At 42.9% G+C, this 121,896-nt stretch overlaps 4 protein-coding genes, 1 non-coding gene and 1 pseudogene across 6 annotated transcripts; 2 read left to right on the top strand and 4 right to left on the bottom strand.

Annotated features, from left to right (window-relative positions):
* Window positions 1–443: 443 nt before the first annotated feature.
* On the bottom strand, window positions 444–18,874 carry rel (v-rel avian reticuloendotheliosis viral oncogene homolog). Of its 2 annotated transcripts, XM_069658248.1 has the most exons (11): window positions 18,809–18,874; window positions 18,513–18,551; window positions 17,379–17,518; window positions 16,922–17,070; window positions 11,921–12,012; window positions 5,410–5,550; window positions 3,632–3,736; window positions 3,210–3,428; window positions 3,043–3,108; window positions 2,863–2,937; window positions 444–2,750 (listed from the first exon to the last, which is right to left on the bottom strand). In XM_069658248.1, the coding sequence occupies exons 1-11, from the start codon at window positions 18,813–18,815 to the stop codon at window positions 1,873–1,875; spliced, it is 1,911 nt and encodes a 636-aa protein (XP_069514349.1). In that variant the 5' UTR covers window positions 18,816–18,874; the 3' UTR covers window positions 444–1,872. The 2 variants fall into 2 exon arrangements, with proteins under 2 accessions (XP_069514349.1, XP_069514351.1); XM_069658250.1 differs by lacking the exon at window positions 18,513–18,551 and having other exon boundaries at window positions 18,809–18,863.
* A 547-nt stretch (window positions 18,875–19,421) lies between these two features.
* Window positions 19,422–38,927, bottom strand: papolg (poly(A) polymerase gamma). The gene is made up of 24 exons (XM_069658905.1): window positions 38,819–38,927; window positions 37,201–37,362; window positions 36,562–36,628; window positions 36,379–36,460; window positions 35,554–35,663; window positions 34,205–34,258; window positions 33,714–33,825; window positions 32,468–32,557; window positions 32,224–32,362; window positions 32,051–32,123; window positions 30,628–30,748; window positions 30,193–30,277; window positions 29,801–29,854; window positions 28,620–28,739; window positions 26,501–26,610; window positions 26,129–26,250; window positions 25,889–26,046; window positions 25,574–25,782; window positions 22,932–23,134; window positions 22,733–22,813; window positions 22,598–22,657; window positions 22,200–22,303; window positions 21,989–22,089; window positions 19,422–21,391 (listed from the first exon to the last, which is right to left on the bottom strand). The coding sequence occupies exons 1-24, from the start codon at window positions 38,833–38,835 to the stop codon at window positions 21,216–21,218; spliced, it is 2,610 nt and encodes an 869-aa protein (XP_069515006.1). The 5' UTR covers window positions 38,836–38,927; the 3' UTR covers window positions 19,422–21,215.
* A 3,013-nt stretch (window positions 38,928–41,940) lies between these two features.
* On the top strand, window positions 41,941–49,821 carry haao (3-hydroxyanthranilate 3,4-dioxygenase). Its single transcript, XM_069659202.1, has 10 exons — window positions 41,941–42,029; window positions 42,176–42,254; window positions 45,243–45,326; window positions 45,443–45,549; window positions 45,698–45,787; window positions 45,893–45,936; window positions 46,271–46,416; window positions 48,887–48,955; window positions 49,094–49,176; window positions 49,749–49,821. The coding sequence occupies exons 1-10, from the start codon at window positions 41,941–41,943 to the stop codon at window positions 49,819–49,821; spliced, it is 864 nt and encodes a 287-aa protein (XP_069515303.1).
* Window positions 49,822–51,257: 1,436 nt separating this feature from the next.
* Window positions 51,258–61,189, bottom strand: LOC138588224 (transmembrane protein 229B-like). Its single transcript, XM_069658184.1, has 2 exons — window positions 61,060–61,189; window positions 51,258–51,754 (listed from the first exon to the last, which is right to left on the bottom strand). Exons 1-2 carry the CDS (start codon window positions 61,187–61,189, stop codon window positions 51,258–51,260), a joined length of 627 nt encoding a protein of 208 aa, XP_069514285.1.
* On the top strand, window positions 60,293–60,386 carry trnai-uau (transfer RNA isoleucine (anticodon UAU)). Its single transcript has 2 exons — window positions 60,293–60,330; window positions 60,351–60,386. It is a non-coding gene; the product is annotated as a tRNA-Ile (tRNA).
* Window positions 61,190–67,890: 6,701 nt separating the features above from the next.
* On the bottom strand, window positions 67,891–69,504 carry LOC138588223 (piggyBac transposable element-derived protein 4-like; annotated as a pseudogene).
* Between the last annotated feature and the right edge of the window lie 52,392 nt (window positions 69,505–121,896).

Genomic DNA, 121,896 nt, shown 5'->3' with positions numbered 1-121,896 from the left:
GCTGTGTAAATACCAGCGAGGCAGAGGCCTCTCTGTTCTTGATGCTTTATCACGGATGTGTTTTTTGAATCAGTCGTGTTTAGTTTTGTCGACATTTTAGGAAAAATACTTTTAGTTGGCAGTTAACTAAAAACTAGTTGGCAATAAATCTGCAGCTAGGACCCGCTGTGACTGCCCAGACAGAGGCAGGCTAGCTTTCCCCCGATTCCAGTCACCATGCTAAGCTAACAGGTCGCTTGCTGCAGCTACCTTTTCCTCATACAGGTATGAGAAGAGTATTGATCTTCTCATCTAACTGTTGACCAGATAGAGTATTTAGATAGTGTAGTTAAAAATAAAGCACCTCTCCTCCGTCCTGATCTCATATCAAGCTCCTTGTTGTGTAACTGAAACAAACGTCTGATGAGAACAAGAGAAACATGATGAAGGACGAAACACGTGAATCAGACAGACTCTGTTTATTAAGAAATAATTGAGTAGAAAAAAATCTTACAAAGAAAAAATTAAATTGAGGTTTTTAACAAAAAGCTTCTGACAGGTAAAAAAGACATCAGGTGAGAGAAACCTGCAGTGTTTAATCAGACATGAGAAGCTGACTGAATAAAACACCTGTATGTTTAGAACATGTGGTGAAAGTACTCTGAGAACTGTGAATAATGTGATCACTGCTATGACATAGTCATTACAAAGGAAACGTGTGCTTCCTCCCACTTCCTCAATGGAAGTCCAGTACCTGAGCAGAGTGCGTCACATGTTTCCTGCTGTCGCTCTGTGGCTGACATGAACACTAACACTCAATAAAACAGAAGGACGTGTCAGAGTCCTTTGCAAAGACAGAAGTAAAATAATTTGTTTTTTCTGCTTAAAAGCATCTACACCCCAAAAACACAGATTATATACAACATGATGACAGCGAGCCAAACTAATTAACTCAATGTGGTCGCCCGATCCACCTCAAACAGAAGCCAGCCGGACTCTCGTCAGCTCACTGTCATTAACTAGATTATCCACTGAGGTCCATCAAACCAGCAGCTGGAAACTGAACACACCTGTGAATTAGTGGGAGGTGGGACGCCTCTGTTCGTCGGGGTGCAGAGGGTTCATTATGTACTCTGTATGTAATGCAGAGCTCTGGAAGTGAGCACCACAAGTTTAACATGCATTCTGAAAATAACAGGAAGGGCAGAGGATGAAACAGGTGTTATATTTAGTAAGACAGGTAAAGAGAGAATTACAACAATCCAAATGTGATGAGATTAAGGCAGGTATAAGCATCTCCAGACCTGAGTCTGGCCATGAAGCAACCAGATTTGTGTCGGCATCCAAACTTCTGGAATGATCAAAAACACGACCTATAAAAAAACAAGATCTTGCAGACGAGTTCCAGAGGATCAGATGCCAAGATCCTGCCTGATTGCTGACTGCAGGTGATCAGGAGCAACAAACTAAAACTTCTCATTCATCTGCATCTTAAACGGCAGAGTATTCACCATCCAGTTTATCCAAACTGCCTCCAGCAATGAAAGGTTTTGTGTCTCAATGGGTTCAAATGAAAGACAACAACAGGGTGTCATCAATGTACAAGTGACAGGAGATGTTGCTGAAACCACTGTTTTTATTCTCTGTGGTGTGTTGTAAAGGAGGAACTGATCCATAATCAGTGGTACCACCTAGAGCAATGCCTGTGTCTGCTTATGGATACAACAGTTCTTGTTCCCGCTGTTGTGATGACTCAACCTGATGCCCACTGAGCTCTAGTCTGGACTCTCTGGTTCTGTTTAGAAGAGGTGAAGCTGAATGTCTGGCTTTGCAGGGCTAAACAGGAATATATTCCTATGAGCTACTTCTGCTCCACATCTGAAACCAGCTCCTTCAGTTGCTTTGCCGAGTTGATTTGACATAGTCAGCCAGAGTTAGAAAGTGGCCCTCAGGGTTGTGCAGATTCTTGAGAGGCTGTGTGTTGCCACTACAGTCCCGCCTCATTGGATCCATGTTGCTGCCGTTGCTCACACGAGGAAGCAGGTTGGTGTAAGTATTTCCTTGGCTTTCCCTCGGGGATTGCATGAGAGGAGCATGACTTTCTTGTACCACTGAGATCTGGGGCTCTTGTTTCAACTGAAAGCTGGCCTGAGACTCTGCTCCCACCAGGCCCTTCAGAAAATCATCCCCTTCCATTCCCTCTAGGAAGGGGAAAGAGCCCAGCCCCTGTGACCCCCCTCCACCTCCAGGTACTGACCCATTAAAGGGGTTCTGGATAGGATTGAGGGTGTTGAAACTGGGCCATGCTGTCGGGAGACCCTGATTCTGGTTGTGTGGATGGTTCTGGGCCCGTGGCTCAGAAGCAAGCTCCGTCCTCTGGTGCTGCAGGTGGAAGAGCGTCTGGGACTCTGGCTGGCTCAGTCCGGGAGCCTGTGTGACGGAATCCAAGCACTGCAAGTCCGTCATGGAGAGCTCAGGGAGGGTCGTGTTCTCAAAGTGGTTCTGCTCCGCTCTGTGGGGGAAACCGGATCCACGGCTCTGCTGCTGCCTACTGTTAGGACGGGACAGGTTGTTCATGGCACCAGACGGGTTGATGGTGACTGTTTCCATGGAGAGTGGGGGGTTGGGATTGGCCCAAGGATGGCTGACTGGTACATTAGGAGCCTGTGATGGCATCATTACAGTCTGAGGGCCTGGAAGGTACTGCTGGTTGAACACAGGTTGTTGGTGCATCGTAGGTGTGGGCTGCTGCCTCAGGTACAGGCTGGGGTCTGAAAGACATGATGTGTGATTAGGCATCCTTACCTGAATGACAATGTTGTATTTGGTTTAACGACTGGTTTACTGATATTTATTAAAGAGGAACCAAGTTAAAGTTGTTACCTTTCCGCATGTGACCCATGGTACTCTGTGGAACCGCCTTGGGCCTGTTCATAGCCAGACCAGCAAAAGGACCACCTGCAAAAAGGCCAGAACCCTTTGTTACAATACAAACATGTAAAGGACATGCTTGTAACACATACATGGTGTGTTGCAGAGTATACAGAGTACTATATCTCTTACCTGACAGTCCTGATATCCTCATCAAGTTCTCTCTTCTGCGCTTCTTCTCGTTGTAGCCATAAGGATCTATAGAAAATACATGTTCACATAAACCACCTGACTCTACCTAAGCACTGTCACCACTTCCTGGTCACTGCAGTAACAGACAGAATGAGATCTCTGCTCACCTTTGTCATCAGGCAAATATCTGAAGTCCATCGGTTCACTGACTTCCTGATCAGAAGGTCGGCGTAACTGCATGTGCACGGTGACAGACTCTAAGATGGAGGTGTTGTAGTAGGGCGGAGTCTTGAAGACGATGGCGACCTGACGATGAACATCGGCCTGGGAGAAGGAGCCTTTGGCCTCCCAGCCGTCAGAGGAGAAGAATCTCACCTCGATGTCATCTGGAGGGAAGTGATGGTGAAAATGAGTGGAAAAGTGACTGAATGTGCAAAAAGATGGTGCTACAGATATGAACCGCTAAATGCATGAATGAAGATAAATGGAGAGGAAACAAATGTAAGCTGAAAGTTTACTGTAAGAAAAAGCTGATAATTCCTCTCAAAGATCATTGATGGAGCCATTGATATGTCTATATTCATGGTACCTTTCTGTACTTTGTCGCACAGTAAGAAGATCTCGTCCCCTCCTTTAACGCTGCCACTGTTCTTGTTGACCCGACAGATCCTCAGCTCAGCTGTGTTTGGGGCTCCTGATGAAAATAAATATGCAACAAGCAACACGTCAGACTGCACTACGAGGAATGAACAGCTAACACCAAACAACTTTTCAGGCCCTTCAGTGTCGTCTCGTCACTGTCATTTCGATGGTTTGGGTTGAGGTCATAAAACTCAGTTTTTGTCTTGTCTTTAAGTTCAAGTTAAACATGTTTAATGTTATCAGGAGTTTTTAGCTTAGCTCATGCAAACTGTGAAGTTTAATGAAATGAACATCATCAACAGCCAATAGGAGCGCTCTCTGCAACACCAAACAGGAAGCAGCAAACTGTGTAGATGTTACAATGTTACAGTTTCATTTATCAGACGCTTTTGTCCAAAACGACGTACATTTGAGAGTGAATACAACACAGGCAATGATCGAGACAGGAGGGAAGTAAGAGCCAACAAACAGCTTCAAGTGCGACCGGACACTGGTGCTGACAGACAGAGCACAGAGTGTTTCTTTTTTTTTTTGTGATGATCATCATCAGCAACATCAACAAGGTCAATATAGTCATCCTCATCAACATCCACAACATCCTCAATGTCATCATCATCAATAGCATCAGCATCATGAAGGTCAGAGGTGTTCATAAAGAGCTGGGTCTTTAGCTTCTTCTTAAAGGTGAAAGGGACTCTGCGGACCGAATGGAGTTTGGTAGCTCGTTCCACCACCGGGGGACGACTGAGGAGAAGAGTCTAGTTAGAGACGTAGGGCCCTGTTGTGATGGGAGCACCAGGCGCCTTTCATTGGCAGAGCGTAGTGGGCGGGACAGAGTGTAGACCTGGATGAGGGAGTTCAGGTGGGCAGGAGACATTTTTGTTGCTGTTTTGTAAGCGAGCAACAGGGTTTGAATTTGATGTGAGCGGCAAGATAGTAAACGTGGAGGCCTGCTGTCACTGTGTCTGTGTCTTAGCTTTGGTGAACTGGGGAAAGTTTGGTGTAGGGAGGATGGAAATGTCTCACTCACAACCTGCTAACTGCTTATGCTAACTCAGCTAACGTTATTGCCTCAGTCACTGCAGATATCACAAACCACTGCACACACAAGGACAGCTGTGGACAAAATCTGTTTCTGTTCCATTGTTTGTTCCTCTTCTTGTACATTTCCACCAGGTGCATGATGGGAAATAATCTCAACAGGAAGCTAGCTGTAGTCTTAAATAGTGACCCTGAGAGAGATCAGGTCTTTATAATCTGTGACTGAAAGGTCTTAATGTATGTGAGCCAGTGTATAGTGGACATAACACAACATTGATTCACACTTTTGTGGCTCAGTGGTTCAATATTAACCCAGTTAAGAAAACGACCACTCTAAGGGTTGAGTCACATGCCTGCTGTCAGAAGAGGAAGTGCTCCATGGCAACCCTGTAGTTGGAGGGTTGATGTGTTTACAGAACTTCCTCTTTCTGCGCGTGTGAAGAACACTGAACTAGTTCAGAGAGTGTTACTGGTCACACACATGCACAGGTGGTGCAACACACACTTGCAACAGGTACATCCTGCATGAACTGTTTGTACAAACACTGTAATACAGTGTCATTATTTCATGTTCATTTCATTATGGAGGACATTAAGTAACCCCACACACACACACGTTAGCACAGTGTTTAGTGTTAGCAGTGTGTTAGCACAGTGTTAGCAGACTTTGTGAACATCACTCACGGTTGTCATAGATGGGGTTGGTGACGATGGGGTTCAGAGGACGGTTGAAGTGTCCGTTCTCGTCCTGAAGAAAAACCTGGATACACAGACGGACCACGTTCAGGTCGTACTCCTCCGTCTGTAACAGCTGTTCCTGTGGTACTGAGGACACACACACACACACACACACACACACACACACACACACACACACACAGGTATAGATTAGTAGATATTGATAAAACGAGGGAGGTTTTTGTTCTGTGATGTTCTCATGTCACACCTGTAGGTCGTCTCTTAACCTCAACTCTGGACCAACAGAAACACGTCACAGATGAGATCCAGCCTACACACATACACACACACAAAAGCTTCACACACTCATCACCCTCACAGGCAACACGCAAACAACACACCTTTAACTGAGAGACGCCCCCCCCCCACCCACACCAGCTAAAACACACTAGCTTTCACATCTGCCTACTTTCACTTCCTCCATCTCTCAATTTCTATCTGTTGCACACAGGTCGAGGCCTCCCCGCCTCCTTTTTGTCACCACGGTGACGCTCAGGCACGTCACCTCAGAGTGGAAAAAGTGTGTATGTGTGTGTGTGTGTGTGAGCAGGAGATGAGTGACCACGATGCTCCTGACGTGTGTGAAAGTGTGAAAGTGGTGGAAAACATCTTAGCTCTTAAACTTTGTGTTTCTAATACATTAAATGTCATTTAAATATGTCAATAATCTTGTTTCACTTCAATAACACCCGTTTCACTGCAATAATACCTGTTCCACTTCAATAATATGTTTCACTGCAATAATATCTGTTTCACTGCAATAACACCTGTTATACTGCAATAATACCCGTTTACTGCAATAACATATGTTTCACTGCAATAATACCAGTTTTATTTCAATAACACCTGTTTCACTGTAATAATACCTGTTTCACTGCAATAACACCTGTTTCACTGCAATAATACCTTTTTCACTGCAAGAACACCCGTTTCACTGCAATTATACCTTTCACTGCAATTATACCTGTTTAACTGCAGTAATACTTGTTTCACAGCAATAATACCTGTTTTACTGCAATAACACCCATTATACTGCAATAACACCTGTTTTACTGATATAATACTTGTTTCACTGCAATAATACCTGTTTTACTGCAATAATACCTGTTATACTGCAAAAACACCTGTTTCACTGCATTAATACTTGTTTCACTGCAATAATACCCGTTTAATTGCAATAATACCTTTTTCACTGCAATATTACCTGTTTTACTGCAATAATACCTGTTTTACTGCAATAAAACCTGTTTCACTGCAATAACACTTGTTTCACTTCAATAATATCTGTTTCACTGCAATAATACCTGTTATACTGCAAAAACACCTGTTTCACTGCAGTAATACTTGTTTCACTGCAATAATACCCGTTTTACTGCAATATTACCTGTTTCACTGCAATAATACCTGTTTTACTGCAATAATACCTGTTTTACTGCAATAATACCTGTTTCACTGCAATAACACTTGTTTCACTTCAATAATATCTGTTCCACTGCAATAATACCCGTAATACTGCAATAACACCTGTTATACTGCATTAATACTTGTTATAAATGAAATAAAAATTTAAATCTATCTGTGTCTCATTTGTGTTTTGAGGTGTTATGTAAGATAAACTTTCATAGTACAAATGGAACGTATGATGTGACGTTGGGGAGGTGGGGGGGTTGCGGCTGACGGTTGGGCAGGTCTGTGTGTGGGAGGTTTGGGGGTGAGTATGAGTGTGTGAGCAGCATGGAGAGTGAGACAGAGGAGGAGGAAAGAGCCCAGCCTCACCACAAACAGAGTCTCCACTGAGTGATATAGTTTCACAGCGAGCAGCTCGTCAGAGGAAAACACTACACACACACACACACACACACACACACACACACACACACACACACACACACACACACACACACACACACACACACACACACACACACACACACACACACACACACACACACACACACACACACACACACACACACTTGCATCGTGTGATTGTATCTATATGTGTGTATCTACCACACTTTTTTATTTAGCAGAGTTCTCTCAGCTCCTGTTTGCTCTGTATCTGTGTGCAGAGCTTAATTATGTTTGACTCTGTTTTTGTCATGTTAATTTCATGTAATGTCATGTTAATGTCTCTACCTCTTTATATGAAACCTTTTTATTTTATGTTCTTTGTTGTCCATACTGACAGAAGAGATGGCGTATCACAACAGGACTTTGTGCTTAAATAGAAGATAAGAAATGTTTAAATATAAGTTAATTTACTTCTACTGTAATATAACAATACTGTGTGCACTCTCTTATTGATCAACTAATCAATGCTGCTGTAGTCCCAATATTAACCATTGCTCTGTTGCAGATTGTTCCTATTGATTTAAATAAATGTGTTTCCATATAAACAGTTCATTTATGATGCTAACAGGAGGAAATTTGGGCTGAAATTAGAGTCACCAGCTTCTGAATGATAGACATAACAAAGAGAGAAAAGCAGAGTACGGAAAGGGAGACAGGTACACGTGTAACAGCAAACCACACCTCTGTGTATCAGAGGACAGGTGAGTGACCTCAAGAGGTGACAAGACCTCAACATCATCATGTCACATGCATGAGAGGTCAGTGTGTGTGGGTGGGGGGGGGAAAGGAATCAGCTGAGTTTCACGGCAGAAGTGAGCTGGGGGTGACTACACAACAAACACACCTGTGTCCGTGGTTGCACCACAGTGACCATTCACACGAGCAGTGTGTCCAGTGTTACCTTACACAGACACCTGAAAACATGAGTTCACTGTGACATCACAGCTGTCTGTTACTAAAGCATATCTAATAAAAGGATGAAACACAGCAGCCCAAGCAAGACACTCAAAATGTCTGCTGGGGTCACATCACACACAAACATCTGGGCCACAGCTCCATAACACGCTCTTACAGTCTACGATGCTCTGTGTCACAGACTGTATGTGTAGATGAAGCATCCATGAAGACACCCATCAAGGGGTCCACTGCTGCTGTGAGGCCTCCTGATGGGCATCTAGTTTATGTAGAACACAGTGACCATTTTAGCATGAGAGGGTGAACAAGAGAACAGCTGGATTCAAGTTCAGTTCAGCTGTGACTCAGAGAGGCCACGCCCCTAATTATGATGTGGGACATGTGTGAATCTGTGTGTATCTGTGTGCAGTGTTTGTGTGTTTATCTGTGTACAGTGTTTGTGTCTTATCTGTGTGCAGTGTTGGTGTGTGTATCTGTAAATGGTAAATGGTAAATGGACTGTACTTATATAGCATATATATATTTTCTAGTCTCAAAGCTGCTTTTACACTACATATCACATTCACCCATTCACACACTGATGGCAGAGGCTGCTATGTAAAGTGCCCAACCGTCAATCAGATATCACATTCATATTTGATATCAATATTTGAGCAATTTGGGGTTCAGTGTCTTGCCCAAGGACACTTCGACATGTAGCCTGAGGGAGCCTGGGGTTGAACCTCCGACCTTCCGATTGAAAGACTACCGACTCTACCACTGAGCCACAGCCACCCTTGACTTGTCCTAGATACAGACGTAAACATCAATGGAAAAAACCCTTTTTATTTTTCAGTCTGGATACAGGCCGAAAAAGTTAGGCCAAAGTCCCAAACCCTGCAGTTCCTCTGGTGTCCACTTGAGGCTGTCTCCAGCAGTGAGTCAGTCCCCATAGAGCCCCATGTTAAACTTTACAGCAGAAATAAACATGTTTACAGCCTGGTACAAAAAACAGTTTGGGTCTCTATAGCTCATTTCTCTCTTCATGACAACTGTACAGGGAGAATCTTTACAACTCACCTGTTTACATTATATTAAGGTTTAAAGTGATCTGTGTGCAGTATTGGTGTGTGTATCTGTGTGCAGTGTTGGTGTGTATCTGTGTGCAGTGTTGTTGTGTATCTGTGTACAGTGTTGTTGTGTATCTGTGTACAGTGTTGTTGTGTGTTTCTGTGTGTAGTGTTGTGTGTATCTGTGTGCAGTGTTGTTGTGTGTATCTGTGTGCAGTGTTGTTGTGTGTATCTGTGTGCAGTGTTGGTTTGTATCTCTGTGCAGTGTTGGTTTGTATCTGTGTGCAGTGTTGGTGTGTATCTGTGTGCAGTGTTGGTTTGTATCTGTGTGCAGTGTTGGTGTGTGTATCTGTGTGCAGTGTTGGTGTGTGTATCTGTGTGCAGTGTTGGTGTGTGTATCTGTGTGCAGTGTTTGTGTGTATCTGTGAGCAGTGTTGGTGTGTATCTGTGTGCAGTGCTGGTTGTTTGTATTCACTCAGAGTGTAAAAATGTGAACTGTGGTATACAGAACCTCTGAGGACTAGTGTTTGGTGTTTAGACCCAACATCAGATTGTAAATCTACACTAAACACTAAAACATCCAGTTTTATAGATGTGTGAAGCTGTTATCATCCTCTGCGAGAGCTGGGGAACCCCCTCCCCCCCCCCTAAATGAATCCTGCATTCCCAGCTCTCACGTGGCCTCCTGCTCTCTGCTCAATTGAGCAACTGTGAACCAAGAATGAGGAAGTATGTGAGCGCCTGTTTGTACACGAGGAGCAGAGAAAGAGACCAGAGAAGATCTGAGAGTGAAAATCATTAACTGGGTCAAAGCAGCCGTGCACTCTTCTCTGGAACTGTTCTCAACCTGTTTAACAGTTAACATGATCACATCAGCTGCACAGCCCACCTCAACACACTCTGCACTGTCACAGCTAACTACAGTCTGATGATACATGACAGATGACATATCAGATTCACTTATTAAATGATTTTACAATATGTTTGTTACGTGTACTTTTATTTATTATCTCTAAATAAATTAATCTAATCTCGGTAAAAGAAGAGTAATAAAGAAATATCTACCTACAGTTTGCTTACATTAGGAACCATAGCTCCTGTGTTTCAAACTAAGGTAATGCTAGAGCACATTTATTGCGAATGAAGAATTCATCTGTATGAGTAAGACTGTGTGAACTCTTGTTTTACTGTATAGTGACTCAAAGGATAAGCCTAGCATTGCCTAGCATTGTTCTATATTTTGAGCCATGTTTGCAGCATAGCTCGCAGAATGGACAAACACATGATGCACAGGATCATATACAACATGTAAGCATGCTGACATTAGCATTGATAGTTTTTTATTATACTAAAAAAGCTCAGAGAATTGACAACTCACTCATTTTGGATTCTAGTGCTAACATCCAAATAAAGTAAGTGTTTGACGGTCTGTGAGTCCAATAAAGCGCACAGACAGATTATCGGTCTGATATTTACATGAACAAATCACAGCTAGCAGCTCCCACCTGTCACTCAAAGAGGCTACGCCCCTAGAGATTCTCCCCGTACAGTTGTCATGAAGAGAGAAATGAGCTATAGAGACCCAAACTGTTTTTTGTACCAGGCTGTAAACATGTTTATTTCTGCTGTAAAGTTTAACATGGGGCTCTATGGGGACTGACTCACTGCTGGAGACAGCCTCAAGTGGACACCAGAGGAACTGCAGGGTTTGGGACTTTGGCCTAACTTTTTCAGCCTGTATCCAGACTGAAAAATAAAAAGGTTTTTTTCCATTGATTGTTTACGTCTGTATCTAGGACAAGTCAAACTACAAAGAGGCTCACAGACTCAGAATGTAAATTGAGATCTAAGGAGGGTTTATTTTTTCCCCAAGGTCAGGGTTAGGGTTAGTGAGTGATTTTAAAATCCACAACATAGAAATGTAAAGTCTGTGTGCCAGCAGGAGAAACACGACTGAGCATGCTCAGTTGGCTGCAAACTTCTTAAAACATAGGTGAAACTCCAACATGAGAGTGGTCCCTGAATCACTGCAGCACACTGTAGCTCTCATGTTACAGCGCTGTGTGCAGTCGGTCAGAGAGACAGGAGCAGAGGCAGGAGGACAGACGGGAAGACAGACAGGAGGACAGACAGAAGGACAGACAGGAGCACAGACTGGAAGACAGACAGGAGGACAGACAGGAGGACAGACAGGAGCACAGACAGGAAGACAGACAGGAGCACAGATAGGAGGACAGACAGGATCACAGACTGGAAGACAGACAGGAAGACAGACAGGAGGACAGACAGGAGCACAGACAGGAAGACAGACAGGAAGACAGACAGGAGCACAGATAGGAGGACAGACAGGATCACAGACAGGAGCACAGACAGGAGGACAGACAGGAGGACAGACAGGAGCACAGACAGGAGGACAGACAGGAGCACAGACAGGAGCACAGACAGGAGGACAGACAGGAGCACAGACAGGAGGACAGACAGGAGGACAGACAGGAGCACAGACAGGAGGACAGACAGGAGGACAGATAGGAGCACAGACAGGAGCACAGACAGGAGCATAGACAGGAGGACAGACAGGAGCACAGACAGGAGGACAGACCAGAGGACAGACAGGAGCACAGACAGGGAGGAAGACTCACCGTTGAAGGGGTTGATCTTCCTCGTCATCCTCTGTACGATGGCGTCTTTCACCTCCCTCCTCCTCACACACTGGATCCCCAGGTTCTGAAAACTGTAGAAGAATAAGACAACAGGTGTGTAAGAGACTGCAACCAGCTGAATGGTGAACCAAACCCACCTGAGGGAGGAGTTACCTGCTTTACCTTCATCAAGTCTCACAAACTGGAAGTCAGAAATTCTGCAGAATGTCTCAATCTAATTTACTGCACGAGTCAACCAGGGACTTAATGTCACACACACACACATACACACAGAAACACACACACACACACACACACACACACACACACACACACGGCAGTGATGTCACTATGGGAATTTCCACAATACCATCCTCATCACAGCATGATCAGACAAATCTGTGTTTTAACGTGTGTGTGTGTGTGTGTGTGTGTGTGTGTGTGTGTGTGCTTATGTCTCTTACTATAACAGATTTGTTGTTGTTGTTAGCGTTGAGTATATCATCAGTCTTGTGTCATGACTATGCTGTTCTTGCAAATATTACACATTTTTACCATTAGTATTGATAATGTCACCATAAGGAGGAGGTTGTTGTTGTTTGTTGTTGTTGTCTGTCTCTATCCTGCATCTCCCTCTCTCGGCCCATCCAGTCTCTTCAGATGTTCAACATGAGTCTGGTTCTGCTCGAGGTTTCTGCCTGTTAAAAGGAAGTTTTTCCTTGCCAATGTGCCGAATATTGCTAAGTGCTACTCATGGTGATTCATGTTGGCTCTCTCTCTAATATAACAAAGATACGGTCTAGACCTGGGGGGTACACTACGAAGCCAGTTCAACAGACCCAGGCTTTCTTTACAGAGGAGTATTGGCACGGACCTGCCCTCCATCCAGGACCTGTACCAGTCTAGGGTCAGGAAGCGGGCAGGTAACATCACTGCAGACCCCTCACACCCCGGACACAAACTGATCAAACTCCTCCCCTCCAGCACGTGATACAGAGCACTGTACGCCAAAACATCCAGACACAGGAACAGTTTCTTTCCCCAGGCTGTCACTCTGAATTTCCAGAATTTCCCCCCGGGGATTAATAAAGTATTTCTGATTCTGATGAACATCTTACTTCTGTATAAACTGAAAATACTACAACCATCGACCTGTTGTATATAACAACATGAATCATAACAAGTTTTAGTGTTTAAGTGTCTGTGTTACCTTGTCTAACCTGTCCCTTTTTTAAGTGTAGTGTGTCGATGTGTGTGTCCGTACATTAAGAGTATAGAGAAACACATTCCTTGGATGTGCCCACAGACTGTAAAACGGAGGTGTGACGGAGCGGCTCCATCACTGACTGCGGGCAGCGCGCACCCAGACACACGCACACACAGACACACATGCACATACACACACCAAACTTTTCCCTCTCCATCAGTGTCTCTAATCCGCCTGAAAAACTCCATTATTCCTTTTTTCCCCTCTCCGTTTCGGTAGCACGACCAAGGGTGCACACTTGGAAGTCTATTGTTAACCTTAGCACACATTTACACAACGTTAGGTTTCCTTACCTCGAGGTGCGCTGCATATTAATGCCGCCATGCGCCGTATGCAAGGCTGGTAAGAGAAACGGAGCGTCCCATTTCCGGATATTAAATATCCCGGTATGCTATGCGATTCATGATCACGTGACGTGATCATACGGGCTTTTGGGTTTTTCATATCTATATTTGCCAAGTATATTGTGTTGGTCTGATAAAAATGGTTATTAAAATGTATAAAATCTTATTAGAAACTGTTAAAAGTTTAAAAGCTCCTGCCACTGGAAATAATGAGAAAATACATTTGTGGTAAAAAATTATGTTATTGATAACACCCAGTAGGCGGGGCTTCGGGTATATAAGGTGCTGCCTTGGGCTTTAAAGGGAAGTAGAGAGTTTGTTACAGAGGAGGTAACTACTGAGAGAACTGTTTTTGTGATTTTTGCCTGTGAGTTAATGTGGAACTCCTGCATTATTCACTTGTAAATTTTGTGTATAGTATTTTTCCTGTATTTTGTGTTGTAAATAATCACTGCACTTTGGGAGGCCGGTAAAAAAATAAATTACACCAAAACTGCAGTTTTCGGCTACGCCTGTGTTTTCCCAATTGGTTGGAGGAGTCTGAGAGAGAACCCCGCAACAGGAGGTTATGATCTGTCTCTTTTAACTCTCTGAGCGCACTCATAGATTACGACCAAACACAAAAACATGATCCAGTGTCTTTAGCTGCTGTCATCGTCGTTCTACTGCTCATATTTCAAGTGTTGATTTTACCTGAAGCAAACAGGTAAAAACAGAAGAGGGAGACTGGAGGGGGGTCATATTATATCCATCACTAACTGAATGCACAGGCTCCGTGATGCGATGATACATCAAGACCTACTGTACCTGTACAGCTTCGTTCTGTGTCTTTACCTGCAGAACGTTACATTCCAGAAGTTTCCGTATGACCTCAGCTGAGGATCTTATTACCCACAGAGAACATCGTCAGGACGTTATTAATGATAGGACGGAGCTTTACAGCAGAGTTAACATGAAACTCTGAACATAACCTGGGCCCGACCAGGGGTCCGTTTCAGAAAGCGGGTTTAGTGAAAACCTCAAGTTTGTTAACCCTGAAATGAGGGAAACCTCGGGTTTGCCGTTTCAGAAAGAGAGGTAACTTTAACTCTGAGTTGGTTACTATGGTAACTGAGTCTGTGAACCTAACCTGGTCGCGAGCAGGTTTTCTTCAGGAAACTCAGGAGTTTCGCTCTTGTCTCCTCCCTCTAGAATATAAAACCCTCCTTCGACTTCCTCATTCATTCAGCCCGTCTCACGTGTGTGTTTGAGCGGTTACGTCTCTGTGCTGCTCTGACCCCTTTGCAAAAGTCTTTTATAATTATGATAAAAAAAATCAAAAGACAAATCTGTGTCAAAGTCATCATTTTTAGATTTTCCACCACCACTGCCGAGAGTGCTCAAATAAGACGCCGCAAGTTATTTGATTTTTTTTTTTTTAAACTAACACAATTCAGTTTAATCAACATGAATTATAATGTATGTGAAGTCAGCATCATGTTAGGGATAAAGCTAATGCACATTAAAACAGCCAATGAATGATATTTCATTCGTTTAATATTTAAAATATGATTGAAGTGCTTCCATGTACGTTTTTTTCTCCCGCTGGATTGCTCCTAAATTAATATAATTTTAGCTTCCGATCGTGATTAAATATTAAATAAATAGACCAGTTCAAACTTGCGCATTTACTCGAGCAGCAGTTTCTTCCCACGCCGCTTCTCTCTCTTTTGCAGCTGCAGCCGTGTTACTTTATTTTTCTAAAAACATGCTCGTATTCGCTGAACCTCCGCATGAGGATTTCGAGCTCCACTGGTGTGACGTAGGAGGACCTCTTTTTGTGTACCGTTGCCATGGTGACTCGTGGTATCGGGGCTCCATTAATGCTGACTTTTTACAGCCAGCGTGCAGGCACTAAACTCTGGCTGAACCTACTCAGAGTTGATCGAACCAACTCTGATCAGCTGTTCTGGAACCGAAAACTCAGAGTTTCCTATCTCAGAGTAGATCGACTCAGAGTTTGTTGAACCTGCTTTGTGAAACGGACCCCAGGTGAGCTTTGCAGAGCAAGTTACCATGGTGATTGAGCCAGGTTAAACCCTAACCCTCTGATCTCCCTTCAGAGTTCACCCCTCAGGTCTGTTCGTCAAGTGTCTGAGACAACTGTGGTCCTGATTCAGCATAAATAACATTTGATTGATTGTTGTTGTTGGTTGTTTTTTATGTTGTTGTTGTTAATGTTGTTTTTTATATCGTTATTTTGTTGTTATTGATGTTGTTTATATTGTTGTTGTTGATGTTATTATGTTTTTTATGTTGTTTATATCGTTGTTATGTACTTTTTTATTGATTAGATTGTTGTTGTTATGTTGTTTATGTCGTTGTTTGTTATGTTGTTGTTGATGTTTTTTGTCATTGTTTGTTATTGTTTATTTTATAGTTTATATTGTTTCGTTGTTAATGTTGTTGTTTATGTTATTGTTTGTATTGTTGTTGTTGATTGTTGTTGTTTATATTGTTGTTAATGTTATTGTTTATATTGTTATGTTGTTTTTATGTTGATGTTTGTTGTTATGTTGTTGTTGTTGTATATGTCGTTGTTTGTTATTGTTTATATTGTTGTTATGTTGTTGTTTATGTTATTGTTCATATTGTGGTTATGTTGTTGTTTATGTTATTGTTTATATTGTTGTTGTTAATGTTGTTAAAGTTACTGTTACAATTATGATTACCTCAGCCTTTATCATTACTCTGCTTCTCTCGCTAATTTATTTATTTATTTATTTATTTATTTATTTAGCTAATCTTCACCCTAGTCTACCACTATTATTGGTATTGTAACCATAAGTATGTGTCTGTTGTTGTTCATGCAACAAGGACATATGTTGTTGTGGTAACAAGAACATATGTTGTTGTTGCTCTCTTTGCCTGTCTCTATCCTGCATCTCCTTCTATCCCATTTTCGGCCCATCCAGTCGAGGCAGATGGCTGTTCAACATGAGTCTGGTTCTGCTCGAGGTTTCTGCCTGTTAAAAGGAAGTTTTTCCTTGCCAATGTGCCGAATTGCTAAGTGCTACTCATGGTGGATTCATGTTGGGCCTCTCTTTAAATAACTTAACAAAGAGTCGGTCTAGACCCCCTGTTGCTGTAAAGTGTCTCGAGATACCTCTGGTTATGATTTGGCGCTATACAAATAAAATTTGATTGATTGATTGATTGATTGATTGATTGAATGTTTGTTATTCTTTATATTGTCGTTATGTTATTGTTTATATTGTTGTTTTTATGTTGTTGTTGTTATTTATGCTGTTGTTTATGTTATGTTGTTATTAATGCTGTTGTTTATGTTGTGATGTTGTTGTAAATAATGTTGTTTATGTCGTTTTTATTTATGTTGTAGAGTAGACTCACGCAATGACTCTGCGGTCGGGTCCAAACTCGGACTCGTAGAATCCGTCCCTGCAGTCTTTGCCCACCAGGTCGTGAGGATGAGGACGGTACGGCTCGTTCTTGGTCACCAGGTAAACTCTCACCTTCCCTCTGCCGCTGTAGTTAAGGATCTGAGGAGGAGGAGGCGCCACATGTTACACCGCCACATGTTACACCGCCACATGTTACACCGCCACATGTTACACCTTCAGACTCCTCCCTCACTGATGTGTGTTTATATTGTGTACTAGTGTGTGTGTGTGTGTGTGTGTGTGTGTGTGTGTGTGTGTGTGTGTGTGTGTGTCTTGTGTGTTCTGTAGATAATGTTCAGTAGATCACATCTGGATCACCTGCTGCTGTAACACAATAATGCACCTGTCTGGGGTCAGTAAGGAGCACGTGTACATCTCTGTGTCTCTGTAGAGTTAAAGGTCCTGACCTGTAGACTTGGGTAGGTCCGGCTGTTGTCGCAGCTCTTCTCTCCCGGGATGCTTCCAGCTGAGCGACCCTCACACTTATACCTGAAGCGCATTCCTCGCTGCTTTGGCTGCTCAAAGATCTGCACCGCAGGCTCAGCCACTGCAGAGGACAGAGAACAGTGACGGCATCACGAGAGCACAGAGGGTGGAGAGACAGTGAAGGCAGCATGAGAGCAGAGCTTAGGTTAATGCAGTGAATAAACACGTAATTTTTAGCGTTTCGTGTGCAGGTCAAAGGTCAGCTGGATGTTCATCTTGAAACTGAATCACATGTGTGACTGTAATTGTTTTGGTTTGACAAAATATCGCATGTCCTTCAGTTTGATATGTCTGATATGCGAGCTCACTGTGTTTGTCCTGAGTCCTCTACAGAAACAGGAAACTCTGCTGAACACTCGTTTCACCATTTTGATCTATTTCTCCTTTTGTCTTTAATAATAAGCTCAGTCACACTTCCTGTTTTACTTCTGCATCTCCAGCTCGCTGCTTTATTTCAGATAAGAGTTGATATAAAGTGAATATTCAGGGTTCAGTTCTGCTGCTTAGTGAAATATCTGCACACAAACAGCTGCTGGGTGTCAACATGATGTCTGAAAGAGTCGAGAGAGACGTCTTTAGATCACGAGCACAGTAACACAGAGTTAGTCTGAGAGAGGAACTAAAACTGAGCCACCATCTGTGTCAGCTTCTGATCACACACACACACACACACACACACACACACACACACACACACACACACACACACACACACACACACACACACACACACACACACACACACACACACACACACACACACACACACACACACACCCCAAACGAGTCCTGCCACATTTTTGACTTCATTCAGAAACTTTCCTTTCTCAAACGCTGTCTTTGTTCTGAGTCCTGCTTTAATCTGTGTGCAGCAGAGAAACACACACACTTTTTCTACTGTTTAAACTCAGATTAAAGCAGTCCCAGTTTACGCAGCAGCTCTCTTTAGCATGAGAACTAAAAGAGGAAGTGAGGAGGCTGCGGTGCGTTCACTGACTGTTGGACTTGTGCAGACAGGCACTCAGTGTGACAGCAGACGTGTCAGATGTACTCACTGAGGTTTGGATCGTCCCCCAGCATGGAGGGCAGCAGAACTGAGGACACAGCGTCACATTTAGAGACATTAGAAACCCGTCACTTTCATACATGAACATTACAGAGAGATGAAAAGCTCTGACTGTCAGTGAACACATCATGGAGGAGGAAGTGTCTCCGAGCTGTTTCACTGACTGTTAGTGTGAAGCTTTAGTGCTGCTTGACTTTAACATGCAAACATGATCATTAACATTCAACACATCCTTTAAATACACACATTACTGTGGTTACAGAACATCAAAGTATTTCTACTCACCATCCATGATGCTGTCTCTCTCTCTCTCTCTCTCTCTCTGTACCTCAGGTCGTTGTCTCTGCAGAAGCTCACACTGAATGAGTGACAGCACGGGAACAGTGATTTTTGTTAGAGGAGACTGTCACGGGGAATTCCCCTGTGTCCCCGCCCCCTTTTTCATCTGAACTGACCAATGAGAGGCAGCCTGACTCACAGAGAGCCCGCCCCCTGCTGTACGGAGGAGAGGACACATGAGAGGCTGAACATGGTGTCGAGTTTGGAAGGAGACAGCTATACAGTAGTAACATATGAGGAGTTACTATGAAGGAGCTGTTGAACCTGTAGAGACTAAAAGGAGTTATGTCTCGAGGCCAGAAGAAAATTATTTGAATATTGAATCTGTCCATAGAGTCCTGAAAGATCACAGTCACATCAGATACAATAATCAAGGTGAAAGTTTGATTCAGATATCATAAGCGGCGCTGGTTTAACTAAACCTGACAGCTGTCCACAGATGTTATGCTAAGCTAGGCGGCTGTAGCCTAGCGGCTGTAGCCCCCCCCCTCCCCGACACACACACACGCAGAGCAGTGTACACACACTGTGTGAAATAAATGAGACCGAAAGCAGTAGATAGTTTTTTGGGGTTTAATGGTGTACAGACTAATTTAAAGGAAGTGATAAACACATAGAAAAATACCCTTTGAATACAGTTTAGAAACAAACATCTACACGGCCTGTCTGCGTCAACGAGCCGTCAGAAACTGATGAAGAGTTCATTCAAAGAGACCTACCTGCTATGATGTTATTAAAAAAAAAAGATCACATGTTACAAATATGCAAATATAAATAAAGTGATAAGAAAACCCCGGTAATGAAGGAGAATATGTCTCTGAAAAACTCTTCTCTGTACAGTCAGTCTCCAAACCTGCTCTGACGTGGAGGAGGAGGAGGAGGAGGAGGAGGAGGAGGAGCAGCAGCTTGTCTTTATATCTGAACACCAGCTTCAGGAACACAGAGGAGAACAACCTGTGCCCCCCAGATGCCGTTTAAGAACCTCCACAGGAGGCGCAGAGGGTCAACACCCGCACAGGGACTTCTGTCCACACAAACACAACCAGCCATGCACACGCACACAGTCAAACAACACACACGCAGTCTATTGACATGCACGGTAGTCAAACACGCATGCACAATCAACAGCACACGCACGCGGTCAAACATGCGCAGTGGTCAGACATGCAAGCGCAGTTTAACAACGTGCAAGCGCAGTTTAACAACGCGCACACGCAGTTCAACAACGCGCACACGCAGTCAAACACACACGCGCACGTAATCAAACAATGCGCATACGCAGTCAAACAACGCGCACATGCAGGTAAACGGCCTTCAGGTCGTCTATTTGGAGAAAAATACTTGATACTTCTGACCAAGAAATGTTGCCGCTCCAATGCGCACGCACGCACACACGCGCACACACACACACACACACACACACACACACACACGCGCACACACACACACACACACACACACACACACACACGCGCACACACACACACACACACACACACACACACACACACACACACACACACAGCTGAGTCAGGGACAGGCTTCATGGTGACCTGGGGGGCTCTACCTGTCCCTAAGCCCTCCTGACGTACTGCAGGTAAACTTCAGGTGATCATTGAAGCTCACACACTGCCTGTCTCACCTGTCTGACAGGAAGCTTTGAACACACCTGAACAGGAAGCAGAAACCATGAAGCACCTGCAGCAGGTGAGACACTGACAGGGTTAATGTTGTGATATGATTCTAACTGAAGATCTTCATTATGGGTCATCAGGCTGATTCACCTGAGGAGGTGTGTGTCGGCGGGCCCCTCCCCCTCCTCCCCTGTGTCGTGGTCTGTCATCCATCCCCCTGAAACTGAATCAAACCTTTACAGTGTTTACAAAAGTTCCAGACTCGGCTTTTGGACGAGCGATAGAGAAAAACAAAATATTACAATTTTTTAAACTTTTTTCCTTTTTAGATAAAACTACAATAAATGTTCAAAAGACTCAACAGCCATCTTTGCTTCTTTTTTAAGACAAAAGTTATGTACATCAACATTTACTGTACAGGTGTGTGTTCAGGAGACAGCGTTGAGCACGAGCGTGTGCGTAACCGTCGATCATGTTCTGTTTAAAACGTGTTCACTGGAAAAAGAAAGAAAGAAAAACGTCTCCGTCTGTATGTTTACACTCCGAGAGGAAACTCCTCCTCACTGGTAAAGGTCCTGCTGGGAGCTAACAGCGCTAACACAGCTAACAGAGCTGACTGAGGAGACGTGGACACACTTCCTGTCTCTGGGTGATGTCATAGCCTCTGTATCTGTAAGCCCCGCCCCCTCTCTGTATGGGTCCAGTATGTTGTCACATGTTCAGGCTATATGGATCCTGGCCTTCTCAGTCTCCTTCAGTCTCTTGGCCTGCTCCTCCAGGGAGGGGGAGTGGGGTCTCTTAGAGGCAGCTCCGTTCAGCGGGTCGGCCCCTCGGCTCACCAACGTGGGGATGGAGCTGCCAACAGGGGGCGCCGTGAGTTTGGATGTCACGTTTTCTACAGAGAGGAAGAGAGCAGTGGAAACGAACAGTGAATTCTCATGTAGTAACTTAAAGGTCTTATTAAGGACAAAGGAATAGATGTGTAGACAACATGTTTAATGTTGACCTTTCTGTGAGCAGGTTCAGAGCAGGGTTTAAATCCCCTTAAACAAAACGTTTCTGCACCGACACTGCATCTCTGCCCCGGAGGATCACAGCTGGTTTAAAGAAACAATCAGCGGTTTTTTCTACCTCATTGTTCTGAGAGCTTAAGACATGTGTGCAGCTCTGTAACAGATCAGAGAAAGAGACTGCAGCTCTGTTACAGATCAGAGAGATACTGCAGCTCTGTTACAGATCAGAGAGACTGCAGCTCTGTTACAGATCAGAGAGAGAGTGCAGCTCTGTTTATGTGAGACCTCTACCTGCAGCTGTCATCAGACCCATGCTAGTGCTCTAGTTCCAGTGAGCCACGTGAATTTACATTTCAATAATTTCTACACCTCTCTTTAAAATGTTTCAGGCGTTTTAACAGTTTCCTCTGACAGATGATGCTGATGAGCACCTGTGAATTAGCATAAGTGATAACTGACTGATAATCATGGACACTCACTGGAGCCGATGACAGGAATGGACATGCCCTTCTCTTCTCCGGCAGAAGGAGTGTCGGTGGGGAGGCTCCCCTCGAACACGGGGGGCTTGGGAGGTGTAATGCTGCATTAAAACGAAGCACACAGAGTTTAAACATTAGAACACGTGTCATAACAGTTTGTGGAAAATGGAAACAATGAAAACAGTTGTTTTCTGGGAAGACAGACGCTCACTTGTGGCGGTTCAGAGCCAGTTTGATGGAGTTCTTCACCACCCGACAGCTGTTACTGGCCGGGAGAGGAGAGGAGGCGTCTGGCAGCTCCATGCTGGGGAGTCTCTGAAACACACATACACACACACACACACACACACACACGTAATGTTCATTAACTGTTCATCAACTTCTGTACAACATAAAGGTTATTTAATGTTAATGCTTTAACTTTTATTGTTATTAAAGTAGATTACTCTAAAAACACACACACACATAGTAACAATCCATCATGTAAAAGATACTTTAGCAACAAGCTAACACTTCCTGTGTTCATGTCTGATTTATCAATGATGTGTGTTTAAATAATCTAAAAACAAAGGGTTGAACCAGCAGGTCTGGCAGAGTTGAGGAGGTCACCTGTGTTCTCGAGGTATCGATGGTTGGAATGGGTTTAGCCTTTGATCCAGAGAGGGGGGTCTGATAGTGAACAAAGACAGCATGTTAATGTTGGTGTGGGACGTTTAACACACAAACACAGGTAATAACACCTACAGTATTGTGTCCTTCTGTGTGTGTGTAGCTGTCAGAGGGAGGATACGGCTCCTTAAACGTGCAGTCATCACTGGACACGGCCTGCAACACACATGGTTAAAATACACAGTAAACTTACGTTAAATCGAACACATACAGCCTTTTGGTGAGGAACTGTTACATTAAATGAAACATATATATATAATTTCCTGCTGGTCACCTCAGAGTCTCGGAGCCTCTTGGCGGGGTCCTCCTCTGTAGGGGAGTGGGGTCTTTTAGCAGTAGCTCCGTTGAGCGAGTCCTCCAGGCCGTTGTTCTCCTCTCGGGGGCTGCTGGCAGCGTTGGGCTTCAAGTCTCCGCTCAGCACCGAGCTGATGGAGCTGCTGGGTGGAGGGGAGGGGGGTTTTGTTTTCACTGAAGACTCTACAACAAGAGACAGGAAGACAGAAGACATCAGGGGGATTTGGTTTAAACTGACCATATACAGGTCCAAACACACGTAACACGTATGTGAGGTTTACAGTGATCACGTGTTCAGTACGTAAGGTTTGGAGTGATCACGTGTCGGTACGTAAGGTTTACAGTGATCACGTGTCGGTACGTATGGTTTACAGTGATCACGTGTTCAGTATGTAAGGTTTACAGTGATCACGTGTCGGTACGTATGGTTTACAGTGATCACGTGTTCAGTATGTTAGGTTTACAGTGATCACGTGTCAGTACGTAAGGTTTACTGTGATCACGTGTTCAGTATGTAAGGTTTACAGTGATCACGTGTCAGTACGTAAGGTTTACAGTGATCACATGTCAGTACGTAAGGTTTACTGTGATCACGTGTTCAGTACGTAAGGTTTACAGTGATCACATGTCAGTACGTAAGGTTTACAGTGATCACATGTCAGTACGTAAAGTTTACAGTGATCACATGTCAGTACGTAAGGTTTACAGTGATCACGTGTCAGTACGTAAGGTTTACTGTGATCAGGTGTTCAGTATGTACGGTTCACAGTGATCATGCGTCAGTACGTAAGGTTTACAGTGATCATGTGTCAGTACGTAAGGTTTACAGTGATCACGTGTCAGTACGTAAGGTTTACAGTGATCACTTGCCAATACGTAAGGTTTACAGTGATCACGTGTCAGTACGTAAGGTTTATAGTGATCACTTGCCAATACGTAAGGTTTACAGTGATCACGGGTCAGTACGTAAGATTTACAGTGATCAGTTAAAGTTTGTCTTTTGTCATAGGTAGTTTGTTCTAATCTGGAGTCTGTCTCTCTTACAGCTCGTGGCGGGTTACTCCAGTATTTTGTTCCACTTACTGACAGCACAGTGTGTCTAAATGTGGTGCTCCTATGAGGCAACTCAGTGCCCTCTAGTGGTGGCTCTGGTGTCAGCCATGTTTTATATTAATTCTTAATAAAGGCATTGGCTCAGTGAGAGTGTGCCTGAAGACAGCCCAGTGGCTTCTCTCCCTCAACAGTTAATTTATTTTTTCTGGAATGTGATAAGAGTGAAATAAGAGTCTTAATACTTATACAGCTGTGCTAAGTCATTTGCTGGTCTCAGTAATGTTACTCCTATTCTTAATGAACAGTTAATAAAATACTTAACGCAGTGTGGAAGGTTTTAGATTCTCTCACACACTTTCAAAAAAGACCCCACGTATTCAAGTGATGAATAATGCGAAACTCCGTCCTCAGGTTCATCTCTGTTTATTAAATATTTACTAAGAGACATGAAAGTCAGTCCTAAACTCTGTATCTGTATCTGCATACAGCTGAATATTTATTTTTTTCAGATGCATTATATGGTCATCTATATTTAATGTGAATAAAACTGGTCCAAGAATAGAGCCATATATACAGTACTGTGCAAAGGTTTCAGGCAGGTGTGAAAAAATGCTGTAAACTCAGAATGCTTTCAAAGATATAAATTATAATATATAATATAAATGATCAGTGAGCAAAAAAAAGAAAAACCTAAATCAAATCAATATTTGGTGTTACTACCCTTTGCTTTCAAACCAGCATCAATTCTTACAGGTACACTTGCACAAAGTCAGGGATTTTGTAGGATTATAGACAGATGTATGATCAACCAATTATACCAAACGGGCGGTAATGATCATCAATTTCACATGAAGGTTGAAACACAGTCATTAACTGAAACAAAAACAGCTGTGTAGGAGGCTTAAAACTGGCTGAGGAACAGCCAGAACAAAGGTTCCTTGCAGGTTTGGGGCTGCATTTCTGCAAATGGAGTTGGAGATTTGGTCAGGATTAATGGTGCCCTCAATGCTGAGAAATACAGGCAGATACTTATCCATCATGCAATACCATCAGGGAGGCGTATGATTGGCCCCAAATGTATTCTGCAGCAGGACAACGCACCCAAACATACAGCCAATGTCATGAAGAACTATCTTCACAGCGTGAAGAAGAACAAGAAGTCTTGGATGTGATGATATGGCCCCCACAGAGCCCTGATCTTAACAACCTACCAGCCGAGTTCCTTCAAAAACTGTGTGCAAGTGTACCGAGAAGAATTGATGCTGTTTTGAAGGCAAAGGGTGGTCACACCAAATATTGATCTGATTTAGATTTATCTTCTGTTCATTCACTGCATTTTGGTCATTGATGGAAATAAACTATTAACACTTCCATGTTTGAAAGCATTTTTAGTTTTCAGCATTTTTTCACACCTGCCTAAAACTTTTGCACAGTACTGTATATACAGTATATATTTTATGTTTGCCATTTTTCATTATAGTTACTTATAATGGGGAGGTAAGACTGCTGTAATTCTTGCCATACTCTATATATTCAATCTATGTAATTATCAGTGTAAAAATGACTCACTTGAACCGATGACCGGGATGGACATGCCCTGGTCCTGAGCAGCTGGAGATGCAGCCTGACCTGGACCTTGTGCAGGACCTGGTTCTGGACTTGGTGCAGGACTTGAAGCAGCAGTTTGTGCATCAGTTGGTTCATCAGCAGGTGCAGCAGCTGCTGCAGCAGTGGGTGCTGGTGAACCCTCCACAAAAAGCTGTTTGGGAGGGCTGACGCTGGAAAACAGACAGAAAACATTAAGCTTGAGTTAGGTCGGATGTGTATTACAAAAGAACATGACAAGGTGTTTGAATCATTGAAACACAGACAGGTGTAATGTACCTGTCCTCTGTGTCAGATGCAGGCTTGAAGGGTTTTGCGGTGGGGGAGCTGAAGGGGGTCCCCGAGTCTGTGTCTCTGGAGCTGTCCAGGTGACTGCTGTCCAGAGAGATCCGCTTGGAGCTGCCGCCATTAGAGCTGCGGTTCAGCTCAGCAATGCTCTGAGGAGCAGAAACAAACATGTTAACACAATAAAAGCACCACATATGAAGCATGATGAAGGCTTTAATAAAAGATCCTCACCCTCTTCTTCTTCTGCACCAGCTCTGGAGGAAGGTACTGATGCAGCTGCTTCTTCTTCACGTGTGTCGCTTCAATCTTCATCCCCTCCTTCAGCATGTTGATGTTGTTGGCCTGTCTGTACACTGCACACAGACACTTCTTTATATTTTGCATGTTAAACACTCACATTATACGTACAAGTGTGGGAATATTGGTCAAACTTGGTCCCTGACCTCCTGAATTTACATGTTTTAATATAAAATTGTTTATCCAACTAATCAGCTGTTTCCTCCCCTGCTGCGTGACACAGATTAACAGATACTGTCCTGTGCTGCAGCTGCTCCGCTCTCATTGGTCTGTCTAACCAGCAGGGGGCGCTGTGAGGGGACCTACCTGTGTCTGTGAAGGACTGGATGTCGTAGGTCAGGTCGATGTTAACGCTCTCTGCGTTCTCCACCTTCTTGAAGCTGATCCCAATGAACCACATGGACACAAAGTCGTTCCTGTTACAGGGCGAAACAAATGAATAAAAGCAGATGTATGAGCTCTTTTGCTTTGTAACCTAAACAGACACTAAGGATTTAGACACCAACACATCAGACACCACAAAGATAACTTTGTCTCCCATAGCTCTATGTGACGGTACAGAAACACATGGGAGACGGGCAGACGATCATTTAGGCCAGGTATAACAGGTATTATTGCATGTCTAATAAAAGTTAGTAACATTCTCCTGATATACCCTGAGTAATGTCAGAAAAAAACACTGGCTATAGTGCCGCTACCTCTTTCCTGTGAATTTATTTTATATATATTTATTCCTAAAGAGACCTGAGACTTGGATTTGCAAAAAGTGTCTTGTGACATCTCCGAGTCACAGAGTCACTGATGACCCGACAGGTGTGCTGTTCTGGGGCTGGTAAAACCATGTCAATAGAGTTCGTTAAAAGAGTCTTGCTTCAAATATTCAAATAAGTTTCAAATATTGATACAAAAGTTATGGTTTGTATAATTTCACAAAAATGTTTTGGGTGATTAATAAATGGTGTCATCATGTAGTTTGTCCAGCAGAGGGCGCTCTGACACCATAGTTCACTTTGCTCTCAGCATAACTGAGCTGATGAATAAAGTATAATAAAGCAATATCACATGAAAGGGAGTGATGTTGTGCTGAATATCATAATGGCGGTGATTCGGCCGTAGGCACGAGGCCGCAGTGGTGCCCACAGAGGCTGAGGTGGTGAACGAGAGGAAGAAGTGGTGAGCGAGAGGATGAAGTGGTGAGCGAGAGGATGAAGTGGTGAACGAGAAGATGAAGTGGTGAACGAGAGGATGTAGTGGTGAGCGAGAGGATGTAGTGGTGAATGGAGGATGAAGTGGTGAACGAGAGGATTTGAATTTGAGGATGAAGTGGTGAATGGAGGATGAAGTGGTGAACAAGAGGATAAAGTGGTGAGCGAGAGGATGAAGTGGTGAATGGAGGATGAAGTGGTGAACGAGAGGAAGAAGTGGTGAGCGAGAGGATGAAGTGGTGAATGGAGGATGAAGTGGTGAGCGAGAGGATGAAGTGGTGAACGAGAGGATTAAGTGGTGAACGAGAGGATTAAGTGGTGAACGAGAGGATGTAGTGGTGAGCGAGAGGATGAAGTGGTGAACGAGAGGATGAAGTGGTGAATGGAGGATGAAGAGGTGAATGGAGGATGAAGTGGTGAGCAAGAAGATGAATTGGTGAATGGAGGATGAAGAGGTGAATGGAGGATGAAGAGGTGAACGAGAGGATGAAGAGGTGAACGAGAGGATGAAGAGGTGAACGAGAGGATGAAGTGGTGAATGGAGGATGAAGAGGTGAACAAGAGGATGAAGTGGTGAATGGAGGATGAAGAGGTGAACAAGAGGATGAAGTGGTGAACGAGAGGATGAAGAGGTGAATGGAGGATGAAGAGGTGAACGAGAGGATGAAGTGGTGAACGAGAGGATGTAGTGGTGAGCGAGAGGATGAAGTGGTGAACGAGAGGATGAAGTGGTGAATGGAGGATGAAGAGGTGAATGGAGGATGAAGTGGTGAGCAAGAAGATGAATTGGTGAACGAGAGGATGTAGTGGTGAATGGAGGATGAAGAGGTGAATGGAGGATGAAGTGGTGAATGGAGGATGAAGTGGTGAGCAAGAAGATGAATTGGTGAATGGAGGATGAAGAGGTGAATGGAGGATGAAGAGGTGAACGAGAGGATGAAGAGGTGAACAAGAGGATGAAGTGGTGAATGGAGGATGAAGAGGTGAACAAGAGGATGAAGTGGTGAATGGAGGATGAAGAGGTGAACAAGAGGATGAAGTGGTGAACGAGAGGATGAAGAGGTGAATGGAGGATGAAGAGGTGAACGAGAGGATGAAGTGGTGAGCGAGAGGATGAAGTGGTGAACGAGAGGATGAAGTGGTGAACGAGAGGCTAAAGTGGTGAATGGAGGATGAAGTGGTGAGCGAGAGGTTTAAGTGGTGAATGGAGGATGACTCACTCGTTGCGGTTCTCCTTGGACCCGGGAAAGGACTGAGGGTTGACATGAGCCAGCGTGATGTACTCGTTCCTCTCCAGGTTTCCCACCAGGACTCTGATCTTTGACTCCACCAGCCCGATCCTGACACACATATTACACACACACACACACACACACACATATTGTTTTTTTTATTTTGTATAAAGTAACACTGTTTACATTAGGGTAATGCTGATTTAACTAAGTCATCCAAGGCTTTTGTATTGAAAACATGTTAACCACTGCAGACAGCAGGGGGCAGCAGAGCGCATGTTGAACGGGACTGTCATGATGAAGAAGCTGTCGGAAGCTTGTCATTCTGGCAAGACTGACCAGACGAACAGCAGCAAGTTTTCTCTGCTCATTATTTCTCCTGTTTCATAGGTTGGTAATGTGTATAAATAAGCAGAACACAGTATTGTTTCTTAAATATTTCAGCCGTGTTAATGATGCCCTGTTTAGTTGTTGTGCTAATGCTAGCTTCTCAGGCTCTGCTTTAGAGAAGGCCTTGTTGTTGCCGTTGGTAATGGCGGATGTTATTTTTCTTTGGGCTTAGACCCCAGCTTCCTGATGAATGTAGAGCTCCAAGTTTATGTTTACAGCTCCCGTGCTCTTGGTAAGGTATGCATTTAAAGTGTTTTATTGGAATTCTGTGTTTAAAATGTGTTGTGTTAGTCTGAGGTCTTTCATATAAATGGTTAACAGTTAACAGGACTGAAAGTACAGAACTAATTTATATATATTTTTTAAAAAGGGTTTATATTCCTACATAATAAGTCATAATATTGATTGTCTAGCAAATGGATTTATTTGCCTATCGAATAATTGACAAATGTGTTTTACTGTCTATTTTTTGATGGAATTTGTTAATTTTTGATGAATTTGTTGAGATGGAAACAATAGACTTTGGAATAACTGAAAAGTAGAAAAAAAAGGGAAAACAAAGCAAATGTGTGGTCAGTCTTGCCAGAATTTATTCATAAACAGACGAACGGCAGCAAGTTTTCTCTGCTCATTATTTCTCCTGTTTCACAGGAATATAATCTGTCTGCATGCCCAGTGTACCTGGGCCTGTTACACCTGCTGTTTTTGATGAGTAACATTCAGTACATTCACTCTGATCACTGTAAATCCTCTCAGACGTGCCGTCCTGTCACACTCACCATTCTAAGTGGTTTTCTTCTGTGGACGCGCTGGCAGTCAGGACGATGTAATGCCTGCAGCACAAACAGACAATCGCTCAGCTGTCAGAGGAAAAAAACAGTGACCGACTGACCTCTACTGACCTCAGAGAGGATGAGTCATATATATATATATATATATATATATATATATATCTATAGAGATATGTATATATAGATGCCCAAACAGCCTGCACCCCAAAAACCCTAAGCTGCAGATATATACATCAGAAACATCTCCCCTGACCCCACCATGATACATGAGGTTATCATTTTTAAATATGTAATATGTAACATAAAACAACGGGGACAAATGTTTGTTACAGTGAGATGTTAGCTCTGAGCAACCAGACCAGGAAAAATCTAATACCTACTTGTACTTTTGGAAAAAGTTTGGAGGTTCAAAGAGTTTTGGCCATTCTGCTTTTCCCTGAAGAATCTCATCTGTGACGCTGAGGCCTGAGAGCACACACACACAAACATCAGACATGAAAAGTCAGGTGCAGACTTATTTAGACTTTGACTAATAATAAGTGAGAATAACAGGCACACAAAGCGTTTCATCCTGCAGCAGTGAAACAGGTTGTAATGTCTGCAACATAATCCTTGATGGATCAAAGTGCGTCCACTAAAAGTTCTTGTTGTTTCCACTGACAGGCTCAGATTGTTATTCTAAGTGTGTGACAACATGACAGAAAGTACATTCTACTGTCTCTGGGTATAAAACCTCCTCTTTAACACAAAGGTCCACCTCTAGGGGTCCCGTCTGTGATGTTGACAGACACATACAGTAATGCAGGGTGTAATACCATATTTGAACTCTTCGCTCATGATGGTGCGTGTTGACGTGGAGACGTTGTAGGTCGAGTTCTGCTGGGGATAGGCAGGTGTGATGATAGGCATCAGGTGGTATCTGTCAGAGGGGTTCACCTAAAAAAAGGCACAGGTATGGTTCACCAACACGTCACTTGACTGTACACACTGAGGCAGCTGCACGCTGAAGGCTCTGCATGTTCCCCTCCAGTGATGTGAAGCACCAACATGTTAAATAAGACGTCAGTGCAGACTGCAGCAGAGCATTAGCATCAATAATTAATGACACCATAATGTTACTGACTACTGTTAGTTGTATAAATAAACAGCACTATTAAACCTTAATGTTAGACTGAGCCCCAATGAACACATGAGCTGGGAGTGCGGGACAGGTAACATGTGAGCATGTTTGATAGTTAATGAACGGTGTCTGTGCCGTCTTCTGTCTATAAGGATCATAACAAACTCTGTTTACAGCTAACATGTGACCTGGGGATCCAATCTCAGGTGGGCGCCTGTTCACACCTGCTGTTGGACCTGTTGACTCACACGCAACTATGCAGGTGTGCTGCAGGTGTAGCCGCTGTAGGACCCATTCAGGAGCACATCCACCTTGGATCTGTCCACATATGTAGCCACAGCGTTCACATGCAGCAGCATGAGCTGATGACAGGAACATACGCACTAAAAGCCGCATTGCATAACTCAACATCTGCGTTGCTCATCCCACGACATGATCCGTCACGACAGCGGTGTCCTCAGCATGTTTACAGGCAGGTGACACACAGGTATCTTCTGCACAGCGATCAGTTCCCTCTGTGATCTGGTAAAGAGCTGCACTAAAGTGATAGCAGACTTATTGTAGGCGGAAGACAAGAAACTGGAGAGGTTTCCTTTTGCACGAAGCAGCAAGTGTCAGCAGGTTACTCAATGACCTCGTTAACACCAGGTGCACACAGGGCTTATAATGAGCCATCTGTCTGACTGAAACATGTTCGCTGTAGAGACAAACATGATACAATAATTACAACAGCTGGACATTTGCATTTCTATGTTTGTGATCACTTTCCATAGTGTTCACAGCCTGACAGAGGAGTGAAAGGTGTCCTTTAGAAGACGTCCTGCACTGCACACACAGGTCTGTGACTGCACTGTGATCTGACTCTCAGATCTGCTGTGTTATTTCATTGTAATGCACATTTACATAACGTGTGTGTGTGTGTGTCCATGTCCATGTAGGAGGCCTCTCAGGCTGCAGGCCTCCCCCCGCAGAGATAAGGACTCATGATAGAGGCTGATCAATATCCAGGTCACATGAGGAGGGAGGGACCAGGAGGAGACATACATGTACTCTTTTAACCCTGTCAGGACAGTGACACCCACACCCACACACACGATGAGGGGATAGTTCACACTCACTCTGGGGTCCCACACAGGTAGATTCAGGTTACTGTCCTCAGGCTGTTTCAATAGGACAGGATTGGGCCACTCCCTGTTGAATGAAAGGACACATGTAGTAAATAGAACTGTGAGTGGAGCAGAGCCATCATGGGGAACACACACACATAATCACATGAGACTTCAACTCTGACCATTTGGAAAAGACCAGGAAGAACTTGTGGACGAGCGTGGCAGCCACAGCGTTGGGATAGAGCTGGCAGGTCCGGGCCACCAGCATGGCCCACGACACCCCGCCCAGAAACCCCAGCATGTTGGAGTAGATCCCCCGCCCTGCAGACACAGCAACATCAGAATACACTACACCTGGAGGGAACACCTTTAGCTCTGTAACTCTGTAATGTAAAGTGTAACATCTTGTAATCAGAGTCCACCTACGTTTGGCCCACAGTTTGATGGCTCTCAGCGTCAGCCTGAAGTTCTCTTTGTTTGGCACAAGGTACAGAATCTCATCAGTCACTCGACAACCTGCAGACAAAACATCACACACATTAACACAGACAGGGTGATAGAGGCATGAATCCAGACAGCAAAGTGTGAACGCTTCATAAAACTGAAACCTGAGCACGCTAAGCTAAACGTTTATGCACCTCAATAAACCATAAGAACTGATTAAAGTGATACAATCATTGTTTCCGGACACGTTTTAGTTTCTGACATATTCTCAGTTTGGTCTGCAATAGAAATTTGGTCTTACGTCCTTTAACTAACGCAATTGTGTTGTGCAAAAGTGTAGTAGTCACATTGCAGGAGGACCTGAAGCATATCAAGCTGCCACTTTATTTCACTTAAATGAAGACAAGCTGGTTTATTAATGACTATCGACAGTAAAAGTCCGTCTGATGTCACAGCAGAGCAGCTCTTCGTCACAGCACAGAGTGAACTGACGCCGTGCAGCAGGGTCGACGCAGACGTTTAGTTACATGAGGCAGCTTTTGAGTGAGTGCATTCCAGTTATCAGCAGTTAACACTGCGGCTACACAAATGGACTGTTCAACACCTGCAGCACACACACAGCAGGGAGGTTGGTGTGTCGACAGGAGGCAGGAGAAGTGGGGCTTTCGCTCATAAAGTTACCGTCAGCTAGCTGAGCAAACATACATCTGAACAGCGATAGAAACAGTAGACGACACACCCTGTAAATAACACACCTGCAGCCCACAAGTCTGTTTGTATCTACTGTATGAGGAAACGTGTCGCTCATGAGCTCGCTCTCTTTTTCACCAAGTGTGGTGGTGGTCCGTGTTTTGTGAGAAAAGACTTTTAATAGTTTTATATAAACATGAAAACACCAATCATTCATCTGGTATATCTGGTATATCTGATATAAAACGCCTCCTATCTGTAAAATCTGTAAGTTTCATGAGTTATGACTGCATAGTCTTTATTTTAGATCACTTTAATCAAACAATGCTGCTGCCACTGTTTCACAAACAGAACCTAAAACCAGAAGGCTCGAGGTTTTACGTTTGTATTTTAGACAGTTTAAAAAGGATTGTGTAACAAACAGTGAAAAGAAACGTGTTGTTTAGATTCACCTGCACTTTGAGCTTATTCTGTTCTATTACTTATTACATATCAGCTCCTGTCCTGAGTATGATCTAACAGAGTCCCTGCAGTGTACCGTTCAGGGAGCGGATACAGCGGATGTCCAGGTTCCTCAGGATGGAGTCCCCCCTCAGGTCCAGGTTGTCTGGGATGGATTGTAAGGCCAGTCGGGCAAACAGCAGATCGATCTGTCGGGCAAACATAGAAACATGAGACATCCATATTCTTCTTTAATCACCTGGACTGCTCATGGGAGCTGAAGCTGCTGCTTCTTACAGTCAGGCCATTTAAACATGTCTGCCATTCTTCAGTCACTTGATGTGTCTGACAGGAATATGAGCTTCATATTATTCTATATTTATGTTTTAATTTAGATCAATAAAGCAATGACAACAAATAAACATCATGTTGAGCTTTAAAAGGCTGTTGGCAGTTGGGACAAAAGAGTGTTTCTCTGGAAATCAAACATCATTTTGTGTCAGATACAGTCAGAGACGGTCTTTAAGTCAGTCTGACCAACACATGTCCACAGGGCACCCATGTTATTTCAAACAAACTCATACTAACCTCTATGCCGTCAAATTTAAACTTTATCACGGGTACAAAAGCGTCCTCGACCGCCTGTGAAGAGATACAGAGACAACATGAGCAACAGGTCTGAGACCAGCAGAGGTCATGATCCACAGGCATGTAGAGTGATGCTTCAGAGGACCCTGCAGAGCTGTGAGTTCATACACAGCTGATCACACATAAAGGGGAAGTTAAGTTCACAAAACATCAAGTGTCACTGATGGAAACTCAACGTTCAGCTCTAATATGGATCCTTCGGTTAGAGTACACACAGCAGGGACACTGTTCTTCTGATCAAATCAGAGAGGAGGGATTGATTTCAAATCTACAAGAAAACACTTCAACTGCACTCCCTCAGGGAGAGAGAGAGGGAGAGAGAGGGAGAGGGAGAGAGAGAGAGAGAGACCTTAGACCCTAGCCTTTACATTTCAGTTTAGTGAAGTTATGGAAGCAGAGTGCACCAGCTGGGCATACTCTTGGCTGTAACCTCACGTCCAACTCAGAGCTGAAGGTTACTACAGACTTTAAATTACGCCCTGTGCACCAGTTAGACTTAAGTTAAAAGGAAAGAAACGCGGCGTTGTCCCCGCCCTGCAGGTGCTGACTAAGCTCAGATTTGTGCCAGTAGGGCCTTTCAGAACAGACATTATAAATGTACATTGGACACGGCATACTTGACCGTTTATGTTTCCTCATTTCACTATCCGTAAAATATATTTTTCTTGACTTGTTTTGTTATCCATATCTCCTGTCGATCATGAAAGCAGTTAGCGAGTGGAGATGTGTGTTGCTTGGTAACAGTCACCTCTTTTCGAGTGTTCACGTGGACGCATATCATGAGACCGGGGGCAGCATACGACCAGTGTCAGTTAGCTGCACTGGTATAAATTCCAATCAACAAATCGGTCATAGCTAAGTCGGACATCAAAGATAAGACCTATTTTTTTTACGCCCAGCTGGTGCACTCGGCCCTGTGAACTGTAGACAAAGTCCTTGTTTACAGTGACAAACAGAGTAATCGCTGTCTCATGCACTACTCCTCCGCAGGTTGAAAGTGCAACATTACGCGTATCATATATTAATTTTTGGACAAAATTATTGTAGGGACAATACAGTAATTTCCCAATTCTACGCCCTTGATACAGCATGCCTATCAATTGTTTTTAAGCTAATCAAATGCAGACAATATTTGACCGTAATTTCACCCATTTGTCGGGAACATTGAAAGCTTCCAGGACACGTGGACCGGCACAACGGAAACCCTGCACCTGACAATACAGGCATTGCTACCTCTGAATACTGAGCTGAACAGATTAAATGCAGCATCTTTAACATGTTACACTCACCCTGAGGTCTTTGATCTCTTCGTGCTGTTTGAACTTCTCAAAGAAAGACTGGAAGAAGTCGCTTCTCTCTACGTGTCGAGGAGCCACACACAAGGCATCGATATCAGCGCCTGGAACAGACGGGCACTTTAAAGTTGGAGCACAGGAGGCTAAAGGGCTTGAGGAGCCACACGATGAGGACGCTGAACAACATTTCATTAGTGTTGGATAAACAGGAGTTGCTTCAGACGGAGTCGAACATGTTCAGGAGGCCAAGATGTACACATTTTAACTTTTCACTTCCACAGAATTTAACATCAGACACACTGTGTCTGCTCAGTGAGCTGGTTCACACCTGCTCTCTCCGTAGAACCTTTCAAGTTCAACCTACCGAGCAGCTTTTATTGATCCACATGTGCAACAAGCACAGACCACTGAGCAGGTTAATGAAGAACAAATCACTGAAGTCATCAGCTCCATCAACAATCTGTTGATAAGTTTGAAACATTCAGAACAATAAATAGTTTTCATGGTGTTGCTTAACAGCAAAAAGCAGCAGTGCATTTTCTGTTGTGTGAATTCTCTTCAAAAGGCAGGGAGACACTTGGAGCACATTCACACCTGCCCTCTGTAAAGTGTTTACAGCTCTTTACAAACATCCTATCTGTGGCAGAGGAACATGACAAAGGCCTCCCGTGCTTCAGTGTGGTCCGAGTGAGCTTTACAAAAACAATGACACAGCCTGCTCAGAGGGACGACTGCTGAGTGACTGAACTGTTTACAGCCAATCACACAGTTTACAGTTTAATGCTGTCTCACAACTGCAATAATAACGAGCAGACAAACCTTTGGTGTGAACTCCGAGTCTGTACGAACCAAATGTAAATATCTTTCCTCCAACACAGCTGATCACCGAAGGAGGAAGGTTCTGTAGAGCACACACAGTGAGGTCAACAGGAAGCTTTGAAGTGTCTAAATATACAGTATAGTCACCATAACATCAGTAAACACAGCTTCAACAGAACCTACCTTTAATTCACTGATCTCTGCGATCCATTCTTTCACAAAGTTATTCAACTTCCCCAAAACTGCAAGTCTGAAAGGAGGTTACAGATGTTTCATTCACAAGCTGCCTTTAGAAAATAACACTTACAATACAGAGAGAATGATACAAATACAACATGAAATCAGCACCTGACAAATGCAGTGTAAATGTTTGCTGTGGCAGATGAACAGTCAGATCACCTTTACAATTAATCTGTTATTAATATTTTTAAAAGCAAACTGGGAATAATCAGGGATCAAGGTAGCATGATGTATTCTACAATTCTCCTGTCAGGTATCCCTGACTCAGTGTTTACACTTCTTTCACCAGATACATTTCTGAAGCGACAGAAGAATAGACTGAAGCCAGAAGAAACACTCAGTGAGCTTCGACAGAGACAGGTGAGTTCAAACCCTTCATCACTAAGATACACTCTTCATAAACATGTGAATCAAAGCGTTTAAATACCACAGAGACATGGACACATAATATACAGCACACAGCAGACTTATAATAGATACAACCACCAGACAGGCTTATATTACAGGTGTTTCTGAGTACATCAGTGAAAGGTATGCAGATAGAATGTTGAATATACAGTATGTACTCATGCTGTTTCTCACCTGTGGTTCAGCTCCTCTTCGTCTTCAAACACCCCAAAGGGCTTCATAGCATCACAGAGCTTCTTGGTGTACTGGTGGTCTATTTCTCGTGGGGGGGCAAGGCTGATGGCGGAGGTGATGCCGTAGTGTCTCTGAGGCTGCTGCTGCCCGCCAGGCATGGTGCTGCCGAGAACCAGGACACAACAGCTCACTACTGCACATCCAAGTTACTGTGTTCATCACCTCATCCACACGTTACCGTGTTCATCACTTCATCCACACGTTACCGCGTTCATCACTTCATCCACACGTTACCGCGTTCATCACTTCATCCACACGTTACCGCGTTCATCTCTTCATCCACACGTTACCGTGTTCATCACCTCATCCACACGTTACCGTGTTCATCACTTCATCCACACGTTACTGCGTTCATCTCTTCATCCACATGTTACTGCGTTTATCACTTCATCCACACGTTACGGTGTTCATCCCTTCATCCACATGTTACGGTGTTCATCACCTCATCCACACGTTACTGTGTTCATCACTTCATCCACACGTTACTGCGTTTATCACTTCATCCACACGTTACTGCGTTTATCACTTCATCCACACGTTACGGTGTTCATCCCTTCATCCACATGTTACGGTGTTCATCACTTCATCCACACGTCACTGTGTTCATCATTTCATCCACACAGTCAGTGTGTTCATCACTTCATCCACATGTTACTGTGTTCATCACTTCATCCACACGTCACTGTGTTCATCATTTCATCCACACAGTCAGTGTGTTCATCACTTCATCCACATGTTACTGTGTTCATCACTTCATCCACACGTCACTGTGTTCATCATTTCATCCACACAGTCAGTGTGTTAATCATTTCATCCACATGTTACTGTGTTCATCACTTCATCCACATGTTACTGTGTTCATTACATGCGTTACATGTCATCGTTTCTCCAAACTGCTTCTTATATAATGATCAAACCTAGTAAGCTAAGCTAAGCTAACATCAGCCTTCATGTGTATGCTGTTATTCTCTGTCCTTCTGTCTGTTACTGATGTAAACATTCAGATACACGCTCAGATAGCATTACTGATACAACATAGCATTACTGATACAACATACACATTAATGATGGTGTATAAAGATGATATTATAATTATTATCATTATTATAACTGTGCACAATTACTATGAAAATTATTGAAAGAAAACAGCAGAAACGTGTTTAAAATGTGAGCCTGTTCCGTCTCAGCTGGCGGGGAGCTAACAAACAGGCTACAAACAGGTTGTTAGCGCTAACAAATTAGCTAATTTAGCAACTTAGCAGACGTTGGCCTGCTGCTTTGACGAACTGGATTAGTTTGAATTGATGACTCGCCTTCGTGTAAGACTATATAAAAAAACTATCAATATCAAGTGGTTAAATTCGTTAATTTTGTTGGACAAATTTATTTTCTTGTAACCCAACAAGCTAGCAGCTAGCTCTAAGCTAGCGGCGGCTGCGGGCCTTGTTTGGTTGTTGTGACAGTTGGCTAACGTTAGCTGTTAGCCTATTCTTCAGCACTGTGCTCAAGACGGTCAGAGACATTGATAAATGTAAAATATGTCGCGTGCATGACTTACCTCGACATTTCTTTCATGACACTGTGGAAAGCTCGCGCCGTTTTTTCTGCAGTAAACCCGTCAAAAAGCCGGAAAAGTCCGCAGGTGGAGCTGATAACAGCCTCGACCTGATTACAACAATGGTCACTTTCCAGAGAGCAGTTCAAACCTCACACTGACCCGGAAACACTTCTTATAAGAGACCGAATCAGCTTTTAACCCCGACACAATACTCATAACTCATCATTTAAGAAACGCACAGGGGGGTTAAAGATGCTAGCACCTTTACCAACTGTTGGGCCTTTTTAAATATTCACAACTACAATAGTAACGGTGCCGCGTGAGGCACGCGCACGCTCAGCCACCATCATCAGGAGTCACCCTCTAACAACTATTCGGCGCATACCAATTAAAAATCAAGTAAAATATTTGGGAATTACTATTTCTGAGGATTTATAGAGAGAAAGCTAATTTTTGAAATATCCTGAAGAAGTGTAAAACAATTCTGAATACATGGTTACAAAGGGATTTATCGATATTTGGAAGAATTATTCTCTCAAAAATGGAAGGTCTGTCGAAAATTATTTCCCCGGCTTACTCTCTGTCCCTGATAAAATAATTTAAACGATCAAACAAAATCATTTACATTTTGTTTGGAAAATATTACTATATTAGAAAGAGTGACATCATTAAATCACTGGAGGAGGGGGGTTTGAAAGCCATTGATTTCGATCCCATGAATGGTTCCTAAAAATTAAAATGCTTACAAAACTTCATAAATAAATATGAAAGCGTTTGGTTTAATCTCCCTTCAAAAATCTTTTTGGACTTTGGAGGTGTAGAGTTTTTGTTAAAAAGTGATTTTGAGATTAGTAAACTGCCAACCAAATTATCTAAGTTTCACCAACAAGTCCTCCATTACTGGAAATTGATTTTTAAACACAATTTCTCTCCCCACAACACACCAATCTGGAATAATAGATGCATCTTGATAAAGAAGAAATCATTCTACCATAAAGAATGGATGGATCAGGGGATATGGTCTATTTTAACATCTGATTGATGACAGAGGCAATATATTAAACTATACTGAGTTGTAACGTAAATACAATCTAACATGCACTAATAGGGAATATTGTGCTGGAATGAAAGTGATTCCACAAGCCCTTATTCATACAATCAAGGGATCTTTATTGTACACAATGACCATAACTGTATCTGTTATTTATAACGAGAGATAAGATATCCTTTTCTCTGCTAAAAATTTGCTTTCCAAAGAATGTTTTCCTTCACCTTTAAAAAGGGGGTATATAATGGCGGGATACTCTACCATGGCTTCTAAAAGAATTACATGTGGATATATCAAATTCCCACCCAAATCTAAAGAAGTGCACTTTGAAATAATAAATGACATCTATCCATGCAGGGAATTTTTGCGATTGAGATTCAATATTGACCTTATTGAATGTACATTCTGTAAATCAGGAATAGAAACATTGGACCATCTTTTCTTTTCATCTAATCTTTCTCATTTATTCTAGAATAATTTTCACAATTGGTTTTTGATTAATAATTTTGATATGCCAGCCCTGTCGTATAATAATATCAAAGTTGTTTTCATTTTGGAGGACAAAAAGTTGGATTTTTTTTAAATAACCCAAATGTAAAGTCTTAAAAGTTGTCCCACGTTTCACGATTTTTTGGACAGAATTATCTTTTTTTTAGACTCTTTGAAGTTGGTTTGATCTAAAAATGCCTTTCATCTTTATGAACATTTATCAGGCCTTTCATATAATCTGACCCCTGACAGAACTGAAACTGAAGGGCTTGTATTTATTTTCTCCCTTATGTTATGGCTTTCATTGTGCCCATCTGTATTATTATGTATGTTGCACTATGTTGTTGACAGTTCTGCTCAGCTTCAAATTGTATTTTCCTGACAAATTTCTATGCCCGTAAGGGGGTCATGTCTTACATGTGATCAGTTCAAACTGTATTTCTGTATTCTAAATTAATCTTTAAAGTTCTTCAATGTGTAATGTTTCTGATCACATGATGAAGAGATGAATAAATGTTATCAGTATTCAATCTCAGGAATAATAACCTGAATGGATTATAATTATTTGCTTGTTGATACAGTTATTGATAACATGAGAAAAACACTTTTTCTTTTCCCACTGCTGATAATATTTTATAAACAAACAAGAAGCATTATTTATATTAAGTTGTACAGGTAATGCACCTAACAGACTGTGTGCCAGTCTTTCATGAAATTAAATGTATAACACTCCTGTTCACAGTTGTTCTGAAGCATGTTCAGGGTTTTGTGTTTCCTTTGAAACGTTTGACTTAACGTTGTTAAGCTCAGCCTCCAGGTCCTCTGAACACTCAGCTTTCATCATGTCTCACCTGGTCAAACAGCTCCACCTGGAGGACACCTGCTGTAGATCACCTGGATCTCCTTCAGTGTGAGCAGTGAGCAAAAGTGAGGGGTGTGACAGTGTTTCTGTCTGTGTCAGATACGTGGTATGTATTATTTAAACTCTGCTCTGTCTGCAGAGCTCAGCCTTTAAAACACGAGGAGAATACTCATGACTTATGTTTTAAAGCTCAGCAAACCTCTGATTGTGAAAAGCAGTTGGACTTTATCTGCATTTTATTGTGAAAGTGTTCGGACTAGGTGGAATAAGGAGTGTATAATATTTACACTGTGTGTTTCTGTTTCCTGTTTACATGATCAGACGTGTGTTTGATTTCTGTTTTTTACATAATAAGCATCATGACTACTAACAGAGCGAATTAAACATTCAACTGTATTATTAAACTAAACTTCTGAACTTTCAAAATAAAAGAAGAAAAAAGAAAGGCTGTGTGGTTGTTGATTGGGATCAGTTTGTTATTCATGAACATGAACTGAGTCTGCTCAGTGTCTCAATGATTCACACCCTGTTAAAAAATCAACCTTTGACCAAACCTTTGTCAGCAGCAGAGATCCGCCCCCTCAGCTGCCTCCCACTGCTGCTTTTTGGACTTTGATTGTCAGTCAGACAGTTTTAACAGGTCACAGCAGCAGACTGATCAGACAGGAGTGATCTCAGAGGAGTGATCTCAGCTGATCAGAGAGGACACGCACAGCAGTCAGGATGAGTGACAGGGCGGCCGTGCTAAACGTGGAGACGTGGATCTCTGAGAACCAGAGCGCCTTCCTGCCTCCGGTCTGCAACAAACTCATGTGAGTCAGACTGATGGGATGATCTCCTGATGTGATCGGACTGTGTGAGGCGACAGCATGGATGGTGTTACGTGATGAGATGTCAGTGATCGGGGTTCTGGTCTGGAGTGACTTTAAGTTCAGTTATTTCTCCGTCTGTCCCTCAGGCACTTCTCTCAGCTCAACGTCATGTTTGTGGGAGGTCCGAACACCAGGAAGGATTATCATATCGAGGAGGGAGAGGAGGTCAGAGGTCATACTGTTTAAAGTTTTATTAACTCCTGCTGTTTCAGCCTCACTTCCTGTTTGTTCTGCTGTAAATTCACAGTTAAAAACTGTTAACTGTTACTTTCACTTCCACATCAATGAAGCTGAACTCAAATAGGAACAAACAGCACACGGCTCAAACATTCTCTCTGTCTCCTGCTGGGCTGTCAGGGGTTACATGTTCAATATGACAGGTTATCATACAGGTGGTCATACAGGTGACCATGTGACCAGCATATGTAACATACAACATGCTGTTAATCAACAGTCAGAGACATATTTAAAGCACTAAACTATGTTTCCTCAGTCAGGTCTGAAATACATGTTATCTTTCACACACATTCTTCCTCCTGCTCAAAGCCTGCTGCCTACATTACCCCCAATGAAACACTTTTGTTGGAGGTTTGGCCCAATCTGCCAGGGCAGTGTGCAATTAAAGTTGTTGTTCACCACTTGTGTCAATAGGCTTGTTCGAGATGACTGCTGGCTCGCCTCGACAACAGGCGAGAGTAGCCGATTGCAGTCGGGGGAGGGGTCTTAAAGTCGGACATTTCTTTGTTGACAAGTTTGCTGCTGGCCTAGCAAGCATCGATAATTCCAACACCTCACTGTAAATTGAAGGGAATAAAGTCTTCATTTGTTGTTGTTGTTGTTGTTATTGTTATTATTATTACTATCATTGTTTTTTTAATTGGATTTAATATTAAGTTCTCATTATACTTTATTCAGGGCTATTGATAGTTATTTCGATATAAACGTCATTGTATTTATGTTTATTAAGACAGCGTTCATGAGAAATGAGTAAAGCATTACAAAGTGAATGACAGTACTTTGATAAAAGCATTTGGTGTCTGTCTGACACTTCATTAAGTTTAATGAATAATGATGAATAAGACTGAAGTCTCATCACTTCCTTGTGGGGGTGACAAGGCTTTTTTCAGCCAATAGGTGCTTCATTCAAACCAGAGCAAGTCGTTTCCCATCATGCATAGAGTTGTGCAGTCGGTGGAGAGCAACTAGAGATGTTTCGGTCCTGAACAATTCGTTCAAAAAGAACGAATCTTTTCAGTGAACGGAATGATCCGTTCACTTTCATGCATCAAAGTCATTCCTTTCGTTCACTTGGCTCCGCTCGCGGCTCCCCACTTCTTGTTTTAGGAAACCAGACTGATTGATGTTAGCACGAGCCAATTGCGTTTCAGAGGAGGGCTGTTTGTATCACATCTAATGTATCAAATCACCATCATTGGTTAGGAGAACGACTGAACGTATCACTTGACCGATCGTCTCTCTCTCTCTCTGTCTCTCCCTCGCTCTCGTTCACTGAACGAAGACCATTCTCGTTCACTGAACGAAGCGAGCGACCCGATTAGGTGCATCTGTGTATACAGGTCAATTCACAGATGTGTAAACCACTGACAGATGAACACAAACTAAACTATGTTTATTTATTTATTTAGAAATTATAATGTCAGAAGGTTTTGTAATGGGCAAGTTGGGCCAAGTAGACCAGTAATGCAATGGGAGCCGTATTTTTCGTGAACGAGTGAGAGTGAGTGAGTTACGGGTAAACCGGAAATGTCACTGAACGACCTGGTGAACGAATGTAATGAACGAATCGTTCAGCTGAACGAGATCCGAAGATCCGGGTCACTGAAGTGAACGAGAGTGACCCTAAGAGCAACTGCGGCGCCTGGCCATGAAAAATGCGGCCGCCTCGCTCCCGCGGGACTTCAAAGTATTGCGTAGTCGGGTTTTCAGAGCAAGTCGGACAAGAATCCAACCTTCATGCAATATGCTTGGCAAGGCGCCAATCAATTCAACGCAGGCCTCGCTCATCTCGAACAAGCCTATTGTCCGTTTGTTGTCTGTTGTTTCGTGGGAGTGTCTGAGGTTTGAGCCAATCAGCAGCCAGGTGTTTATTAACCCCGCCCTCTGAGTAATACAGTTGATGTTTAATTAAACGTTTGGCTCATGGAGTGGGAGCTGAACGTAGCAGCTGCAGTATGGGATGACGTTCAAAGTTTCATCCCAGCAGTTGTTGTGATTGGTTAAACTCTTGATCGATATGTTGATTTCATTGGTCTGGACCTGGATGTGGGCAGGAGTCAGTTCATAACAAGACCTACAGGTGATTGTAGTTCAGTTTAAGGCGAGCTGTTCCTCTGTAACTCTCTGTTTTATCCTTTTAATGATCACTAATAACCTGTCATACATTAATAACTCTGACAGCAGATATCACTTTGATCATTCTACAGCTTACATTAAAGTAGTTTCCCCATGAGATTTCAATGCATTAGCCAGCACTGTTAGCTTCATAGATCTATTTAGCCACATGTCAGACAGCATGAAGTCGGACATTTCTTTGTTGACAAGTTTGCTGCTGGCCTAGCAAGCATCGATAATTCCAACACCTCACTGTAAATTGAAGGGAATAAAGTCTTCATTTGTTGTTGTTGTTGTTGTTATTGTTATTATTATTACTATCATTGTTTTTTTAATTGGATTTAATATTAAGTTCTCATTATACTTTATTCAGGGCTATTGATAGTTATTTCGATATCTGCTGTCATACATTAATAACTCTGACAGCAGATATCACTTTGATCATTCTACAGCTTACATTAAAGTAGTTTCCCCATGAGATTTCAATGCATTAGCCAGCACTGTTAGCTTCATAGATCTATTTAGCCACATGTCAGACAGCATGAAGCCACATCCTGTACCTGCATGGAGAGATGAGCTAGCTAGCTTTCTTTTTGTTCTTCACACTTTTTTTATTTATTTTCAATCTGCAGTTTTTTTTTACTCAACTCACACTGACTCAAGTGACATCACTCGAGGTAATCAGGTGTCACACAGCTTCCCCTGCTGGCCTGATCTCTACATTGGTTCAGTGCAGTGGTTCTCCTTAATAACACACTCTGCTGTTTAAATAGTCCAACACGTTGTGTTTGTGTGGAGCAGTTGTTCTACCAGCTGCAGGGCGACATGTGTCTGAAGGTGATCGAGAACGGGAAACACAAAGACGTGCACATCAAAGAGGGAGAGGTGAGCTCTCACCGTTTTATATCACAGTGACATAAATGTGTTAATGTCGTGTAGAATGATTATAGTCTGTTCTTACTGTGTGACACCTTCACTCTGCTCACATCCTCCCTGTGCAGATGTTCTTGCTGCCGGCTCGGGTCCCTCACTCCCCCCAGAGAGAGGCCAACACAGTGGGCCTGGTGGTGGAGAGGAGACGCCTGCGGACTGAGACCGACTGCCTCAGGTGAGCGACTGTGACCACTGCTCTGCTGTTAGTTAACCTCATGCCTTCTTCAGTTGATAACAGCAGGGGACACAGTGGAATAACAATACCGATAACACAGTACACAGTCGGACGTGTATATGACCTGAGTGTGTGATGTTGCCTTCAGGTACTATGTGGAAAACAGCACTGACACTCTGTTTGAGAGGTGGTTCTACTGTGAGGACCTGGGGACTCAGCTGGTGCCCGTCATCAAAGAGTGAGACGCCTTCACTTCCATCTCCTATTATCAATATATCAATATATTAATATATTAATTGTATCAGTTTAAAAAAGTATTAATCATCAGACTCTCCTCCTACAGGTTCATGAAATCAGAGCAGTTCAGAACAGGGAGACCTGATCCAGGTGAGTCCTGGAGCTTCCTGTAATGATGGTGATGTTGTTGATGATGATGGTGATGGTGATGGTGATGATGGTGATGATGATGATGATGATGATAATGATGGTGATGGGGATGGTGATGATGATGATGATGTGATGGTGATGATGATGGTGATGATGATAATGATGGTGATGGGGATGGTGATGATGATGATGTGATGGTGATGGTGATGGAGATGATGATGATGATGATGTTGATGATGATGATGATGATGATGATGATGATGATGATGATGGTGATGATGATGATGATCGTCCTTGTGTTTAAACTAATGTGTCCTCACCCTTTAATGACCAGATGAGGTGTTCAGGGAGGCACCGTTCCAGATGAACTCGGTGGGCGTGATGTCTCCGTTCTGCTTCAGACTCTGGTTGGACGGACACAGAGCGGCTCTGAGCAGCAGGGGGCAGCTCGTTATGTTCGGGGATCAGTTTGAAACGCAGGTAACAGGAAGCACATTTATATACTTGAGTCTTTTTCTGTCATCTAAGTTTCATGAACAGTTACTTTGGTCAATAAAGGGAACTTTTTTATGTAGCCTAAATCACCAGTTTTCCTGAAGGTGTTTCACAGTCAGTACAACATACAGCCCTTTCAGTAGCACCTGGAAACTAATGAAGAGAACTCTCTGAACTCCTTTCAAAGAGGAAAGGTTAAGCAGTCAAGGCCTGCTTTGACTGTACAGATTGGAGTGTTTTTAAAGCTGCAGCCACAGACCTGGACTAACTTACTGACACTGTGACATTGTACATTAGCTTTTGTTAGGTTTTGTTATGTATGTGCAGACCAAAACCTTCTGCACATACAACAACAATAAACCCTGGTTCACTGCAAAACCTGTACTGTCCTGTACTAGCAGGCCAGAAACACACTGACAAGGGAGATCTGGGTAGCAAAGAGAAGCTACACTGAGAAGCTTAGAACAGCAAACCACCCTGCATCAGTGTGGAGAGGCCTGCAGGACGTCACCAACTACATGAGACAATTCCCCACCCTGTGGAAAACCCCCAACTGGCTGACAACCTGAACACCCTCTACTGCAGGTTTGAAAAGAACTCTTTCACACCCCTCACCCACCCCAACATACGACCTGCTCTTCTCCCTCTACACTAATGACTGCACCTCAGCGGACCCCTCTGTGAAACTCTTGAAGTTTGCAGACGACACGACGGTCATCGGCCTCATCTGGGACGGAGACAAGTCTGCTTACAGACGGGAGGTGGATCAGCTGGTCCTCTTGTGTGGTCAGAACCAGCTGGAGCTCAACCAGCTCAAGACTGTGGAGACGACAATGGACTTCAGGAGAAGCTCCCCCCCATCACAATCCTCAATAGCACCGTGTCTACTGTGGACACCTTCAGGTTCCTGGGATCCACTATCTCCAAGGACCTCAAGTGGACCTCCCACATAGACACTGTCAGGAAAAAGGCCCAGCAGAGGTTGAACTTCCTGAGACAGCATCATCCAGTCTGTTCTCTGCACGTCCATCACTGTTTGGTTTGGATCTGCCACCAAAAAGGACAAGAACTGACTGCAGCAGACAATCAGGTCTGCAGAAAAAAATCATCAGGGCAGGGGTAACATCACTGCAGACCCCTCACACCCCGGTCACACACTGTTTGAACTCCTCCCCTCCTGCAGGCGTTACAGAGTGCTGTACGCCAAAACAACAAGACTCAGGAGCAGTTTTTTCCCCAGGCTGTCGCTGTGATGAACAGCTCACTCAGCCAGAGTGTCAGGGACAATACATGTGTAATAACCTAATCAGCTGTATATGTGAGTTACACAAACATACACTGTGCATGAGAAATATGTTATTTATTATTTATCGTCATTGCTTAATTTACCCTCTTATCGTGTATATATTATCACTACATTCTCTGTAAATACTGTAACTACAACTACTTATCTCTGCACCATTGCACTATTGTCTCCTCAATCAATCAATCAATCAAATTTTATTTGTATAGCTCCAAATCATAACCAGGGTTATCTCGAGACACTTTACAGAAAGAGCAGGTCTAGACCGACTCTTTGTTAAGTTATTTAAAGAGAGGCCCAACATCTCCTGTGTGTTGTTGTGTTTTTCTTTAAATAATGTATATATATAGATATTTATATAGATTAATAAATAACATATTTTTGTATCCATAGGTCTGTATATAGTAGTTTTAGATTGAGTTTTTAGTGTCTCAGTGTCTGTGTTACCTTGTCTAGGTCTGTCTTGTCCAGGTATTGACAGCGCTGATACTAAATTCACGTATTAAACACAAAAGAGAAAAACAGAGAGAAGGACGGAGAGAAGAGTTTGTAGAGAGAGGTGTGTTATAAAGAAGACGGGGAAGGCAGAGCCAGGGTGAGGTGCCCTGTTCGGGGCTACACTCACCCCTGCTGGATCAGGCTGTACATGAACAGGCATCCTGTGAACAAACGTTACATCACAACATGCAAATTGTTTTAAAAATGTGTTTTATATAGACAAGTGGAATTCCTCATGCACAGAGTCAGACAGAATTTCTACTTTAACGGAAGCAAACCAAGCAAGTAACCAAGCCCTTAAATTAAAACAGTGAATCTCCAGGAGCAATAGATACGACCTGGTCGCCCATTAAAGGACTTGTATATGAGCCGAAAGAGATACACACAGCATTTCACTCTTTTTTACCAAGATCTACATACGTCAACTCTGAATCATTAAAGCTAACTAACAAAGGCAAATCGCCAGGCCCAGATGGTTACTGTCACATTTCTGGGACCTCCTGGAACCAGTTTTACTCAATTCAATTTGATCTGCTATCAAAAAAGGCTTTTTCATGAACACACTAACACTGCCCTGCAGCTGTGATCACTTTGAGGTCATCGATTCTGAATGTACAACAGAGCTGACGGATGATGATGATGATGCTGTTCCAGGTGAAGGTGTTTGGTCCGGGTCAGACGCAGACGTCGGTGCAGCAGAGTGATGTGTGGATCTGGCAGATGGTTTGTTTTAATGTGTTCTTCATTCTGCAGCTTCATGTTCACACCTGTTTCACAGCTGTTCCTTCAGTATATCTAATAACGTTGTATCTCTTTCTATCTCTGTGCCTCTATCTAACATTATGTCTCTGTGTCCTTCAGGAGGGCTCCTCCTCAGTGACCATGAACCAGCAGCAGTTCAGACTCTCTGCAGGAGACAGTTTACTCGTCCCTGAGCACAACCAGTGAGTGGATGATTAAGATGATTCAGTGTGTGTAAACATGAGATACAGAGTGCGTTCTTTCTTCTGACTGATTGATGCTTGTAGAGACGATGTAGATGTGGGTTCAAGAGGAGAGACATTTACTGTTTCCTGATGAAGTGACTGATGGTGATTTATAAACCTTTTCTGCTGCTCTTATAGAACTCTACACATGCTCAGAAGGCTGCTTTATAACCTCATTAATTTATTAAAGACTATTCAACATTATTATAGATTAAAAAAACTGTTCCATTGTGGCCCGCTGTCTGCTCAGCTGTGATGCAACATGAGCTGCAGACAGTGCTGAGAGTGAACTGTGGAGTCACAGCGCCCTCTGCTGGACAAACTACATGATGAACTACATGATGATTTTACTTCATATTGTTTTCTGTTTCTATGATCTGTAAGAAATGGTTTCATATCAGCACCAAACATATATACTGATGCTGATATATCTGTGAAAACTCATATTATCCGCTGATTAATATCATTGTCGGGCTCTTATTTTGAAAGGATCTGGCAGTAATGAGGTTGTGTTTCCTGTGTGTCTGCAGGTATCAGTGGCAGAGAGATGAGGGGACTGTTGCTCTGTTCGTGGTGCAGAATCCCGAGAGGAAGAGACCCTGAACGCCACACACTGACGTCCTGATTAAAGGCCTTTGATCAAACAGGCAGCCTGCGGGTAGACATTAGAATACATAGACCATGATGCATTGCTGTAGATTAACAGTCAGCAGGATATAAATTTGTTGAATGAGCCTTAAACATCTACAGCAGTAAAACACATCAAACACATGAACACAGGAGGAACATTGACACGTTTAATACACACACATGATCATTCTGACACTGTGACTGCACGTCTCCATCACTGTGGGCAGGTGTGTCACTGATCATGACACACAGGTAGGATAGTGAATCATTCACTCTTTCATGTGTAAAGAGAGCAATGAACGTGTCAGTATTGATACACATAACGTAACTGCTCTCTGTAGTTAATTACACTGATTTTAATGATTACATGTCATTAATATGTCTGTTTATGAGAGAAATTAATAAAAAGGTGAATATTCTGAACGTGGCTTCATGTGTTTCAGTGGACAGATATTATTTTGTTTGTTATAACATTTATATCATCATCATCATTTGGAGCAGTGACCATATTTGGTCAATAGGGCGGAGCAGCAATTATGTGTTTCATGTGTAACGTCAGCGATTATGAGTTTCATGTGCAACGTCAGCGATTATGTGTTTCATGTGTAACATCAGCGATTATGTGTTTCATGTGTAACGTCAGCGGTTATGTGTTTCATGTGTAACCTCAGCGATTATGTTTCATGTGTAACCTCAGCAATTATGTTTCATGTGTAACGTCAACGATTATGTGTTTCATGTGTAACCTCAGCGATTATGTTTCATGTGTAACGTCAGCAATTATGTGTTTGATGTGTAACGTCAGCGATTATGTTTCATGTGTAACATCAGCGATTATGTGTTTCATGTGTAACGTCAGCGATTATGTGTTTCATGTGTAACGTCAGCGATTATGTTTGTGTAACGTCAGCGATTATGTGTTTCGTGTGTAACGTCAGCGATTATGTGTTACGTGTGTAACGTCAGCGTTTATGTGTTTCGTGTGTAACGTCAGCGTTTATGTGTTTCGTGTGTAACGTCAGCGATTATGTGTTTCGTGTGTAACGTCAGCGTTTATGTGTTTCGTGTGTAACGTCAGCAATTATTTGTTTGATGTGTAACGTCAGCGATTATGTTTCATGTGTAACACACATCACTGATTGGTTATTTTCATGCCATGCTCAGAAAGTGACCCTCCTGCTCTACAGAAACATTTCCTGACCCATCCTTTCTCATGTCAACATCATGTCCTGCTCCTCTGATAGAAACGACCACACTGTCTATATCTATGAACATCAGGCTTCAAAACAGCAGTCCACAAAGCAAAGTGTGACATCACAGTGACCACGCCCACTTCCTATACGCAGTCTATGGTCAGCTCCATCATGATAAACCCACAGCACTGTGACGGTGTTCAGTCTGATGTGAGGTCAGCTCCTCAGTCTCAGCCTCAGCGTGGTCTTGATCACATGACTCTCTGCTATAAACGCTGCACCTGCCCAGAACACAGCGTACTCCAAAGTCACCAGCCCCCCCACATTAAACCTGTAACCAGAGTAGTCCCAGGGACATGCCCCCAGCAGGCTGAGCCCCGCCCCCCAGCTGAACTCCCACAGGTAGATGAACAGCGTGTAGGCAATCAGACGGATGGTGAGAGGCTGAGCCAGCAAGCGGCGTCTCAGGCGCTCCATAACAAAGATGGCAGAGGCGTACATGGGCAGTGCCCACAGGCTGCTGTGACCCCCCAGCCTCACGTCCCCCGAGCTGCAGCCGTCCCACAGCGCCGTGAACACCACCTCGCACAGCAGGCCGTGCAGCGCATACACGTAGAGGCGGGCCGCTGCAGACAGAGGGCGACCTTCATCATCATGATGGTCATGTGACCACGCTAATGCTCCATTTGTAACTGCAGAGACACAAAGTTTTACTGCACTCGTGTTTGAGAGGAATTAAAGTTATGGTCACTTTAAAATAATAAAGTCAGTGTTTGATCTAAAATCATAAAAGTTCCTTTAAAACAGGTGAAACTGAAGGAAACAGGAAACAGATCAGAGCTTCACAAATGTTAAATCATCACATGTTAAATCATGAACCTGTTTCAGTCAAAATAAAAGTCAAAAGATACATTTAAATATCAACATGCTGATTATGATGTCATTTCACATGTCAGTTATTATTTACATAAATGAATAAACAAACTGTGTAAACATCACGCTTAGATGTTTGTCAGTGAAGATGTGTAAATCTGTTTCATGAAATGTAAAGTTTACATATCTATAATAGCTATAATTGTTAATATGAAAATATCATTTACAATAGTCATCATACTTCATACATGTTATAATATTATTTATGTGAAATTATATTTGTAAGTTATAATTGTAAACTTAATTTCACTCATCAGAATTAAACTGAAAATATCTAGATTTCAATTTATGATATAAAAATATAAAAACTATCAAAAATAATTTAAACCTGTGAGGCTTAAAATAACATCAAAGAATGAACACTGTCTCTGAGCCCAATGTAAATATAATGATTAAAAGCAGTTAAAGTTACTTTACATATGTATTCTCAGTGACTTATAACAGGTCAGAGTGTGTCACACACACACACACACACACACACACACACACACACACACACACACACACACACACACACACACAGGTGAACCCTGCTCCTGAGCCTCTCATGAGGATTAACAGGTTAATGACCCAGATTAGCAAACCAGAAGATGATCTGTGACACGCTTCACTCTGTGCTTTAACATACACCTGTTTGTCTTTGATCCACCTCCACCACCTGAACGTTCATGTGCTTAGTACTCTGAATGACATAATATGATATAATATAATAAAATGTTTAATGTACCACAGTCACTCTGAGGATACAATGAAAGAATATTTTAACAGTGAGTAGAAAAAATAAACAAACCGTATTATATCCCAAAATTTTACAAATACTGATGTTGACTTTGTACACTCACATCTGTTTGTTTGAGCACATATGTTGGGTTTTTATATATATATATGTATGTGTTTATATATATATACATATGTATACTATTTACCTTGAACATGAAACTTTGTTGAAACCAGTTTTCTCTGTAAACCACACACCATGACACTACCCTTCTAAATAAAAGTCTGATAAATAAAGAAGATGCTGAACCTGCCAAAATAAAAGCTGGTTGGTTACTGAATGTTGTTAGAACCTGTAGGTTGGTACAGATATGAATGAGTGTGGAACCTGATGTCACCTGTACTGTTTCCTCAGCAGGTACTAAACATAAACAATAAACAATAACAAATCACAACAAACAATAATAATTAAACATAATAAACAATAAATAATAACGAATCATAATTAACAGAATGAACTCACCTGTTTCATTATCACCTCGTTTTCTCCTCACAGGAAGCTCTGTCGCCTCCATCCAGAGCAGCATGTGTGTGTCTGAGTCTGTAATCCCTCTGCCCTGTGTATGTGTGTATGTGTCCTTGGCTAAACATTAAGCGGCTCCATGCTAGCACAGTCACACAGTGATGTGTGTGTTTGAGGTTGTGAACCAAAGGATGACCCAGGAAGCAGACCTGGACCACCTGAGGAAGGAGTGCGTGTGTGTGTGTGTGTGTGTGTGTGTGTGTGCATGCATGTGTGTGTGTGTGTAGGAGCGGTTAAAGTATTGATCTGACAGATTAATATTTCCTGAAGTGTGTCTCTGTACAGGTGTATGTGTAAGTGCATTTTGACCACACGTCAGGTTACATGATTACAGGCCTGTAAAGTCATAAATGATTCATATTAGATCATAAATAATAACATTTCTAAATGTAAACTGTGTAACTGTGGTGTTGAAATAGGAGCAGGGTTTGTCTGTACACATATATGAGGTGTTATAAAGCTGATTATTAATCATGAATAATGAGATGACACAAACAGACTGTATAAATATGATGCGAGGCTCTGCGATCATAAAGTGTGTGAGCAGATGTGCATCTGTGTGTGTATGTTTGTTCAGTGTGTGTCTAATAACAGAGTTATCTGAATGGATCAGAGTCCAGAAGTGAAACAAACACAGCCATCGACCATAAAGTGACCGAGCGGACAGAAAAGCTCTGTTCACTCTGTGTGTGTGCAGGCTTTTATTCTGAAAGGTACATAGAGAACGTTTGTGTAGGGAAATGAGCAGAGAGCCTTCATCAGTGAACTGGACTGGACTCTGACACTAAGAGTGACTGTGAGCCTCGTGGAGCCTCGCCCTGTGGAGCAGAGAGGATGCTCTTCTTCATAAACAGGTTCATTTACTGTCATTACAAAGACAGGACAAGTTCTAAACTGATTTAATGTGTAGCTACAGGTGAAGACAGTAACTTGTTTTTAATGATGAAAACAAAGATGTTAAGAGTTACACATGTCTCACTACATTAGAAAAGAATGTGAAATAATGTTATAGATACTTTATTATCTTCTTGAAGAAAATTCCTCTGCTCCGTTAAATATACACAACAGACTCACCATGTACACATTTAACATGGACCAAAGACTCACATCAAGAAGTATGATAATGTTCAGTATGATAATGTACAGTATGGTAATGTGCAGTGTGATAATGTGCAGTGTGATAATATACAGTATGATCATGTGCAATATGATAATGTGCAGAATAATAATGTACAGTATGATAATGTGCAGTGTGATAATGTACAGTATAATAATGTACAGTACGATAATGTGCAGTGTGATGATGTACAGTATGATAATGTGCAGTGTGATAATGTGCAATGTGATAATGTACAGTACGATAATGTGCAGTGTGATTATGTACAGTGTGATAATGTACAGTATGATAATGTTAGTGTGATAATGTTCAGTATGATAATGTACAGTATGATAACGTAAGTATGATAATGTACATGATAATGTACGGTGTGATTATGTACAATACTATAATCTAAGTATGATTATGTACTGTGTGATAATGTACAGTATAATGTACAGTACGATAATGTAAGTATGATAATGTGCAGTGTGATAATGTACAGTACGATAATGTGCAGTGTGATTATGTACAGTGTGATAATGTAAGTATGATAATGTGCAGTGTGATAATGTACAGAATGATAATGTAAGTGTGATAATGTTCAGTATGATAATGTACAGTATGATAATGTGCAGTAAAATAATGTAAGTATGATAATGTGCAGCGTGATAATTTACAGTGTGATAATGTAGTGTTATAATGTACAGTATTATAATGTACAGTGTCATAATGCACAGTATGATAATGTACAGTATGATGTGCAGTGTGATAATATACAGTATGATAATGTACTGTGTGATAATGTACAGTATGATAATGTGCAGTGTGATAATGTACAGTACGATAATGTGCAGTGTGATAAGGTACAGTACGATAATGTACAGTATGTTAATGTAAGTATGATTATGTACTGTGTGATAATGTACATTATGATAATGTGCAGTGTGATAATGTACGGTACGATAATGTGCAGTGTCATAATGTGCACTGTCATAATGTACAGCATGATTATGTGCAGTGTGATTATGTACAGTGTGATAATGTGCAGTGTGATAAAGTACATATGATAATATACAGTGTGATAATGTAAGTATGATAATGTGCAGTGTAATAATGTGCAGTACAATAATGTAAGTATGATAATGTGCAGTGTGATAATGTAAGTATGATAATGTGGACTGTGATAATGTAGAGTATGATAATGTGAAGTGTGATAATGTACATGATAATATAGTGTGATCATGTACAGTGTGATAATGTAGTGTGATAATGTACAGTAAGATAATATACAGTTCAATAATGTACAGTGTAATAATGTGCAGTGTGATAATGTGCAATGTGTTAATGTACAGTACGATAATGTGCAGTGTGATAATCTACAGTACGATAATGTGCAGTGTGATTATGTACGGTGTGATAATGTAAGTATGATAATGTACAGTACGATAATGTGCAGTGTGATTATGTACAGTGTGATAATGTAGTGTTATAATGTACAGTATTATAATGTACAGTGTCATAATGCACAGTATGATAATGTACAGTATGATAATGTACAGTATGATAATATACAGTATAATAATGTAATGTGTGATAATGTACATTATGATAATGTGCAGTGTGATAATATGCAGTGTGATAATGTACAGTACGATAATGTGCAGTGTGATAAGGTACAGTACGATAATGTACAGTATGTTAATGTAAGTATGATTATGTACTGTGTGATAATGTACAGTGTGATAATGTGCAGTATGATAAAGTAAGTTATAATGTACAGTATGACAATGTGCAGAGTGATAATGTGCAGTGTTATAATGTGCAGTGTGATAATGTCCTAGATGTGCGCTGGTAAACGCGAGATCGGTGATGACTTTCATCCTCCAAGACTTCTTCACCTCGCACGATTTGGATGTACTTTTTCTGACGGAAACCTGGAGAAATGTGGGTGAGTCAGCCGCCTTCACAGAGCTTTTGCCTCCGGATTGTACTTTTATTAATACACCGAGGACCTCTGGTCGTGGAGGAGGAATAGCGATTGTCTTTAAAAACAGTTTATATTGCAAGCCTCTACCGCCAATGTCTTTCTCCTCTTTTGAACTGAACTTGTTTGAACTAGGTCGGTCAGCCCCGGTACTTTGTGCGGTGATCTACCGGCCGCCTAAATATAACAGAGACTTTATAAAACACCTCTCTGATTTCTTGGCTGGCATCATGACAAACTATGACAGGATTTTATGTGTTGGTGATTTTTACGTGCATGTCTGCTGTCCTTTTAAGCCACTGGCTAAAGACTTTTAAGTTTTTGATTGATGCTTTTAACTTTGTACAATATGTTACTAGACCCACACAAGAACATGGACACACGTTAGACCTCGTTTTATCACATGACATGCCTATTTTGAATGTTCAGGTATGTGACGCAGTGTTCTCTGACCACATGCCTGATTTATTTGATTTTAACTTGCCCTGTCGTAGTTTTAAACCGTGTGCTTCTGTGCGCTACTGTCCCATGCTTAAACCTTCCACCGCTGCTCAGTTTTCCTCTGCATTTATCATTGCAAATCAGTTTGACACAATGCCCTCTGCCTACCTTCACACGGAAAAATTGACTACTACCTTTCTTTCCACCTGTTCCGGCACTCTTGACACTGTCGCCCCACAAAAAATGATGCGCCCCAGACCCAAATCTGAGCCTTGGCTCAATGATACCACCCGTGCGGCCAGGCGCGAGTGCAGGAGAGCTGAGCGCAGGTGGAAAAAAGTTAGGCTTCATGTGTCTTATGAAATTCTAAAAGAAAGCTGGAGAAAATATCAGATAACTGTCAAAGCAGAAAAAACAGTCTATTTTTCTGATATTATTTCCCAAAATCTTAATAAACCACGTGTTCTTTTTAAAACTATTGATTCAATTTTAAATGCTCCCCAATCCACCTGTCTGGAAGCTTCGTCACAAGTCTGTGAAGATTTTCTCTGCTTTTTTATTGATAAGGTTGTAACCATCAGAACTCATATCTCACCCCCCTCTTTTGAACCTTCCTCAGCCGTCACTTGCTCAACTGTTTTAAATCGGTTTGAGTCTGTGTCACTTTCATCTCTCACAAAAATTGTCACTCAACTTAAACCCTCATCCTGTCCCGCAGACATTGTTCCTCCTCGCCTCTTTGAAGAGGTCTGGGAGACTATTGGACTTTGTGTCCAAAAAATTATTAATAGCAGTCTTGCTTCAGGTGTTGTCCCAACATATTTTAAAGAAGCAGTTGTGGAACCCCTATTGAAGAAGCCAAATCTGGACACTTCGGTTCTATCAAATTATAGACCTATCTTAAAGCTTCCTTTTATCTCAAAAATCTTAGAGAAAACTGTACTTGTACAACTACAGTCCTTTTTAGAAGTACATGGCATTCTTGAGATTTTTCAGTCTGGTTTTAAAGCTTTTCATAGCACTGAGTCTGCACTTTTAAGGGTTTTTAATGACCTTTTATTAACTACTGACTCCGGTGACTCAGCCATTCTTATGCTTTTAGACCTTACTGCTGCTTTTGACACAGTTACCATTTTTATGCGGACGACTCCCAAATCTACCTGCTGCTTAAGAGAAATGATAAGAGCTTCCTGATACCCCTACTAGAGTGTCTAAAGGACATCAAGGCATAAATGGCTTTTAATTTTTTAAACTTAAATGAAGACAAAACTGAGGTCATGGTGTTTGGACCTAGTCGAGGTTGTGATGTCCCTCCTATAGACCTGGGCTCCCTGCAGTCATATGTAAAACCCATAGTCACAAACCTCGGCGTCAAAATGGACAGTGATTTTAAACTTGATAAACAGATAAACTCAGTAGTTAAAACAAGTTTTTATCATCTGTGGCTTTTATCTAAAATAAAATCTGTTGTATCTTTTAATGATTTTGAGTGCTTAATTCATGCTTTTATCTCGACCTGTTTGGACCACTGTAATGCACTTTACACTGGCATCAACCAGGCCTCCCTTGCTCGCTTACAGTTAGTCCAAAACGCGGCTGCTCGTCTTTTAACAGGAACGCGCAAACATGAACACATTACCCCCGTTCTCGCCTCCCTCCACTGGCTCCCTGTCCATTTTAGAATTAATTTTAAGATTTTATTGTTTGTTCTTAAGTCATTAAATGGTCTGGCGCCTCAGTACATCACAGACCTCATACACACCTACACCCCCTCAAGAGCATTGAGGTCCGCTGATCAGCTGCGTCTTGTCATCCCAAAAAGCAGACATAAGACCAGGGGTGACCGTGCTTTTTCAGTGGTAGCTCCTAAATTGTGGAATGAGCTACCCACCCACGTCAAAATGGCCCCCACTCTAGATACTTTTAAATCTTGTCTTAAAACACATTTTTATTCCTTGGCTTTTAATCAGGCATGAGAGTTGTGTGGTCTCTGTTTGTCTTTTATTGTTTCTAAATCATTGGTTGTTGTTTTGTGTTTTATGTATTTCTTAGTGCTTTTATATGCTTTTATTTTACTGTGTTTTTTAATCTTTTACTTTTTATATATTTATTTTAACATTTGAATTTGATTTGTTTACTGTTTTTATCTGTTGTGCAGCACTTTGGTAACCTTGTTGTTTTTAAAATGTGCTATATAAATAAAGTGGATTGGATTGGATTGGATTGAATGTACAGTGATAATGTACAGTATGATAATGTACAGTATAGTGTGCAGTGTGATAATGTACAGTACAATAATGTAAGTATGACAATGTGCATTGTGATAATGTACAGTATGGTAATGTGCAGTGTGATAATGTACAGTACAATAATTTAAGTATGATAATGTACAGTGTGATAATGTGCAGTGTGATAATTTACAGTACAATAATGTAAGTACGATAATGTACAGTGTGATAATGTACAGTTTGATAATGTGCAGTATGATAAACTAACTTATAATGTAAATTACAATACAGTGCAGTGTGATTATGTACAATACGATAATGTACAGTGTGATTATGTAAGTATGATAATGTACAGTGTGATACTGTGCAGTGTGATAATGTACAGTACAATAAGTTAAGTATGATAATGTACAGTGTGATAATGTGCAGTGTGATAATTTACAGTACAATAATGTAAGTATGATCATGTACAGTGTGATAATGTACAGTATGATAATGTACAGTATGAGCTTTCACTTGTAGACAACTATGACATGAATGACTGAGAACCTTCACAGATATAACTTCGATAAACATTTTCATTTTTTTGTCTTGACATGATAAAGGTTTTCTGAATTTAGCATCAAGCAGTTACTTTACCGTATTTCATATTAAAATAGGTATCATTTGATCATTTGTGTAGATAGATCAAATTCAACATGTTCATAACAGTTAAATATTGTGTCATATCTTGTCATATCTCTGTGAAACGTCATTCTCTGGGTTTTGGTTTTACTATGAGACAAAACCCGCACAGAAGACCGGCGGTGTTCACTCTTTGAACAGGACAGGACTCCGCTCCAACATGGCGGCGGTAGAGACCGAGACGCGTCTGAAAACCGGAAGTAGTAAATGGAAATTATTTATGTCACTTAATGCCCAGACAGCTGCGCGGTCCATACACAGGTCTAAACAAATGTTTATTCTACACCCATGGACAACTGCTAACACATTATGTCACCATAAATGAAGCGAGTTATCGTGTTATTATCAGGTCTGTCTGCTCAGTCATACTGCTGACACGGTATCAAAGCGTTTCATGTGACAAATGAACTGTATTTTCACCATTATTCAGCCCAGCACTGTCTTTTCGTACCTTGATATTAAATATAAAGGTGTGTGTGCAGTCAGAGTGATAGCGTTTAAGAATAAAATGACAGAAACAGCTCCATCCCGTCACTCCGCGCTCTTTGGTTTATAAACTGATCTGCGGTCAGGTAACAGTGAGCTCCAGTGGCGCAATCGGTTAGCGCGCGGTACTTATATGTCAGTACACTGTAGAGCAATGCCGAGGTTGTGAGTTCGAGCCTCACCTGGAGCAGCATTTTGCTGCTGACCTGTTGTAGGGCCAGGTACAGTCATAGTCATTCATGTGTTTAGTGAAAGGCACTCTGTAACATAAACTACACGTTAATCCGACTATTACTGTCTGACTATTTAGAACAAAACAGGGCGCAGATTAGGAGGAATAGAATATATTTATAATTATATTTTAACATGTTTGAAACTCACAGTTTTACAACAAAACCAGAGGCAACGTTTCATTCATATTTTGTGGCAAACAAACATCATGTTACAGACACATCCTGACACAGACTCTTCAGCTGTACTGTCAGCAGGGGGCAGCGTCTCTCCATCCCTCCAGTCATTCACTCTGTAAAGGGGAAGAAACAATTTACTGTAATATTCACAGCAAGTTAAAATATTCATTCAGGTGTTTACCATCATTTGCTAAGAGTTTCATTTTTTATTTAAATGTTAGAAAATGTCATAAAAAACAACTAATATTTAAAGTCAGATGAAGATATGTTTTTTGTAAAGGGTTCAGTCACTTCACACCTGTGTCACTGTTTCCTCTCTGGGTGAACTCATGAACCTAAAGACCTGAAACATATGATCAGATTCAGCTCATAAACATTAGTTCAGAGTTTAAATCATGTTAGGAGGAAAACAAACAAAAAAACAAAAAAACAAACTGTAGTGAGAGACCTGACAGCACTCCGTTGCGGCCCCCCGTGGCCGGCGACCTGCGAGGGACACAAGCTCAACTCCACGCCGAGCCCACGGCCGGTCCAGCTCGCACTCTGCGGTTCGGTCTCCCGGAGGTTCCCTCTCCTTCTCCATCTCTGACTGGATGGTCGTGGGCCTCCAAAGAGCTTTAAAGGAAAGGGGAATCAACTACCACCGCTCTGACAACAAAGTAAAACTCTTTACACTTTTTACACACTCCTTCCAGCAACAAACAATTCCAAAACAAACTGCCACTTCCGTAGCCACACGTCGGCGGAGCATACACAGGCTTGACGTCACTACGCTCCCAACGGCTCCTCCCAGGTTGCCAGGTTTGCTTCACTCCGACAACCTTTCACTCGCTCAACCTAACATAACTTCTGACACCGAGTTGCCAGCTTCTCTCCCCATTACTTCTTCATCCCAACTTCGTCTGCCACTCTCTACTTGCACCGGGTTGCCAGGTTCTCTCCCATTTGCCTCTTCATCCCAACTTCGTCTGCCGCTCTCTACTTGCACCGGGTTGCCAGGTTCTCTCCCCATTGCCTCTTCATCCCAACTTCATCTGCCGCTGTCTACTTGCCCCGGTTGCCAGGTTCTTTTCCCACTGCTTCTTCATCTCACATGCTTCCACTGCCCTCTACTGGCACGGGGTTGCCAGGTTCTCTCCCCACTGCCTCGTCTTCCCAACTTCATCTGCCGCTCTCTACTGGCACCGGGTTGCCAGGGCCTCTTCCTGCTGCTTCTTCATCTCACCTGCCTCCACTGCTCTCTACTGGCACCAGGTTGCCAGGTTCTTTTCTCACTGCTTCTTCATCTCACCTGCTTCTACTGCCCTCTACTGGCACCGGGTTGCCAGGTCCTCTCCCTTCTGCCCCTCCTTCCCGCTGGTTTCCACCAACCTCCACAGGCACCTGGTTGCAAGGTTCTCTCCCTACTGCTTCTTCATCTCACCTGCCTCCTCTGCCCTCTACTGGCACTGGGTTTCTAGTTTCTCTCCCTACTGCCCCTCCTTCCCACCTACATCAGCCACCCTCTACTAGCACCGTGTTGCCAGGTTCTCTCTCTACTGCCTTTTCGTCCCACCTACATCGGTCACTCTCTACTGGCACCGGGTTGCCAGGTTCTCTCTCTACTGCCTTTTCGTCCCACTCGCTTCCACCACCATCTACTGGCCTCGTGCTGCCAAGTTCTCTCTCTTTTCTCTCCTCCCTGCAACCTCCACTATCAGCACTGCCAACTGGATTGGCACCCACACCTGGCTGCGCCCATCAGCCTTCATTCGCCATGCCATCCGCTCTTCCTCTGACGTCATCTGCTCTGTCTACCCAGCCCGTAGCAGGAGCTTGATGATTACCTCTCCTTGGTCCTCGAGTTGGGCCTCCAACGCAGCAGCTCGCCTGCAGCAATTTAATCAGGGCACCTCCTGGGGTTGCCTGGATCAAGAGCTGTACTGCCACACTTTCGCAGCCTGCTCTGGTCTCAGCTGCCACGTATGTAGGCAGCGCACCCTGCCACCGCCTGCACCATCCCCTTCAAAAAACCACAGAACCAAAGCTGGCCCTCCACATTCAGTCGCCTTTCTTCCACTATTCCGTCACCCACCCATCAATCGCGTTTGCAGCACCGTCGCTTCTCGAAGCAAGTCCTATCACATTTCTGTATGATGACCGTCTTTCTAACCCGCACAGCATTCATCTTTTCACATGCGCTGCCCTTTCTGCCGGTTTTGGGGATTTTTATGGACAAAAGTGGTTCTCCGCCAAATGGCCACCCAAGCTATCATTATTATCCTCATATTCAAATTGTTTCACATTCTATCGTAATAATAAATGGTCCAAATGTATCTCATTGATGGTGTGGTCCTTACTCGTGAAATGTGTAGAAAACACATTTCATTTAATTATAATTAGATACAGACTGATCCTGTCTGCGTGTCTACACACTTAAATAATCAATGAAGTTTCAGCGCTGTGTGTTGTGCGGAAATGCGGGTGCAGGTGTCTCATAAACGTTTAAATACCTGCAAACCACCCACTATTAACAAAAGTTCTAATTTTTAAGACCCCGTTAGTCCAATCCACAGTGACATGACTGCAATCTGCACATCACTACGACACACCGAATGCTGCATACACAGATCATTTACAGTGACAGTAACTTAGAGGTACATTTAACTTTGGTTGTATTAACATCACACATCATCCAAGTATGCAGAGATTTTTTTTCTTGTGCACTTGCACTCACAAAATATCCAGGTAGCTTTCTAACATTTGGTGTAAAATCTTTGAAAGCAAAACGCATGATTTGTGGAGCCAGAACAGCTGCTGAACAAGACTGCGAGTGAACGTGCATGCAGATAAACACACGTGACAGTCCTCACTCCAAACTCTATCAATTATTCAACACAACAGAACTGTTCTTATCAATAAATAAGTCTGAGTCCTTCTCTCCGTCTTCTGAATCCGAATGCTATCATGCGCGTGTCAGAGTCCAAGTCCGAGTCACTAGTCCTGAAAATCAGGACCCGAGTCCTGGGCTCAAGTACTACAACACTGCCTGACTGTTGATCAGTTTTCACACTGACCATCAGAATGTTACACTGGAACATATGGACAACAAAACAGAGTTGAAATATATTATCATATAATATACAGTATATGTATAAATATATACATTAGTATTGTGATTTCACAGGAAAGCTGGTGAGACAGAAACAGCTTTACTGAGACGTTCTGCAAAATAACCATCAGGCTGAAACACTGAGTTTAAAGAGTCCTACAGGTGAACTAATGACCTGAAACACAATAATGACCTCTGACAAGCACAGAGCTGCTCTGACCTGCTGATGATGGTGATGGAGATGGTGATGAAGATGGTGATGGTGATGATGCTGATGGTGATGATGAAGATGGTGATGATGATGGTGATGATGATAATAATGATGATGATGATGGAGATGATGAAGATGGTGATGATGATGATGACGATGGTGATGATTAGATGAGGATGGTGATGGTGATGGTGATAGAGATGGGGATGGTGACGATGGTGATGGTGATGGTGATGATGATGGTGATGATGAAGATGATGATGATGATGACGATGGTGATGGTGATGATGATGATGGTGATGGTGATGATGATGATGATGATGATGATGATGACGATGGTGGTGGTGATGATGGTAATGATGATGGTGATGATGATGATGATGACGATGGTGGTGATGATGATGGTGGTGATGATGATGGTGGTGATGATGATGGTGATAATGATGATGGTGAAGGTGATGGTGATGATGATGATGATGATGATGATGATGATGGTGATGAAAACCCAGACCACCACTCTTCGACAGCCTATATCAAAGTTGTGTCTGCTGCTGGAGGCCTCTACATGAGACTACAAAAGGACTGCTGAATGACCCTACATGAGCCTTCTTGCTCATGGTCCCTGCACCCTACACACACACACACACACACACACACCATTTTCTACTATTCTACTACCCACAAACACTTTTACTGATAGCATTCCATAGAAAATGATTTTTTGGACTGCTACCCAACATGATTTTTTGGACTCTGGATTTTGAACATTTTTTGCAAGGCAGAGAGTCAGTTCTTTTGCTGCCGAAACACTAAAAACTGGTTCTCAATTGAGCACTGGCTCCAAACCGGCCCTGAAACTGCCTCGGTTGAAAAAGGGTAATTGTGACACAAAACTCACCATGATGGGAGCAAGTAAGAGCTCATGACACGAGGACGTAAAAGTCTGTCAGATCCAGACGTGTGTCAGGTGAACAATAAATGAGCAGCACACAGATACTACACCTTAGCCCAGATTTTGTTAATGCTTTTCTCTACTAGGTAGCTTGTTTAATGTGAGATGGGGGAGGGGCGTGAAAATCTGACGAAGTGTTTTGTAAACAAAATAAGTCCCGAGAGCAGGATGATTGATCAACAATGACAGGACATACTCTCTGAAATGTTTATGAACACCTGATCGACTCTTCTTTGTCCTGCTGGGAGAGATGATGTCAGATAACTGTCTGTCACTAAGGAAACGATGGTGGTGTGTTCAGGTGTCGGATATACGAGACGGAATACGGACGTTTCCTCTTCCTTTAGTTTGAAGTAGAATTAAAACTCCCTCCATCCTTCCGCCTATCTGTCTGTCTGTCTGTCCTCCTGTTAATTTTCTGTCATCTAATGTTATCTCTGACCCTAATGGGAGATATATTCTAGTATCAGGGCAACTTTACAACACTCCAGTCGTTCTCGCTAACGTATACGGTCCTAACTGGGACAATGAGGCCTTCTTCCAATTAATGTTCTCTAAACTACCTAATTTGTCCACATGTAAACTCATTTTGGGAGGAGATTTTAACTGTTGTCTTAATACTGTATTAGATCGCTCATCACTTAGTGCTGCTATACCTTCAAAATCTTCTAAAATCATTCTCTCCTTTATGGAAGAGTTTTTTTGAAGGCTTATATACGTGGTGAGATTATTTCATATAGTAGCTTTGAGGATAAAAAGAGGAAAAAAAGATTACAGGAACTTAGGCAACGCATTCTACAGCTTGATAACATTTATGCCTCCTCCCCATCCCCAAACATATACAAGGAGCGCCTCTCCCTACAAGCAGAATTTGATGTTCTCTCTACTAATCAAACCGTGGATCTATTACTTAAAGCTAAACATTTTCACTACGAGTATGGGGACAAAGCAAGCGGCAACCTCCGGTGTTGAAAAATGAAGCCAATGCGGAAGTGCAAAAAACTGCAGTTCCTCAAGTGGCCACTTGAGGCTGGCTCCAGAAAACAAGAAATAACATTACAGCAGGTGGGAAAATGCCCATTTTTACAGCAGAAATAAACATGTTTACAGCCTGGTACAAAAACGGTTTTGTTATAAATAGCTAATTTTATTGTTCAGGATAACTGTAAGGGGGGTTAATTTTTTTTATAACACACTTGTTTTATTTATATTAAGCCTTAAATCATAGGGGCCGGATCACTTGATTGACGGTTGGATCCTGCTGGCTGTCTGCTAGACGTCAACACAGACACACAGACACTGAGCTTAACTTCACCTGTTTGTGTTGTTGGAGACTTTTGGGGATTTTTTCATTGAAAGTTTGGACAAATAATCTCTCTGTGGGATTTATGGAACTTTATGGCTGTGCAAGAAGTCTGAGCTCCAGCTTTTCGGTGAGTTAAATGTTAGTGTTACTGTATTGAAATATTTGTAGCACTAAGTAGCAGATATACTGTGCTTCCTTTAGCTGCTTGTTAGCCTGTGCAGTGTTTATTTATTTAATCGTCAGTCAGTAAATAGGAGTCAGGAGTTGTTGGCGTTTCCCCGGAGAGATTACAGCGGACCGTAGTGATGAAGAGACCGGTTCTTTTACGTTTCCCGTTACGTGTCGGCTCGCCGCTCTCTCACCGGGCGAGCGAGCAGCGAGTCTGCTACTTCTTTAGTCTGATAACTAAACACCTGCAGTCAGTCACCGACAGAATCTCCTCCTGGGAAAGTCAAACCAGCTCATTCATGATGTATACAGTCTATGGATAATAACTGTTAGCTACGCTGAGGAGCATATAGCCTAGCTTCATAGCCGTAGCTGGCTGATTCATGCGGCCCGCCCATAGAGCTCAGCCATAGGCTGTAGCTCGGTCGCGCTCCGCCTCTTTGCCCGTCTCTAGATTAGCCGTCTCTGGCATTTCCAATATGGCGACCCCCAGCGGCGGCGCAATTCGGGCTTCCAAATGCTTCTTCAGAAACCAATGGGTGACGTCACGGAGACTACGTCCATTATTTATACAGTCTATGGGACAAAGCAGGTAAACTGTTAGCCCATCAGCTGCGGCAGGCTTCCACCTCTCATCAGATTCAACAAATTCAAACTCCTTCTGGTATAACATCCGACCCTAGGAAAATTAATGATCAGTTCAAAAAGTTTTATAGCTTGTTATATTCCTCTGAAATTCTGATTCTCCTTCTTTTGATAACTTCTTTGAGACATTGGACATAACTAAAGCTTATCCAGATTCTGTTAAAAGGCTTGGGGAACCAATTACTGTAGATGAGCTTAAGGGAGTGATATTCTCCATGCAATCTGGAAAGTGCCCAGGGCCTGATGGCTTTCCAATTGAATTTTATAAGAAATTCTTTGATAAATTAACACCACTTTTGATTGACATGTTTAAGGAATCTTTCAGCTCCTCTGAATTACCTCCAACACTTAACCCTTGTGTTGTGTTCATTTTGTGTTAAACAATTTTGTGTTCCCGGTCAGAAATGATCATTCCACTAAGACTCACCATAAAAAACTGTATTAATACACATTATCACTACTTGTTGTGTTAGATTTTTTTAATTAACTTAAGTTCTAGTGAATATTGAAAGTTTTGAACTTCTATATGGTTTTAGTGGCCTGTGTGCATCATTGATCTGATCTTATACACTTGAAAGCAAGTTCTAAAAAACATAATTCCTGGATTATTTTGAGTATAAGAAATAATCAGATGACACATGGTATACTGTATATTACAGACTACTTTGGGTCAAAGTTATCAAGGACATTTGCGTTGAAACCATTACATTTTTTTATACAGTCATAATAAGTAATACCTGTTGTGTTCCCGGTCAAAAGTGACCATGAATATTTTAATTGTGTACAAAGGAAATTATCCCAAAACTGCACTTGATATTTTCACAATATTCCAAGTTCAATGTCTTCATACATTAACGAACAACTAACAAGAACAATAACATAAAAAGAACAATAACATGTTAACCAGTCTATCAGATGTGTTTTTGCTTGATAACTGAAAAAAACAGTCAACCGATAACAAAATCAGGCTTCTCAATGTGGTGGAGTGTTGACTCAAACTTCAGTGGTGTTTTTTTCTCATGCACATGTTGGACAATATGCGCAGGTTGTTGCGTGTCTCTTGCAAATATATGCATTGCATTTATGGCATGTTATGCATGTTTTGACATCTCTTGGTGCACACAGACTGCACCTCTTCCTCTTATCACCTCTCTCTCTTGTAGCAAGTGATCTTGCTTCTTGCTCCTGGATCTCTTTTACCAATGCAGCAGAGGCTGCCGTTCGGGGAAGGTGTTGGCGTTGTTGAATGTGGGGTGCCAGCATAGCTTTCCCCAACTCCTCCAGAAATAGCCTCCTCTTGAAAGATTTCCCCTGCTTCCATCCTGGATTCACCTCCATCCACACCACGAATGCGTTGTAAGCTGACACATCTATGATGTTGAAAAATAACACCATCGGCCAACGTGCTGTCTCTGACTCTGTCTCTGACAAGAGTATGTGCCAGTAACCTGCAAAGGTGTAAAAAGTGGATAAAATCAAGAGTACATACAACTAATATCTCATGTTTTGCATGATGCATCAAGGCATCACATCTAAAGATCTAATCTAGACATGTTTGCGTATTCAAATGGATACAACTGACTCTGTGTTGTTCATAAATGTTGTACTCCAAGAAAACAGGTCTAAAGGTCTAAAGTCTTACATTTATGGTGCAGTTCAAACAAACTGATGATAGAGAAGAAGTACATGAAAATCAAAATCAACATACCTTGTCAAGGTTGTCAACTCTGCCTTTGTTCCTGTTGTAATCCAGGATGGCATTGGGTTTCTTGTCCTCCCTGGTGCTCACAGCTGCATCCCTGTGCAGAGTTGTCATCAGGAGTACATTTTTCCTTTTCTTTGGACAGTAGGACACAAGGGTGTGAGTATTGGTGAAGGCAAATCTGGAGGAAAAACAATCCCTGTCCTGTGTAGCAAGTAAGGCGGGAGGCAGCTCGGGCTTGTTTCTTCTGATCGTCCCCACCATGGTCAATTTTTTTTGGAGCAGCTCCTCACCAAGAGCGTAGGAGGTGAAGAAATTATCACGTTATGTTGTGTCCCTTGAGACCTGCAGTCATCTCCAGAACCACACGCTTCACTTGGTTCTTTTCAGGAACACCGTCTGCAGGTTTCCCAGTATAGACCTGCATTTTCCAGGCATAACTTGTCCTGGCATCACATGTTGCCCATATCTTTATGCCATATTTTGATGGCTTGCTTGGCATATACTGCTTGAAAGGGCAGCGTCCCCTAAAAGCGACAAGACGCTCATCCACTGTGACGTTTGGACTTGGGTTATAGATGAGTGGCAGACACTTGTCCCAAACTTCTCTGATCGCTGCCAGTTTGTCTTGTTGACGACGGCCTGGTCTTGTATCCCGGTTGTCAAAGCAAATCCTTGATCCTCTACCTTGATTCTCAGGTGGGGATGAAGACCAGGATAAGTTCCCATTCTTTGACTTGAATGTGACAGCAACCTCAGCATGGCCGTCCTCTTCATCACTGGATTCCTCCTCATCTGTTTCTTGGTCTGGATTATATTCCATGTCATCTTCAGTTTCTGACACTTCCTCTTAAAATCCATCCTCACTGTCATTTTCCTGGCCTCTCCCCTCCTCATCAGTGTTGTGATCATCAAATATGAAATCAAGAACCTCACTTGCGGTATATCGACGACCTGCCATGGTGCAGCCATGCAATGAACTGTGAGCAAATCAATACAATTTATTTTTTGTGTTCAAATCCTCTTTGTGGACAAAGTCATGGAATCTTAGGTCAATATGAACAAATTAACTACAATTTTCAGAGATAAAATTTTTAAATCGGTCAAATTTGACCGGAACACAACACAAGGTTCATGCCAATACATCGTTGATTTTGAAGAAAAATAAAGATCCACTTCTCTGCTCTAGTTACCGCCCCATAAGTCTCTTATCAGTTGATGTAAAAATCTTGTCCAAATTATTAGCCATGCGGTTGGAGACAGTACTGCCTACTATTATTTCCTATCAATGGATGCTGAGAAGGCATTTGACCGAGTGGAGTGGAATTATCTTTTTTATACATTGGAGAAATTTGGCTTTGGGCAGAGGTTTATTTCATGGGTTAAACTTCTCTATTCTTCTCCAATGGCTTCAGTTCGGACCAATAATGTTAACTCAATATACTTCCCTTTGCATCGCTCCACCCGTCAGGGCTGCCCCTTGAGCCCGCTGTTATTCGCTATTGCGATCGAACCTCTTGCCATCGCTCTCAGGTCAGATCCTTTTATAACCGGTATAATCAGAAATGGAATTTAACATAGAGTCTCCCTTTCTGCGGATGACCTGTTGTTACATGTCTCTAACCTCTCGGCTTCGGTCCCAGAAGCTCTGGATATTCTCACATCATTTGGTTGTATTTCAGGGTATAAACTTAACTTGGACAAGAGTAAAATATTCCCTTTAAATGATGCAGCCCGTAACTCAGTACAGGACTTCCCATTTAAAGATGCCCCGTTGAGTTTTTCATATCTTGGTATTCATGTTGGAGGAAAGTTTGAGGACCTGTTCAAGTTAAATTTTGCCCCCTTACTGGCTCAAATACAGGAAGATCTTTGACGGTGGTCACTACTGCCCTTGTCTCTTATAGCTCGAGTAAATTCTGTAAAGATGAATATCCTCCCCAAGCTATCATATCTCTTCCAATGTATACCTATTTTCCTTCCTCAGTCCTTTTTTTTAGTAAATTAGATAGTCTAGTTTCTGAATTTATTTGGAATAAGAAAGTTTCCCAACTACGCAGGGAGCTGTTGCAGAGGCCGAGGTCACTTGGCGGTCTGGCTTTACCTAATTTCAGATTTTATTTCTGGGCTGCAAACCCGAGAATAATCCAATTGTGGATTTAATATGAGAAATTACCTGGCTCTTCAACATGGTTAAAAATGGAAGCACTTTCCTCTAAACCGGCTTCGCTGACAGCTCTTCTTCTCTGTCCATTTAGCCTTTCTTTGTCTCCCTACACTAAAAATATTTTGGTTAAATCCACTTTAGGAATTTGGAAACAATTCAGACGCCACTTTGGCCTCCAGACCCCTTCTTTCTTAGCTCCCTTATCTGCCAACCCTATGTTTCATCCATCTTTGATTGATGGAGCATTTTCTATCTGGTCAAATTCTGGCATTAAGACGTTTAGTGACTTGTATATTGAAAATGTCTTCGGATCCTTCCAGCAGCTGTGCAACAAGTTCTCATTACCAAATTCACAGTTTTTTAGGTATCTGCAGATCCGCAGTTTTGATCGCAATCTTAATTCCTACTTTCCAGATCTTCCTGAGGCCTCACCACTTGACTCTTTTCTATCTCCTCCCTCTTCTGCTAAGGGAATGGTGTCACATTTATATAACCTTATTATCTCATTGCGCCCAGTTTCTTTACGCCGGCTAAGAACTCAGTGGGAAGACGACGTGGGGGAGATTTCTGAGGAGCAGTGGGGCCTGATTCTGCATCGCGCACACTTCACCAAAGTCAGGCTGTCTAAGATTTAGGATGATGTTGATCCCATGTGTGACAGATGTTGTCAGGCACCTGCTACCTATATCCAAATGTTGTGGTCATGCCCCTCATTACACACTTATTGGTTGGAAGTTTTTAATTCCATTTCAATATGTAACATAACTCCATTTGAATCAATAGTACTATCTGCACTGAGCCTCTCAGACTGGAGAGTGAATAAGCAGGAAGTCTTACATGTGAATGTTATATAGTAACAGGATGCAGTGGTGGACAAAGTACACAGCCTCAGTACTCGAGTCAAAGTATAGATCCTCCTGGTCAAATATTACTCCAATACAAGTGACAGTTGCTCAGTCACATTATGACATAAAGTCTTTGAGTTCTTGCTTTTGGAAAAACTGACGTTTGCGTTCAACCATGGAGACGTGCGAGGTACAGGTACGGCAACACCACTTGGACAAACCACACGCAGAACGACACAAACACAGTTGTTGTCTTTGGGATTTTAGAAAAGAAAAGAAAATTCATCAGCTGACTTCAGAGCACAAGGAGCAAGTAACAAGAATGATCATAGAAATGTAGTGGAGTCAAAGTAACAAGTTTAGGTACAGATATTCAAAACATGAACGCAAGTACCTTAACTTTGTTACTGTCAAAACATGTAACATTGTCTATTTATTATTTTTTCTCTTTTAATCTATTTTATTGCTATTTATTTTATTTTAACTAATTTAACTTATCTGCTGTCCTTCACCGACCTCTGCTCTTCTCTTCTGGTGCTCGACATGTAACATTTTGGACATTGTTTGTATATTTGTAGATGTTGTTTGTGTATTTGTATATGTTGTTTGTGTATTTGTAGATCAATCAATCATTCAAATTTTATTTGTATAGCGCCAAATCATAACCAGAGTTATCTCGAGACACTTTACAAAAAGAGCAGGTCTAGACCGACTCTTTGTCATGTTATTTAAAGAGAGGCCCAACATGAATCACCATGAGTAGCACTTAGCAATATTCGGCACATTGGCAGAAAAACTTCCTTTTAACAGGCAGAAACCTCGAGCAGAACCAGACTCATGTTGAACAGCCATCTGCCTCGACTGGATGGGCCGAAAATGGGATAGAAGGAGATGCAGGATAGAGACAGGCAAAGAGAGCAACAACAACATATGTCCTTGTTACATGAACAACAGGTAATACATACTTATGGTTACAATGCCAATAATAGTGGTAGACTAGTGTGAAAATTAGCGAAAAAATAAATTAGCGAGAGAAGCAGAGTAATGACAAAGGCTGTAGTAATCGTAATTTTAACAGTTGAAGTCAACAGGTCTACTATTAGCATTAGCAGCAACAATAATGATACTATGGGGGAGACTGATGTTAGTAGTTGTTGCAGTCGAGCAGGTCCACAGCAGCAGGTGGTCTGCAGCAACAATCCCCAGGAACCTTCAAGACAAGGGAGCACAAGAACTCCCGGGAATATATGTGGTTAGTAATGTTAATGGGACCAGAAGATACAGAGTTAATGAGCTGCATTAATATGACAGAGAGACAGAGAGGGAGAGAGAGAGAGAACAGAGAGGGATAGAGAGAGAGAGATGTTGTTTGTGTATTTGTAGATGTTGTTTGTGAGCTTGTGATGGGGTAAGTGCTAAATGAATTGCCCTCCTTAGGATGAATAAAGTTGTCTGAATGTGAATCTGAATCTGTCCCCCCCTGGCAGGATGAATCTGTCGATGCAGATGCACAAACGTGTTCCTCAGCTAATAAAACATAAAGAAAGAGAAACACTGAACCAGACCGAGGAGTGACTCACATTTAAATTCAAACACACAGATAGAGTTCAAACACGTCTGGAACAGAAAACAGAATGAATGTTAAAATCTGGTCATCCCTCAGTTTAAAACTACATAGTTATATTATTTATATTAGCTTCACTTAGATAGCAGATAACATTAGCATTCAACCACTTACTGCTAACATTATTGTTAGCTTGAACTGTGACCTCTAAGATCACCTCTCCAACTTCACCAAGTCTTTATGTGTAGAAATGAGGAGGGCGGACAAACTACAGAGGAAAAAGAAAAGTTTCTGTGCTGCAAACATTTTCACACCAGCAGAAAGAGCTCCAGCGTGGGCTAAAGTTCAATTAAATCTGACACTGAATGTTTAGCAGCTGTTCAGACTCATAAGACAGAGGTCAGCAACATGCATTGTTAGAGAAGGAGGATTATGAGAAATGATTCCAGAATGTGAAAGTAAACAGTTACTTTGCTAACATGCTAAATCTGACATGACATACTAATATTACAGTGTTGACAGATAAATAAAGTTAGAAACTTTCCAATTAACTAAACTAGTTAAAGCTGCTGTGATGAACTTTCTGTTGATGTTGGCGCACCCTGTGGACAAAGCTGCACCTCTCATCTCTTTGCTGATTTTGTCCTGTTCATGCTTAAGTGGTGGTTTATAACATAACTCTAATCCTGCTTTCTTTATTACACAATCTTTACCCTGGAAAATGTAAACAAAAGCCCCCCCTCAGCAGTTTCAGGCATTAAAATAACGATATAGAAATAATCAATCTTGTTGCTGATGGTCTGTTTGCTTTTGAAGGTCACAGAGTGTCATCAGAATTAATTTCAGTCTGTTTCATAAGCAGAGAAAAACTCCTCACAGGAGCTTAAACTGTTTCAAAAAAGTGGTAAAAACTTCAAAAATCAGGTTTGTCCTGTAACCTGTCCTCCAACATCCTAAAGTCTCACCACTTGGAGAGTACGGGTACAGTCAGTGGGGTCATTAGAGCTAAAGCCCAGGATGTTTTGATCCCAGCCCTGAAGGTTATTGGTCCAGAGTTGATTTTAATGTACCATAGTGGAACGGAACTTTAGCTGTAGTTTCAATTGTTATTGGGGATAGAGCTCTGCACAAGCATGACGGCGTTGTCATGACAATGGTTGTTTAAAGGATCATCAAGCTTCATGATCAAAGGTTCACATCACGTCATCACTTCAGTCCGTGATCACCCGCTCCCTCCCTCCGTGCGCCTGCTCAGCAGCTCTCCCCCTCTGTTTTCTTACCTTTGCCGGAATTTCAACATCATGATGCAGATTTGTAAAAAGTAAAAATGAAGCTTTGTCAGGTCTTAAAATGCTCGTTTGATGAACGAAGATCGGATGGATCATTTCTGATACATTTGAGGGAGTCGGGAAATCTGAACTCTGAACGGCTTTAACCATCTCTAATAACAGTCTGTGAAGGAGAGCTGCTTTTGAAACTGTACTGAAAACGATCGAAGCTACAAAAACATTGAGTGCCACATTTTGTGAGAGGAAGATCTTTAAGCTTACCATTCCTCCAATCCTTCATTAAGGTGACTTTCTGAATATTTTGTTTTATAGATCAATATTCCATCACCTTCTGAATAAGTCTTTTTTCAGACTGCAGCGAACAATACCTGACCCTATATAAAGAAAGTAATATCATAATACTGTGCTTAATGTTGAGCTGGGCCTGTGTGTGTGTCTGTGTGTGTGTCATCTGCTTTCCATTGTGCTATAATGGCTGACAGAAACCTGACAGGTGGATACAGAGACGCCCAGACGAAACCAATCAGCTATCTAAACTAGAAGCATGCCTTAAGGACATAAAGATCTGGATGACTAGAAACTTTCTGCTACTTAATTCAGACAAAACTGAAGTTATTGTGCTCGGCCCAAAACACCTTAGAGACTCTTTCTCTAATGATATAGCTGCCCTAGATGGCATCAGCCTGGCATCCAGCACTACTGTTAGGAATCTGGGAGTTCTATTTGATCAGGATATGTCCTTCATCTCCCACATAAAACAAATATCAAGGACAGCCTTCTTTCGTCTTCGCAACATAGCAAAAATCAGACACATCTTGTCTCAAAACGATGCAGAAAAACTAGTCCATGCATTCGTTACTTCCAGGTTGGATTATTGTAACTCGTTACTATCAGGCTGCCCTAATAAGTCACTAAAAACTCTGCAGCTGGTACAAAATGCTGCAGCATGTGCTGACAAGAACTAGGAAAAGAGATCACATCTGTCCTGTATTAGCCTCTCTGCACTGGCTTCCTGTAAAATCTAGAATAGAATTTAAAATCCTTCTTCTTACTTACAAAGCTCTTAATGGTCAGGCACCATCATATCTTAAAGAGCTCATAGTGCCATATTACCCCTCTAGAAGATTGCGCTCCCAGGATGCAGGCCTGCTTGTAGTACCTAAAGTCTCTAAGAGTAGTGTTGGAGGTAGAGCCTTCAATTACCAGGCCCCCCTCCTCTGGAACAATCTACCAGTCAAGGTCCGGGAGGCAGACACCCTCTCTTCTTTTAAGAGTAGACTTAAAACTTTCCTCTTTGATAAAGCTTATAGTTAGGGCTGGCTCAGGCTTGGACTAGCCCATAGTTATGCTGCTATAGGTTTAGACTGCCGGGGGGATCTGACACACCAAGCTTCTCTCTCTCTCTCTCTCTGACTCTCTGACTCTCTCTCTCTCTCTCTCTCTCTCTCTCTCTCTCTCTTCCTCTCTCTCTCTTCCTCTCTCTCTCTGTCTCTCTCTCTCTGTCATATTAATGCAGCTCATTAACTCTGTATCTTCTGGTCCCATTAACATTACTAACCACATATCTTCCCGGGAGTTCTTGTGCTCCCTTGTCTTGAAGGTTCCTGAGGATCGTTGCTGCAGACCACCTGCTGCTGTGGACCTGCTCGACTGCAACAACTACTAACATCAGCCTTCCCCATAGTATCATTATTGTTGCTGCTAATGCTAATAGTAGACCTGTTGACTTCAACTGTTACAATTACGATTACCTTAGCCTTTATCATTACTCTGCTTCTCTCGCTAATTTATTTATTTATTTATTTAGCTAATCTTCACCCTAGTCTACCACTATTATTGGCATTGTAACCATAAGTATGTGTCTGTTGTTGTTCATGCAACAAGGACATATGTTGTTGTGGTAACAAGAACATATGTTGTTGTTGCTCTCTTTGCCTGTCTCTATCCTGCATCTCCTTCTATCCCATGTTTGGCCCATCCAGTCGAGGCAGATGGCTGTTCAACATGAGTCTGGTTCTGCTTGAGGTTTCTGCCTGTTAAAAGGAAGTTTTTCCTTGCCAATGTGCCGAATTGCTAAGTGCTACTCATGGTGGATTCATGTTGGGCCTCTCTTTAAATAACTTAACAAAGAGTCGGTCTAGACCTGCTCTTTCTGTAAAGTGTCTCGAGATAACCCTGGTTATGATTTGGCGCTAATACAAATAAAATTTGATTGATTGATTGATTGATAAAAACTGATTTAAAAATAAAGTTTATATTCTAATTATTGGAACCACGTCTCTTGCCTCTTGAGTATACGAATCTGTGTGTCCTAAGTGTGGGTAAAATAAATAATTCTCTGGGTGAAACTCCCAGAGTGGCGTTTTCTGGCAACCTACATTTTCAATTGATTTGATAAAGGTAATATCATTGGACAGATATTGTTCAAATTCTCTTCTACCCGCTGTAATTGCCGCACTTTGTTTTCGGTAAGTTAAGTGTGTGTTTGGGTTAGTGGAAGTGGCTACGGCTGCTTCACTCGCCGATCTCTACTGCGCAGTCTCTGGCTCCAATTGATGTCACCATCGCAAGATGGCAGCACCTATCACAGGGGCTATTTTGGCATCACTTTCGTACAATGGGAGCAGATGGAGACACGTCGTCCATCTATATATACAGTCATTGGACTGATAGGAATGAAGTAAAGAATGTAAATAAAACTGAAAAGAAAAAACAATGCTAAATTTAGACTATAAACTTTTTACATCCATCCTTGCAAAAACAATAGAAAAGGTTTTGCCTCAAATTATTAACTTCGACCAAACTGGATTCATTCAAACACGACAAACTCACAACAATATTAGAAGAACATTACAAACTAGACAATTCCCCGTTGGGAAATCGCGAGAGTGGGCTGTGCTGCGCTGCATGTCTGTATTTGTCTAGACAGACACATTCTGTACTTATGGATAGCCTATAGCTTTGCTAACCCCTGTTGGGAAATTTCCTATGGAGATCTGTTCAGGCCGAGACTATAATCATGCATGTGAAATTTGAAGCTGATTGAACATTGTATATGAGAGTTACTACTGGCTCTTACCAGTAGGTGGCGCCATCAGTATGAGCGAAAAATGAATATGCAGATGTGTTCAGGGCAGTACCCTCATGAAACCTGTGAAATTTGGAGCAAATCAGACAATGTATATGAGAGTTGATACAGGCTCTGCCCAGTAGGTGGCGCTGTGACTATGAGTGAAAAATGAATATGCAGATGTGTTCAGGGCAGTACCCTCATGAAACCTGTGACATTTGGAGCAAATCAGACAATGTATATGAGAGTTGATACAGGCTCTGCCCAGTAGGTGGCGCCATCAGTATGAGTGAAAAATGTCTATGTAGATGTGTTCAGGGCAGTACCCTCATCAAACCTGTGAAATTTGGTGGAGATTGGACAATGTATATGACAGTTTATACAGGGTCTGCCCAGTAGGTGGCGCTATGACTATGAGTGAGAAATGTATATGTAGATGTGTTCAGGGCGGTACCCTCATCAAACTTGTGAAATTTGGTGGAGATTGGACAATGTATATGAGAGTTGATACAGGCTGTCACCAGTGGGTGGCGCTATAGTATTGGCAAGGAAAGGAGTGTGTAGATCTGTTCAGGGCGGGACTCTGATCAAGCATGTGAAATTTGGTGCAGACAGGATGAAGTACAGGCGAGTTATCGCAGCCTAAATGTCATGGCGAGGCATCATGGCGAAGGTTATATGCGCCGCGCCGCCAGGGTCACGCCCTCTGTTGTAACCTGAACAAGTTTTGTCACAGACCTTAATCAAGGTCTTAAGAGTTTCCTGACATGAATTTGAGGTTAACATGTTTTACCACCTTGGAGGAGGGGCTTATATGTCACTTCCTGTTTCCAGTAGCGGGCGCTAGGCCTGATGGGAAATATTTTCATGTAATTGTGTTCAGGCTGGGACTCTTGTCATACACGTGAAATATGAAAAACCACACACACACAACTGTCCAATCAGAGTCCTCCTGTGTTGTCTGTCATCTGTATCCGAGGGGATTTGTCCAATGAGATCGATCAGCACGGAGCAGAAGGTTATATCATGGCAGAAAAAACCACACACACACAACTGTCCAATCAGAGTCCTCCTGTGTTGTCTGTCATCTGTATCCGAGGTGATTTGTCCAATGACATGGCTGATATCTGTGCACTTGACACAGACGCCGGACGATCATACTCTGCTGCAGTCTGTCTGTCTGTGTGATTTACATTGGAGTGAATGGAGCAGTTGAGCGCTACTCTTGTCGGTTACAGGCAGATTAATCAAAAACCATAAGTCCTACTGATAAAGTAGACAGATTGGGAGAAAGAAGACAAGTGTGGCTACAACTTTGTGAAAAATCGCTGTTCTACTGTGTAATTTGTGGCTGGGGTGAGTCACGGAAAGAGAGAATTTCTGAGAGTTTTTTGGAGTCTGAAGAATTAATTGGCCCAGCTGAGCTCGGTTGCCGCGGAGATGGTTGTCGTTACTCCCTAGCAACGACCAAAGCTGGTGTCTGTGGCAGCTGATCTGAGCGTGATTTCTGGCTCACATTTAGGACGTCAAACTACTGCCATTTCTTCCAAACCAAACATGATATCGTCAAAATTTCTTCACCATCAAGCCAGAAAGGCCTTAAAGAACACAGACATAAGTTTTTGTGGTCCTAGCTTCTAAAATGTGGTAATAGGAGCGAGTTAAAAACAGGTGCACTTTCGAGAATCCTGGAAAATCCTCCTCCCGATTAACATTGGAGTAAATGGAGCAGTTGAGAGCTACTCTTGTCGGTTGGGGGCAGATAAATGAAAAACCGTACATCCTACTGATAAAGTAGACACATTGGGAGAAAGAAGACAAGTGTGGCTACAACTCTGTGAAAAAATCACAGTTCTACTGTGTAATTTGTGGCTGGGGTCGCGAGAGAGAGAGAGAATTTCTGAGAGTTTTTTTTGAGTCTCCGCACTCTGTCAATTAGCTCTGCACGAACATTCCGCAATACACACCCATTATAAATCCTGAATTTTTCCAAAATAACTCACCATCTTTAAAGGCTCACCGTTCAAAAACGAAACATGGTAGGAAAAAAGTTCAAATACAACTTAAATAGACAAGACCCGTGCCTACATTTTAAAGTTTGAATGGTGTTTCTAGGTGAACGTAGGCCAGAGCAGGAGATGTTTGAAAAACGTCGCAGATTTTCGAGTTTTTTTTTCCTCGTCCCATTCATTCCAGATGGGAATTTTTTCCCAGTTTTTCGCGTCTTACGACGCGAAAAATTAATATTCTGGAGATAAAAATAATAGCACACCGAGTCCGAACGAGCCGCACGTTTTGATGTATTTTTTGTTTGTGTGCGCTCAAAGCTGCGGGGCAAGTTAGGTGCCAAAATTTAGGGGGAAGAATAATAACTAGACAATTCCCCGTTGGGAAATCGCGAGAGTGGGCTGTGCTGCGCTGCATGTCTGTGTGCGTACATTGATGCTATGATAACATTTAGCTAACAGTCTAGACAGACACATTCTGTACTTATGGATAGCCTATAGCTTTGCTAACCCCTGTTGGGAAATTTCCTATGGAGATCTGTTCAGGCCGAGACTATAATCATGCATGTGAAATTTGAAGCTGATATAACATTGTATGTAACAGGTAGTACTGGCTCTTGCCAGTAGGTGGCGCTAAGAGTATGAGCGAAAAATGATTCTGTAGAACTGTTCAGTCCGACACTGTAATCATACATGGGAAATTTCAAGCTGATTGAACATTGTATATGAGAGTTACTACTGGCTCTTACCAGTAGGTGGCGCTGTGACTATGAGTGAAAAATGAATATGCAGATGTGTTCAGGGCAGTACCCTCATGAAACCTGTGAAATTTGGAGCAAATCAGACAATGTATATGAGAGTTGATACAGGCTCTGCCCAGTAGGTGGCGCCATCAGTATGAGTGAAAAATGTATCTGTAGATGTGTTCAGGGCAGTACCCTCATCAAACCTGTGAAATTTGGTGGAGATTGGACAATGTATATGACAGTTTATACAGGCTCTGCCCAGTAGGTGGCGCTATGACTATGAGTGAGAAATGTATATGTAGATGTGTTCAGGGCGGTACCCTCATCAAACTTGTGAAATTTGGTGGAGATTGGACAATGTATATGAGAGTTGATACAGGCTGTCACCAGTGGGTGGCGCTATAGTATTGGTAAGGAAAGGAGTGTGTAGATCTGTTCAGGGCGGGACTCTGATCAAGCATGTGAAATTTGGTGCAGACAGGATGAAGTACAGGCGAGTTATCGCAGCCTAAATGTGATGGCGAGGCATCATGGCGAAGGTTATATGCGCCGCGCCGCCAGGGTCACGCCCTCTGTTGTAACCTGAACAAGTTTTGTCACAGACCTTAATCAAGGTCTTAAGACTTTCCTGACATGAATTTGAGGTTAACATGTTTTACCACCTTGGAGGAGGGGCTTGTAGAGTAAAATATGTCACTTCCTGTTTCCAGTAGCGGGCGCTAGGCCTCATGGGAAATATTTTCATGTAATTGTGTTCAGGCTGGGACTCTTGTCATACACGTGAAATATGAAAAACCACACACACACAACTGTCCAATCAGAGTCCTCCTGGGTTGTCTGTCATCTGTATCCGAGGTGATTTGTCCAATGAGATCGATCAGCACGGAGCAGAAGGTTATATCATGGCAGAAAAAACCACACACACACAACTGTCCAATCAGAGTCCTCCTGTGTTGTCTGTCATCTGTATCCGAGGGGATTTGTCCAATGAGATGGCTGATATCTGTGCACTTGACACAGACGCCGGACGATCTGCTGCAGTCTGTCTGTCTGTGTGATTTACATTGGAGTGAATGGAGCAGTTGAGCGCTACTCTTGTCGGTTAGGGGCAGATCAATCAAAAACCATAAGTCCTACTGATAAAGTAGACAGATTGGGAGAAAGAAGACAAGTGTGGCTACAACTTTGTGAAAAATCACTGTTCTACTGTGTAATTTGTGGCTGGGGTGAGTCACGGAAAGAGAGAATTTCTGAGAGTTTTTTGGAGTCTGAAGAATTAATTGGCCCAGCTGAGCTCGGTTGCCGCGGAGATGGTTGTCGTTACTCCCTAGCAACGACCAAAGCTGGTGTCTGTGGCAGCTGATTTGAGCGTGATTTCTGGCTCACATTTAGGACGTCAAACTACTGCCATTTCTTCCAAACCAAACATGATATCGTCAAAATTTCTTCACCATCAAGCCAGAAAGGCCTTAAAGAACACAGACATAAGTTTTTGTGGTCCTAGCTTCTAAAATGTGGTAATAGGAGCGAGTTAAAAACAGGTGCACTTTCGAGAATCCTGGAAAATCCTCCTCCCGATTAACATTGGAGTAAATGGAGCAGTTGAGAGCTACTCTTGTCGGTTAGGGGCAGATAAATCAAAAACCGTACATCCTACTGATAAAGTAGACACATTGGGAGAAAGAAGACAAGTGTGGCTACAACTCTGTGAAAAAATCACAGTTCTACTGTGTAATTTGTGGCTGGGGTCGCGAGAGAGAGACAGAATTTCTGAGAGTTTTTTTTGAGTCTCCGCACTCTGTCAGTTAGCTCTGCACGAACATTCCGCAATACACACCCATTATAAATCCTGAATTTTTCCAAAATAACTCACCATTTTTAAAGGGTCACCGTTCAAAAACGAAACATGGTAGGAAAAAAGTTCAAATACAACTTAAATAGACAAGACCCGTGCCTACATTTTAAAGTTTGAATGGTGTTTCTAGGTGAACGTAGGCCAGAGCAGGAGATGTTTGAAAAACGTCGTAGATTTTCGAGGTTTTTTTTCCTCGTCCCATTCATTCCAGATGGGAATTTTTTCCCAGTTTTTCGCGTCTTACGACGCGAAAAATTAATATTCTGGAGATAAAAATAATAGCACACCGAGTCCGAACGAGCCGCACGTTTTGATGTATTTTTTATTTGTGTGCGCTCAAAGCTGCGGGGCAAGAAAGAAACCGAAAATTAGGGAGGAAGAATAATAACTAGACAATTCCCCGTTGGGAAATCGCGAGAGTGGGCTGTGCTGCGCTGCATGTCTGTGTGCGCGTGTGTGTGTGAACCCCACGTGTAAAAAAGTACTGGCTCTCGCCAGTAGGTGGCGCTAAGAGTATGAGCGAAAAATGATTCTGTAGAACTGTTCAGTCCGACACTGTAATCATACATGGGAAATTTCAAGCTGATTGAACATTGTATATGAGAGTTACTACTGGCTCTTACCAGTAGGTGGCGCTGTGACTATGAGTGAAAAATGAATATGCAGATGTGTTCAGGGCAGTACCCTCATGAAACCTGTGAAATTTGGTGGAGATTGGACAATGTATATGAGAGTTTATACAGGCTCTGCCCAGTAGGTGGCGCTATGACTATGAGTGAGAAATGTATATGTAGATGTGTTCAGGGCAGTACCCTCATCAAACCTGTGAAATTTGGTGGAGATTGGACAATGTATATGACAGTTGATACAGGCTCTGCCCAGTAGGTGGCGCTATGACTATGAGTGAGAAATGTATATGTAGATGTGTTCAGGGCGGTACCCTCATCAAACTTGTGAAATTTGGAGCAAATCAGACAATGTATATGAGAGTTGATACAGGCTGTCACCAGTGGGTGGCGCTATAGTATTGGTAAGGAAAGGAGTGTGTAGATCTGTTCAGGGCGGGACTCTGATCAAGCATGTGAAATTTGGTGCAGACAGGATGAAGTACAGGCGAGTTATCGCAGCCTAAATGTCATGGCGAGGCATCATGGCGAAGGTTATATGCGCCGCGCCGCCAGGGTCACGCCCTCTGTTGTAACCTGAACAAGTTTTGTCACAGACCTTAATCAAGGTCTTAAGAGTTTCCTGACATGAATTTGAGGTTAACATGCTTCACCACCTTGGAGGAGGGGCTTGTAGAGTAAAATATGTCACTTCCTGTTTCCAGTAGCGGGCGCTAGGCCTGATGGGAAATATTTTCATGTAATTGTGTTCAGGCTGGGACTCTTGTCATACACGTGAAATATGAAAAACCACACACACACAACTGTCCAATCAGAGTCCTCCTGTGTTGTCTGTCATCTGTATCCGAGGTGATTTGTCAAATGAGATCGATCAGCACGGAGCAGAAGGTTATATCATGGCAGAAAAAACCACACACACACAACTGTCCAATCAGAGTCCTCCTGTGTTGTCTGTCATCTATATCCGAGGGGATTTGTCCAATGAGATGGCTGATATCTGTGCACTTGACACAGACGCCGGACGATCTGCTGCAGTCTGTCTGTCTGTGTGATTTACATTGGAGTGAATGGAGCAGTTGAGCGCTACTCTTGTCGGTTAGGGGCAGATCAATCAAAAACCATAAGTCCTACTGATAAAGTAGACAGATTGGGAGAAAGAAGACAAGTGTGGCTACAACTTTGTGAAAAATCACTGTTCTACTGTGTAATTTGTGGCTGGGGTGAGTCACGGAAAGAGAGAATTTCTGAGAGTTTTTTGGAGTCTGAAGAATTAATTGGCCCAGCTGAGCTCGGTTGCCGCGGAGATGGTTGTCGTTACTCCCTAGCAACGACCAAAGCTGGTGTCTGTGGCAGCTGATTTGAGCGTGATTTCTGGCTCACATTTAGGATGTCAAACTACTGCCATTTCTTCCAAACCAAACATGATATGGGCAAAATTTCTTCACCATCAAGCCAGAAAGGCCTTAAAGAACACAGACATAAGTTTTTGTGGTCCTAGCTTCTAAAATGTGGTAATAGGAGCGAGTTAAAAACAGGTGCACTTTCGAGAATCCTGGAAAATCCTCCTCCCGATTAACATTGGAGTAAATGGAGCAGTTGAGAGCTACTCTTGTCGGTTAGGGGCAGATAAATCAAAAACCGTACATCCTACTGATAAAGTAGACACATTGGGAGAAAGAAGACAAGTGTGGCTACAACTCTGTGAACAAATCACAGTTCTACTGTGTAATTTGTGGCTGGGGTCGCGAGAGAGAGAGAGAATTTCTGAGAGTTTTTTTTGAGTCTCCGCACTCTGTCAGTTAGCTCTGCACGAACATTCCGCAATACACACCCATTATAAATCCTGAATTTTTCCAAAATAACTCACCATCTTTAAAGGGTCACCGTTCAAAAACGAAACATGGTAGGAAAAAAGTTCAAATACAACTTAAATAGACAAGACCCGTGCCTACATTTTAAAGTTTGAATGGTGTTTCTAGGTGAACGTAGGCCAGAGCAGGAGATGTTTGAAAAACGTCTCCGATTTTCGAGTTTTTTTTTCCTCGTCCCATTCATTCCAGATGGGAATTTTTTCCCAGTTTTTCGCGTCTTACGACGCGAAAAATTAATATTCTGGAGATAAAAATAATAGCACACCGAGTCCGAACGAGCCGCACGTTTTGATGTATTTTTTATTTGTGTGCGCTCAAAGCTGCGGGGCAAGAAAGAAACCGAAAATTAGGGAGGAAGAATAATAACTAGACAATTCCCCGTTGGGAAATCGCGAGAGTGGGCTGTGCTGCGCTGCATGTCTGTGTGCGCGTGATTTGCAGCGTCTTCATCTATGGTATTTGTCTAGACAGACACATTCTGTACTTATGGATAGCCTATAGCTTTGCTAACCCCTGTTGGGAAATTTCCTATGGAGATCTGTTCAGGCCGAGACTATAATCATGCATGTGAAATTTGAAGCTGATATAACATTGTATGTAACAGGTAGTACTGGCTCTTGCCAGTAGGTGGCGCTAAGAGTATGAGCGAAAAATGATTCTGTAGAACTGTTCAGTCCGACACTGTAATCATACATGGGAAATTTCAAGCTGATTGAACATTGTATATGAGAGTTACTACTGGCTCTTACCAGTAGGTGGCGCTGTGACTATGAGTGAAAAATGAATATGCAGATGTGTTCAGGGCAGTACCCTCATGAAACCTGTGACATTTGGAGCAAATCAGACAATGTATATGAGAGTTGATACAGGCTCTGCCCAGTAGGTGGCGCCATCAGTATGAGTGAAAAATGTATATGTAGATGTGTTCAGGGCAGTACCCTCATCAAACCTGTGAAATTTGGTGGAGATTGGACAATGTATATGACAGTTTATACAGGCTCTGCCCAGTAGGTGGCGCTATGACTATGAGTGAGAAATGTATATGTAGATGTGTTCAGGGCGGTACCCTCATCAAACTTGTGAAATTTGGTGGAGATTGGACAATGTATAATGAGAGTTGATACAGGCTGTCACCAGTGGGTGGCGCTATAGTATTGGTAAGGAAAGGAGTGTGTAGATCTGTTCAGGGCGGGACTCTGATCAAGCATGTGAAATTTGGTGCAGACAGGATGAAGTACAGGCGAGTTATCGCAGCCTACATGTCATGGCGAGGCATCATGGCGAAGGTTATATGCGCCGCGCCGCCAGGGTCACGCCCTCTGTTGTAACCTGAACAAGTTTTGTCACAGACCTTAATCAAGGTCTTAAGAGTTTCCTGACATGAATTTGAGGTTAACATGTTTTACCACCTTGGAGGAGGGGCTTGTAGAGTCAAATATGTCACTTCCTGTTTCCAGTAGCGGGCGCTAGGCCTGATGGGAAATATTTTCATGTAATTGTGTTCAGGCTGGGACTCTTGTCATACACGTGAAATATGAAAAACCACACACACACAACTGTCCAATCAGAGTCCTCCTGTGTTGTCTGTCATCTGTATCCGAGGTGATTTGTCAAATGAGATCGATCAGCACGGAGCAGAAGGTTATATCATGGCAGAAAAAACCACACACACACAACTGTCCAATCAGAGTCCTCCTGTGTTGTCTGTCATCTGTATCCGAGCCTGATATCTGTGCACTTGACACAGACGCCGGACGATCATACTCTGCTGCAGTCTGTCTGTCTGTGTGATTTACATTGGAGTGAATGGAGCAGTTGAGCGCTACTCTTGTCGGTTAGGGGCAGATCAATCAAAAACCATAAGTCCTACTGATCAAGTAGACAGATTGGGAGAAAGAAGACAAGTGTGGCTACAACTTTGTGAAAAATCACTGTTCTACTGTGTAATTTGTGGCTGGGGTGAGTCACGGAAAGAGAGAATTTCTGAGAGTTTTTTGGAGTCTGAAGAATTAATTGGCCCAGCTGAGCTCGGTTGCCGCGGTGATGGTTGTCGTTACTCCCTAGCAACGACCAAAGCTGGTGTCTGTGGCAGCTGATCTGAGCGTGATTTCTGGCTCACATTTAGGACGTCAAACTACTGCCATTTCTTCCAAACCAAACATGATATCGGCAAAATTTCTTCACCATCAAGCCAGAAAGGCCTTAAAGAACACAGACATAAGTTTTTGTGGTCCTAGCTTCTAAAATGTGGTAATAGGAGCGAGTTAAAAACAGGTGCACTTTCGAAAATCCTGGAAAATCCTCCTCCCGATTAACATTGGAGTAAATGGAGCAGTTGAGAGCTACTCTTGTCGGTTAGGGGCAGATAAATGAAAAACCGTACATCCTACTGATAAAGTAGACACATTGGGAGAAAGAAGACAAGTGTGGCTACAACTCTGTGAAAAAATCACAGTTCTACTGTGTAATTTGTGGCTGGGGTCGCGAGAGAGAGAGAGAATTTCTGAGAGTTTTTTTTGAGTCTCCGCACTCTGTCAATTAGCTCTGCACGAACATTCCGCAATACACACCCATTATAAATCCTGAATTTTTCCAAAATAACTCACCATCTTTAAAGGGTCACCGTTCAAAAACGAAACATGGTAGGAAAAAAGTTCAAATACAACTTAAATAGACAAGACCCGTGCCTACATTTTAAAGTTTGAATGGTGTTTCTAGGTGAACGTAGGCCAGAGCAGGAGATGTTTGAAAAACGTGGCAGATTTGTGCGTTTTTTGGACCTCGTCCCATTCATTCCAGATGGGAAATTTGTGGCAGTTTTTCGCGTCTTACGACGCGAAAAATTAATATTCTGGAGATAAAAATAATAGCACACCGAGTCCGAACGAGCCGCACGTTTTGATGTATTTTTTATTTGTGTGCGCTCAAAGCTGCGGGGCAAGTTAGGTGCCGAAAATCAGGGAGGAAGAATAATAAAAAGAGGCGCGAGCAATAACAATAGTGGGCTGTGCTTCGCACAGCCCACAATGGACCCCTATAGCTTTGCTATAGAGGGGGCCATTGTGGGCTGTGCTGCACAGCCCACTAACTAGACAATTCCCCGTTGGGAAATCGCGAGAGTGGGCTGTGCTGCGCTGCATGTCTGTGTGCGCGCGTGTGAACCCCAAATACATTGAACATATGATTTTTGAAAAAGAAAGTTTCTTTTTTTTTTCACACAGCCCCATTCATTGTCAATGAGGATTGCCAATGCTATGATACTATACTACAATGCAATGCTACAATGTATTCATTTCACCACCTACCATTCATTCTCAGCGTCTTCATCTATGGTATTTGTCTAGACAGACACATTCTGTACTTATGGATAGCCTATAGCTTTGCTAACCCCTGTTGGGAAATTTCCTATGGAGATCTGTTCAGGCCGAGACTATAATCATGCATGTGAAATTTGAAGCTGATTGAACATTGTATATGAGAGTTACTACTGGCTCTTACCAATAGGTGGCGCCATCAGTATGAGTGAAAAATGAATATGCAGATGTGTTCAGGGCAGTACCCTCATGAAACCTGCGAAATTTGGAGCAAATCAGACAATGTATATGAGAGTTGATACAGGCTCTGCCCAGTAGGTGGCGCTATCAGTATGAGTGAAAAATGTCTATGTAGATGTGTTCAGGGCAGTACCCTCATCAAACCTGTGAAATTTGGTGGAGATTGGACAATGTATATGACAGTTGATACAGGCTCTGCCCAGTAGGTGGCGCTATGACTATGAGTGAGAAATGTATATGTAGATGTGTTCAGGGCGGTACCCTCATCAAACTTGTGAAATTTGGTGGAGATTGGACAATGTATATGAGAGTTGATACAGGCTGTCACCAGTGGGTGGCGCTATAGTATTGGTAAGGAAAGGAGTGTGTAGATCTGTTCAGGGCGGGACTCTGATCAAGCATGTGAAATTTGGTGCAGACAGGATGAAGTACAGGCGAGTTATCGCAGCCTAAATGTCATGGCGAGGCATCATGGCGAAGGTTATATGCGCCGCGCCGCCAGGGTCACGCCCTCTGTTGTAACCTGAACAAGTTTTGTCACAGACCTTAATCAAGGTCTTACGAGTTTCCTGACATGAATTTGAGGTTAACATGTTTTACCACCTTGGAGGATGGGCTTGTAGAGTAAAATATGTCACTTCCTGTTTCCAGTAGCGGGCGCTAGGCCTGATGGGAAATATGTTCATGTAATTGTGTTCAGGCTGGGACTCTTGTCATACACGTGAAATATGAAAAACCACACACACACAACTGTCCAATCAGAGTCCTCCTGTGTTGTCTGTCATCTGTATCCGAGGTGATTTGTCAAATGAGATCGATCAGCGCGGAGCAGAAGGTTATATCATGGCAGAAAAAACCACACACACACAACTGTCCAATCAGAGTCCTCCTGTGTTGTCTGTCATCTGTATCCGAGGTGATTTGTCCAATGAGATGGCTGATATCTGTGCACTTGACACAGACGCCGGACGATCATACTCTGCTGCAGTCTGTCTGTCTGTGTGATTTACATTGGAGTGAATGGAGCAGTTGAGCGCTACTCTTGTCGGTTACAGGCAGATCAATCAAAAACCATAAGTCCTACTGATAAAGTAGACAGATTGGGAGAAAGAAGACAAGTGTGGCTACAACTTTGTGAAAAATCACTGTTCTACTGTGTAATTTGTGGCTGGGGTGAGTCACGGAAAGAGAGAATTTCTGAGAGTTTTTTGGAGTCTGAAGAATTAATTGGCCCAGCTGAGCTCGGTTGCCGCGGAGATGGTTGTCGTTACTCCCTAGCAACGACCAAAGCTGGTGTCTGTGGCAGCTGATTTGAGCGTGATTTCTGGCTCACATTTAGGACGTCAAACTACTGCCATTTCTTCCAAACCAAACATGATATCGGCAAAATTTCTTCACCATCAAGCCAGAAAGGCCTTAAAGAACACAGACATAAGTTTTTGTGGTCCTAGCTTCTAAAATGTGGTAATAGGAGCGAGTTAAAAACAGGTGCACTTTCGAGAATCCTGGAAAATCCTCCTCCCGATTAACATTGGAGTAAATGGAGCAGTTGAGAGCTACTCTTGTCGGTTAGGGGCAGATAAATCAAAAACCGTACATCCTACTGATAAAGTAGACACATTGGGAGAAAGAAGACAAGTGTGGCTACAACTCTGTGAAAAAATCACAGTTCTACTGTGTAATTTGTGGCTGGGGTCGCGAGAGAGAGAGAGAATTTCTGAGAGTTTTTTTTGAGTCTCCGCACTCTGTCAGTTAGCTCTGCACGAACATTCCGCAATACACACCCATTATAAATCCTGAATTTTTCCAAAATAACTCACCATCTTTAAAGGGTCACCGTTCAAAAACGAAACATGGTAGGAAAAAAGTTGAAATACAACTTAAATAGACAAGACCCGTGCCTACATTTTAAAGTTTGAATGGTGTTTCTAGGTGAACGTAGGCCAGAGCAGGAGATGTTTGAAAAACGTGGCAGATTTGTGCGTTTTTTTTTCCTCGTCCCATTCATTCCAGATGGGAATTTTTTCCCAGTTTTTCGCGTCTTACGACGCGAAAAATTAATATTCTGGAGATAAAAATAATAGCACACCGAGTCCGAACGAGCCGCACGTTTTGATGTATTTTTTATTTGTGTGCGCTCAAAGCTGCGGGGCAAGAAAGAAACCGAAAATCTGGTAGGAAGAATAATAATAAAAAGAGGCGCGGTGAAGAACAATAGTGGGCTGTGCTTCGCACAGCCCACAATGGACCCCTATAGCTACGCTATAGAGGGGGCCATTGTGGGCTGTGCTGCACAGCCCACTAACTAGACAATTCCCCGTTGGGAAATCGCGAGAGTGGGCTGTGCTGCGCTGCATGTCTGTGTGCGCGTGTGTGTGTGAACCCCACGTGTAAAAAAGTACTGGCTCTCGCCAGTAGGTGGCGCTAAGAGTATGAGCGAAAAATGATTCTGTAGAACTGTTCAGTCCGACACTGTAATCATACATGGGAAATTTCAAGCTGATTGAACATTGTATATGAGAGTTACTACTGGCTCTTACCAGTAGGTGGCGCTGTGACTATGAGTGAAAAATGAATATGCAGATGTGTTCAGGGCAGTACCCTCATGAAACCTGTGACATTTGGAGCAAATCAGACAATGTATATGAGACTTGATACAGGCTCTGCCCAGTAGGTGGCGCCATCAGTATGAGTGAAAAATGTCTATGTGGATGTGTTCAGGGCGGTACCCTCATCAAACCTGTGAAATTTGGTGGAGATTGGACAATGTATATGACAGTTTATACAGGCTCTGCCCAGTAGGTGGCGCTATGACTATGAGTGAGAAATGTATATGTAGATGTGTTCAGGGCGGTACCCTCATCAAACTTGTGAAATTTGGAGCAAATCAGACAATGTATATGAGAGTTGATACAGGCTGTCACCAGTGGGTGGCGCTATAGTATTGGTAAGGAAAGGAGTGTGTAGATCTGTTCAGGGCGGGACTCTGATCAAGCATGTGAAATTTGGTGCAGACAGGATGAAGTACAGGCGAGTTATCGCAGCCTAAATGTCATGGCGAGGCATCATGGCGAAGGTTATATGCGCCGCGCCGCCAGGGTCACGCCCTCTGTTGTAACCTGAACAAGTTTTGTCACAGACCTTAATCAAGGTCTTAAGAGTTTCCTGACATGAATTTGAGGTTAACATGTTTTACCACCTTGGAGGAGGGGCTTGTAGAGTAAAATATGTCACTTCCTGTTGCCAGTAGCGGGCGCTAGGCCTGATGGGAAATATTTTCATGTAATTGTGTTCAGGCTGGGACTCTTGTCATACACGTGAAATATGAAAGACCACACACACACAACTGTCCAATCAGAGTCCTCCTGTGTTGTCTGTCATCTGTATCCGAGGTGATTTGTCCAATGAGATCGATCAGCGCGGAGCAGAAGGTTATATCATGGCAGAAAAAACCACACACACACAACTGTCCAATCAGAGTCCTCCTGTGTTGTCTGTCATCTGTATCCGAGGTGATTTGTCCAATGAGATGGCTGATATCTGTGCACTTGACACAGACGCCGGACGATCATACTCTGCTGCAGTCTGTCTGTCTGTGTGATTTACATTGGAGTGAATGGAGCAGTTGAGCGCTACTCTTGTCGGTTACAGTCAGATCAATCAAAAACCATAAGTCCTACTGATAAAGTAGACAGATTGGGAGAAAGAAGACAAGTGTGGCTACAACTTTGTGAAAAATCACTGTTCTACTGTGTAATTTGTGGCTGGGGTGAGTCACGGAAAGAGAGAATTTCTGAGAGTTTTTTGGAGTCTGAAGAATTAATTGGCCCAGCTGAGCTCGGTTGCCGCGGTGATGGTTGTCGTTACTCCCTAGCAACGACCAAAGCTGGTGTCTGTGGCAGCTGATCTGAGCGTGATTTCTGGCTCACATTTAGGACGTCAAACTACTGCCATTTCTTCTAAACCAAACATGATATCGGCAAAATTTCTTCACCATCAAGCCAGAAAGGCCTTAAAGAACACAGACATAAGTTTTTGTGGTCCTAGCTTCTAAAATGTGGTAATAGGAGCGAGTTAAAAACAGGTGCACTTTCGAAAATCCTGGAAAATCCTCCTCCCGATTAACATTGGAGTAAATGGAGCAGTTGAGAGCTACTCTTGTCGGTTAGGGGCAGATAAATCAAAAACCGTAAATTCTACTGATAAAGTAGACACATTGGGAGAAAGAAGACAAGTGTGGCTACAACTCTGTGAAAAAATCACAGTTCTACTGTGTAATTTGTGACTGGGGTCGCGAGAGAGAGAGAGAATTTCTGAGAGTTTTTTTTGAGTCTCCGCACTCTGTCAATTAGCTCTGCACGAACATTCCGCAATACACACCCATTATAAATCCTGATTTTTCCCAAAATAACTCACCATCTTTAAAGGGTCACCGTTCAAAAACGAAACATGGTAGGAAAAAAGTTCAAATACAACTTAAATAGACAAGACACGTGCCTACATTTTAAAGTTTGAATGGTGTTTCTAGGTGAACGTAGGCCAGAGCAGGAGATGTTTGAAAAACGTGGCAGATTTGTGCGTTTTTTGGACCTCGTCCCATTCATTCCAGATGGGAAATTTGTGGCAGTTTTTCGCGTCTTACGACGCGAAAAATTAATATTCTGGAGATAAAAATAATAGCATAGCGAGTTAGACCGAGCCGCACGTTTTGATGTATTTTTTGTTGGTGTGCGCTCAAAGCTGCGGGGCAAGAAAGAAACCGAAAATCAGGGAGGAAGAATAATAAAAAGAGGCGCAGTGAAGAACAATAGTGGGCTGTGCTTCGCACAGCCCACAATGGACCCCTATAGCTTTGCTATAGAGGGGGCCATTGTGGGCTGTGCTGCACAGCCCACTAATAAAAAAGAGGCGCGAGCAATAACAATAGTGGGCTGTGCTTCGCACAGCCCACAATGGACCCCTATAGCTACGCTATAGAGGGGGCCATTGTGGGCCGTGCTGCACAGCCCACTAATAAAAAAGAGGCGCGGTGGAGAACAATAGTGGGCTGTGCTTCGCACAGCCCACAATGGACCCCTATAGCTACGCTATAGAGGGGGCCATTGTGGGCTGTGCTGCACAGCCCACTAACTAGACAATTCCCCGTTGGGAAATCGCGAGAGTGGGCTGTGCTGCGCTGCATGTCTGTGTGCGAGTGATTTGCAGCGTCTTCATCTATGGTATTTGTCTAGACAGACACATTCTGTACTTATGGATAGCCTATAGCTTTGCTAACCCCTGTTGGGAAATTTCCTATGGAGATCTGTTCAGGCCGAGACTATAATCATGCATGTGAAATTTGAAGCTGATATAACATTGTATGTAACAGGTAGTACTGGCTCTTGCCAGTAGGTGGCGCTAAGAGTATGAGCGAAAAATGATTATGTAGAACTGTTCAGTCCGACACTGTAATCATACATGGGAAATTTCAAGCTGATTGAACATTGTATATGAGAGTTACTACTGGCTCTTACCAGTAGGTGGCGCTGTGACTATGAGTGAAAAATGAATATGCAGATGTGTTCAGGGCAGTACCCTCATGAAACCTGTGAAATTTGGTGGAGATTGGACAATGTATATGAGAGTTGATACAGGCTCTGCCCAGTAGGTGTCGCTATGACTATGAGTGAGAAATGTATATGTAGATGTGTTCAGGGCGGTACCCTCATCAAACTTGTGAAATTTGGTGGAGATTGGACAATGTATATGAGAGTTGATACAGGCTGTCACCAGTGGGTGGCGCTATAGTATTGGTAAGGAAAGGAGTGTGTAGATCTGTTCAGGGCGGGACTCTGATCAAGCATGTGAAATTTGGTGCAGACAGGATGAAGTACAGGCGAGTTATCGCAGCCTAAATGTCATGGCGAGGCATCATGGCGAAGGTTATATGCGCCGCGCCGCCAGGGTCACGCCCTCTGTTGTAACCTGAACAAGTTTTGTCACAGACCTTAATCAAGGTCTTAAGAGTTTCCTGACATGAATTTGAGGTTAACATGCTTTACCACCTTGGAGGAGGGGCTTGTAGAGTAAAATATGTCACTTCCTGTTTCCAGTAGCGGGCGCTAGGCCTGATGGGAAATATTTTCATGTAATTGTGTTCAGGCTGGGACTCTTGTCATACACGTGAAATATGAAAAACCACACACACACAACTGTCCAATCAGAGTCCTCCTGTGTTGTCTGTCATCTGTATCCGAGGTGATTTGTCAAATGAGATCGATCAGCACGGAGCAGAAGGTTATATCATGGCAGAAAAAACCACACACACACAACTGTCCAATCAGAGTCCTCCTGTGTTGTCTGTCATCTGTATCCGAGGTGATTTGTCAAATGAGATCGATCAGCGCGGAGCAGAAGGTTATATCATGGCAGAAAAAACCACACACACACAACTGTCCAATCAGAGTCCTCCTGTGTTGTCTGTCATCTGTATCCGAGGGGATTTGTCCAATGAGATGGCTGATATCTGTGCACTTGACACAGACGCCGGACGATCATACTCTGCTGCAGTCTGTCTGTCTGTGTGATTTACATTGGAGTGAATGGAGCAGTTGAGCGCTACTCTTGTCGGTTACAGGCAGATTAATCAAAAACCATAAGTCCTACTGATAAAGTAGACAGATTGGGAGAAAGAAGACAAGTGTGGCTACAACTTTGTGAAAAATCGCTGTTCTACTGTGTAAATTGTGGCTGGGGTGAGTCACGGAAAGAGAGAATTTCTGAGAGTTTTTTGGAGTCTGAAGAATTAATTGGCCCAGCTGAGCTCGGTTGCCGCGGAGATGGTTGTCGTTACTCCCTAGCAACGACCAAAGCTGGTGTCTGTGGCAGCTGATCTGAGCGTGATTTCTGGCTCACATTTAGGACGTCAAACTACTGCCATTTCTTCCAAACCAAACATGATATCGGCAAAATTTCTTCACCATCAAGCCAGAAAGGCCTTAAAGAACACAGACATAAGTTTTTGTGGTCCTAGCTTCTAAAATGTGGTAATAGGAGCGAGTTAAAAACAGGTGCACTTTCGAGAATCCTGGAAAATCCTCCTCCCGATTAACATTGGAGTAAATGGAGCAGTTGAGAGCTACTCTTGTCGGTTGGGGGCAGATAAATGAAAAACCGTACATCCTACTGATAAAGTAGACACATTGGGAGAAAGAAGACAAGTGTGGCTACAACTCTGTGAAAAAATCACAGTTCTACTGTGTAATTTGTGGCTGGGGTCGCGAGAGAGAGACAGAATTTCTGAGAGTTTTTTTTGAGTCTCCGCACTCTGTCAGTTAGCTCTGCACGAACATTCCGCAATACACACCCATTATAAATCCTGAATTTTTCCAAAATAACTCACCATCTTTAAAGGGTCACCGTTCAAAAATGAAACATCGTAGGAAAAAAGTTCAAATACAACTTAAATAGACAAGACCCGTGCCTACATTTTAAAGTTTGAATGGTGTTTCTAGGTGAACGTAGGCCAGAGCAGGAGATGTTTGAAAAACGTCTCCGATTTTCGAGTTTTTTTTTCCTCGTCCCATTCATTCCAGATGGGAATTTTTTCCCAGTTTTTCGCGTCTTACGACGCGAAAAATTAATATTCTGGAGATAAAAGTAATAGCATAGCGAGTTAGACCGAGCCGCACGTTTTGATGTATTTTTTGTTGGTGTGCGCTCAAAGCTGCGGGGCAAGAAAGAAACCGAAAATTAGGGAGGAAGAATAATAACTAGACAATTCCCCGTTGGGAAATCGCGAGAGTGGGCTGTGCTGCGCTGCATGTCTGTGTGCGCGTGTGTGTGAACCCCACGTACATTGAACATATGATAACATTTAGCTAACAGTCTAGACAGACACATTCTGTACTTATGGATAGCCTATAGCTTTGCTAACCCCTGTTGGCCCGGAGCTACTGGGCTCCGACTAGCCAAGCTAACTGCTAACGCTCCGTTAAAAAAGTACTGGCTCTTGCCAGTAGGTGGCGCTAAGAGTATGAGCGAAAAATGATTCTGTAGAACTGTTCAGTCCGACACTGTAATCATACATGGGAAATTTCAAGCTGATTGAACATTGTATATGAGAGTTACTACTGGCTCTTACCAGTAGGTGGCGCTGTGACTATGAGTGAAAAATGAATATGCAGATGTGTTCAGGGCAGTACCCTCATGAAACCTGTGACATTTGGAGCAAATCAGACAATGTATATGAGAGTTGATACAGGCTCTGCCCAGTAGGTGGCGCCATCAGTATGAGTGAAAAATGTCTATGTAGATGTGTTCAGGGCAGTACCCTCATCAAACCTGTGAAATTTGGTGGAGATTGGACAATGTATATGACAGTTGATACAGGCTCTGCCCAGTAGGTGGCGCTATGACTATGAGTGAGAAATGTATATGTAGATGTGTTCAGGGCGGTACCCTCATCAAACTTGTGAAATTTGGTGGAGATTGGACAATGTATATGAGAGTTGATACAGGCTGTCACCAGTGGGTGGCGCTATAGTATTGGTAAGGAAAGGAGTGTGTAGATCTGTTCAGGGCGGGACTCTGATCAAGCATGTGAAATTTGGTGCAGACAGGATGAAGTACAGGCGAGTTATCGCAGCCTAAATGTCATGGCGAGGCATCATGGCGAAGGTTATATGCGCCGCGCCGCCAGGGTCACGCCCTCTGTTGTAACCTGAACAAGTTTTGTCACAGACCTTAATCAAGGTCTTACGAGTTTCCTGACATGAATTTGAGGTTAACATGTTTTACCACCTTGGAGGAGGGGCTTATATGTCACCTCCTGTTTCCAGTAGCGGGCGCTAGGCCTGATGGGAAATATGTTCATGTAATTGTGTTCAGGCTGGGACTCTTGTCATACACGTGAAATATGAAAAACCACACACACACAACTGTCCAATCATAGTCCTCCTGTGTTGTCTGTCATCTGTATCCGAGGTGATTTGTCAAATGAGATCGATCAGCGCGGAGCAGAAGGTTATATCATGGCAGAAAAAACCACACACACACAACTGTCCAATCAGAGTCCTCCTGTGTTGTCTGTCATCTGTATCCGAGGTGATTTGTCCAATGAGATGGCTGATATCTGTGCACTTGACACAGACGCCGGACGATCACACTCTGCTGCAGTCTGTCTGTCTGTGTGATTTACATTGGAGTGAATGGAGCAGTTGAGCACTACTCTTGTCGGTTACAGGCAGATTAATCAAAAACCATAAGTCCTACTGATAAAGTAGACAGATTGGGAGAAAGAAGACAAGTGTGGCTACAACTTTGTGAAAAATCGCTGTTCTACTGTGTAATTTGTGGCTGGGGTGAGTCACGGAAAGAGAGAATTTCTGAGAGTTTTTTGGAGTCTGAAGAATTAATTGGCCCAGCTGAGCTCGGTTGCCGCGGAGATGGTTGTCGTTACTCCCTAGCAACGACCAAAGCTGGTGTCTGTGGCAGCTGATCTGAGCGTGATTTCTGGCTCACATTTAGGACGTCAAACTACTGCCATTTCTTCCAAACCAAACATGATATCGGCAAAATTTCTTCACCATCAAGCCAGAAAGGCCTTAAAGAACACAGACATAAGTTTTTGTGGTCCTAGCTTCTAAAATGTGGTAATAGGAGCGAGTTAAAAACAGGTGCACTTTCGAGAATCCTGGAAAATCCTCCTCCCGATTAACATTGGAGTAAATGGAGCAGTTGAGAGCTACTCTTGTCGGTTGGGGGCAGATAAATGAAAAACCGTACATCCTACTGATAAAGTAGACACATTGGGAGAAAGAAGACAAGTGTGGCTACAACTCTGTGAAAAAATCACAGTTCTACTGTGTAATTTGTGGCTGGGGTCGCGAGAGAGAGAGAGAATTTCTGAGAGTTTTTTTTGAGTCTCCGCACTCTGTCAATTAGCTCTGCACGAACATTCCGCAATACACACCCATTATAAATCCTGAATTTTTCCAAAATAACTCACCATCTTTAAAGGCTCACCGTTCAAAAACGAAACATGGTAGGAAAAAAGTTCAAATACAACTTAAATAGACAAGACCCGTGCCTACATTTTAAAGTTTGAATGGTGTTTCTAGGTGAACGTAGGCCAGAGCAGGAGATGTTTGAAAAACGTTGCAGATTTGCACGTTTTTTGTACCTCGTCCCATTCATTCCAGATGGGAATTTTTTCCCAGTTTTTCGCGTCTTACGACGCGAAAAATTAATATTCTGGAGATAAAAATAATAGCATAGCGAGTTAGACCGAGCCGCACGTTTTGATGTATTTTTTGTTTGTGTGCGCTCAAAGCTGCGGGGCAAGAAAGAAACCGAAAATCAGGGAGGAAGAATAATAAAAAGAGGCGCAGTGAAGAACAATAGTGGGCTGTGCTTCGCACAGCCCACAATGGACCCCTATAGCTACGCTATAGAGGGGGCCATTGTGGGCTGTGCTGCACAGCCCACTAATAAAAAAGAGGCGCGAGCAATAACAATAGTGGGCTGTGCTTCGCACAGCCCACAATGGACCCCTATAGCTTTGCTATAGAGGGGGCCATTGTGGGCTGTGCTGCACAGCCCACTAACTAGACAATTCCCCGTTGGGAAATCGCGAGAGTGGGCTGTGCTGCGCTGCATGTCTGTGTGCGTACATTGATAATATGATAACATTTAGACACATTCTGTACTTATGGATAGCCTATAGCTTTGCTAACCCCTGTTGGGAAATTTCCTATGGAGATCTGTTCAGGCCGAGACTATAATCATGCATGTGAAATTTGAAGCTGATATAACATTGTATGTAACAGGTAGTACTGGCTCTTGCCAGTAGGTGGCGCTAAGAGTATGAGCGAAAAATGATTCTGTAGAACTGTTCAGTCCGACACTGTAATCATACATGGGAAATTTCAAGCTGATTGAACATTGTATATGAGAGTTACTACTGGCTCTTACCAGTAGGTGGCGCTGTGACTATGAGTGAAAAATGAATATGCAGATGTGTTCAGGGCAGTACCCTCATCAAACCTGTGAAATTTGGAGCAAATCAGACAATGTATATGAGAGTTGATACAGGCTCTTCCCAGTAGGTGGCGCCATCAGTATGAGTGAAAAATGTCTATGTGGATGTGTTCAGGGCAGTACCCTCATCAAACCAGTGAAATTTGGTGGAGATTGGACAATGTATATGACAGTTTATACAGGCTCTGCCCAGTAGGTGGCGCTATGACTATGAGTGAGAAATGTATATGTAGATGTGTTCAGGGCGGTACCCTCATCAAACTTGTGAAATTTGGAGCAAATCAGACAATGTATATGAGAGCTGATACAGGCTGTCACCAGTGGGTGGCGCTATAGTATTGGTAAGGAAAGGAGTGTGTAGATCTGTTCAGGGCGGGACTCTGATCAAGCATGTGAAATTTGGTGCAGACAGGATGAAGTACAGGCGAGTTATCGCAGCCTAAATGTCATGGCGAGGCATCATGGCGAAGGTTATATGCGCCGCGCCGCCAGGGTCACGCCCTCTGTTGTAACCTGAACAAGTTTTGTCACAGACCTTAATCAAGGTCTTACGAGTTTCCTGACATGAATTTGAGGTTAACATGTTTTACCACCTTGGAGGAGGGGCTTGTAGAGTAAAATATGTCACTTCCTGTTTCCAGTAGCGGGCGCTAGGCCTGATGGGAAATATTTTCATGTAATTGTGTTCAGGCTGGGACTCTTGTCATACACGTGAAATATGAAAGACCACACACACACAACTGTCCAATCAGAGTCCTCCTGTGTTGTCTGTCATCTGTATCCGAGGTGATTTGTCAAATGAGATCGATCAGCGCGGAGCAGAAGGTAATATCATGGCAGAAAAAACCACACACACACAACTGTCCAATCAGAGTCCTCCTGTGTTGTCTGTCATCTGTATCCGAGGTGATTTGTCCAATGAGATGGCTGATATCTGTGCACTTGACACAGACGCCGGACGATCATACTCTGCTGCAGTCTCTCTGTCTGTGTGATTTACATTGGAGTGAATGGAGTAGTTGAGCGCTACTCTTGTCGGTTACAGGCAGATCAATCAAAAACCATAAGTCCTACTGATAAAGTAGACAGATTGGGAGAAAGAAGACAAGTGTGGCTACAACTTTGTGAAAAATCACTGTTCTACTGTGTAATTTGTGGCTGGGGTGAGTCACGGAAAGAGAGAATTTCTGAGAGTTTTTTGGAGTCTGAAGAATTAATTGGCCCAGCTGAGCTCGGTTGCCGCGGAGATGGTTGTCGTTACTCCCTAGTAACGACCAAAGCTGGTGTCTGTGGCAGCTGATCTGAGCGTGATTTCTGGCTCACATTTAGGACGTCAAACTACTGCCATTTCTTCCAAACCAAACATGATATCGTCAAAATTTCTTCACCATCAAGCCAGAAAGGCCTTAAAGAACACAGACATAAGTTTTTGTGGTCCTAGCTTCTAAAATGTGGTAATAGGAGCGAGTTAAAAACAGGTGCACTTTCGAAAATCCTGGAAAATCCTCCTCCCGATTAACATTGGAGTAAATGGAGCAGTTGAGAGCTACTCTTGTCGGTTAGGGGCAGATAAATCAAAAACCGTACATCCTACTGATAAAGTAGACACATTGGGAGAAAGAAGACAAGTGTGGCTACAACTCTGTGAAAAAATCACAGTTCTACTGTGTAATTTGTGGCTGGGGTCGCGAGAGAGAGACAGAATTTCTGAGAGTTTTTTTTGAGTCTCCGCACTCTGTCAGTTAGCTCTGCACGAACATTCCGCAATACACACCCATTATAAATCCTGAATTTTTCCAAAATAACTCACCATCTTTAAAGGGTCACCGTTCAAAAACGAAACATGGTAGGAAAAAAGTTCAAATACAACTTAAATAGACAAGACCCGTGCCTACATTTTAAAGTTTGAATGGTGTTTCTAGGTGAACGTAGGCCAGAGCAGGAGATGTTTGAAAAACGTGGCAGATTTGTGCGTTTTTTGGACCTCGTCCCATTCATTCCAGATGGGAAATTTGTGGCAGTTTTTCGCGTCTTACGACGCGAAAAATTAATATTCTGGAGATAAAAATAATAGCACACCGAGTCCGAACGAGCCGCACGTTTTGATGTATTTTTTATTTGTGTGCGCTCAAAGCTGCGGGGCAAGTTAGGTGCCGAAAATCAGGGAGGAAGAATAATAAAAAGAGGCGCGAGCAATAACAATAGTGGGCTGTGCTTCGCACAGCCCACAATGGACCCCTATAGCTTTGCTATAGAGGGGGCCATTGTGGGCTGTGCTGCACAGCCCACTAACTAGACAATTCCCCGTTGGGAAATCGCGAGAGTGGGCTGTGCTGCGCTGCATGTCTGTGTGCGCGTGATTTGCAGCGTCTTCATCTATGGTATTTGTCTAGACAGACACATTCTGTACTTATGGATAGCCTATAGCTTTGCTAACCCCTGTTGGGAAATTTCCTATGGAGATCTGTTCAGGCCGAGACTATAATCATGCATGTGAAATTTGAAGCTGATATAACATTGTATGTAACAGGTAGTACTGGCTCTCGCCAGTAGGTGGCGCTAAGAGTATGAGCGAAAAATGATTCTGTAGAACTGTTCAGTCCAACACTGTAATCATACATGGGAAATTTCAAGCTGATTGAACATTGTATATGAGAGTTACTACTGGCTCTTACCAGTAGGTGGCGCTGTGACTATGAGTGAAAAATGAATATGCAGATGTGTTCAGGGCAGTACCCTCATGAAACCTGTGAAATTTGGAGCAAATCAGACAATGTATATGAGAGTTGATACAGGCTCTGCCCAGTAGGTGGCGCCATCAGTATGAGTGAAAAATGTCTATGTAGATGTGTTCAGGGCAGTACCCTCATCAAACCTGTGACATTTGGTGGAGATTGGACAATGTATATGACAGTTTATACAGGCTCTGCCCAGTAGGTGGCGCTATGACTATGAGTGAGAAATGTATATGTAGATGTGTTCAGGGCGGTACCCTCATCAAACTTGTGAAATTTGGAGCAAATCAGACAATGTATATGAGACTTGATACAGGCTGTCACCAGTGGGTGGCGCTATAGTATTGGTAAGGAAAGGAGTGTGTAGATCTGTTCAGGGCGGGACTCTGATCAAGCATGTGAAATTTGGTGCAGACAGGATGAAGTACAGGCGAGTTATCGCAGCCTAAATGTCATGGCGAGGCATCATGGCGAAGGTTATATGCGCCGCGCCGCCAGGGTCACGCCCTCTGTTGTAACCTGAACAAGTTTTGTCACAGACCTTAATCAAGGTCTTCAGAGTTTCCTGACATGAATTTGAGGTTAACATGTTTTACCACCTTGGAGGAGGGGCTTATATGTCACTTCCTGTTTCCAGTAGCGGGCGCTAGGCCTGATGGGAAATATTTTCATGTAATTGTGTTCAGGCTGGGACTCTTGTCATACACGTGAAACATGAAAAACCACACACACACACAACTGTCCAATCAGAGTCCTCCTGTGTTGTCTGTCATCTGTATCCGAGGTGATTTGTCAAATGAGATCGATCAGCGCGGAGCAGAAGGTTATATCATGGCAGAAAAAACCACACACACACAACTGTCCAATCAGAGTCCTCCTGTGTTGTCTGTCATCTGTATCCGAGGTGATTTGTCCAATGAGATGGCTGATATCTGTGCACTTGACACAGACGCCGGACGATCATACTCTGCTGCAGTCTGTCTGTCTGTGTGATTTACATTGGAGTGAATGGAGCAGTTGAGCGCTACTCTTGTCGGTTAGGGGCAGATAAATCAAAAACCATAAGTCCTACTGATAAAGTAGACAGATTGGGAGAAAGAAGACAAGTGTGGCTACAACTTTGTGAAAAATCACTGTTCTACTGTGTAATTTGTGGCTGGGGTGAGTCACGGAAAGAGAGAATTTCTGAGAGTTTTTTGGAGTCTGAAGAATTAATTGGCCCAGCTGAGCTCGGTTGCCGCGGAGATGGTTGTCGTTACTCCCTAGCAACGACCAAAGCTGGTGTCTGTGGCAGCTGATTTGAGCGTGATTTCTGGCTCACATTCAGGACGTCAAACTACTGCCATTTCTTCCAAACCAAACATGATATCGTCAAAATTTCTTCACCATCAAGCCAGAAAGGCCTTAAAGAACACAGACATAAGTTTTTGTGGTCCTAGCTTCTAAAATGTGGTAATAGGAGCGAGTTAAAAACAGGTGCACTTTCGAAAATCCTGGAAAATCCTCCTCCCGATTAACATTGGAGTAAATGGAGCAGTTGAGAGCTACTCTTGTCGGTTAGGGGCAGATAAATGAGAAACCGTACATCCTACTGATAAAGTAGACACATTGGGAGAAAGAAGACAAGTGTGGCTACAACTCTGTGAAAAAATCACAGTTCTACTGTGTAATTTGTGGCTGGGGTCGCGAGAGAGAGACAGAATTTCTGAGAGTTTTTTTTGAGTCTCCGCACTCTGTCAGTTAGCTCTGCACGAACATTCCGCAATACACACCCATTATAAATCCTGAATTTTTCCAAAATAACTCACCATCTTTAAAGGGTCACCGTTCAAAAACGAAACATGGTAGGAAAAAAGTTCAAATACAACTTAAATAGACAAGACCCGTGCCTACATTTTAAAGTTTGAATGGTGTTTCTAGATGAACGTAGGCCAGAGCAGGAGATGTTTGAAAAACGTGGCAGATTTGTGCGTTTTTTGGACCTCGTCCCATTCATTCCAGATGGGAAATTTGTGGCAGTTTTTCGCGTCTTACGACGCGAAAAATTAATATTCTGGAGATAAAAATAATAGCACACCGAGTCCGAACGAGCCGCACGTTTTGATGTATTTTTTATTTGTGTGCGCTCAAAGCTGCGGGGCAAGTTAGGTGCCGAAAATCAGGGAGGAAGAATAATAAAAAGAGGCGCGAGCAATAACAATAGTGGGCTGTGCTTCGCACAGCCCACAATGGACCCCTATAGCTTTGCTATAGAGGGGGCCATTGTGGGCTGTGCTGCACAGCCCACTAACTAGACAATTCCCCGTTGGGAAATCGCGAGAGTGGGCTGTGCTGCGCTGCATGTCTGTATTTGTCTAGACAGACACATTCTGTACTTATGGATAGCCTATAGCTTTGCTAACCCCTGTTGGGAAATTTCCTATGGAGATCTGTTCAGGCCGAGACTATAATCATGCATGTGAAATTTGAAGCTGATATAACATTGTATGTAACAGGTAGTACTGGCTCTTGCCAGTAGGTGGCGCTAAGAGTATGAGCGAAAAATGATTCTGTAGAACTGTTCAGTCCGACACTGTAATCATACATGGGAAATTTCAAGCTGATTGAACATTGTATATGAGAGTTACTACTGGCTCTTACCAGTAGGTGGCGCTGTGACTATGAGTGAAAAATGAATATGCAGATGTGTTCAGGGCAGTACCCTCATGAAACCTGTGACATTTGGAGCAAATCAGACAATGTATATGAGAGTTGATACAGGCTCTGCCCAGTAGGTGGCGCCATCAGTATGAGTGAAAAATGTCTATGTCGATGTGTTCAGGGCAGTACCCTCATCAAACCTGTGAAATTTGGTGGAGATTGGACAATGTATATGACAGTTGATACAGGCTCTGCCCAGTAGGTGGCGCTATGACTATGAGTGAGAAATGTATATGTAGATGTGTTCAGGGCGGTACCCTCATCAAACTTGTGAAATTTGGTGGAGATTGGACAATGTATATGAGAGTTGATACAGGCTGTCACCAGTGGGTGGCGCTATAGGATTGGTAAGGAAAGGAGTGTGTAGATCTGTTCAGGGCGGGACTCTGATCAAGCATGTGAAATTTGGTGCAGACAGGATGAAGTACAGGCGAGTTATCGCAGCCTAAATGTCATGGCGAGGCATCATGGCGAAGGTTATATGCGCCGCGCCGCCAGGGTCACGCCCTCTGTTGTAACCTGAACAAGTTTTCTCACAGACCTTAATCAAGGTCTTAAGAGTTTCCTGACATGAATTTGAGGTTAACATGTTTTACCACCTTGGAGGAGGGGCTTATATGTCACTTCCTGTTTCCAGTAGCGGGCGCTAGGCCTGATGGGAAATATTTTCATGTAATTGTGTTCAGGCTGGGACTCTTGTCATACACGTGAAATATGAAAAACCACACACACACAACTGTCCAATCAGAGTCCTCCTGTGTTGTCTGTCATCTGTATCCGAGGTGATTTGTCCAATGAGATCGATCAGCACGGAGCAGAAGGTTATATCATGGCAGAAAAAACCACACACACACAACTGTCCAATCAGAGTCCTCCTGTGTTGTCTGTCATCTGTATCCGAGGGGATTTGTCCAATGAGATGGCTGATATCTGTGCACTTGACACAGACGCCGGACGATCTGCTGCAGTCTGTCTGTCTGTGTGATTTACATTGGAGTGAATGGAGCAGTTGAGCGCTACTCTTGTCGGTTACAGGCAGATCAATCAAAAACCATAAGTCCTACTGATAAAGTAGACAGATTGGGAGAAAGAAGACAAGTGTGGCTACAACTTTGTGAAAAATCACTGTTCTACTGTGTAATTTGTGGCTGGGGTGAGTCACGGAAAGAGAGAATTTCTGAGAGTTTTTTGGAGTCTGAAGAATTAATTGGCCCAGCTGAGCTCGGTTGCCGCGGAGATGGTTGTCGTTACTCCCTAGCAACGACCAAAGCTGGTGTCTGTGGCAGCTGATTTGAGCGTGATTTCTGGCTCACATTTAGGACGTCAAACTACTGCCATTTCTTCCAAACCAAACATGATATCGTCAAAATTTCTTCACCATCAAGCCAGAAAGGCCTTAAAGAACACAGACATAAGTTTTTGTGGTCCTAGCTTCTAAAATGTGGTAATAGGAGCGAGTTAAAAACAGGTGCACTTTCGAAAATCCTGGAAAATCCTCCTCCCGATTAACATTGGAGTAAATGGAGCAGTTGAGAGCTACTCTTGTCGGTTAGGGGCAGATAAATCAAAAACCGTACATCCTACTGATAAAGTAGACACATTGGGAGAAAGAAGACAAGTGTGGCTACAACTCTGTGAAAAAATCACAGTTCTACTGTGTAATTTGTGGCTGGGGTCGCGAGAGAGAGAGAGAATTTCTGAGAGTTTTTTTTGAGTCTCCGCACTCTGTCAGTTAGCTCTGCACGAACATTCCGCAATACACACCCATTATAAATCCTGAATTTTTCCAAAATAACTCACCATCTTTAAAGGGTCACCGTTCAAAAACGAAACATCGTAGGAAAAAAGTTCAAATACAACTTAAATAGACAAGACCCGTGCCTACATTTTAAAGTTTGAATGGTGTTTCTAGGTGAACGTAGGCCAGAGCAGGAGATGTTTGAAAAACGTGGCAGATTTTCGAGTTTTTTTTTCCTCGTCCCATTCATTCCAGATGGGAATTTTTTCCCAGTTTTTCGCGTCTTACGACGCGAAAAATTAATATTCTGGAGATAAAAATAATAGCACCCCGAGTCCGAACGAGCCGCACGTTTTGATGTATTTTTTGTTTGTGTGCGCTCAAAGCTGCGGGGCAAGTTAGGTGCCAAAATTTAGGGGGAAGAATAATAATAAAAAAGAGGCGCGAGCAATAACAATAGTGGGCTGTGCTTCGCACAGCCCACAATGGACCCCTATAGCTACGCTATAGAGGGGGCCATTGTGGGCCGTGCTGCACAGCCCACTGAAAAGAGGCGCGAGCAATAACAATAGTGGGCTGTGCTTCGCACAGCCCACAATGGACCCCTATAGCTACGCTATAGAGGGGGCCATTGTGGGCTGTGCTGCACAGCCCACTAACTAGACAATTCCCCGTTGGGAAATCGCGAGAGTGGGCTGTGCTGCGCTGCATGTCTGTGTGCGCGTGATTTGCAGCGTCTTCTTTGCTAACCCCTGTTGGGAAATTTCCTATGGAGATCTGTTCAGGCCGAGACTATAATCATGCATGTGAAATTTGAAGCTGATATAACATTGTATGTAACAGGTAGTACTGGCTCTTGCCAGTAGGTGGCGCTAAGAGTATGAGCGAAAAATGATTCTGTAGAACTGTTCAGTCCGACACTGTAATCATACATGGGAAATTTCAAGCTGATTGAACATTGTATATGAGAGTTACTACTGGCTCTTACCAGTAGGTGGCGCTGTGACTATGAGTGAAAAATGAATATGCAGATGTGTTCAGGGCAGTACCCTCATCAAACCTGTGAAATTTGGAGCAAATCAGACAATGTATATGAGAGTTGATACAGGCTCTGCCCAGTAGGTGGCGCCATCAGTATGAGTGAAAAATGTCTATGTAGATGTGTTCAGGGCAGTACCCTCATCAAACCAGTGAAATTTGGTGGAGATTGGACAATGTATATGACAGTTTATATAGGCTCTGCCCAGTAGGTGGCGCTATGACTATGAGTGAGAAATGTATATGTAGATGTGTTCAGGGCGGTACCCTCATCAAACTTGTGAAATTTGGAGCAAATCAGACAATGTATATGAGAGTTGATACAGGCTGTCACCAGTGGGTGGCGCTATAGTATTGGTAAGGAAAGGAGTGTGTAGATCTGTTCAGGGCGGGACTCTGATCAAGCATGTGAAATTTGGTGCAGACAGGATGAAGTACAGGCGAGTTATCGCAGCCTAAATGTCATGGCGAGGCATCATGGCGAAGGTTATATGCGCCGCGCCGCCAGGGTCACGCCCTCTGTTGTAACCTGAACAAGTTTTGTCACAGACCTTAATCAAGGTCTTACGAGTTTCCTGACATGAATTTGAGGTGAACATGTTTTACCACCTTGGAGGAGGGGCTTGTAGAGTAAAATATGTCACTTCCTGCTTCCAGTAGCGGGCGCTAGGCCTGATGGGAAATATTTTCATGTAATTGTGTTCAGGCTGGGACTCTTGTCATACACGTGAAATATGAAAAACCACACACACACAACTGTCCAATCAGAGTCCTCCTGTGTTGTCTGTCATCTGTATCCGAGGTGATTTGTCAAATGAGATCGATCAGCACGGAGCAGAAGGTTATATCATGGCAGAAAAAACCACACACACACAACTGTCCAATCAGAGTCCTCCTGTGTTGTCTGTCATCTCTATCCGAGGTGATTTGTCCAATGAGATGGCTGATATCTGTGCACTTGACACAGACGCTGGACGATCATACTCTGCTGCAGTCTGTCTGTCTGTGTGATTTACATTGGAGTGAATGGAGCAGTTCTTGTCGGTTACAGGCAGATCAATCAAAAACCATAAGTCCTACTGATAAAGTAGACAGATTGGGAGAAAGAAGACAAGTGTGGCTACAACTTTGTGAAAAATCACTGTTCTACTGTGTAATTTGTGGCTGGGGTGAGTCACGGAAAGAGAGAATTTCTGAGAGTTTTTTGGAGTCTGAAGAATTAATTGGCCCAGCTGAGCTCGGTTGCCGCGGAGATGGTTGTCGTTACTCCCTAGCAACGACCAAAGCTGGTGTCTGTGGCAGCTGATCTGAGCGTGATTTCTGGCTCACATTTAGGACGTCAAACTACTGCCATTTCTTCCAAACCAAACATGATATCGGCAAAATTTCTTCACCATCAAGCCAGAAAGGCCTTAAAGAACACAGACATAAGTTTTTGTGGTCCTAGCTTCTAAAATGTGGTAATAGGAGCGAGTTAAAAACAGGTGCACTTTCGAAAATCCTGGAAAATCCTCCTCCCGATTAACATTGGAGTAAATGGAGCAGTTGAGAGCTACTCTTGTCGGTTAGGGGCAGATAAATGAGAAACCGTACATCCTACTGATAAAGTAGACACATTGGGAGAAAGAAGACAAGTGTGGCTACAACTCTGTGAAAAAATCACAGTTCTACTGTGTAATTTGTGGCTGGGGTCGCGAGAGAGAGACAGAATTTCTGAGAGTTTTTTTTGAGTCTCCGCACTCTGTCAGTTAGCTCTGCACGAACATTCCGCAATACACACCCATTATAAATCCTGAATTTTTCCAAAATAACTCACCATCTTTAAAGGCTCACCGTTCAAAAACGAAACATGGTAGGAAAAAAGTTCAAATACAACTTAAATAGACAAGACCCGTGCCTACATTTTAAAGTTTGAATGGTGTTTCTAGGTGAACGTAGGCCAGAGCAGGAGATGTTTGAAAAACGTGGCAGATTTGTGCGTTTTTTGGACCTCGTCCCATTCATTCCAGATGGGAAATTTGTGGCAGTTTTTCGCGTCTTACGACGCGAAAAATTAATATTCTGGAGATAAAAATAATAGCACACCGAGTCCGAACGAGCCGCACGTTTTGATGTATTTTTTGTTTGTGTGCGCTCAAAGCTGCGGGGCAAGTTAGGTGCCGAAAATCAGGGAGGAAGAATAATAAAAAGAGGCGCGAGCAATAACAATAGTGGGCTGTGCTTCGCACAGCCCACAATGGACCCCTATAGCTTTGCTATAGAGGGGGCCATTGTGGGCTGTGCTGCACAGCCCACTAACTAGACAATTCCCCGTTGGGAAATCGCGAGAGTGGGCTGTGCTGCGCTGCATGTCTGTGTGCGTACATTGATAATATGATAACATTTAGCTAACAGTCTAGACAGACACATTCTGTACTTATGGATAGCCTATAGCTTTGCTAACCCCTGTTGGGAAATTTCCTATGGAGATCTGTTCAGGCCGAGACTATAATCATGCATGTGAAATTTGAAGCTGATATAACATTGTATGTAACAGGTAGTACTGGCTCTTGCCAGTAGGTGGCGCTAAGAGTATGAGCGAAAAATGATTCTGTAGAACTGTTCAGTCCGACACTGTAATCATACATGGGAAATTTCAAGCTGATTGAACATTGTATATGAGAGTTACTACTGGCTCTTACCAGTAGGTGGCGCTGTGACTATGAGTGAAAAATGAATATGCAGATGTGTTCAGGGCAGTACCCTCATGAAACCTGTGAAATTTGGAGCAAATCAGACAATGTATATGAGAGTTGATACAGGCTCTGCCCAGTAGGTGGCGCCATCAGTATGAGTGAAAAATGTCTATGTAGATGTGTTCAGGGCAGTACCCTCATCAAACCTGTGAAATTTGGTGGAGATTGGACAATGTATATGACAGTTGATACAGGCTCTGCCCAGTAGGTGGCGCTATGACTATGAGTGACAAATGTATATGTAGATGTGTTCAGGGCGGTACCCTCATCAAACTTGTGAAATTTGGTGGAGATTGGACAATGTATATGAGAGTTGATACAGGCTGTCACCAGTGGGTGGCGCTATAGTATTGGTAAGGAAAGGAGTGTGTAGATCTGTTCAGGGCGGGACTCTGATCAAGCATGTGAAATTTGGTGCAGACAGGATGAAGTACAGGCGAGTTATCGCAGCCTAAATGTCATGGCGAGGCATCATGGCGAAGGTTATATGCGCCGCCAGGGTCATGCCCTCTGTTGTAACCTGAACAAGTTTTGTCACAGACCTTAATCAAGGTCTTAAGAGTTTCCTGACATGAATTTGAGGTTAACATGTTTTACCACCTTGGAGGAGGGGCTTATATGTCACTTCCTGTTTCCAGTAGCGGGCGCTAGGCCTGATGGGAAATATTTTCATGTAATTGTGTTCAGGCTGGGACTCTTGTCATACACGTGAAATATGAAAAACCACACACACACAACTGTCCAATCAGAGTCCTCCTGTGTTGTCTGTCATCTGTATCCGAGGTGATTTGTCCAATGAGATCGATCAGCACGGAGCAGAAGGTTATATCATGGCAGAAAAAACCACACACACACAACTGTCCAATCAGAGTCCTCCTGTGTTGTCTGTCATCTGTATCCAAGGGGATTTGTCCAATGAGATGGCTGATATCTGTGCACTTGACACAGACGCCGGACGATCTGCTGCAGTCTGTCTGTCTGTGTGATTTACATTGGAGTGAATGGAGTAGTTGAGCGCTACTCTTGTCGGTTACAGGCAGATCAATCAAAAACCATAAGTCCTACTGATAAAGTAGACAGATTGGGAGAAAGAAGACAAGTGTGGCTACAACTTTGTGAAAAATCACTGTTCTACTGTGTAATTTGTGGCTGGGGTGAGTCACGGAAAGAGAGAATTTCTGAGAGTTTTTTGGAGTCTGAAGAATTAATTGGCCCAGCTGAGCTCGGTTGCCGCGGAGATGGTTGTCGTTACTCCCTAGCAACGACCAAAGCTGGTGTCTGTGGCAGCTGATTTGAGCGTGATTTCTGGCTCACATTTAGGACGTCAAACTACTGCCATTTCTTCCAAACCAAACATGATATCGGCAAAATTTCTTCACCATCAAGCCAGAAAGGCCTTAAAGAACACAGACATAAGTTTTTGTGGTCCTAGCTTCTAAAATGTGGTAATAGGAGCGAGTTAAAAACAGGTGCACTTTCGAAAATCCTGGAAAATCCTCCTCCCGATTAACATTGGAGTAAATGGAGCAGTTGAGAGCTACTCTTGTCGGTTAGGGGCAGATAAATGAAAAACCGTACATCCTACTGATAAAGTAGACACATTGGGAGAAAGAAGACAAGTGTGGCTACAACTCTGTGAAAAAATCACAGTTCTACTGTGTAATTTGTGGCTGGGGTCGCGAGAGAGAGACAGAATTTCTGAGAGTTTTTTTTGAGTCTCCGCACTCTGTCAATTAGCTCTGCACGAACATTCCGCAATACACACCCATTATAAATCCTGAATTTTTCCAAAATAACTCACCATCTTTAAAGGGTCACCGTTCAAAAACGAAACATGGTAGGAAAAAAGTTCAAATACAACTTAAATAGACAAGACCCGTGCCTACATTTTAAAGTTTGAATGGTGTTTCTAGGTGAACGTAGGCCAGAGCAGGAGATGTTTGAAAAACGTGGCAGATTTGTGCGTTTTTTGGACCTCGTCCCATTCATTCCAGATGGGAAATTTGTGGCAGTTTTTCGCGTCTTACGACGCGAAAAATTAATATTCTGGAGATAAAAATAATAGCACACCGAGTCCGAACGAGCCGCACGTTTTGATGTATTTTTTATTTGTGTGCGCTCAAAGCTGCGGGGCAAGTTAGGTGCCGAAAATCAGGGAGGAAGAATAATAAAAAGAGGCGCGAGCAATAACAATAGTGGGCTGTGCTTCGCACAGCCCACAATGGACCCCTATAGCTTTGCTATAGAGGGGGCCATTGTGGGCTGTGCTGCACAGCCCACTAACTAGACAATTCCCCGTTGGGAAATCGCGAGAGTGGGCTGTGCTGCGCTGCATGTCTGTGTGCGTACATTGATAATATGATAACATTTAGACACATTCTGTACTTATGGATAGCCTATAGCTTTGCTAACCCCTGTTGGGAAATTTCCTATGGAGATCTGTTCAGGCCGAGACTATAATCATGCATGTGAAATTTGAAGCTGATATAACATTGTATGTAACAGGTAGTACTGGCTCTTGCCAGTAGGTGGCGCTAAGAGTATGAGCGAAAAATGATTCTGTAGAACTGTTCAGTCCGACACTGTAATCATACATGGGAAATTTCAAGCTGATTGAACATTGTATATGAGAGTTACTACTGGCTCTTACCAGTAGGTGGCGCTGTGACTATGAGTGAAAAATGAATATGCAGATGTGTTCAGGGCAGTACCCTCATGAAACCTGTGAAATTTGGAGCAAATCAGACAATGTATATGAGAGTTGATACAGGCTCTGCCCAGTAGGTGGCGCCATCAGTATGAGTGAAAAATGTCTATGTAGATGTGTTCAGGGCAGTACCCTCATCAAACCTGTGAAATTTGGTGGAGATTGGACAATGTATATGACAGTTGATACAGGCTCTGCCCAGTAGGTGGCGCTATGACTATGAGTGACAAATGTATATGTAGATGTGTTCAGGGCGGTACCCTCATCAAACTTGTGAAATTTGGTGGAGATTGGACAATGTATATGAGAGTTGATACAGGCTGTCACCAGTGGGTGGCGCTATAGTATTGGTAAGGAAAGGAGTGTGTAGATCTGTTCAGGGCGGGACTCTGATCAAGCATGTGAAATTTGGTGCAGACAGGATGAAGTACAGGCGAGTTATCGCAGCCTAAATGTCATGGCGAGGCATCATGGCGAAGGTTATATGCGCCGCCAGGGTCATGCCCTCTGTTGTAACCTGAACAAGTTTTGTCACAGACCTTAATCAAGGTCTTAAGAGTTTCCTGACATGAATTTGAGGTTAACATGTTTTACCACCTTGGAGGAGGGGCTTATATGTCACTTCCTGTTTCCAGTAGCGGGCGCTAGGCCTGATGGGAAATATTTTCATGTAATTGTGTTCAGGCTGGGACTCTTGTCATACACGTGAAATATGAAAAACCACACACACACAACTGTCCAATCAGAGTCCTCCTGTGTTGTCTGTCATCTGTATCCGAGGTGATTTGTCCAATGAGATCGATCAGCACGGAGCAGAAGGTTATATCATGGCAGAAAAAACCACACACACACAACTGTCCAATCAGAGTCCTCCTGTGTTGTCTGTCATCTGTATCCAAGGGGATTTGTCCAATGAGATGGCTGATATCTGTGCACTTGACACAGACGCCGGACGATCTGCTGCAGTCTGTCTGTCTGTGTGATTTACATTGGAGTGAATGGAGTAGTTGAGCGCTACTCTTGTCGGTTACAGGCAGATCAATCAAAAACCATAAGTCCTACTGATAAAGTAGACAGATTGGGAGAAAGAAGACAAGTGTGGCTACAACTTTGTGAAAAATCACTGTTCTACTGTGTAATTTGTGGCTGGGGTGAGTCACGGAAAGAGAGAATTTCTGAGAGTTTTTTGGAGTCTGAAGAATTAATTGGCCCAGCTGAGCTCGGTTGCCGCGGAGATGGTTGTCGTTACTCCCTAGCAACGACCAAAGCTGGTGTCTGTGGCAGCTGATTTGAGCGTGATTTCTGGCTCACATTTAGGACGTCAAACTACTGCCATTTCTTCCAAACCAAACATGATATCGGCAAAATTTCTTCACCATCAAGCCAGAAAGGCCTTAAAGAACACAGACATAAGTTTTTGTGGTCCTAGCTTCTAAAATGTGGTAATAGGAGCGAGTTAAAAACAGGTGCACTTTCGAAAATCCTGGAAAATCCTCCTCCCGATTAACATTGGAGTAAATGGAGCAGTTGAGAGCTACTCTTGTCGGTTAGGGGCAGATAAATGAAAAACCGTACATCCTACTGATAAAGTAGACACATTGGGAGAAAGAAGACAAGTGTGGCTACAACTCTGTGAAAAAATCACAGTTCTACTGTGTAATTTGTGGCTGGGGTCGCGAGAGAGAGACAGAATTTCTGAGAGTTTTTTTTGAGTCTCCGCACTCTGTCAATTAGCTCTGCACGAACATTCCGCAATACACACCCATTATAAATCCTGAATTTTTCCAAAATAACTCACCATCTTTAAAGGGTCACCGTTCAAAAACGAAACATGGTAGGAAAAAAGTTCAAATACAACTTAAATAGACAAGACCCGTGCCTACATTTTAAAGTTTGAATGGTGTTTCTAGGTGAACGTAGGCCAGAGCAGGAGATGTTTGAAAAACGTGGCAGATTTGTGCGTTTTTTGGACCTCGTCCCATTCATTCCAGATGGGAAATTTGTGGCAGTTTTTCGCGTCTTACGACGCGAAAAATTAATATTCTGGAGATAAAAATAATAGCACACCGAGTCCGAACGAGCCGCACGTTTTGATGTATTTTTTATTTGTGTGCGCTCAAAGCTGCGGGGCAAGTTAGGTGCCGAAAATCAGGGAGGAAGAATAATAAAAAGAGGCGCGAGCAATAACAATAGTGGGCTGTGCTTCGCACAGCCCACAATGGACCCCTATAGCTTTGCTATAGAGGGGGCCATTGTGGGCTGTGCTGCACAGCCCACTAACTAGACAATTCCCCGTTGGGAAATCGCGAGAGTGGGCTGTGCTGCGCTGCATGTCTGTGTGCGTACATTGATAATATGATAACATTTAGACACATTCTGTACTTATGGATAGCCTATAGCTTTGCTAACCCCTGTTGGGAAATTTCCTATGGAGATCTGTTCAGGCCGAGACTATAATCATGCATGTGAAATTTGAAGCTGATATAACATTGTATGTAACAGGTAGTACTGGCTCTTGCCAGTAGGTGGCGCTAAGAGTATGAGCGAAAAATGATTCTGTAGAACTGTTCAGTCCGACACTGTAATCATACATGGGAAATTTCAAGCTGATTGAACATTGTATATGAGAGTTACTACTGGCTCTTACCAGTAGGTGGCGCTGTGACTATGAGTGAAAAATGAATATGCAGATGTGTTCAGGGCAGTACCCTCATCAAACCTGTGAAATTTGGAGCAAATCAGACAATGTATATGAGAGTTGATACAGGCTCTGCCCAGTAGGTGGCGCCATCAGTATGAGTGAAAAATGTATATGTAGATGTGTTCAGGGCAGTACCCTCATCAAACCAGTGAAATTTGGTGGAGATTGGACAATGTATATGACAGTTTATACAGGCTCTGCCCAGTAGGTGGCGCTATGACTATGAGTGAGAAATGTATATGTAGATGTGTTCAGGGCGGTACCCTCATCAAACTTGTGAAATTTGGAGCAAATCAGACAATGTATATGAGAGTTGATACAGGCTGTCACCAGTGGGTGGCGCTATAGTATTGGTAAGGAAAGGAGTGTGTAGATCTGTTCAGGGCGGGACTCTGATCAAGCATGTGAAATTTGGTGCAGACAGGATGAAGTACAGGCGAGTTATCGCAGCCTAAATGTCATGGCGAGGCATCATGGCGAAGGTTATATGCGCCGCGCCGCCAGGGTCACGCCCTCTGTTGTAACCTGAACAAGTTTTGTCACAGACCTTAATCAAGGTCTTACGAGTTTCCTGACATGAATTTGAGGTGAACATGTTTTACCACCTTGGAGGAGGGGCTTGTAGAGTAAAATATGTCACTTCCTGCTTCCAGTAGCGGGCGCTAGGCCTGATGGGAAATATTTTCATGTAATTGTGTTCAGGCTGGGACTCTTGTCATACACGTGAAATATGAAAAACCACACACACACAACTGTCCAATCAGAGTCCTCCTGTGTTGTCTGTCATCTGTATCCGAGGTGATTTGTCAAATGAGATCGATCAGCGCGGAGCAGAAGGTTATATCATGGCAGAAAAAACCACACACACACAACTGTCCAATCAGAGTCCTCCTGTGTTGTCTGTCATCTGTATCCGAGGGGATTTGTCCAATGAGATGGCTGATATCTGTGCACTTGACACAGACGCCGGACGATCATACTCTGCTGCAGTCTGTCTGTCTGTGTGATTTACATTGGAGTGAATGGAGCAGTTGAGCGCTACTCTTGTCGGTTACAGGCAGATTAATCAAAAACCATAAGTCCTACTGATAAAGTAGACAGATTGGGAGAAAGAAGACAAGTGTGGCTACAACTTTGTGAAAAATCGCTGTTCTACTGTGTAAATTGTGGCTGGGGTGAGTCACGGAAAGAGAGAATTTCTGAGAGTTTTTTGGAGTCTGAAGAATTAATTGGCCCAGCTGAGCTCGGTTGCCGCGGTGATGGTTGTCGTTACTCCCTAGCAACGACCAAAGCTGGTGTCTGTGGCAGCTGATCTGAGCGTGATTTCTGGCTCGTATTTAGGACGTCAAACTACTGCCATTTCTTCCAAACCAAACACGATATCGTCAAAATTTCTTCACCATCAAGCCAGAAAGGCCTTAAAGAACACAGACATAAGTTTTTGTGGTCCTAGCTTCTAAAATGTGGTAATAGGAGCGAGTTAAAAACAGGTGCACTTTCGAAAATCCTGGAAAATCCTCCTCCCGATTAACATTGGAGTAAATGGAGCAGTTGAGAGCTACTCTTGTCGGTTAGGGGCAGATAAATGAAAAACCGTACATCCTACTGATAAAGTAGACACATTGGGAGAAAGAAGACAAGTGTGGCTACAACTCTGTGAAAAAATCACAGTTCTACTGTGTAATTTGTGGCTGGGGTCGCGAGAGAGAGACAGAATTTCTGAGAGTTTTTTTTGAGTCTCCGCACTCTGTCAGTTAGCTCTGCACGAACATTCCGCAATACACACCCATTATAAATCCTGAATTTTTCCAAAATAACTCACCATCTTTAAAGGGTCACCGTTCAAAAACGAAACATGGTAGGAAAAAAGTTCAAATACAACCTAAATAGACAAGACCCGTGCCTACATTTTAAAGTTTGAATGGTGTTTCTAGGTGAACGTAGGCCAGAGCAGGAGATGTTTGAAAAACGTCGTAGATTTTCGAGTTTTTTTTTCTTCGTCCCATTCATTCCAGATGGGAAATTTGTGGCAGTTTTTCGCGTCTTACGACGCGAAAAATTAATATTCTGGAGATAAAAATAATAGCACACCGAGTCCGAACGAGCCGCACGTTTTGATGTATTTTTTGTTTGTGTGCGCTCAAAGCTGCGGGGCAAGTTAGGTGCCGAAATATAGGGAGGAAGAATAATAACTAGACAATTCCCCGTTGGGAAATCGCGAGAGTGGGCTGTGCTGCGCTGCATGTCTGTGTGCGCGTGTACATACAGATAATATGATAACATTTAGCTAACAGTCTAGACAGACACATTCTGTACTTATGGATAGCCTATAGCTTTGCTAACCCCTGTTGGGAAATTTCCTATGGAGATCTGTTCAGGCCGAGACTAGAATCATGCATGTGAAATTTGAAGCTGATATAACATTGTATGTAACAGGTAGTACTGGCTCTTGCCAGTAGGTGGCGCTAAGAGTATGAGCGAAAAATGATTATGTAGAACTGTTCAGTCCGACACTGTAATCATACATGGGAAATTTCAAGCTGATTGAACATTGTATATGAGAGTTACTACTGGCTCTTACCAGTAGGTGGCGCTGTGACTATGAGTGAAAAATGAATATGCAGATGTGTTCAGGGCAGTACCCTCATGAAACCTGTGAAATTTGGAGCAAATCAGACAATGTATATGACAGTTTATACAGGCTCTGCCCAGTAGGTGGCGCTATGACTATGAGTGAGAAATGTATATGTAGATGTGTTCAGGGCGGTACCCTCATCAAACTTGTGAAATTTGGTGGAGATTGGACAATGTATATGAGAGTTGATACAGGCTGTCACCAGTGGGTGGCGCTATAGTATTGGTAAGGAAAGGAGTGTGTAGATCTGTTCAGGGCGGGACTCTGATCAAGCATGTGAAATTTGGTGCAGACAGGATGAAGTACAGGCGAGTTATCGCAGCCTAAATGTCATGGCGAGGCATCATGGCGAAGGTTATATGCGCCGCGCCGCCAGGGTCACGCCCTCTGTTGTAACCTGAACAAGTTTTGTCACAGACCTTAATCAAGGTCTTAAGAGTTTCCCGACATGAATTTGAGGTTAACATGTTTTACCACCTTGGAGGAGGGGCTTGTAGAGTAAAATATGTCACTTCCTGTTTCCAGTAGCGGGCGCTAGGCCTGATGGGAAATATGTTCATGTAATTGTGATCAGGCTGGGACTCTTGTCATACACGTGAAATATGAAAAACCACACACACACAACTGTCCAATCAGAGTCCTCCTGTGTTGTCTGTCATCTGTATCCGAGGTGATTTGTCAAATGAGATCGATCAGCGCGGAGCAGAAGGTTATATCATGGCAGAAAAAACCACACACACACAACTGTCCAATCAGAGTCCTCCTGTGTTGTCTGTCATCTGTATCCGAGGGGATTTGTCAAATGAGATGGCTGATATCTGTGCACTTGACACAGACGCCGGACGATCATACTCTGCTGCAGTCTGTCTGTCTGTGTGATTTACATTGGAGTGAATGGAGCAGTTGAGCGCTACTCTTGTCGGTTACAGGCAGATCAATCAAAAACCATAAGTCCTACTGATAAAGTAGACAGATTGGGAGAAAGAAGACAAGTGTGGCTACAACTTTGTGAAAAATCACTGTTCTACTGTGTAATTTGTGGCTGGGGTGAGTCACGGAAAGAGAGAATTTCTGAGAGTTTTTTGGAGTCTGAAGAATTAATTGGCCCAGCTGAGCTCGGTTGCCGCGGAGATGGTTGTCGTTACTCCCTAGCAACGACCAAAGCTGGTGTCTGTGGCAGCTGATTTGAGCGTGATTTCTGGCTCACATTTAGGATGTCAAACTACTGCCATTTCTTCCAAACCAAACATGATATGGGCAAAATTTCTTCACCATCAAGCCAGAAAGGCCTTAAAGAACACAGACATAAGTTTTTGTGGTCCTAGCTTCTAAAATGTGGTAATAGGAGCGAGTTAAAAACAGGTGCACTTTCGAGAATCCTGGAAAATCCTCCTCCCGATTAACATTGGAGTAAATGGAGCAGTTGAGAGCTACTCTTGTCGGTTAGGGGCAGATAAATCAAAAACCGTACATCCTACTGATAAAGTAGACACATTGGGAGAAAGAAGACAAGTGTGGCTACAACTCTGTGAAAAAATCACAGTTCTACTGTGTAATTTGTGGCTGGGGTCGCGAGAGAGAGAGAGAATTTCTGAGAGTTTTTTTTGAGTCTCCGCACTCTGTCAGTTAGCTCTGCACGAACATTCCGCAATACACACCCATTATAAATCCTGAATTTTTCCAAAATAACTCACCATCTTTAAAGGGTCACCGTTCAAAAACGAAACATGGTAGGAAAAAAGTTCAAATACAACTTAAATAGACAAGACCCGTGCCTACATTTTAAAGTTTGAATGGTGTTTCTAGGTGAACGTAGGCCAGAGCAGGAGATGTTTGAAAAACGTCTCCGATTTTCGAGTTTTTTTTTCCTCGTCCCATTCATTCCAGATGGGAATTTTTTCCCAGTTTTTCGCGTCTTACGACGCGAAAAATTAATATTCTGGAGATAAAAATAATAGCACACCGAGTCCGAACGAGCCGCACGTTTTGATGTATTTTTTATTTGTGTGCGCTCAAAGCTGCGGGGCAAGAAAGAAACCGAAAATTAGGGAGGAAGAATAATAATAAAAAAGAGGCGCGAGCAATAACAATAGTGGGCTGTGCTTCGCACAGCCCACAATGGACCCCTATAGCTACGCTATAGAGGGGGCCATTGTGGGCCGTGCTGCACAGCCCACTAACTAGACAATTCCCCGTTGGGAAATCGCGAGAGTGGGCTGTGCTGCGCTGCATGTCTGTGTGCGTACATTGATGCTATGATAACATTTAGCTAACAGTCTAGACAGACACATTCTGTACTTATGGATAGCCTATAGCTTTGCTAACCCCTGTTGGGAAATTTCCTATGGAGATCTGTTCAGGCCGAGACTATAATCATGCATGTGAAATTTGAAGCTGATATAACATTGTATGTAACAGGTAGTACTGGCTCTTGCCAGTAGGTGGCGCTAAGAGTATGAGCGAAAAATGATTCTGTAGAACTGTTCAGTCCGACACTGTAATCATACATGGGAAATTTCAAGCTGATTGAACATTGTATATGAGAGTTACTACTGGCTCTTACCAGTAGGTGGCGCTGTGACTATGAGTGAAAAATGAATATGCAGATGTGTTCAGGGCAGTACCCTCATGAAACCTGTGAAATTTGGAGCAAATCAGACAATGTATATGAGAGTTGATACAGGCTCTGCCCAGTAGGTGGCGCCATCAGTATGAGTGAAAAATGTATCTGTAGATGTGTTCAGGGCAGTACCCTCATCAAACCTGTGAAATTTGGTGGAGATTGGACAATGTATATGACAGTTTATACAGGCTCTGCCCAGTAGGTGGCGCTATGACTATGAGTGAGAAATGTATATGTAGATGTGTTCAGGGCGGTACCCTCATCAAACTTGTGAAATTTGGTGGAGATTGGACAATGTATATGAGAGTTGATACAGGCTGTCACCAGTGGGTGGCGCTATAGTATTGGTAAGGAAAGGAGTGTGTAGATCTGTTCAGGGCGGGACTCTGATCAAGCATGTGAAATTTGGTGCAGACAGGATGAAGTACAGGCGAGTTATCGCAGCCTAAATGTGATGGCGAGGCATCATGGCGAAGGTTATATGCGCCGCGCCGCCAGGGTCACGCCCTCTGTTGTAACCTGAACAAGTTTTGTCACAGACCTTAATCAAGGTCTTAAGACTTTCCTGACATGAATTTGAGGTTAACATGTTTTACCACCTTGGAGGAGGGGCTTGTAGAGTAAAATATGTCACTTCCTGTTTCCAGTAGCGGGCGCTAGGCCTCATGGGAAATATTTTCATGTAATTGTGTTCAGGCTGGGACTCTTGTCATACACGTGAAATATGAAAAACCACACACACACAACTGTCCAATCAGAGTCCTCCTGGGTTGTCTGTCATCTGTATCCGAGGTGATTTGTCCAATGAGATCGATCAGCACGGAGCAGAAGGTTATATCATGGCAGAAAAAACCACACACACACAACTGTCCAATCAGAGTCCTCCTGTGTTGTCTGTCATCTGTATCCGAGGGGATTTGTCCAATGAGATGGCTGATATCTGTGCACTTGACACAGACGCCGGACGATCTGCTGCAGTCTGTCTGTCTGT

Source organism: Semicossyphus pulcher, unplaced genomic scaffold (genome assembly GCF_022749685.1).
Source record: "Semicossyphus pulcher isolate SPU_LCO1_2020_fin unplaced genomic scaffold, fSemPul1.0.p SCAF_12, whole genome shotgun sequence".
Lineage (NCBI taxonomy): Eukaryota > Metazoa > Chordata > Actinopteri > Labriformes > Labridae > Semicossyphus > Semicossyphus pulcher.
This window is presented reverse-complemented; position numbering and strand designations above follow the sequence as displayed.

What these genes read in the sequence shown, in the direction of transcription:
- rel (XM_069658248.1), bottom strand. An exon ending in CCCGACCGCAGAGTCATTGC is followed by an intron (nt 12,013 to 16,921) that starts GTGAGTCTACTC and finishes ATTCTTCTACAG; the next exon opens with TTTTCAGAACCTGGGGATCC. An exon ending in ATATTTGCCTGATGACAAAG is followed by an intron (nt 3,109 to 3,209) that starts GTGAGCAGAGAT and finishes TATTTTCTATAG; the next exon opens with ATCCTTATGGCTACAACGAG.
- papolg (XM_069658905.1), bottom strand. An exon ending in ACTCGGAGTTCACACCAAAG is followed by an intron (nt 35,664 to 36,378) that starts GTTTGTCTGCTC and finishes CGTCTGTTCCAG; the next exon opens with GCGCTGATATCGATGCCTTG. An exon ending in GAGCGAAGAGTTCAAATATG is followed by an intron (nt 30,278 to 30,627) that starts GTATTACACCCT and finishes GTGTGCTCTCAG; the next exon opens with GCCTCAGCGTCACAGATGAG.
- haao (XM_069659202.1), top strand. Translation starts at nt 41,941, where the DNA reads ATGAGTGACAGGGCGGCCGTGCTAAACGTGGAGACGTGGATCTCTGAG. An exon ending in TGCACATCAAAGAGGGAGAG is followed by an intron (nt 45,327 to 45,442) that starts GTGAGCTCTCAC and finishes CTCCCTGTGCAG; the next exon opens with ATGTTCTTGCTGCCGGCTCG. An exon ending in CTCGTCCCTGAGCACAACCA is followed by an intron (nt 49,177 to 49,748) that starts GTGAGTGGATGA and finishes GTGTGTCTGCAG; the next exon opens with GTATCAGTGGCAGAGAGATG.
- LOC138588224 (XM_069658184.1), bottom strand. Translation starts at nt 61,189, where the DNA reads ATGGAGAAGGAGAGGGAACCTCCGGGAGACCGAACCGCAGAGTGCGAG. An exon ending in GGGGGCCGCAACGGAGTGCT is followed by an intron (nt 51,755 to 61,059) that starts GTCAGGTCTCTC and finishes ACACGAGTGCAG; the next exon opens with TAAAACTTTGTGTCTCTGCA.